Source organism: Aristolochia californica, unplaced genomic scaffold (assembly GCF_029961685.1).
Source record: "Aristolochia californica isolate CCGP_79_NKW_82.1479 unplaced genomic scaffold, dmAriCali1.0.hap1 SCAF_7, whole genome shotgun sequence".
Classification (NCBI taxonomy): domain Eukaryota; kingdom Viridiplantae; phylum Streptophyta; class Magnoliopsida; order Piperales; family Aristolochiaceae; genus Aristolochia; species Aristolochia californica.
The window spans coordinates 464,132-586,027 of NW_027182268.1; the positions used below are offsets into that span (position 1 = coordinate 464,132).

The 121,896-nt window shown below is 37.0% G+C and overlaps 9 protein-coding genes across 17 annotated transcripts; 4 read left to right on the forward strand and 5 right to left on the reverse strand.

Moving 5' to 3' along the window:
• Positions 1 to 1,738: 1,738 nt before the first annotated feature.
• LOC137937068 (NADH dehydrogenase [ubiquinone] flavoprotein 1, mitochondrial) lies at positions 1,739 to 9,288 on the reverse strand. 2 transcript variants are annotated; one of them, XM_068782106.1, is made up of 3 exons: positions 8,867 to 9,024; positions 2,555 to 4,033; positions 1,739 to 2,070 (listed from the first exon to the last, which is right to left on the reverse strand). In XM_068782106.1, exons 1-2 carry the CDS (start codon positions 8,867 to 8,869, stop codon positions 2,573 to 2,575), a joined length of 1,464 nt encoding a protein of 487 aa, XP_068638207.1. In that variant the 5' UTR covers positions 8,870 to 9,024; the 3' UTR covers positions 1,739 to 2,070; positions 2,555 to 2,572. The 2 variants fall into 2 exon arrangements, with proteins under 2 accessions (XP_068638207.1, XP_068638208.1); XM_068782107.1 differs by lacking the exon at positions 8,867 to 9,024 and adding an exon at positions 9,179 to 9,288 and having other exon boundaries at positions 1,740 to 2,070.
• Positions 9,289 to 10,108: 820 nt separating this feature from the next.
• Positions 10,109 to 20,585, reverse strand: LOC137937028 (uncharacterized protein At1g10890-like). Of its 3 annotated transcripts, XM_068782044.1 has the most exons (6): positions 20,507 to 20,566; positions 20,351 to 20,410; positions 20,047 to 20,256; positions 17,883 to 18,131; positions 10,887 to 11,106; positions 10,109 to 10,630 (listed from the first exon to the last, which is right to left on the reverse strand). In XM_068782044.1, the coding sequence occupies exons 3-6, from the start codon at positions 20,166 to 20,168 to the stop codon at positions 10,364 to 10,366; spliced, it is 858 nt and encodes a 285-aa protein (XP_068638145.1). In that variant the 5' UTR covers positions 20,169 to 20,256; positions 20,351 to 20,410; positions 20,507 to 20,566; the 3' UTR covers positions 10,109 to 10,363. The 3 variants fall into 3 exon arrangements, with proteins under 3 accessions (XP_068638145.1, XP_068638146.1, XP_068638147.1); XM_068782045.1 differs by lacking the exon at positions 20,351 to 20,410 and having other exon boundaries at positions 20,507 to 20,585; XM_068782046.1 differs by lacking the exons at positions 20,047 to 20,256; positions 20,351 to 20,410; positions 20,507 to 20,566 and adding an exon at positions 18,265 to 20,019.
• A 9,773-nt stretch (positions 20,586 to 30,358) lies between these two features.
• LOC137937689 (inositol polyphosphate multikinase beta-like) lies at positions 30,359 to 31,424 on the forward strand. Its single transcript, XM_068782810.1, has one exon. It carries the CDS (start codon positions 30,433 to 30,435, stop codon positions 31,264 to 31,266), a length of 834 nt encoding a protein of 277 aa, XP_068638911.1. The 5' UTR covers positions 30,359 to 30,432; the 3' UTR covers positions 31,267 to 31,424.
• Positions 31,425 to 32,948: 1,524 nt separating this feature from the next.
• On the forward strand, positions 32,949 to 60,236 carry LOC137936453 (isoleucine--tRNA ligase, chloroplastic/mitochondrial). 5 transcript variants are annotated; one of them, XM_068781135.1, is made up of 22 exons: positions 32,949 to 33,060; positions 34,550 to 34,748; positions 34,954 to 35,108; positions 35,187 to 35,288; positions 35,834 to 35,903; positions 40,936 to 41,048; positions 41,236 to 41,304; positions 41,579 to 41,686; positions 41,852 to 42,002; positions 48,113 to 48,335; positions 48,896 to 49,182; positions 49,289 to 49,425; positions 49,808 to 49,955; positions 50,275 to 50,406; positions 50,578 to 50,706; positions 50,966 to 51,093; positions 51,176 to 51,340; positions 58,248 to 58,373; positions 58,626 to 58,699; positions 58,944 to 59,184; positions 59,425 to 59,604; positions 59,692 to 60,235. In XM_068781135.1, exons 2-22 carry the CDS (start codon positions 34,559 to 34,561, stop codon positions 59,929 to 59,931), a joined length of 3,168 nt encoding a protein of 1,055 aa, XP_068637236.1. In that variant the 5' UTR covers positions 32,949 to 33,060; positions 34,550 to 34,558; the 3' UTR covers positions 59,932 to 60,235. The 5 variants fall into 5 exon arrangements, with proteins under 5 accessions (XP_068637236.1, XP_068637235.1, XP_068637237.1 ...); XM_068781134.1 differs by having other exon boundaries at positions 32,949 to 33,218; positions 59,692 to 60,234; XM_068781136.1 differs by lacking the exon at positions 58,248 to 58,373 and having other exon boundaries at positions 32,949 to 33,218.
• Positions 60,237 to 69,867: 9,631 nt separating this feature from the next.
• LOC137936531 (uncharacterized) lies at positions 69,868 to 82,453 on the forward strand. Its single transcript, XM_068781254.1, has 9 exons — positions 69,868 to 70,048; positions 77,353 to 77,458; positions 78,308 to 78,585; positions 79,504 to 79,609; positions 79,702 to 80,007; positions 80,169 to 80,257; positions 80,377 to 80,501; positions 81,003 to 81,248; positions 82,047 to 82,453. The coding sequence occupies exons 1-9, from the start codon at positions 69,969 to 69,971 to the stop codon at positions 82,067 to 82,069; spliced, it is 1,359 nt and encodes a 452-aa protein (XP_068637355.1). The 5' UTR covers positions 69,868 to 69,968; the 3' UTR covers positions 82,070 to 82,453.
• Positions 82,454 to 88,395: 5,942 nt separating this feature from the next.
• On the reverse strand, positions 88,396 to 91,501 carry LOC137935995 (lysM domain-containing GPI-anchored protein 1-like). 2 transcript variants are annotated; one of them, XM_068780467.1, is made up of 5 exons: positions 90,741 to 91,501; positions 89,909 to 90,026; positions 89,631 to 89,792; positions 89,481 to 89,512; positions 88,396 to 89,102 (listed from the first exon to the last, which is right to left on the reverse strand). In XM_068780467.1, exons 1-5 carry the CDS (start codon positions 91,399 to 91,401, stop codon positions 88,837 to 88,839), a joined length of 1,239 nt encoding a protein of 412 aa, XP_068636568.1. In that variant the 5' UTR covers positions 91,402 to 91,501; the 3' UTR covers positions 88,396 to 88,836. The 2 variants fall into 2 exon arrangements, with proteins under 2 accessions (XP_068636568.1, XP_068636569.1); XM_068780468.1 differs by lacking the exons at positions 88,396 to 89,102; positions 89,481 to 89,512 and having other exon boundaries at positions 89,627 to 89,792.
• A 1,392-nt stretch (positions 91,502 to 92,893) lies between these two features.
• LOC137935994 (uncharacterized) lies at positions 92,894 to 99,773 on the reverse strand. Its single transcript, XM_068780466.1, has 5 exons — positions 98,596 to 99,773; positions 97,691 to 98,445; positions 97,522 to 97,611; positions 93,991 to 94,767; positions 92,894 to 93,858 (listed from the first exon to the last, which is right to left on the reverse strand). The coding sequence occupies exons 1-5, from the start codon at positions 98,702 to 98,704 to the stop codon at positions 93,721 to 93,723; spliced, it is 1,869 nt and encodes a 622-aa protein (XP_068636567.1). The 5' UTR covers positions 98,705 to 99,773; the 3' UTR covers positions 92,894 to 93,720.
• A 12,849-nt stretch (positions 99,774 to 112,622) lies between these two features.
• On the forward strand, positions 112,623 to 117,955 carry LOC137936920 (uncharacterized). Its single transcript, XM_068781888.1, has 10 exons — positions 112,623 to 112,769; positions 112,860 to 112,961; positions 113,035 to 113,100; positions 113,194 to 113,358; positions 113,442 to 113,555; positions 115,030 to 115,101; positions 116,171 to 116,254; positions 116,353 to 116,453; positions 116,764 to 116,848; positions 117,316 to 117,955. Exons 1-10 carry the CDS (start codon positions 112,692 to 112,694, stop codon positions 117,685 to 117,687), a joined length of 1,239 nt encoding a protein of 412 aa, XP_068637989.1. The 5' UTR covers positions 112,623 to 112,691; the 3' UTR covers positions 117,688 to 117,955.
• Positions 117,956 to 119,876: 1,921 nt separating this feature from the next.
• On the reverse strand, positions 119,877 to 121,615 carry LOC137937581 ((S)-N-methylcoclaurine 3'-hydroxylase isozyme 1-like). The gene is made up of 2 exons (XM_068782676.1): positions 120,662 to 121,615; positions 119,877 to 120,556 (listed from the first exon to the last, which is right to left on the reverse strand). The coding sequence occupies exons 1-2, from the start codon at positions 121,550 to 121,552 to the stop codon at positions 119,951 to 119,953; spliced, it is 1,497 nt and encodes a 498-aa protein (XP_068638777.1). The 5' UTR covers positions 121,553 to 121,615; the 3' UTR covers positions 119,877 to 119,950.
• Positions 121,616 to 121,896: the final 281 nt, after the last annotated feature.

A 121,896-nucleotide genomic window follows, 5' to 3' on the forward strand; every position in this document is an offset into this window, starting at 1 on the left:
GATCACATAGCGCTTAATTGAAGGCGGAGCTATTGTTGCCAACAAAGCTTTGATCTTCGCACGATGTAGAGACGTTAAAAAAAAATAAAAATCCAAAAGTAAATCCAAGGTGGCAAATGCAGGCCTTTCTTCTTCAGGCTCTGTTTCGCTGCCTCCGAGACGAAGGCCACAATCTGTTGAAGCCGTTCGGGTTTTCCGACGAAGATTGAAGGGAGAGATAGTAATACTGCTTTGTAGCTCTTGGTCGATCGTGCAATTTTGAACTCCGATTTGAAGTCCACGTCGATCAGGAGCCGCTCTTCTTCTACAATAACATCAATATACTTGTATTCACCTGCTTAAGCGACAAGCTTTCATCAACGACGAGAAATGGCCCTCAAAAATACAAGAGGATACCAAGGATGAAGCAGAACACGTCCACCAGGCTCTGGATGAGAGGAGAGAGATCTTTCGTCCAAGATAACAGCAACCTTCCGATGACGGAAGCAACCTTGCTATCAATAGGATTGGGCTGCATCAAACGTTCTAGATAAAAAATATAAACTAATTACATCAATGATTTGTATTTACAATTAATAGTGCAACAATAGTTTGGCAGTCTCAATTATAAAAATCAGTAACAAATTCTTCTTCTTCAAAGGTTGAATACATTGTTGCGAATGAAGATAGCAAAAGGATGTTGTAGCTGAAATCTTTCTTGAAGGAACTGGGTGGGACACTGGAAATTTACATATTGTATTGTGACAATGAAAGTGCTATTGAAATATCAAACAATAGCATCTTCCATGCAAGGACTAAGCACATCGACATCAAATATCATCAGAGAGCTTGTAGAGGAGAAGAAAGTGTTATTAGACAAAATCCACAAGTGATAATGCAATGGACATGTTTACCGAGATAGTGATAGTTGAAAAGTTGAACATTTGCTCAACTTCCGTTAGCCTTCTACACTAAGAAGCTGATGAAAATCACACAGCTCATGGTATTACTAAGATAACAACACTTGTAGACAAACATTTCAAGTGGGAAATTTACATATTGAAGAATAGAGTTCAAAGTAGTCTTCAAGTGGGAGATTGTTTAAATGAAAACCACTTATAATAAGTCTCATCCACTAGAGTCCTATTAGGGCTGGGATCCCAATTTGGGTAACTATTCTAATTGGGAACTCTATTATCCTATAATCACTTGAGTGATAGTGAAACTGGTGTGATCTCATAGAGTAGGCACATTGCTAAACCACGTAAAAATCTTTTGTTTATCTTTAAACTTTATGTTATGATCTTGCAGTGTTATTCCATTGTAGGTTGATTGATTGTCTGTGTTCTGGCAGGCGCTTCGATCCCTAGCATTAGACAATTGTTATTATTATAAGCTTAATTACAAACAAATGCCTTTCTACGTAAACTGGCACTTGCAATACGTTGCCCAAGACCAACCACTGACTGATGGAGATCCAATACTAGAAACAGCTCTTTAGCCATGAATAGTTATAGAAAGCTGTAAATAGTTGATAAACCAATACTAATTCTTGCATGCTTACAAATATCCCAGTCGAGTTCACTGTTTTTTTATTTTTTGGCCCTTTGAAATTGTATCATAACATAGTCGTTATACAAATAAAGGAGAGCCATCTTGCCCCTTGAGAATCTTCAACTTAGGGCTATCATTCTCAGATTTTTTCATTAAGAATTCATACTTACACCCTATAAATAAGTATGTTACGGCAAAAATAGCAAGCAAATTGCATATCATCTGTACCAATGAATTTCCACTTCCACAAGGGAGAATATGAACTTGTCTGTCTTGTATTGGAGTTTAAAGTTAACTTATGGGTTTTACAGACATAACTTGTCTGTCTTGTATTGGAGTTTAAAGTTAACTTATGGGTTTTACAGACATCCAAAATGAAGATGCAGGTAAAAATTCAATCAGTTCAACATTCGGTCTAAGAGGAGAATCACTACCTAAAAAATACAAAAAGAGGAGATGAGTGAGTTTTCCTTGCCAAAACATGGAGTTTCTTCAACCCTTTTATTCCACAATATCAACCTTGCAGCATTACATCTCCTGGCATAAAAAAACAGTTTCACAACTAAATATTAGATCATATATAACAAATGCTGGTATAGTATAATCCACAATAAGTTCTTATATCACATAAATAAATAGCTAATGACTCAAAAGAGATACACTGACAGGGGTGGGTCTAGTAAGCATGAATTTACAAATGCCAATTGACTCAAATACTACAATGGATTTCCCTTTGTAGTATAGATCACAAGCAACCCTTGTCTGCTAATATGTCCAAGAGACTGACAATATAGAGTCCAACAAGTGCTACTTACAATTACAAAATCACCGAGGCACTTCATCCAACTTATTGAGTAGCCAATGGTAATGAAAAATGTAGCAATTTAACTCAGTATACTGAAAGTTTTCAAAGACCACAGACATTCATCACAACAGGAGATACGAAACTAATTCTATCATCTGAAAAGCAATGCAACCCACAGCTATAATTTCTTTGAAATGTTTAAACGAAGAAAACCACCTGGGTACAGACATCTTTCTAAGCAGATGCCGCAGTCTCCAGTAGCTCTCTCTCAGCCCTATCCCGGATTCTCCTCTCCAACTCTGGTCTGCAATGCCTAATAAGCCCTTGTACAGGCCAAGCAGCAGCATCACCCAAGGCACAAATTGTATGCCCCTCAATCTGCTTAGTAACCTCCTGAAGCATGTCAATCTCTTCCAGCTTTGCATTACCAACCTTCAATCTCTCCATAATCATCCAAAGCCACCCTGTTCCCTCTCTGCATGGTGTGCACTGACCACAGCTCTCATGCTTGTAGAAGTACGAAAGCCTTGCAATCGCATCTACCACATCAGTGGATTTGTCCATCACTATTACTGCTGCTGTCCCCAGTCCAGATTGAACTGCCTTGAGTGCATCGTAATCCATCAATACATCGTCACATATGTCTTTGGGAATTAGAGGGACAGATGAACCTCCTGGAATAACTGCCAGTAAATTATCCCACCCACCTCTAACTCCACCACAGTGCCGTTCTATCAACTCCTTCAATGGAATACTCATCTCCTCTTCCACTGTGCATGGTTTATTCACATGGCCTGACACACAGAATAATTTAGTGCCTGAATTGTTCTTTCGACCAAAGCTTGCAAACCACTCTGGGCCACGCCTTAAGATGGTTGGAGACACGGCAACAGTCTCTACATTAGTGACAGTCGTAGGGCAGCCATACAATCCTGAATTTGCTGGAAAAGGAGGCTTCAGTCTTGGTTTCCCTTGTTTCCCCTCAAGACTCTCCAGTAGTGCAGTCTCCTCCCCACAAATGTAAGCCCCAGCACCATAATGGATATGCACATCAAAGTCATAACCAGAGCCACATGCATTCTTTCCTAGGAAGCCAGCCTTGTAAGCTTCTTTTCTGGCCTTTTCAAGCGCCAGTCGCTCATTGACATATTCACCCCTTATGTAGATGTAGGCCGCAGTGGCCCTCATACCAACACCAGCAATTAGACACCCTTCCAGCAGTTTGTGTGGATCATGGCGCATAATTTCTCTGTCTTTACATGTTCCAGGTTCACTCTCATCAGCATTTACCACAAGATAGGAAGGGCGACCATCAGATACTTTTGGCATAAATGACCACTTAAGACCAGATGGAAAACCAGCACCACCACGACCACGAAGGCCTGATTTTTTCATCTCATTGACAATCCAATCAGTACCTTTCAAGACTAAATCTTTGGTCCGATACCAGTCACCCCTCTTCATGGCTCCTTTAATGAAGGGGTCATGCAAGCCATACAGGTTAGTAAAAATCCGGTCCTCATCTTTGAGGCCTCCAAAGTGGGTTTTCTCAGGAGGGGGGGGTGGTGTTGGCTGTGGAGTGCCTGCTGTAGTTGCAGCTTGGGTGCTGAATGATCTGTAAACAGGATCTACATTGTGAATGCGGCGACAGACTGCCACAGTTCTTGACAAGTACAGAAGGTTCTTCATGGATGCCTACGACAATTTGATAAAATAGAACCAAATTAATCAACCAACACAGTCATTAAATAAACTGATCTGTTCATCAATGCATGCAAAGCCAATTTACACTATAACAGTATATCATAGATGCAGAAATATAAACACAAGTCAATCCTTAACACATGAAGCCATACTGGTGCATTACTCTTCCGGAAAAAAGACAAGAAATCTTATTGACTGTCATTCAGGCTCTACACCCCACCATGGAATACAACATGCAAGCTAAAAAATTTATGTACTAGCACAAAATTTCCCAAATGTCCAGTAATAATGTATGGACAACCCTTTTTAGCCACGTATTGTACTCTTTACTCTTTTAATAGCTTATGCATCTTCATTCAAAAAAAATAATAATGTATGGACAACAAACTAATCCAACAAACACGAGCCTAGTTTTAACCCTATATCAAATCACAATCAAATAACAACCTTTGCCCTAAGTAACATTCTATTGGCATAAAAAAGAATGAGGAAAGCTAAAGAAGATCCTCCCTGACAGAAAGAGGCAAAGAAAACGAGTCACCAAAACAAGCAACTTGAGTTTTGCAAATGTCTAAAAGGTGCTCTCATTTAATGGTTACATAATAAGACGCTAACATAGAACCAGACCATACACAAATCCATCAGAGTGTAATGTCCGAAACTGGAAACTTGAACTGTTGGCACCAATATGACAGTAACATCACTTTGTTGAAAAGTTTCCATTTGTAAAGGGAAGACCTATTTAATCAATCGTTGCCACAGATGTGAGGATCTCCCATGCACACAATAATAAGTGGAGGCCTCTAAAAGAGGAAGCAGTGAAAATTGTACACATAAATAGGTGCTTTCACCTTGATAATGATCAAAATTAAATGGGATCAAACACACAATCCTTTGGCCATGGACCTCCTCCATCAGGCCTAATGAGAAGGCAGGTAACCTAAATCTGCAAACACACCATTTAATGCTATAACAGGAAAGCATTCAGCAGATAGGACATATACGCAAAATGATGCCATTGGAAATTAAAAGTATTTAATTAAATGGCGAAAAGCATAATAATGTTAAAAAGGTGGTGAAGACAACAAACAAAAGAATCACTTCACAATAGGACTCACTCCCTCAATGAGAAGACAGGCTGCCAATGTGATCTCACACCCCATATAATGTCACTCATAAAAGAAAGACATGCTAAAGCTAGGACCACTATTTAAAATCATGCATTTGCAACAATAAATATTTTGATTTTAGTGGCAGAAAGCATAAGTATGTTAAAAGGATGACAAAAACAACAGACAGGATCTATTACAAACTATCCCTTCCTAGGGTAACAGATAACTGCATGGTGCATTTTATGTTCATCAGTTCGTTTCCTTTTTTTTTTTTTTTTTGAAAGATATAAATTTCCATTAAGAAGATAGGAAAGACAGAAAATTGCATACAAGGTCTAAAGCCCATCAACAACAACAAATACAAAGAAGTTAACCACCAAATATCAAGAGATTGTTCCTCAAGTCCTTTTGCAAGAAAATCAGCTAAACAATAAGATGATTTAAGGGCGTGAGAACATGACACTTGGATTTCTGTACAAATATCTTGAATTTCAGCATACACAGATCATCACCAACTAATAACAACCAAAGAATCTCCTTCAAATTCAAGGGAATCCAAGAACAAGATTTAACGATCTTCAAGGCACATAAAAGGAATCTAAGCTCCACTTCAGTGGAGTCAACAGTAGCACCTAAAAGCCTGAAAAAGATAGACTGGTATCTCTCACGAATCTGAAAAACATCAACATATCTAGATGGCCATTTCAGCTTCAGTCAAAGTTCAACTCTATGACTCCAAAATTTGGAGGGGAGCAAGAAGTAATTTTGACCAGAGGATGAAAATAAAAGGGATCTAATCTCCACTTCAGTGGAGTCAGTAACACCACCTAGACACCCTGAAATATAAAAGTTTATCCCCTCATAAATTCAAAAAACACAACCACATCCAGAGGGCTTCTTAAGCTTTCATTAAAGTTCAACCTTATGACACCAAAATTTGGAGGGAACCTAGAATCAATGTTGGGCTCAGGATGAAAAATGTGAGCTTGCAGCTTGCAGCATGGAACCAATTTCTTTGAATTAAAGCACTAAGTATCTCTTGAAACTCTTTTCTAAGTCCCACCCAGAAAACTAATGAAGTGCCTTCCCAACAATTTCTCCTACAGAAGAGGCTCTATGAGAAAAACACTATGATTCCTTTCTTCCCAAAGACTCATGGAATAATAGCGTGAGTAACTTTCTAAAAAATCTTGCCAAGGTTTGGAAGAGTCCAACTAATGTTTTAATGAAGAAACTCATCAAAAGATGCTGGGAAATAAAATCTATTCCAAATCAGTGAAAAAAGAAACCCCAAACCTTAAAAGAGAATGCACAACAACGAAGAAGACAGCAGTTGTTCCTTTTCAATGCAACAGAACTTGTATAGACCACCATCAAAGTGCATTCCTCTTCTTTCTAACAACTTCACGCTGAGAATCTTTCCTCTAATCCCACACTAGTTAAAGAAGATACATCAATGCGGTTCTAAAAGTCTCCAATCAACATAAAAAGGACAAATTTGCCCATTTAGTCAAATCAGTGAGCTGTAAAATGTACCAAATGTAAAATGACCTTGGTTCCACATCCAATTGAGCTTTTGTATCTCTTATTGGCAGAAGTAGAAATCATCAAGGAGATGACTAGCACCAATAGCCTCATCATCATTAATGTCTACACTTTTGAGGTCCCAATATCTTTTCCCATGGATGCTTCAACTCAAACATAAGGGTCACTTACAGTCTAGACATGTTAAAGTAGAAACTAGCAATGTTAGAATCACCAAACCATCCATCGAACCAGAACTAAACTCTAGAACTGCAGCTAACTTAAAACTGAATTCCATTCTTGAAATCATTAGTAAGTTTGCAAGTCATCATCCAAAGACAAGCACTATATATGGGCTTGTTACAGAGAAACCAATCATTCTAATTGAGGATATACTTTGTCGAAATCATTAGTAAGTTTGCAACTCATCATCCAAAAACAAGCTCTATATATGAGCTTGTTACCCAGAAACCAATCACTCTAATTGAGGATATACTTTGAAATCACAACCTATCTCCATAATGAATTCCTTTCAGCACTGAATCACCACAGCCATTTTGTAAGAAAGGCCTTTTTCATGATCCACATCATCTTAATACCCAAACCTCCATAAGTTTAAGGGAGACAGATTTCCTTATTTTTTATTTTTTTTTAAAAGATGTATTTATATTAGAGACAGATTTCCTTCTTGCAAACTTACTAATGATTTCGACAACAGAAATCATTCTAATTGAGGATATACTTTGAAATCACAACCTATCTCCATAATGAATTCCTTTCAGCACTGAATCACCACAACCATTTGGTAAGAAAGGCTTTTTTCATGACTTCATACCCAAACCTCCATAAGTTTAAGGGAGACAGATTTCCTTCTAGCAAACTTACTAATGATTTTGACAACAGAAATCATTCTAATTGAGGATATACTTTAAAATCACAACCTATCTCCATAATGAATTCCTTTCAGCAATGAATCACCACAACCATTTGGTAAGAAAAGCTTTTTTCATGATCCACGTCATCTTAATACCCAAACCACCATAACTTTAAGGGAGACAGATTTCCTTCTTGCAAACTTACTAATGATTTCAACAACAGAAATCATTCTAATTGAGGATATACTTTGAAATCACAACCTATCTCCATAATGAATTCCTTTCAGCACTGAATCACCACAACCATTTGGTAAGAAAGGCTTTTTTCATGATCCACATCCTCTTAATACCCAAACATCCATAACTTTAAGGGAGACAGATTTCCTTCCAAATGACAAGTATCTAGCTGGTGGAGTTTGAAGATGCCCTCCACAGAAATTTATCATTCAAGGGCTTCAATTTGTTTGCAATACTTGCCTGAAAGAAAGAAAATGGCAAGACTTTGAAGAGTCTATTAAGAAGAGTAAATCAACCAGCCTTAGCAAGTGACTAATCCTTCTTTGATGACAATAATTTTTTCAATCTTCTCCAAGATTGCACAACGAAGATCATTGAACCTTCTCTGAATAGAGGAAGTCCCAAATAGAGGGATGAAAGAGAAGAAATGAGGGACCAAAGAGAGCTGGCCACACCATCATCACCACTAGGAAAATTAAAACCAAAGATAAAAGACTTCTCCCAGTTACTTTCTTGTCCCACAGTAATCTCATAAACAGAAACAAAAGCTTTCAATCATCCCACCTACTCAACTCACAAAAGCACGTTGTGTCCTTTATAAATTCTGGGGTGGACCACCTAGGGGCCTCACCAGCCTAGGTGGTTTCCGACCCTCTCTAATTTGTAAGATTTTAGGTTATATTCAAATAACCACTCTACCCCTCCATTAGACCGTTTATCACAAACGAACTGAATGGAGTAGGAGAATAACAAATTTGAAAGCAAGGGGTGTGACTAATTTAGCAATTGTCAGGAACGTGAGAGTGAATAAGAACTTTTTTTCAAGGGGTTGAGAGTATTTCACCACCACCACCATCCCCCTCAAAAAAAAAATAATAATAATAATAATAAAATATGGACTATAGACAATGGGAGATTGAAGAGAAGCAATTCCATGAGGATGCAAGAAGTAGACATTACCATCTGGATGCCATGAGATAAGCATAAGAGAAAAGCATTAAAAGCAAAAATTCTACATCTTAGCTGCCACAAAACCCATGCATTACAAAGTGTATTGTTGGACAACGAAAAGGCACCATTAACAGAGATTGAAGACCAGAGAGTAATTCCTGATCACTTTTTACATAGATCCTTCTCTCCGTCTCTGTAAACGAGATTAGGGGGAAAGATTGGTGGGGCCTTCCCCTACGGGGGAACGGGGGAAGGCCCCCGCCCCCCTTTTTTCCTCTTCGATGCTATGGATTTTCTCTTTTGTTTCTGTCAGATCCAGGAATCGGAGATGGAAGGAGGAGACCACGCTACCCCCTTCAACCTCCAATGAAAAGTAATAACAATAACCAGAACTAAATCGCATCTAATTTTCAAAAAGAAAAAAATAATAAACATACCAGGAGTACAGCGGAGGAAACCTGAGGAGAAAACAGAAGTCGAATCAGTGGAGAGGGAGGTGACGGACGGGGAGGCCGTGAGGATTGGGCTAATGTTTTATATTTACCAAATTACCCATTGTTAGGCAAGGCAGCCGAATGCTGAGAAGGCCGGGGAAAATGAAAAATATTTACGGAATGCCTATTTTATTTAGAACGGGTAAGAGCTGATTTATTACCAGCTTATTTACTTAATATTAGAACGGGTAAGAGCTGTTTTATTAATTTGACAGTTACGGCAAATGCTCCTCTAACAACGGTTAGCGAATACACCCAAAAAATTAGGTGTAAAAAGCTACAAAGGCTCCCTGACAACGGCTAACTAATACACCCAAAAGACAACGTACAAAAACTACAACCTACCAGAGTAGACAGAACCACTCTAACATCCCCCACTCCCTTTCTATCTCTACTCTAGACAGAGGGAGAAGGTAAAGAGGGATAACCTTTCTCAACTAAACCTGAGTAATTGATGATGATATATATTTAAAATCAATAACTAAAATACCCTTAAGAAGAAAATTACATAACCAATTTAGAACCTCAAGAATTTCTATGATCACATAGGTTAACTAACTCATTTTGTACACCATTTACAATGGGGTGGATGGTGGATCCCACATAAATTATACAGGCCCCCTCAACTATCAACCATTTATACAAGGTATTATATTTATCAAATGAATCTTCATCTTTTTCCTTTCAATTGAATCAACTTCATTTTATAACTACACCAAAGAAAATGAAACTTTCTCCTCTTTAAAAACAGAAAGCTAACCAGACACACTTTGAATTATAAATACTAGTCTTTAATGAAAGAGCTGCTTTGCAAAACCCAAAAGTCGTACCAAAAGCAACCTGACTAATCAAAGGAATAAAAAGTCTTAGTGGCATGGGGCATGGAGAGATGAAATAATAACAAAAAAAAAAAAAAAACCGTATTTTCTCCCTTATCTTGTCCATCATTGTCCATTAAAGGTACAGGCCTTTCTCAAATTAATTCATAGGCAGACAGTAAAAAGAAGATTGCACATTTAAACCATAATACATTTCATACCAGCACGTCCAACCAACAATTCAACCCAACAACAACCCAAATACTGCTTCCCAAGAATGAAAGCAGCAGCAGCCCTTTTTTAACTACTCTCATTTCAGACCCAGTCCAAAGGAAACTTTAGGTCGAGATTTGTTCTTACCCAGCACCCTCATCTGCTTGGCTCGTTCTTCCTCTTCTTCCAATTTCTTCCTTCTCATAGCTTCTTCTTTCTGTCGCTGGAGCCGCTCCAACTCCCGGTATCGTTCTTCCTCTTTCTGTTGCTGCTCTAGAGCCTCTCTCCTTTGTGCTTCTTCTACTCTTCTTCGGTTCTCCTCCAGCATTCTATCAAGCTCTTCTCTCTCCTTACGAGCTTGTTCCTGTGGCCCATATCAAAGTCATGTCAACCACCAATAGAAATATAAAACATCTGCGTAATAGATCTCTATAGCACATGAATCGAGAAGAAAAAAGTTTAAAAGTGGCTGTCCGAGATAAAACTAATATCTTTAACTTCCCAGGGAAATTTCAGGTAATCAAAGACAATATGATCTGCAGCATGAAGAGGAGGATGCAAATTAGATTAGTTGATCCAAAATTTTCAAAACATTATGATCAAATATATCTGAAGATTACCTCTTTCCGCCGAGCTTCAGCAAGAGCAGTTTCTTTTTCCTTTTCAAGTTGAGCAGCCACATCATCGAGTAACTTCTTCCTACCTTCCTCTATTCTTCGCTGGATCTCTAGTTTGACCTCCTCAGAGTTCAAACTCTCCTCGACCTTTTTGTGTATGGCCTCTTCTACTCTCCGTGCAGTTTCCTCTTCCAATAGTTTCAGTTCTGCTTCCCTTTGACGCCTAATATATCATAACTAAAGTTAGACAGATAAATGAACCTCAGCAAGATACTGCAACATCTCGTGTTCAGAAAGGCCTTCAATGCTAGATTACTGAGCACAACGGCATTGACCAATGCAAACAAATCTTTTCTGTTATCCTTTCTTTTCATCCATCAAGAGATTAAATTTACAGGCTTATGCTTTTAAGGCATACCTCTAACAGATTTGAGAGCCAAACAAATGAAGTTTTCAAACTGTTGAACAGTAGAGACAAAAAGCAGGCACCCAATTGGATCATCAAATATAACAAGTTGGAACTATAGCAGTAGAGCTTCCCTTCAGAAAAAGCCTGTGGAGAGGAATGTCAAGTAACCTGTTGCAGGTTTGAAACTAATCACCAAACTCACATTAAATGACAGTCTTGACACAAGATAAAACTACTCAAATCACAGATAATTGGAGTTATCAATTATTTGGGGCAGAAAAACACAATCAGAAGGGGCAAAGTCCACACAGAACAGAAGACTCCACAAAATTCCATCAACTCTTAATGTCAATTAAAGCAGATAAGCAAATGCCTATCAACGTTAACATCACAATCTTTGGTGAAAAATAGTGATATTACTTGAGGACAACAGTAAGGCTCAAATTCCTTGGTGAAGCTAACACTTTGCAGTTGAACAGCCACAAACCGTTTAATTTCCACTCGAAAAAGAAACCCATCATGTACTTATCCTCCTCCGGGAGCCTTCTTAATGGAATCCTGTTTCTCATCGTTATATGAAAACAAATAGAAGCCCATCACACAGCAGATATCCGTCACTTGACAAAACCATCCCATGTACATGATCAATTTTACAGAAGCCAAAGCTTCAAGTTTGAAGTAAACTACAACAGACAAGAGTTTGATTTTACTATAGTAAGTGGCCCAAGTAAAAAAAGTTATTACATTAAATTTTGAGTAATAAATTTTTAGAAAAAACAACCAAAAACAAAGAAAAAAATCATCATCCGACGGCAAAAGGAAAAGATATTTTACTTGACCCGATATTTGACACATGATGATTTTATTATCATTATTGATAAAGTTAAGATCCTTTTGCCAGCCAAGACACCCTTTTTTTCTCAACTCTCTAACAGAGTTACCCCTCTATAAGGGTAACATCGAAAGAAAACCTTCTTTAATTAAAAAAAAAATTAAAATCTTAGTCCATCTAAATCAAGTGCAAACTTTGTCTTATTCAAAAATACTTTTAAAATCAAAGCTCTGCTTGAGAAACTAAGAAATTAGAAAAAAAAAATTGTACTTTACAAAAAGTTGCAAACTGTCCATAAATCCATAACTAAGAAAACAGAAGCCTGTCCAAAAATGCATTCTAAATTGAAAAGATGAATTGGCAAAGAAGAAAAAACAAGTCTAAGGAATTTTCCTGAATTTAAAATTGGAAATTGATAGATACAACAAGTGATAGATACAATCCAATTGTGTGGATGAAAGCTCCTACTAGTTAAGGTCAAGTTTGTCAGTTGATTTTTTGTGGTGATTTAGCAATAACCGCAATGCTTCAGAATCCATTTGGGTCTTAATTAGCTATCTCAGGAGCCACTGCTCCACTATTTTCTTTTTTGAAAATGCCACGGTTCTGATTCTTTTCTTTTAAAAAAAAAAAAAAATACCATGGTTCCATTATTCTGTTATCTATTTACAAGATATGGTCAAATTAGGAAAAACTGCTCCAAAGTGGAGGCATAGATGCTGACATATCAAGTAAACCTTATTCTAATGTGCGAGTTTTTTTTCTGAAAAGATTCCAATTTGCAAGTGATTAAGATTTTGCTTTTTGTTTCTTTTTTGCTTTCTTTGAGATAAAGCCATAATTTTAATAGCTTTATTACCTGGGTTAAATTCCAGTAGGTGTCTAATTGAAGAATCAGTTCAACAGATGTAAGCCTATAAACAGGATAAACAACCCTAGAGCTATCTGGTACAGGTTCTATAAAGTGTGAAGTTTTTCAGATTTCTGAACTCATCTTTGTCAACTGGTTTAAATTCAACTCCAGAAAGTCAGGAGTTGAAGTTCAGACTGCACATATATCTAACTTGTCTGATTACTTTTTTTTTAAATGATTGTCTGATTACTTTAAAAGCAGTCATATGTCAATTCTGAGCTAAAATCACCACAATGGATTAAAAAAATGACCTATACACCAATAAGCCCAGATTGATTTTAAATATCAATATAAAATTAGTAACATTCAGTGCAATCAGCAATACCAGAGCAAACTTCTTAAGCTGATAACATCGTTTTAATTTTATAATACCCTCAATAACAATAAAACGAGATGGGTGAACTAGACATCAAAACTAATCTCCCCAGATGAAATCTGCATTTAAGCAACTTGCTGTCACTTATCAAATTACAGATTCTCTAATGTTAGTTGAGGGAAATTTCCCAACCAAAATATCTTATTCTTTTTTATCATCCACATACTGTGGTCCTACCAAAGAATCACGCCAACTTTTAATTAGGTAGATAATGATGACATCCTAAATTTAAAAAAAAAAATCATAAAAAGACAGATACAAAGACCCCTTAAAGATTGCAGGGAAGAAATGATAACAATAAAACGTGCAAGAATTAAGTAGCCTATTGTTGGGGACAATCGTCTCTAATCATTGCCCAATTCTTTTGGACACCAAAACAAGTGTATGGGATAGGAAATCTTTTCGATTTGAAAACGTTTGGTTGCAAGGTAAGGAATGTTCTAGACTCATGGACTGTTGGTGGAAGGAAGCTGATGTTGTGGGTCCGAAAGGTGGTGCTGTAGCCAATTAAATTGAAAATCTTGAAGAACAAACTTCAGTCATGTCCAAAACCACTCATGTTTCCCTCTACCAAAAGGAGGCCCTTCGTTTGCTTGTTGAGGCTCTTTGACCTTCTCGAAGAAGGTAGACGATTTCCCCCCTAGTTTTCTGAAATAATTGCTGTCTCATCAAAATTGCAGAATTTGATTAACAACGATAGGATTAAGGGGAAGCAATGGGCCAGATACCGTTGGCTGAAAGAGGGGGATACCTATTCCCACTTCTTCCATTACAATGATTCTGCACCTCACTGGTCCAACACGATCACCTCCCTTCAAATTGAAGAGGAGATGACTTTTGATAGATCATTATTAATAATGAAATCTTGAGTTTTTTATTCAGTCCTATTGAAGGGAAAATGTACCAATGAACCTGCTCTCCTTCACCTTCCTCTGAGACACTTAACAGGGGCTCAACGGGTAGGACTAGAATAATATGCACCATGGAAGAAATAGAAGTTGTCATTTCTCAAATGCCTTTGGATAAGGTGCCAGGTCTTACTAGATTTAATGGAATTTTTTTCTGATCTGTCTGGCATTTCATTGCTGATGACGTCAAAAGCATGGCAAATGATTTCTACCTACATGTCAAAAGCATGATAGATGACTTTTACCAAAATGGGATTACCTATCGAAATCTTGATGCATCCTTTATTGCCTTGTTGTCGAAGAAAGAAAATGTGGAGAAGGTGTCAGATTTCAGGCCTATTAGCCTTATCTTGGTTTCTTACAAGATCGAATCCAGGATTTTGGCCAATAGACTCAAGACTGTTCTATCACACATTATCAGCAAGGAACAAAGCTCTTTTATGAAGGGGAGGTTTATTAGATGCAGCAATGGAGGTTCACAAAGTTATTGACTATTTCAAGCGCGGTAGAAGCCTGAGGATCATGTTGAAGCTTAACTTTGAGACGGCATTTGAGAGGGTATGTTGGAGCTACATGGACTCCTCGCTGCTTGACATGGGCTTTGAAGTCAAATGGAGAGGATGGATTCGGAATTGCATTTCTTCAGCAGTGTATTCGGTAATCATCAATAGGAGTGCATGCAGCCATTTCAAGGGCACTAGAGGTGTTCATCGAGGGAATCCCATCTCCCTTCTTTTGTTTAACAATATTGTTGAAGGCCTCACATATATGTTCCACTTAGCTAGAGAAATGGACTGGCTTAAGACTCTCTTTAGTGATGGCAGATTGGATAACCAGATTGTTCAATTCACTGATGACACTATCATCTTTGGCAAAGGCACAACTGAAGAAAGTCTCCATATTAAGGCCTTGCTAAGCATACTTGAGTTGATTTAAGGTCAGAAATTTAATTGTAATAAGACCATTCTATTAGGATTCAATGTCACTCAAGCTGCTCTCGACTCCTTGTCTGAAAGGGTGGGTTGTGGTGCAGGCTCCATCTCAGGCGTCTATCTCGGGTTGCTCTCTACTCTACAAGAATGGGTAAGTCTCTGCAAATGGCATCTTCTGTAGCCTCTTGTTGTGAGTTGTTGACTGCAAGGCATCAGTCCGATGATCATATTGCTGCCATTGTTTGGTCCCTCTCTAGCGCTCCAAAGGTCAATTTCTTCATTTGGAGTGCTCTTCAACGAAAGCCTTTGACTAGAGACAATCTTATTAAGTGTGGATCCATTCTGCCAAGCAACTCATGCTTGTTGTGTGATCAAACTGAAGGGACCATACATCACCTACTTCTACATTGCAAATATTCGGGGCACATTAGGAGTCATCTCTTCACTCTCTCTGACCTTTCTCTTTCCAGTCCTAGACCTTTCAGCGACTTTGTCTCTCTTTGTTCTAGCAGTCATTTCCCTCTCTTGGGTTTAAGTATGCTTAAGTCAACTCTAGCATTTGTTTTATGGGCCATTTGGGGGAGTGGAATTAACGGTGTTTCAGGCAGTACTCCTCTACATGGTTAGTTGTGACTGACAGGATAATGGCTAACATTGTTTCTTGGCTTTTTACACTTGATATTTTTGGAGACTTTGTGGGAGGAAGCACTAGAAACAATCGAATCCAAATTGCAAATCTCACCTAACACAAGCAGCACCCATCGATGGTTGAATGACAGCCACAATCAAATGATGATATCAAGCTTAATTTAAATGATTCTTCACTTGAAAACCACGGTCCCTCGTGGTTTGGGGTGTTTTCAAAAAGTCAAATGGTAGCATGCTCATGTTCAGCCTCTCAGCACTTCAGATTCCACAACCGCTGAGATTCAAGCACTTTGTCATGGACTTTGGATCTTCATAAATCAATTCCATGGGAGATTTCATGTGGAAGGTCACTCCCAAGTCTGTTCTTAGTTGGTGTACTGGCTCAAAGATGCCCCTTGGCACCGTTGGCAAATGTTTTATGAAATTTAAGATTTATCTAGAGACATTATCTGTAATTGGATTCACATTCCTTAGATTAAAAAAAAAAATTGTGTTGTTGATTCTCTAGCTAAAGAAGGGGTTACCTTCTAATCCCTCATTGTAAAGGTCCCTCTCCTTGATTTCGTGTTTTCTTTTGGGCATTAATGAAACGTACCGTTACTCATAAAAAAAAAAAAAGGATATTCTCGGCCAAACTGGTAATCTACTTCCTAGATACTAACTGTAGCCAATTGCTAAAAGAGATTGACTCATTAAAACTATGCTTAAGAACATGACTAGTTTCTAAGAATCTAAATATTACTAAGATACATATTTTACATGAAATGAGATTTATCCAAACACACTATTAAGAAAATCACCACTGAAAAAAAAAAACACATAAACCCAAATGCAAACAAAATAAAATAATCTAGCTGCCTACCCAAAGGGTAAGCACGACAACATAACTTTTACCTAATAGACTACATCATGCATGTCAATACTTTTTAATGCAATGGAATCCAAAAACCTCAAAGACAAAAGGAACCAGATACTGCAAGGTCAGATGAGAAAAGAGGCAATATAAACACACTAGACAACACTATCAAATGAAATATATTTAGGAAAGAAGCCACTGTGACCCTAGCAGCAATAGCGAGAGGACTTCCTTGAAACTTAAGTATACTGCAACTAAAGTATTGCCAGTTTAACATGTAACACTTCAATAGCTCTACCACGAAAGGTAAACAAAACCCACATCCCTTTGAAACAAATTATTAATTCATCTAGTTCTCCTCCAAGACTTTTCCCAGTTGCAAATAGTAGGAGTAAAACAATTACTCCAGTCACAAACATTCACCTAGAATGAATCCCTTTCAAGAAAATTCTGGAACACATCCCGCTAGCATCCCCACTAAGGACAAGCTCCTACAGATCATAGAATCTAAACACATACAGCTAATGAAGTAAAATGGTTTATTTTGGCTTACAGAGCATTCCAAAATAGTATCAAATGATAATGATAGATTATTCATTAATAATAGTACAACAGAAAACAATAGAGATCATTTCTACTACTTAAATCTACCCTAAAATACTTTAAAAATATTTTAATAACTTGAGACACCAAAGAAATCAAAAGTTATTGTATCAATGATTTACCCTCCCTAAAAGAAAGAAAAGACTTTCTTTTAAAAAGAATGTCAATTGTATAAAAAAGCAGAAGACTAAAAAATAAGAATCAGAGGTCCGTGTGACTAAGGGAGAAGGGAAAGGAGCTAACAACAAGGAAATGAATCCCAGACACCTCTTTGGATAAAGCATCTGCTACATAATCACAGAACAGATATATAAAGTTCCTAGACATCCATTCTTTTTTTGAAGAAACCTAGACATCCATTCTTCTAAAGCGTTTCTAAAACTATAATTGAAACATTTTACAATTATGATAAATGATCACAAATACGAAGCAAAACTTATTTTCACCTCCACAAAGACACCGAATAAATAAATTAGCAATATAATTTCCAGGAAAAAAAACAGGGGAATGTGTGGCTTTTACCTTTTCTTTTCTTCTTCTTCCTTTCTCAACTTTTCAGCTTCATTCTTTCGTTCTATTGAACTAAGACTTGGACTGCGAGATTTTTGAATAGGAGATCTTGTGATACTCCTACTTCTCTGTCTCTTATGTCTGCTAGGTGATGGAGAACGGCTTTTTCGCCGTCTAGGGGTTGGAGAACGACTTTTACGTCGTCTTGGTGAGATAGAACGACTTTTACGTCGTCTTGGTGAGATAGAACGACTTTTCCGCCTGTATAATAAAGTAAAATCATGTAAGAAAAACACTAAAAAGTGAAAACAAGGAATATTAAAAAAATGCCTGATCACCTGACCAAGTAGACTGATCATGCTAGTTTTGTTGCAATATAATACGTACAATTTACCTCATATTTTTGTTACAGTAACCTGTCTGTGCTCCATCTTTTATGAATGTCGCAATTGTGCAAGCAAAGAATAATCATCAGCAGCCATCATCAGCTTACTTCACAGTAGATGGGGACAACCTACATTTCTTAATTACTCTAACAAAGAAACTTTTCCACTGCCAATCTTTAAGGCTGCTTGAGTATTTAAAAAGGACTTTTCTATGTTCAGCTTAATTTCCATCCACTAGAATGAGCAATTAATTTCAGCCTTGTTGGCTTGATAGGTATTACTATGAAGATTAAACATGTCCAGAGGAGAAAACTCTGATGACTGCATAAAGGACTTGAAAATCAAGTAAATTGCAAGTGTACAGCTCCCTAGGAGACCCTATATGCAGAAATCATGTTGAACTTTTTTAATGTAAAAAACAAAATAATAATAATAATAATAATAATAAAACGAACTTACTACATGAGGGAACAATGAAAATAAATAAAATCAAGAAAAAGGATATGGAGAATATGCGGCTACTATGAACTAATAAGTGAAAAGTAAAACATTAAACTATGTGACTCCAGGCCTCTTAAACTGATACAATTTTGAGTAATTCTTTCTCTGTTGAGGGCATGCAACAAAGAAACATTGTGCAGACTATGAATTCAATGACAAGTGGTTGCTAGGCAAGAACCGAACTGAAAGAAAAAACAAAGCATCCAACAAATTAATATTCTTCAATTGGATGTCACACAACATTTTCAAAAAAATAAATATAAAAATTTGTATGCTTAACACCTATTTATCAGGTTGTCTTATCGGACAGTTGAAAAGCTACATCCTGTGATGCTTTTATCACCAGTAGAAGAAGTCATTTTGAGTTAAAAGCTATATTTGCTGGTTTCAGAAGAAAAAAAAATAGGAACACAGCACATGAAGCTTACACCCTTTGCATCATTGGGGCCTTCTTTGAAAATTAAGGTTTCCATTTTAGAGCCGGTCTCATCAGAATAATAAGCAAACATAAACCTCAAAAAATGGTAACCTTCTTCCACAACTTTTGATTTCTAGCAGCTTCTTTAGAAAGATATCATTTTCCATAATCAACAATGGACAATCTATTGCTGGGCTTGTGGGCATTGCAGATTCTACCACTGCGGAGGTGAATGTTCTTCATCTTGGGTTGAAGATTTTCAAAGACAGACTTCAAGGGAAGCTATTGATTAAGGGAGACTCTAAAGTGATCATAAGTTGGTGCTCTAATTCAGCCTCTCCCCCGTGGCGGCATTGGCCAATTATTTCATATATTGCAAATATAGTTTCTTCCATTTTTTGTACTTGGAATCATATTCCTAGGTCAGCCAATTCTATGGCTGAATTTGGAACCTCCCAACAATCTCTTATTGTTTAGGACGGTTCCCCCTCCTTGTAATCTTGCTCTTTTGAGCCTTTTCTATTTTGTAAAAAAAAAAAAAACAATGGACAATCTATATTAAAGGCAAGAAAAACAAAGAACTTTCTTTTTCGAATGGCCAACAGAACCTTTTCCTCTTCCAACCAAGAAAAAGACTAGTGACATAACTAGCTCCAAAGGGGGTGGTACGGCTATCTCACCAAAGGTGGAAAAACAAGCAAAGATAGTTTTACGAACTAAAACAATGAGATGCAAAAATGAAAGGCAAAAGGAGACTCTATAGCTGCAAATAAAGAACACGTCCAATTAAGTACAACGCTTGCTTTACACGAATCGCAATAAGAAACTCCATAACTGAGAACATTCAGAGGGAAATCCAAGCGATTATCACCTGCTATGAGAATACGAATAAGGGCTTCGATCCCGTCTGCTTCTCTTGCTGTACCTGCGGCTCACCGGAGACGGCGAATGCCGCCTCCTGTAGGAGGGTGACCGCGAGACTGACCTAGGCATCTCCGTTCAACCAAAACCCCGCACCCGATTCCGACCCACAAAAACCAATAAGTTATCTCCTCCCAACTTCTCTGCTAAGACGAGTCCCCTGTACAGCATACATTACGAACTGAGATTCTGCCTTCACCTTTATTGTAAATCAAGAACGTGAAACAAAACAAACAAAAACCTTAAATACATACCTCCCAAGAACGTGATAAATCAGGGAAACTTCTCGTCCGTTTAATTACGAACTGAGTCCCCTAAATTAATAACGGAATGTTTCGAAATTAAGTTTTTACAGGAAAACATGGACCTACCCAACCCTAGAGTCATAAAATACGGGGGAAAAGAAGTACCTTGCGAACCTCGTCTGAGAGATGGACGAGAAACGGAGGGAAAGGACAGAGAAGTTCGGTGGTGGCGGAAGAGAACCAGAAGAAAGGGTTTAGATGAGGAGAGGCAGGAGACTCAAGGACCCCACTTTTTAAGAACATCTCAACCTTCCATCGCGTAAAGTGTCACGATAAACAAACCTTTCCCAACGAATTTAAAATTTCACCAAGGAAGGTATTACTAATTTGAATTAAAATATATATAACATTGTTTCCTTCGTTTCAAAACATTAAATATTACTAATATAAATGACAAATAAATTTAATTTAATAATATTTATATAATAGTAATTCTGATAAAAAAAAAATGTAATTTGTTGAAACATCAAATTAAAAGGGAAAGAAAAGATACTAATGAAAACACAATGTTTTCAGAATAATTATTCCAAACGAAAAAAACAGAAAAAGGAGTTGGAACAAGAACTTTGGACTTATTTCCCACCGTTTTCTACAGAAAAATTCTCGAAACTTCTCCTCCTACAAAACGATAACCCAATTCACTGCTGTCATCCCAAAGTGACAAGACATTGATATTTATCTCCTGATATCTCTGTCCTTTGCCACAAATTCCATAACTCTTTCTGGTCCAGGGACCTTCTCCCTCGCACCTCCACAACAGTGATGGATTGATCTGCAGTAAACGTGTCTCCTCTGGTCTATCCGTCCTCCTCCACATTTAAATTAATCAACCACTATAAGATGTCTTCCAGCTTTTACTGGAGAAGGAGATGAAGGTGAAGAAGGGCTTTTTGGCCGTGAGGGTAGGGTCTGAGGAGGAAGACGACGGAGAGTTTCAAAGGTTTATCATTCCAATATCTTACCTCTACCACCCAGAATTCCAGAAGCTTTTGGAGATGGTTCAGGAGGTTGACGGGTTTCGCGTGGCTGGACCGCTGAGGTTGCCTTGCTCGGTTGATGATTTTCTCCATCTCAAATGGCTGATTGAGAGAGAAGCCATGGCTCACCAACAGTATCACAGTGTCCATAGTCTTTTCTGTTTTCTTCTTTTTTGTGTGATAATCATTTCTTTGAGTTCCTTGATAGTGTGGATTTTCCGATCCATGTCTTCTTTGGAGACCATTGAAGAATTTTAACGGTAACATTGTTGAATTTATGAAAAAAATAAAACTTTTATTGAAGAAAGTAGACAATTAAACTAGTTTTGTCTCAATTATATTTAAATTCTAACACATATAAGTTCTAACATAATTAAATAACTCAACATAAAATTAACATAATTAACACCTTTAAATTGAGACTTATGTAAACCTTCCTTCCTCGTAGGAAGACAACTCACGCCAAGAGTCCTCCCCTAAGTTAGTGAGTATTGATTATTTATGCCTAATTTGTTAAGTGAGTTGTATAAATTTTTGTCACAGATTGCTCTTAGTCTAAGATAAAATATGTTATATATCCGTTTTTCTTGTGCGCTCTATAGGTGTTGTTAGCGAAAGTCAATTTTATGCCAGAGGCCCATGAGATTATTCTAGAACATTTTAAGATAGTCACCGGTGTCAGACGTCACCAAAGATCATACACCTACTAGGTGTCAATATCATCAACATACATGATGTTAATACCATCAACATACATAGTAGTAATATAAGGATCCCGACTGAAGCTTTGCTTTGCTCAAAGCTTTAGTAATTTTCGTGGGCACCTCGACCACGAGCAAAGGATATTGAAGGAGATCGTCTTCCAAATACTCCAGTTTCTTTGCCTGAGATATACATCTCGACTACCTAGGATAGGTTCGAGTCTGGTCCGAATCGGGTCCAGGTCGAGTCTTGGTCTGAGTCTTGAGGTCGGTCTAATCTGGTCAAGGTCCGATTTCGGTTCGATCTGATCCGAGCCGCTGGGTCGATTGGACTTTGAATTTGGTTCGTCTAATCAGGTCTGGTCCAGTTCGGTTATGTCCGGTCCGGATCGCTCGTTCCAATTAAATCCGCCTAAATTAGGAAATGGATTTAATTGGAAGGTTGTAGTCGTCATTGATGACAGCCTCTGAACAACACCGAACGAGAGTGCTTTTGTGTGAGGGCTCCCCTAAATTGCACGGGACGAGAAGGCTTTTTTGTCTCTGGAACACCTTTCCGCACTTGGAGGTTCGGCCAAAGTCGGCAGTCGCCTTGACCATTGATTTGTTTTCTGCCACCTTTGGAGAGGATGACTCCCCACAACGGGAGTTTTCGATTCGAAAGAAGGATCCAAACCTTGATGGAGATTTTCTGTCAAGTCGTCGTCGGTTGCCGCAACGTAAGTCTCCTCACCGAGGCCGGACCGTTTGAGGATCTTTCTATGAAACTCGAGCACCGCCTCATCAAACCACTCTTCTCTAAGGTCGCCAGAGGTTGACTTAGGGAGGACGTTGCGAGGTGCTCACTCTAGAGTCTTACATTGCCCCACCAGCTTCTCACCGACTGACAGCCCAAGCCGCTCCGCGGGTGTTGCCGACTGCAACAGGTTTTGCCTCTACAGTAGTCACTGCAAGAAGCCTCTCTCCTCTGAACCCATCTTTTGTAGAGGATTCGTCGACACCGCGGTCGAACGTTGAGGTGCCAAGCTTTTCCTTTCATCCAGGTATAATTTCATCTAGGAGAGAAGCTCCTCCGCGACAACCAAGGACTGGTGACAGGAAGCCATCGGTCGCTGATCCTTGAGGCACGTCAGCCCCCATACGGGTTCCAATGACTTGGCATCTCCTCCTGGTGATCTCTTCCACCTTTTTGGTAAACACTTCTTCATGAAGAAAGAGAAAGTCCCTTTTGGTGACTGGCTTCTCGAACCTATTGGTGTCGATCAGCTCCGATCGCTCGCCAAGCTTGATAACATCCTCTCCCGTCCCGACAATCGCATCGCCTATGCACTCAGAAAATCGCATGCACTTGGAAAATCCCTCAAGTCCTTTATCTTTGCCATCAACAAATCTGATGGCAAACCTCCAACGAAGCCTCTATCGTCTGACATTGTGCAGTCATACTTGAAGATGATCCCTTTGGGCCTCAGTATCATGTACGCCATATAAATATCTGACCATGCTGAGTGGAAGTCTTGCCCCCGCATCCACCTTGATCAAATCGCCATAGATGTTCTAAACCCTAGATTCTGAAATCCGGTCCGTAGCAGCAAGCACGATACAGGAAGAGAAGAAATAAAATTTTCTAAAAAAGAGAAAAAAAAAGATAGATATGAGTCATCAGAAAAGGATCACATTATCTCTGTGGGTTGACTGAGTCAACTCACGGAACCTGCTCGGATACCATGTTGAATTTATGGAAAAGATAAAACCTTCATTGACTTCTATATTTTAATCTGAGTACATAAACCCCTATTTATAATAGAGTAAAGTAGTATAGTCCAATTATAATTAAACTACCCTTATCCCAATTATACCCAAACTCTAACACTTAAATATAAGTCCTAGCATAATTAAAGAACTCAATTTAAATAGATGACTAACATAACTAAAATACCTTTAAACTTAAACTCCTGTAAAACTCACTTCCTCCTCTAGAAGACAGCTCACGCCAACATTGATTTTTTTCCCCTCTTAAGTTCATCGTTGAGTGATTATTCTTTAATTTGATTGATCTTTTAAGTTTGAGTTGATAGAAACCGAGCAGCTGAATATGGACCTTTACTACTTGTGCGAAACCTTACTGGTGACTGTTGTAAGGAGCAATTGGTTCTTTTGTTGAACTCAAATGATGGATGAGGTGTCCATACCTAACCGAAATCTTATATGATAGGCCAAGTCGATATTAATTAATTGGTGACTTCTTGATTGAAATTATCAGTTGAGTATAAAAGGATTTAAGGACGACTATGCTCAAAAGTGTCTCAAGGATGAGGAATACAGCTTGGTTGATTTACAACTTGCTTTTTAAGATTGGTGGCTTAATTTCACTCTTACGAACTATAAGCAAAAAACGAGATAACATTGGTAAAAGGTTATTACGTAAGCAAACGAATTTCTATCATATATCATGAAATTCATAATCAAAATGTAAACGGAAGCATGAACGTTTACCTCCAACCATGGCAATCAAATTCTAAAAATTGCAGAAGAGAGAAACTCCTTGATGGAGAAGTCACGGATTATCTTTGTCGTTTGACCATATCTGTATTTCATAAACCCCTTTTTTCCATAAAAAAATGGAGCGGTTACAATTGCTCATTATCCCTACATGTAAGGAAATAATGAGTCAAAATAAAAAATAGGGAGTTACTAACATATTATTCAATATTTATCAGTAGAAAAGTGAAATAGGATTTGACAAGTTAAATAGTATCTAATCCTCTGAGCCTCTCCCACCTTTGTAGTTGTTGAATGTGAAACAAAAATTCAACCCACACTCCATCTTGAACAAAGAAAATACTTTTCTTCATAAATTGACTAGTTACATAGTTAATGATTTCAAGCTCAATTTTGTATGGAAGCTTAAATGTATAATAATGAAAGAGGAGATGTGAATTTCTTGTTTATTCTTTAATCAATTGGGGAGTGAAATTGCTCTTTTATGTCAATGTAAGAACCCTAGTGATTTGGATTACTCTACAAAAACCACCAAAGTGGGGAGTAACAGGATTTTTATCGTGTCCATTAGCATAAAGGACCTTTCAAGCTATGAAATGGCCACTACAAGAATTTTGACCTCCCCATTTAGAATCCCTTCACATTAAATTTTGAGTCAAATTCAATCACCACGGAATTGGAACCACAGTGGAAATATAAAACAACGATAGAGTCCTATAGAGATTGTGGACAAGTTCATTATTTATAAAAATTTTGTGGGACTTGATATGGGATTTATCGATATCACGGTGGGAAACAAAATGGAACCGGTTTTGGTAGGACCCCTTTGGGAGAATCTAATGTTGAAGAAAAAAACACAATTGCAAGATAAGGACGGTAGTGACCGGGTGAGGATAAGGGATTCCTTGTTTAATTTGAAGAAGGGTTTGTGGTGGGGTGGAGAGTGGACTTTGTCTTGCACCATTCACCAATTGGAAGCAACCTTAGATATAAAGATAATACAATTTTCCTCCTCTCATCACTTTGATAAAGTGAAGGGACACAAAACATGACTTCCGCTACTACAATTTAATCTCCTTTGGACCTCTTCCAAATCAACTTTACCCTTTGGCCTCTCTTTGTGCACTTTATGTTATTTAACTTTGCTTTCTAGTGCAAAAGACATCTCTTTGTTCATGATTACTAATCTTTATCTTGATTACAAATAAAAATTAATGATTACTGTCCGATTGTGTCTCATTTGATGAGTTAGCATCGCGTAAATCTTAGTGATTGTTGTGTCACTATGGTCGAACATATAGTTTTTTTTTTGAAAAATGTAAAAAAATTACTTTTTATTTCTCATAATTTTTTTTTACATAAACGAATTTGTTTGTTTTTTTTTTGTTGAGAATTTTACATAACTTTCAAACCAATGGCTTGATTAGTTCAAAAAACGCTTGCTTCAATTGGATTCAATGGTATAACTAGCAAAGTTTTTAAGTTTGAGTAGATATATTCTTTTAGAAATTACTGTGAAATGTCAAAATGTCAAGAACAAGCTCAAACAACCAATCCATTTTATCTCAAGCGAGAAGAAGCTAAGGGAAGCCATAATCTTTGGTTCTTCAATTCTTTCCCCAACCAAAATGGGAAAAAGAGGCCTTTTATTGCAGGAAAGAAGGGTCCAAGAGAAGACCCAGTAAAATTCCAGAACGCCTATTGCCTCTGCCATCTTTATAAAGCTCCGTGACTTGGGTTTTCTCATCCAATCCACCCAAGCCAATTCTTAGAAGAGCCCTGCAAATTTCTGCGTCGTCCCGTCTGGGAAGAGTGCATTCTGAAAAGAAGATGAAGGCAAAGAAGGGATGGCTTGCTGTCAGAGTAGGGTCCGAAGATGAAGACGAGGAGTACCAGAGGTTCATGATTCCGATTTCCTACCTCCATCACCCCCAATTCATGAATCTCCTTGAGAAGGCGCGGGAGGTTTACGGATTTCATTCGCAGGGTCCCCTGAGATTGCCGTGTTCGGTCGATGAATTTCTGCATATCAAGTCGCTCATAGAGGGGGAAGAGATGAATCGCCATCGCAGCCATCTTCTTCTTCATCATCATCACCACCTCCACTACCAGCAGCACCTCACTGAGACTCTGCCTTTTCTCTCGTGTTAGAGAAAGTTGCTGTGTTTTTTTTTTTTTGCTTTTTTGTGCAAATTCACACCCTTCCTCCTCTGTACAAGAGCTGAAAGAAAGAAAAAGGTTAGAAATGAAATTAGTCTGTCTGTAGAACTTCATCTGAAAATTTTGTTGCATCTTTCATGTGGGTTATGCTAATTTTAGCTAGTTATGAAATCATTGATCCTTTTCATAGAAAAAAGAAAGAGATGAAATTCACCGCTCTGGTTATCATCACCATCTCCTGTATCATTATTATCTTTCTCAAACCTAATTGCTCAAGGAAGCTTCATCCAAAGGTGTTCTTTCCAACCTTTCCGTCGTCCACTTGTGTCTTCAGATTGTACATCTTCCAATTTTTCTTTTATGGGCTGATGGGATTTGAAGATTTGGTAGACAAAGCATAAGAATCCGAAAATTTCTCATATTTCTCATCTATGTATGTAGATGTTCTACCCACCTTGGTGTTTAGGTAAAACAATTTCTTGTGGCTTCAACAGAGAAGTAGAGCAAGTCCCTGTGGCTTTTCAGTTGATGGAACATAGCTTCGGCTTGTTTCCAGTATACCCTCTTTCTCAAGAAAGCCAGCAAAATGAAATAGCCTGAGCTTCTCCCAAGTGAAAATGGAGTACCAGTACAAATGGTGAAGCTCCAGTTTTCACAAGTTTGCATTAATTGATATCGATAGAAACCTGGATTGGCTATATTGGCTATTATCGAATCCAACCATAGAAGAAGATACAATTAAAAATTGAAAGGACTATGTTTGTTAGCCTTAAGTGGTGATTAAACATTGATTTAAGATCTGGGATTCTGTCACGTCATATTGGCTAGCTTGTGACATATTGACAAGTCCATGGAATCAAACCCGCCCGAGATAACTCCAAGCACAACATTTCACTACCAAAAGTTAGCTTTTGCAAAAGAAAGATCTCTGAATCTTTAACGTGGGGGGGCGAAGAGACTGAGACCTCTTTGAAACCTGTCCTCCATCAGACCTGAAAAACAAACGAAACATCACAAAAAGAAATTAAAAAAGTTGTAACCGGATTCCGTTTTCAGTACTGCTAGAGGTACCACATTCTTTTACTACCTGCCACCCTCACTATTCTCTCCTATAAAAGCTCACTTCACCACTCTGGTGCAATCATAGTGGCCTTCCAAACTATGCAGGAGGAGAAGAAGATGAAGGTGAAGAAGGGTTACCTGGCCGTGAGGGTCGGGCTGGACGACGATGATGCCGGCTTTCAACGGTTTACCATCCCTATATCTTACCTCTATCATCCTCAATTCGGTAAGCTTCTTGAGAAGGCACAGGAGGTTTTTGGGTTCCACACAACAGGGCCGCTTAAGTTGCCAAGCTCGGTTGATGATTTTCTGCAGCTCAAGTGGCTGATTGAGAGGGAAGGAGGAGATGGCAGCCATCACCACCACCACCATCTCCACTCTCTGTCACATAGCTTCTCCTTCAATTCTTGTTGACAAATTGAGCAATGACGTACCCAGTTCACTCCCAAGGATACTGCCTCTTAGGTGATTTGACCCGTCTAGAAGAAAAACAGTAAGAGAGATTAAAATTTAGATGTTCTGAAACTCTAGCAGAAAACGAAAAGAGAAGAGTCCCGCAAGCAAGTAGCAGTTACTGGAATCTGGGACGAATGTCTGGAAATCATGAGTGCCTGTTCTTTCGGCTGGTGGGGTTGGTGAAACGGAGTGATTCCTTTCAAGGGTAAGGCTACAGATAATCTCTCATTTTGGTTCTCCATCCCTTTCAGATTCAACTATTGGATGGGCGGTGCCTCCTCTCACTCCACTCGTTTCATTGCTGCTACTTTTTCCAGTTTAATGTTTGGTTTTATTGATTTTCTCTTGCTCTGCCTTCTGGTAGCCTTTTGCTTACATCAACTTTTGAATGAAAACGAAAAATCAACAGGAGAGGAGCTTGCTGATTAAGTTCACCTGCTACTTAAAAGTGGGAGATTCTGAAACAAATGACTGTTTTTTTTTTTTTTTTTGAGTAAAAAATCCTTCCAAAGGGAAGATGCAATTTGAAAGGATGTGTTAACATAAAACAAAGATGCCAAACTTCACTGCACAAACATATCACTAAAATATCACCATGAAATAACACTTACCATTAAGAATCTCTATAACAAAATATCACATCCATAATGTCCTTTCTTTCTCAAGCACGTTTCCTGGATTTTTTCACTATTATATTTTCTTTCTTTAAGTGGTGTTATTCAGAACTGAACCACCAAAGTATATTTATCGGCCAAAAACTCAACTGACAATGAATTTACTGATATGGATAAAAGTTGAATTCTGCGGATTCCTTTAGATTGTGTTTGGAAGAGAAAAAAAAAAAAAAAAAAAAAAGGCTGTTTTTCCTCTTGTTTGGATGTTCATGAAAAATAACAGAGAAAATGGAAGAGAAAAATAGTTTCTCATATTTGAATACACGTGAAAAAAAATTAGTAATATTTTAATTTTTTTTTTCAAGTTTCTATTTCATTTCTTTTCTCCCCAAATTACATCATCTTGTGAGAGAAAATTTATTAATTAAGAGAGTTTCTTTTCTCTCGATGGCTCTCTGCTTCCAAAAAACAGAAAATACATTTCCCACTCTGTTTTTTTCTTTCTAGTAGGTTCCAAACAGACCCTTATTGTTATTCATATTTTATAGTAAAAGCTAGAATTTGAATTGCATTAACGATAGTTCACCAAAATAAATCATAGCATCTGATATCTTCTGTAAATGAAATATATTTTTGCTAAAAATATTTTTAAATTTAATTTTTATTAAAAATTTTAAATTTTAAGTACTTTAATTCTTAGCTTAATTAAGTAAAATTTTGATATATTAATTTATATAATATTATTTGTTTAATTTAGTAAATAATTATGTACGTAGTTACTTAAATAATAAAGTAGTTGATTTATGGTCATTAATGAGGAAATTAATTAATTAAATTATTTATTTACTATATAATTTACCCTCTAATTAATTAGTTAATTGATTTATTCATCGATTAACTAACTGAATAAGCAATTAATAACAAATTAACAATTAATAAACCAATTAACCAATTATTTACCATTTAAATAATTAACAAAAATAAGCAATTAGTTAATTATATAAATATTTAAATAATGAAATAGTAATTAAATTATGAACCAATTAACCAACTAAATTGACCATTTATTTATTTAATTAAATCAACAAACCATCAATTATCTAAATAAAAAATTATTTAACTAATTAAATTTTAAATAAATTATTTAGTAATTAAGTAACCAATTAATAAATGAGTGAACCAATTAATTAAGCATATGTCCAATTTAATGAACCAACTAATCAATTAATTAATTAATTATATAATTTAATTAACCAATTACATAACTAATGAATCCATAGTTAATGGCTTGAATATCATTACCACTTATTATGCCCATCAAACATCAATATAGTATTATCGGGGTGTAAAATGGTATATTTTATATTGTTCTATTTATATATGGTATATTTGATATATAATATTATAAGTACAAATAGTTTATGCTCTACTGCCCCTTTATAAATCTACGTCTTTGCCCGCATTCCAAAGCCATGACATGGTTACGCGGTGCCTCCGCCACGTCTCAAACGCCGTTCTCCAATTCGAGCACTCCCCGTCCCCCATCTCCCCCGCCGCCACCGATGCTGAAAGCCCCGGACCATCAGGTCGCCGGCCACCAAGCTATCGGCGGTTCTCTGGGTCCCCTCGTCGACGGGTCCGGCCGATTCTACAAGCCGCTCCAGTCGGATGACCGCGGCTCGCAGGAGCTCGCCTTCTATACGTCGTTTTCATCTCACCCCCGCGTTCCGTCCCACATCCGCCACTTCTTTCCTCTCCTCTTCGGGACCCAGCTCCTCGACGCATCCGACGGCTCTGGTCTGCATCCCCACCTCGTGTTGCAGGACCTTATTTCGCATCTCTGCCGCCCCTCCGTCATCGATCTTAAGATCGGGTCTCGGACCTGGTACCCCTCGGCTGCGGAAGAGTATATCAGTAAATGCTTGAGTAAGGACCGCGACACCACGAGTCTGCAATTGGGTTTTCGTGTCTCCGGCTTGCAGGTCTGTGAGGGGGATTCTGGGTTTTGGAAACCGGATAAGAATGTTGTGAAGGGTTTGATGGTGGAGGATGTGAGGGCGACACTGAGGAAGTTCGTCTCGTCTAACCCGAGTTCGGGTCTGGACTCGGAACCGGATTGCGGTTTAGCCTCTGTTGTTTATGGTGGTTCTCAGGGGATTTTGGCTCAATTGCTTGAGCTCAAAGCTTGGTTTGAGGATCAGACTATTTTCCATTTCTACTCGTCGTCGGTTTTGCTGGTGTATGAACAAGGAGAGGCGGAGGCAGGCCGGGGAGGGGCTCAGGTGAAGCTTGTGGATTTCGCGCATGTTGTGGAAGGGAAGGGTGTGATTGATCATAACTTTTTGGGGGGTATCTGTTCTTTGATTAAATTCGTGTCTGACATCCTCACTGCTTGAACGGAGCGGAGAGGCAACACCCAAACTGCTTAATTAATGGAATCAAATAGAAGTTTTTTGGCAAAATGTCATGGTGACTGCTCCATTCACAGTCCGGGGGGTGTAAAGCCTGCACATTTGGCATTTGTTAAAGACATGGAATGATTTTATAAACCTATGAGAGCCTCCTCTTTTATTTTCTTTTCCGCGATCAATTTGATTAACTCCCGTCCTGTTCTCCAATTGTTATTTAGATTACGTCTATCAGTTATTCCTTGCAGAAGACGAGAACGCACTTTACCTTTATTGAGTTGAGCAAAAGAATATTGCTACTTTCAGTGGTGGAATTGGATGCTAATTGCGAATTTTAGATATGGGAATAAAAGAATATTGCTACCTCAGAAGGCTTTCAGGTTAAATTTTATGGGCTGTTTAGCATCTCTCATATGGGAACCCCAGACATGGGGTGGGTCTGGGGGGACTTGGTTCATTGTAGACGAGTTGCTCAAATCCCACCCAACCAGTCAGTTCCCCCAGACATGGGGGAACTCTAGTTGTTGATGGTCTAGTAGTGAGCCTTATTATGACCCATTAGAAAGTAAACCCTCTTTAAGAAACCTTTATAATATTGTTTTATTGAGGCCTATAATTTGATTAGAGAGGAGGAAGTGTCTTAAGCCATAAAGCCAATTGCTTGTGTTGTGCTAGGAATAATGCACTAGACCAATTGTTATACCTGAGCTTGTCACTGATAATTACTATTAGGGGTGTAAAATACGGACGAATAGAATAGGTTATTCTGTATACCATTCAAATACGGACGAAATAGAATAGGTTATTCTGTATACCATTCTGGTTATCATTTTGGTATTTTGTACTCATTTTGTTCAATTATTTTTAAGGTATTTTGTTTATGTTTATTTACTTGGTTAACAATCGGGTAAACGTAATGGAAAATAAACAAAAACTAGTAAAAATTAATAAAAATGTATAATTTTTTAAAAAATTATAAAAAATATAACAAGTATGAAGACAGTAAAAAGTCATATAAAATTATACATAACTATGAATGCGTAAAACGATGTGATTACATATATGGCTAAGATCTTTTTTTCTATTAAAACAATAGACAAAAAATCGACTAATCGAATAAAATTGACACCCTAATTATTGTTGCAGTTAGATCCTATCAAAAACTAACTTTGGAGAGTAGTCAATGAGTTTGTTAATTTTGGTGCTAATTTTTTCTTTTTACTTGATTTACGTGTCTTCACGTTTTTTAATAATTTTAATGTATAATATTGATTTCACAGTAAAAGAGCAAACATAAGTAACAAATTACAATGGATTTATAGTATTTCACAATCTTATCTTGGGTCGTTAATCCACTTTGTGTTTGCAAATTAAAGTTAATTCATTAAGTTCGGGTTACCAAATGACATCTAAATCAAATTATCTTAATAGCCAATTTAAATATTGCTCATGTAAGGATTCATTGGTTTTCCTACACATGGCTTGAATAATGCTTGCAAGGGTAACCTTTTGGGGTCCAGTTTTTTTGGGTTTTTTCGGGTTCAGTTTTTGGGGTCCAGGTTCTGGGTCGGATTCAGGTTTTTGGAAACCTAACCCAATCCAACCCTTGCATAAGCGGGATAAACACGAGATTCGTTTATGGTCTATCTTGCCTTGAGTCGCCTGACCAGTCGGGTCCTGCTCTAAACCTCAAATCCACGACACTCACATCCGCGATACACGACGTTGCTCGTTCCACTGGGGAAGCAGCTCAAGGCCGTCGCTCGCTGTCTTATCCATGCGGTAGACGGCCATAAATCTCTTCTCATTAGCTTTGCCTTCCATTCTTCTGTAAATGAGTCAAGGCAGTACTACTCTTTCGAAGCCCAATCAAAACTCCTCTTAGCTTTGCTGTCTCGACGAAGGTGCATGTGACAATGCAAACATCTTCTCCTTACAGGGTACTGTTTTTGTTCATCATTTTAGTTGGTTCAGTATTGCTACTGATAGTTGGGTGCGCCCGGATTTTTCTGAAGAGTCACTGACTTCAGAGGGATCATAGAAGGGGAAAATTGAATGTGGATAAACAAAAAGAGTTTTTTTTTTTCTCTAGGGTGAATTTAGGGGGTTTGGTTACCGGTAATTAAGGATAAAGACAAAAGTATCTTTGTTCTCACCAATAGAGCGTCCGTCCAAGTTTATACTGTACTCATCAAGGCCATAGTTATTCTTGTCATAAACATCTCCTTAAGCCGGTTTCTAAATTTAATCACTGTTTGAGCTCCTCTAACATCTATGAGCATGACCAGTTGAGCTCAGGTTTTGTTAAGAAAAGTCTAAATCAAGTTCAAAGTTGTTTCGAGTTGTACATATATCAAATTGCATCTTGCTTCTTGCATATAGTTTATAATAGAGCTTCACACTATCACGATCTTGACACTATCACGATTCGTGGGAAGAGTCCAATGATTCAGGTGTTGCAACTTCTGAAAAATTCCGGTGGGCAGGAGCTTTTTTAGCCTAACTGGATGTGCGTCATAAATGCAATCTACTTGCTAAAGTAGCTAATTGAGAATTCTATCAGTTTCCAATGTTGGTTAGATGTAGCCTAACATACCAGCCTGCATTTGATTTTTAAGCACAACTTGTTGTAATCTGTAAAGCAGTCGATACACACTTTTAGAGTTTAGTTACATTCGTCTTTTCTCTGAACTATCCACATCATTTTTCTCATTTGCTCTCTGTTCAGACCACAGAAGATAGGATTTTTCAAGAGCAACCAATTGGAGGCTACTCTCTCAAAAATCTAATTTCGTAAATTGTTTGAACCCAATGAGAAAAATAGTATGACCTCTTACTGTCATCTCTTCCTTTCACAGAAAATGAAAGAATCCTACCAATTGCAAAGTGATAGGATGTTTCTGTTTTTACTAGTAGGTTTAGTAGTTTCTATAGTTCTTTTGTGGTATTCTCAAGCTTTTAGGATTGAAACTTGATAGGTTAGGTTATTCAGATATCACATGTGTGCACAGTAGAGACTCTTTCAATTTTATCTTTGGATTTTTTTAATTTATATTTTCCCAAAATCCTGATTTTTCTGAGTGAATCAATGGTGCTTGTGCTTGTACTGTATACTTCAGCTTGACAGTTTGTAGAATGCTGTTTTTTGTACTTTTTTTTTTTTTTTTTCTACAAATATCTCTTGTAGATCTAGACACTTGGTGCAAACATCAATATATTTTACCTCATACAACACTGGGTCTTCACGAAGGCTTGTTTTCCTTTGTTTTAGGCATTCTCGATGAGAACCTGCTCCTCTGTTGCTAGAACTGCTGGACCTGGCCCACTTTTACTGAGAAGAAGCTCATGTAATAGAGGCTTCCTGTATTCCGCTATCGAAGCTTATTCTACTAATCCAAGTCAAAACTGTAACTCTGCTTCAAAGCGTAGAGCTCGTGGACCTCTCATGGCAGCACAGAAAGCTTCAGAAGGTACTTCTTTAGCAAATTGCCTACATTATTCTTAGGTGATGACAGTGTGGTTTCTACATTGTATTCTGAATAGATGACTCACAGATATCATAAAAAACTGAACAATTCTTATTTCTCTTTCAGTTTCCATTTTAATACTCATTTATATAAAAAGAAAAAAAGAAAAAAACTATTTGTGATGGACTGGACATTTTGTTGTTGTTAGGTTCAAAGAACGAAGATGGTAGGTATAAGGACACGGTTAATCTTCCTAAGACAAACTTTAGCATGAGAGCAAATTCTGTGGTGAGGGAACCACAAATTCAGAAGTTGTGGGATGACAATCAGGTTTTCAAGAGGGTAGTTGACAGAAACAGTGAGGTAGTTGTTTCCCATTCTTTCATTACTTTCCTTTTTATGCTAGTATGTAATCAAACTGATTTTGCACTGCTTTTACAGGGAAAGTTTATCCTACATGATGGCCCACCCTATGCTAATGGCAATCTACACATAGGCCATGCATTGAATAAGATTCTGAAGGATATAATTAATCGTTACAAGGTTCCTTTTTTCCTTATTTTCTTTTTAATTTGGTATGGTTATTATTCAGAGAAAGAAAAGAAAATGCAAGGAGTGAGAAAGAAGGAAAAAGAAAGAAACAAAGGAAGACAGTAGAGAAGTTACCAAGGCTGTACCATGTGCCCTGCCTGCTGCAGAACCCTTCAAATAAATGATGAGCAAGAGAGATTTGGACACTGTCACTCATCAGGCTAGTGATGCAGCTCTTGGTTTATAACTGATAAAGCCCACCTAAAACTTCATTTATAAATGACTCACCTGCATAAATGACTATTTGCAAGTGATTCTGAGACAGGTTTTCTGATTTCTTAAGGACTCTAGGAAATGGCCCAGTCCCTATACAAACTGTTTAATCAAAAGACAAGCTCAGTCCCTGTGGGGGAAGAGAATAGGCCATCATCCAGCTGATCTCCGTGGCTGTGTCCTTCAACTATGAGGGTCTAATCGAGGGGCTTTGATGAGCTAGATGCTCCTTGAGTTTATATTATTATTTTCTTGGTTAGGATGTAACATATTTGTTTTTGCAGCTTCTTCAAAACTATAAAGTCCACTATGTACCTGGGTGGGATTGTCATGGCCTACCAATTGAGTTAAAAGGCAAGTATCACAGGTATTTCAGTAATATCACATTGTAGTCTATCTTTTCTTTTCTGTGATTTTTTTCCTTTTTGTTTTTGTTTACACTTGTATGATATTCTTTCGTCACAATGCTCGGTAGGAGAAGAAGCCTATAAGATGTTCCAAGTGGCAGAAATGTAACACAGGTTGAGATATATGAGTTTTGGCACATTTGCTGCTCATATGTACATTAAGAAGTTTAATTTATATAATTTTGAGGAGATAATTTGCTTTTGGGGTGCTCTATGCAAGTGAGTTTTTAAATATGATATTGGGCCCAAGACATACAGGTGTTCAGGGTATCTCATGTGTGAAATCTGTTAGAGTACATTATTGAAGTAACTATGCTATTAAAATCTTGCTTGTTTCATGTAATATTTGTTTAGTTAAACACAATTTTTTTTCCTACTCAAACTAGGCAAGTTGCTATAATTTTTTGCTAGTGAAGCTAATAAATAAAGAGTCATAGATTGAGACTCGAAAAACTCTACCAGTTCTTTCTCTCTTAGCTTATCTGTCTTTCATTCTGATTTCAGATCCTAACTTGGTATCCGAGCTTTAGATCTGTTCTAAGTTTGTGTTTCTTTCTTTTTATTTGGAGATGAAGAAGAAAAAGTAGACAAGAAAGTGGAAGAAGCATACCTGTCTTGTCTTTTCTTTTATGTCCTTCCTTTCTTTCTAAAGTTTGAACTCTATTATCATCTCTACTTATTTACTTTATTTCTACAAGTGATTTCTGAGGGAGCTAGGCAGCACGTGAGTCCACGTGGCAAGTGTTCGAAGGAACAATGCAGGTGAGTGGTGTAGTGGCCACAACGACAATGGAGAGGCGATTTGTTTCGTTAGACAGGACTTGGGCCAGGAGGGTGAGAGATATGAAATCCGGATTTTGAACCAGAGGAGGGGGGGGAGGGGGAGGCTGGCTAGAGGTTGGAGAAGGAGGGTGCGACAATGGTAGCTGAGGGAAGTGGAGGGTATTTGGTGGGCTCGGTCGTATGGTGTTCGGAGGTGGGTGAAGAGGCAATGTTTGAAATGTTGTAGGCGAGAGTTGGGGGATGATCATGCGGAGGGCATTCCAGCTGAAATCAGAGTTTGTGAGTTGTGGTATGACAAAAACTACCATGGTTGAATTACGTTTGCATTGAGTGATTTTTCACTCTAGCTTACTGTGATGTGAATTTTCTAGCCCAAAGTGTACGAGCGTTGCTGTGTCTGGTGTTGCCCGATAATACCTTGTCGAGCAAGCGGATGAAGGAGTCTGCGATAGAGGTCGGTATGGTGATGAAGGATATTTTAATCCCGTCTTGGAGAGGATGCGAATGGCATCGCCGTATCGTTCACGCTTCTTCTAGACAGTGGTGAGCGTCTTCCCATAGCAAAATGCGAAGGCGGTGTTTCTGTTTGTCGAGGCCAGGCGGATTCTTCATCGCGGAGTTCTACTGACTACTGTTTGCCATCTGTAGTCATCATCTCCCAAAGGCCTTGGGTTCTTCGGTGCGCCATGTTGCTACTGTTCTTGCAGGGGAGTCCTTCCGTCATCGGAGTCTTCGTCGAGGCTGGCCTGAGGAGGGGGTGGGGGGGTTGGAGAGGAAGCAATCTTGGGTGGACGAGTGCCTTGCTTGAGGGGGGACATGGGAGTCTCCACTTGGGAATCTGGAGGCCTCCATTTTTGCTACTTCTAGCCATATTATTTGATCCATAACTCTTTTGTTATTTTACTGTTGTCATTATCGGAAACTATTCCTCAAATCCTTCTTCTTCTTCTTTTTTTTTTTTTTGAAAATAGATCTTTCTTTTTTTTGCTATTTTATTTAGTCTATGTTCTTTGTTTAATTCAATTTCCGACCCCCACCCCCTCTCTCATTATGTTCATTTGAACATTTCAGTTCCACACTAAACTTTATAATTAAAAAAGAACTCTTCTAAGCCCTGGTCTCTTTCATTGTTTTTGATAAATATGTGGGATTGAGAGGAAATAAGAAGATAAGATAGGAGACTAAAGAAAGTAGAGAGAATGAAAGGTGCGACCCTGGAGGAAGCTGCGTTGATAAGTGTCGAAACTCGAGCCTGATCTCTCTTTAATATGCCACTGAAGTGATTTTGAGTAAAAGGACAAAAATGCCCTACAAGAAGATCCATAACTCTCTCTATACACATCAAAATCCACTGCAATTTGAAACACAAATATATGTTAAGTAACCTAACTTATTGGAACCATATGACACCTATATGAGAAGTTCAAATGACCAAAATACCCCTATATTTGTATTTTAACACTCCCTCTCAAGCTGGAGAGTAAATGTAAAAAGGTCCTAGCTTGTTACAAAATCCCAAGTGTTCCCGCCTTACAATGACTTTGCATATGGAGTGACCACTTTTCCTTGCATGATAGCATCTCTAATAAAATGACAATCTACCTCTATTTGTTTTTCGTCCTTTCATGAAATACTTGGTTTCCAGGAAATCCAAATTGACTCAAATTTTGAGTAGTCTTATCTTGGAACAGGGGAAATTCGAACTTGACCCACATAAACTCATTGATTGTTTGAGCCATTGCCCTATATTCTGCCTCATCGCTAGATCTAGCCACTACAACTTGTTTTTTACTTTTCCAACTCACAAGTTACCTCCAATAAAACAACAATAACCAATAGTAAACCTCCTATCCATTTTGCACCCAACATAATCTGCATTAGAGTATTGCAATACGTCAATCTTCTCATGAAGGAGCACCTTTCAAATATTTTAAGATTCTTTGAGCCGCTTCTAGATGTACCAGTCTTGGGTTGTCCATAAATTGACTCATCGGTCTGGGTATAGCCCTTGGCTTCCAATTTAGCCTTATACCACTCAATAGTCCCACCAGCCTTATATTTAACTATATAGACCAAACGACACCCCAAGACAACTTCCATATAAGGTGAGTTAGAGTGACTCCACGTGCCTCTAGATATCAAATTATCCATCTCCTCATCCATAGCTCGTTTCCCCTTAGGCGAAGCCATAACATCTTGCACTGAATAATTATTCTTCAATTCAATTAAGAAACATTACAACATAGCATTTATATCACAATCAACATGATGACACATGCATAGGCATGATGATGCAGACCTAGTAATGGCTGCACATAAAATTGGGAAGCAAAAAGCTTCAACAAGGACCCCCTAGGAGTAGTAGGGCATAGTAACTGCTCAATCAGTAGCAATAGCCATCAACTAGATGGTATAGCAGGAAAAGGAGAGGAAAAAATTGAGATTGCCTACCAGTAGAGAAGTCGAGCGGCTCTTTTCCTTTAGGGTTGAGAAATCTATGGAAAGAACCCAAACTTTGAAGAAGAAACTCCCAACAATGGATGTTACTGCTTTGATACCATGATAAATATGTAGGATTGAGAGGAAACAAGAAGATAAGAGAGGAGAATGAAAAAAACAGCCCTGGAAGAAGCTGTTTGATCAGTATCGAAACTCGAGCCTGATCTCTCTTTAATATGCCACTTAAGTGATTTGGAGTAAAAGTACAAAGATGCCCTTAAGTACAAGAAGACCCCTAACTCTCTCTATACACATTAGAATCCATTGCAATTTGAAACACAAATATATGTTAAGTAGGCTAACTTGCTGAAACCATATGACACCTATATGAGAAGGTCAAATGACCGAACTACCCCTGTATCTTTATTTTAACAGTTTTAAATTCGAAAAAAATATATTTGCATCTTTTTACTCAGAAAAAGTGAAACTAGTTCAAATGCTTAATAGAATTGATTATGTGACTACTAGGAAAAGTTCCGCTTTATTTATTCTTTTTGTTCAAACCAGTACACATCAAATGAAACCGAACTTCTTCCATTAGAGACTTGCGATGAGAGTCAATTGTTTCTTTAACCTGGTGCTAGGATGTGGCGTAACTATGGGAAAATGCTGAAAATGTGAAAATAGTGTTAAGTTGTGGAGCCTAATTAATGCCTTCTGCTGAGTCGGTACGTGGATCGACCTTCGCAGTAAGGTCGCCGTGGGGGTTCCCGCCCCCGAAAGGTCCACGATATATTGACTGTTGTTTCATTAAGGGCAGTTTGGGGATTTCACTCTTGTATTGCAGTTACACTAGCTTTCTCTTTATATTTGGGGCGCCGCTATTAGGGTTTATCCATCGGAAAAGGATCTTGAGTTGTGGCCCGAGAGAGGTTAGAGAAAAACACCTGTAAGTGTGTGCGATTTCTCTTGTAAGCTATTTCATCTTCATAGTAAATTACTGCAGCAGCGGAAGACAAGACATAGTCTCACCTTGAGGCGAACCTGTATAAATCTTGTGTTGCCTTTCTTCGTGCTTGCTTTTCCTTCTTCTGCATTTATTATTATTGCTCTCATTAGTTTGGAATTAGGGCGTCTAATTCCTAACAAATAGGAGTTTCACAAAGTTTGCTTCGTATAGTCTTGCATCTTTCTGAAGTACCATGTCATATCCCTGAGATTTTTTTAATGTGGAAAGTGAAAATTTGAAGAATAGAAGAAGAAGAAAAAGAGAATCGAGAGAGGAGGAAAAAAAAAAAACCGATGGCCGTTTGGTCTAGTGGTATTCGTCTTACATTAGGTGCGTCATGTCGCAAGTTTGAATCGCGCCACACCCCTCTCCAAAAAAAAAAACGAGAAGGAAAAAAAAGTGTGTCAGCCAGCACTTGTTGGGGGCTCAAATTCGGTCCCCTCTAAATCCTTAAGTGATTATAATAGCAAGATAAATGCCCTCATGACTTAAACCTCATCTCACTAATTACATATAAGAATAATCTGTAATTTGAAACCATGTATGACATAATGTCTTTGAGTTTTGATTGAAATCCATATTTGGTATACGTAAATTTGTTTACATGAATGGCTTTTGAGCAAAACTGATTAGCTTTTATTAACTGGGGAAATATATGATACAAAAGGGTAGGGAAACGATGTTCGTATGTATAATACATATTTCTCATGAAGTTTGCCTCATCTGAGAGTCACTTTAATTTTTTCAGTTCTTCAATCTATGGATCAAGATGCCAGAAAGGAGCTTACACCATTGAAGTTGAGACAGAAAGCTGCCAAGTTTGCCAAGGACACTGTTAAGGCTCAGATGAAGTCTTTCAAGGTCATATGTGAGTTTTTTTTTTTTATATATGCTTTATTCTGAGATCCCACCATTTAGAGAGAATGTGTTACCCATTTCCTAAGTTTTCTTCCCTTGCGTTTAGATAAAGCTGCAAATGTCATTTTTCCTTCCCGTGGTTGTACCATTTTAGTTAATTAATATATGAATGTTGCTGAAACACTTGCAGCGCTATGGGGTGTGGGGTGACTGGATTAATCCATATTTAACTCTTACTCCAGAATATGAAGCTGCTCAGGTAGCCATCCTTCATACTTTACTCTTTTTGACTTTTTAGAAAGTGGAGAGCAGAATTCTGTCTTTCTTATTTTGTATGTGAAGTGATACTCTTGGTTGTTCAAAATTTAATGTATAATTTGAAGCTTTTGGGATGATTTGAAGGGCGTAGAATCTCTTTAAGGTCAATGTAGAAAAACTTCTTGTTGGAGAGATGATTTTCTCTACATCTGTTGGATGATATTTGAAGTTCTTATAATGCGAGTAACCTATCTGTTGTTCTGTTTGAACTGTAGATTGGAGTGTTTGGTCAAATGGCCATGCAAGGTTATATTTATAGAGGTCGGAAGCCTGTGCACTGGAGCCCCTCCTCACGCACTGCTCTAGCAGAAGCTGAACTGGAGGTAAGAATGAGACTGAATGTATTCGTTGTATCTTCTTGAACCTCATTTTTTTTGTCTTTCTTTCTCTTTAGTTGAAATGACAACCTCACTTTGTTTTCAACCACTGTTTGCTCACCTTAGACGCTCGAGGAAAAATCCTTGTTTACTTACATATGTTTCTGGCAGTACCCAGATGGGCACACTTCAAAGAGCATATATGCTATATTCAAACTGGTTAATATGCCCGCAACTTCAAAAGGTTTATTAGAGGACTTTCTTCCTGATTTGTTCCTATCCGTATGGACTACAACTCCTTGGACTATCCCTGCAAATGCTGGTATGCCTTATTTATTTATTTTTTTGGTGAAAATGTCGTTATACCTTTGTAGAAGTGTAACATTAAGAATATAGAGAGAGAAGAGATAAAGAAGAGAGACAAAGACTGAGACACTTTTGGCACTGGTTGAGAGGTCTAAAATTGAAACCTCTTCTATTTCATAGTCACTTAGGGGGGTTAGTTATTTTGAATTTGCGGAATTCTAATTCATTTTTTCAGTAATTTGGGAATTCTAGTTTAGTTTTCCAAGATTTGAAATAAAATTCCGAAGAGGGAAACAAAATAAGAAAAATGAAATTTAAGCCAAATTGATTTTTAATAAAAGAAAACAAGTTATTATTTTAATAATAAATATAATATTAAAAAATTGAATTGAACTGATTTTAATTATTTTAATAATTAAGTTAAATGATTTATTTTTCAATTTAAGTTGAAAATAGTCTATTTAAATTAACACAGTCATTTAATTTAATACAATCTAATATATATATAATTTTTAGACTAAAATTTACATACTCAATATAACTATTTCACACAATATACTATTATGTTATTGGAATTTATTTTAATTTATCTTATTTTAGACTTATTCAATTAATATAAATTAGTAATTTTATTATTTAACCTAATGAATTTAAATTACACAATTATTTCAGGTAAATGATTAAATATGATATATTATTAAACTTAAAAAATTGAAATAATAATTTCGTAGAAATAATAAATTTATTAATAATAAAAATATTTAGTAGTGTGATAAAATATTAGTAGAATAGCTATAGTATTATTATTTTTTTGATTAATCAATATTTATATCAACTATTTATTTATTTAATAGATTCAATTAACTATACTAATACTATATTTTTATTATTTAAAAATGTATATAAGAATTCTAGTTGTCTCACTAACTCTGAAATTCTATATTTTAGAAATATTGATTCTAGAATGGCATTTACAGGCAAGAAATTTTTAGTAAAAGAATTCCAGTAAAACAAATCTGAACATGCTAAAATCCCCCTTAAGTAATGATATGACAGAAGTAAATAAATGCTCTTCTACACCCATAGCTCACTAATTACAAGTCACAACGAACTAAAAGTTGAATCATATAACTCATAAAGATGAATATACTCCTCTAGAGGGACAATTTGATAAGGGTAAAAGAGACTAAAATATGCTTTATATATAATTTAATATCCCCCCTCAAGATGGAGTGTATATATCAAGGAATCCTAGCTTGTTAAAAAAGTTCCCAAGCTCTCGCTTTCCCAAGGCCTTACTAAACACATCACCTAGCTTATCAATAGTTTTAATACAAGGAGTTACTTCATAAACTATTTTATCTTCAAAGAAAAATATAGGGAGTTATCACTGTACCATTTATCACAACATCACGAATAAAGTGACATCAACCTCTGTATACTTGGTTTTTTCATGAAACATAGAGTTACTACCAATGAGGATGGCAGGTTGGTTGTCACAATGCATCATCATAACACCTTTAGTGGAGAAGCCTAACTCTTGCAGAACTGTTCTCACCCATAGAAGTTCTAACATGAGCTGTTGCTCGATACTTTGTTTCTGCACTAGATTGAGCCGCAACATTCTCTTCTAGTTTATCGAATTTCGTTCAACAAATACACAATAACCAGTGTTGGATTTTTTGTCCAACTTTGGAGCCTGCATAATGAGCATCTGAATATCCCAATCTACAAATGACCATGATAAACCCAGTCGCCTGTTGGACGCTTTGCAGCCAACCAGAATTCAAGCTAACAAATCAGATAAATTAATTTAGTGGCCAGATAAAAGTGGCTCTTTCTCAGTCTCCTCCGCTTATTTTGCTATTCGAGGAGGGATCACTCGTGGTACCAAGCATGCAGTGGAATTCACATGGCGTCTTAGCGCCCCCCCAAAAATAAAATTCTTCATGTGGAGTGCATGCCGCAACAAGATTCTCTCTGCTGACAACCTCAGAATTCGTGACCAACTCGGAGTTGACCCTATTTGCCCTTTCTGCCATGCCAATGAAGAAACTGTTAGCCACCTGTTTCTTTTGTGCCCTTTCTCTTGGGGGATTTGGACGTCGATTCTTAGCAAAATTGGGCTCCATCTCTGCTTCCTTGAGGACTTGGCTGCCACCTACCGAATGCTTGTCGGGACTCCTATCCCCGGTCTTGGAAAATTGATGATCTCTGCTTTATCCGCTTTCATCCCCTAGGGTCTCTGGCTGGAGCACATTCAAAAAAGATTCAATGCCAACTTCATCACCTTCTTAATGGGCTTCGTGTTTTTCGCGATCATTGCTTCAGACTGATCCTGATTGAGGGAGACTCTAAGGTGGAGATCGGTTGGTGCGAGAATGCCTCTTCACCTCCGTGGCGCCATTGGGATGCCTTTTTTGAGATTTTGGATATTGTTAATCTTTTTGATTGTTTTTGGTCTCTCATTCCCAGATCAGCGAATTTTGTGGCTGATGCTTTAGCCAAAGCAAGGAGCCTCCTTGCAATATCTTGTTGTCAGGAGTTAGCTCATTTTTGCTCTCTTAATAAAATCACATTTCATAAAAAAAAAATAACGCAATATTCTATGTACAGCCTCTAGATGGATCTCTCTTAGGTTCTCCATGAATTTGTTGACCATACACATAGTAAACAAGATGTTAGGCTGAGCGACTATGGCATAAATAATTTTTTCCACTAACCTCCTATACATGGTGTTATCCTTGAGCTTTGCACTATCATCTTCATGAAGATTATGATTCACGCTTCCATGGGTGTCTCAACATGCTTTTCTCAACAAACCATACTTCTGCATTTGGAATTGAGGATCAAGGCTTTTTGAGGGAGTGATGAAGGAGCGAGAGAGAAGTGAGGAGAATGGTGAGGGAGGAGAGTCTGGCTTTAGCAGCAATGAAACATCTCTAGTTTGCCTCCTTATTCGTGTTAACTTTCCAGCACCACTTGGCCAAGAGGGCCCAGTTCATAGATTTCATTTGCTTGATTCCCAGACCTCCTTGCTTTTTATGTTTGCAAACCTTGCTCCATTTAATGAGGTGGTGCTTAAAATCACATTCTGATCCCCGCCAAAAGAAGGTTCTCATAACCTTTTCAGTTATCTGAGCTATGCTGACAAGGCATGTAAGAAGGACAAGAAATAAGAAGTACCTCTGATGCAGGAGTTGATGAGAATGTGTCTTCCTGCTTTTGACAGTAATCTTCCTTTCCAAGTTGATAAATGGGAAGCAATCCTTTCAATGACAGGGTTGCAAGCAGTTTTGTTTGGTCTTGTAGCGGACATAGGTAGTCCAAATTAGGAAGCAAGAATTGAATCAGCAGTGGCCGCGGCCGTGGAATCAATTTCCAGCTGGCTAAGGTTAATCTCATAGATAGTTGACTTTCCCTTGTTGACCTTTTGGCTAGAAGTGAGCTTGAAGATTGCAAGGATTGCCTTAAGGTTGAGAGTCTGCTTTAGGGATGAATACGATTCTATCATCGATGAACTACAGAATAGGGATGTCCAGCAATTAGTTGTTCGAGGTGTTTCAGCCGGTTGATCTCTCAAGTGAGATGGAGGAGGCTAGAAAGACTCTCCCTAATCAGATTAAAAAGGAGACAGGGTCTCCCTACTGAAGGTTCCTAATCCCTTAAAGTAACCTCAGGTACTACCATTTATGAGGATGGAGCAAGTTGCCGAAGATATGGAGCTCCTAATCCGTCTTCTTTAGTGCTGGCCGAACCTGATACTCATAGTTTCATCAAGATGCTGCAAATTGACTATCAAAGGCCTTTTCGATGTCAAGCTTGACAATAAGCTTCATCAAGTGCTTTTCTTAGAGGAACCAATAAATTCATGAATTGTCATGGCTGAGTCAAGGATACTGCTACCTTGAGTAAACATGGCCTCCTAGGAGGATGAGGTGTTGAAGAGCCGAGTTAAGTCTTGTGTCAAGGATTCTCGATATGATCTTAGAGGGCCTAGAGATTAAGTTGATTGGTCTGAAATCTTTCATAGTTTCTGCATTGACTTCTTTGACACCAAGGCAATAAAGGAAGCTCCCATGTTTCGGTAGGAAATGTGGAAATCGCATCATGTTAGTAGTGGTCTTTTAAGAATTTCGATCCCATTAAGAAGAATCCTCCCTTGAAACTATTTGGGCCCAGAACTTTGTCAAGAGGCATGGAAAGGACAATAGCTTCAACTTTCTCCACCATGAAGGGTCTTTCTAAGATTTGACAACATCCTTAGGGAGCTTCTTAAGGGGGAGCAAGTGCAAGAGTGGCCTGCTTAAGTTTTCTTCGGTGTAAAGATCTGCCAAGAATCTCAAATGATTATTAGTAATGGCCAATCTCGAAGTTCAATTCCCCATTGATGAGGAGTGATTCGATCCAATTGTTTTGTCATTGAGCTGAGGTGATGGCTTGAGAAAAAGGGGTATTGCCATCGCCTTCTACGATCCACTTATATCTTGCACGTTGCTTCCAAAAGACTTCAATCATGGTGGGTAATGTTTTGGCGTTCAGAAGAAGTGGAAGTTCTCGCAGCAAATTCGTTAGCACTAAGGGTCTACCTTCCTTAATTGCATCAAGATCATGGATCAGAATTCGGAAGGTGTTCTTTTGGTCGGTGAGGGCATTGCACAAGGCTTTGGATTAGACTTCATTTTGAATTTGAGCTGCTTCAGCTTTAAGGAGAGAATGCCTCCTCTAGGTCCTCGCACGTCAATCTGCTTCCACCAATCCTTGACATCCTTGCTGAATGAATCGGATTCAGGCCAAAAGTTATCAAATCTAAAAGATCTCCTCCTCTAATTGCCACTATTTGTATCCAAAAAGATTGAAGTGATCTGAGACAATTTTGCCCAATATTTTGCCTATGGTATCTGGGAAGAGTTCCGATCATTCATTAGTGTTCTAAGAAAACCGAGAATGAGGGATCGTTGGCTATTGGTCTATGTAAAATTCTTGCCATATGTTGAGACTTCCTCTAGCTCATGTGCACTGATGAAGTCATAGAAGGCACACATGAGGACGAAAGCCGTCTAGTTGGGGGTAGTTTTTCATTGTAGAAATGAATGGTGTTGTAGTCCTTGACAATTAGACATAGAAGGGGCCATCAGGGATGAGTTTGGATAGCTATTCCAAAAATTGAGACCTTAATCGATATTTCCTTGGTCCATAGATTCAATCCAAGCACCACAAGGCTGCCTTTTCTTTATCAAAGTAATTTGAGGCCAATAGAGGATTCTCCAAGGACAAAGTCAAAGACATCAGAGCAAGCTTCAGAATAATCATCAAGCATCAATAATGGTGGCATCAGCATCTAGAGAGATTATGCAGGCAAAAGCACAGGTTTGGAAGACCTATGCAGGTGTAGGATGGGAAAAACCACTATACAATCCTGAAATTCATAAAATTGATCAATTGACAACACAAGCCATCAACCTTAGGGTTAGTAGAAAAATTTGAAAATCCCTTTTCCTGAAGAAGTCAGAGAATTAGAAAGTGGAGAAGAACTGGTTGAAAACTCTATGCAACGTGATCTTATTGCTTTGATACCATGTAGAAGTGTAAAATAAAGAAGAAAGAGAGAGAAAAGAGAGAGAAAAGAGAGAGAGGAGAAGGTATGAGAGAGGGAAAGAGTGCGGTAGTTGTGGCACTCGTTGAGAGGTCTAAAATCGACCTCTCTTCTATTAATAGTTACTTTAAGTAATAATCGGACAAGAGTACATAATGCCCCTCTACTCTAAACTCTCCATAACTCCTTAATTACAATTAAGAACAAACTAAAAATTGAACCATATATCTCCTATGCAAGGACGAGCATACTCCTACTCTAGAGGGACGACCTGATAAGGAGAAAGGACCCAAATCCACGTATAATTCAACTGCCTTTCATAATATTAATACTGAAAGTATGTTATAAATACACAAATATAGAAGCATGAACAAGTAGTCTTTTCTTTATCTATTAAATAAGTTCTTCAGGTTTTTACTCTCTTTTTTCTTTTCTAAAAAGTTCTTCAGTTGTTTTCTGTCTGATTTATAGAGTTCGTAGAAATTGTAAATATTTCATTGGAATGCTAATATTTCTTGATCAATGTTCAGCTGTTGCTGTGAATGGTCAGCTTTTATATGCTGTGGCTCAAGTTGGTGGATTTTTAGAAGATGGTTCTTCTGGAAGCAAAAAGCTGGGGGCTGTTCTTAAAAGTGGACAAAGCAAACCTTTTCTCATTGTGGCATCAGAACTTGTACCAACACTGGAATCTAAGTGGGGAGTAAAGCTCTCTGTCAAGAAGACTTTCATGGGTTCATCCCTGGAAAATTACAGGTTACTCATGGAAACAGAAAAAGTGTATCTTGTAATCTCCTGTAATATTTTTGCTTGTATATGCTCTAATGCAGCTAATATGATAATTAGAGTTGCTGCTTTCTTAAAAATTACTACAAATCATAAAGAGTCCTGTTTACTTGCTGACATTGATCGTCATGGATGACCCATGGTCCATATCTATCTGATGATCCTTTCTAATGATCAATTAGAGCTCATGATGAGAAACAATTTATTTAAGTTTGTTTCATAACCATTTTTCAAATGTCTGGTTATCTGTGTCTTTCATGAACATAAGAACAAAAAAATTAAAAATGATCCAGCAGGTAAAAGGCTAAAATGTCATGGACTTTACATAATATGAAAATTTAGGACCATGAGTTGTCTTTGTTGGGACCATTCTATGGCTTGGTCCAATAGCCTACACCTGTGCCATGTGTATGAGTCAATCCTTTAGCTGCTCAGTATGGTTCCATATGCTCTCTGATGGATTATATGTTGAAGCCCTGTGCTATCTCACCAGTGGTTACCCCTGACTTCTTTACTTTGACATTTTTTAGGTATGTCCATCCAATCAATAACAGGGAATGCCCTGTTGTTGTTGGGGGTGATTACATCACAACTGAGTCTGGAACTGGGCTCGTCCATACCGCCCCTGGTCATGGTCAGGAGGACTATTTAACTGGTAAAAAATATGGACTGCCTATTCTTTCTCCTGTGGATGATGATGGAAAGTTCACTGAAGAAGCTGGAGACTTCTGTGGCCTAGATGTGCTTGGAGATGGTAATGCTGCAGTGGTGAACTATTTAGATGAGCATTTCTTGCTTCTAATGGAGGAGGCTTACAGTAAGTTGATGGTTTTTCCTTGTAGAATTAGTCAACAAACCCCAGTCTAACTATTTCATTAGTTTAAAAAGAAATTCTGATGATTGAGCTTTTTTTCTCTCAAAAGGACACAAGTACCCATATGATTGGAGAACAAAAAAGCCTACAATATTTAGGGCAACTGAGCAATGGTTCGCTTCAGTGGAAGGGTTCCGGCAGACTGCTATGAGTGCAATTGGTCAAGTGCAATGGTTTCCAGTGCAGGTTCTCTGCTTCGAACACACTTTTGCGTATATATTTTGCAGTTTGTTATTTTCTTCAAGCTGACAGGTTTTTTGTTATGTCTCTGGTACTGCAACTTCTTCCTGATTCTGATGGATTATGATAGATGGTATAACTTGACAATTATGTACTGATTGCAATATAGCTTTTACTGTCTCCTTTCTGACTTGAATTTCTATCTGATGCAAGTATGCATGGTCTTCAATTTATACTCAATTCTGTTACTCAATTTTCTTTTGTAGTAATAAATGGTTTGCTCTGTTTCCTTTTTTACTTTTTAATATGATGTCCTTATGCTGCAGCAGAGCAAATATATTGGTCCAAATTGGTTTTAACTTACTATTTTTTCAAAGTGATTGTGCAGGCTGAAAACCGCATAGCTACTATGACATCAAGCCGATCTGATTGGTGTATATCACGACAAAGGACGTGGGGTGTTCCCATTCCTGTTTTTTATCACATAAATTCTAAGGAACCTTTAATGAATGTGGAGACGATTGAGCATATTAAGTGTAAGAAACTTTGCATGTAGCAGTTCTCTTTACTTATGATCATGTTAAATGGCATATATATTGGGTAGTTTTGTCCTTTAATTCTACCCCTTCCCTACAATTAAAGGAGAAAAATACCCAGTATAGGTGATGTCGGACAGATCAGTTATTCATAATTAGAATGTTTGAAGGGCAAAATTGAAATCTCATTCTGCCATTTGCTTGTTGATAATCAATGAGAACCTCTTCTATGTTTTGGTTAGAAAACTTTAGTGAAGATCTCTCATCTAGCTCAGGTGTTTGACAATTCATTTATTGTCTTTTTTGTTTCCTTTCAAAGCTATTATATCGAGAAAGGGCAGTGATGCATGGTGGTATATGGCAATTGAAGATCTACTTCCACCCACATATAGTCATAGTGCTTCAGAATATGAAAAAGGAACTGATACCATGGATGTGTGGTTTGACTCTGGTAATAAAAAAAGACGTGTATTTTCAAGTTTTATCTCTTCTCATGTCCATGCCAAGAAACATGTGGACATTATGTAGAACTCTAATCTTTCTTGTATTGTCAGCTGAGTGACTTTCTTAGATTGTTAGCTGAGAGTCTAATTGGTCCAATTTCTATTGGTTTCTGTCCTAGGCTCTTCTTGGGCTGCTGTGTTGGAACAAAGAGATGGTCTTGGTTTTCCAGCAGATATATATCTTGAAGGAACAGATCAACATCGTGGGTGGTTCCAAAGTTCTTTACTTACCTGTATTGCCACAAAAGGTATCATCACAAAAGTTCTACCTTTTTCTCTTATCCACAATTGTGTAAGAGTTGAAGACTAAAATTGATTTGATTAACCTAATCTTGCTGTAGTTTGCTCTTGTTGGTTTAAAAAAATTGTGATTGTGGATGTTTTTATGATACAATGTATTGGTTAAGGTGGCGCCAAACATGGTCACCATGGTTACCATGAAGGTGCATTTCTGGGTGTTTGTTCAATTTATCAGAGACATTTTACAGATCATTTCATCTTTTACAGGAAAAGCTCCATATAAACAAGTAATTACACATGGATTTGTGCTAGATGAGAAGGGTTTGAAGATGAGTAAATCCATGGGAAACGTGGTGGATCCAAATATTGTCATTGATGGAGGAAAAAATTCTAAGGTCGGTAAATCAATTGGAAAATTTGTTAGAAAAGCTTTATATGCCACAAGATTTTTACAGTAGGCTTCTATTCTCTTGTTAGGAAGAACCTGGTTATGGTGCAGATGTGTTACGGCTTTGGGTTTCTAGTGTTGATTATACAGGCGATGTTCTGATTGGGCCCCAAGTACTCCGTCAAATGTCTGATATTTATAGAAAGCTGCGTGGGACTCTACGTTACACTTTGGGTAATCTGCATGACTGGAAAGTATGTTCAGTTTGTCTGCTTGGTCATTTATTTTGCATTGCAAAAAATATCTTCTAGCTGCAATTTTCCATTCTTGATTTCCTTTTCGTTAGATGGCATTTTCTTTAGGTGTAGGTTTTGTCATAATCTGGTACTCCTAGCTTGTCTCATGAGACCATCGTATCTCCTCACTATTCAGAAGGTCTCTAAAATCATGAAATGAATAAGAATGAATTAAAATAAGAGACTCCAATAGTCTCTTGAGAAAAAAAGTTTCTAGAGATATTCATTATAACTCAATAAATATTCACTATACTCATTTTGGCCCACAAAGTTGTGTACCCTTTAAGTAAGAAAAAATTGTATCACCATTCTAAAAATATTGACCATGAGTTTGTTTTACAATCTGCCTGAAGTAACCCTAAATCCTTCTCTTGAGAAAAATTCATATGGTTTTACATTTCATATTACTGCTGCATCCATAATTTCGGTTCCAAAATATTTTCTATCATATCCATTTTCCGGGTTTTTAATCCACTTCCTGTAACCTTATAACTTAATCTTGTTCTTCGGAAAGGCAGACAGATTTATAGCATGGGCAAAGTAAGATGTACATATATATGTATGTATGTATGTATATATATATATATATAAATTGATAAATTAATAGATAGATAGATAGATAGATAGATGGATAGATGGATAGATGGATAGATAGATGAATAGAGAGATTTTATTAGGTTTTTATTCAAAAACTTAACTAGGTATATTGTTTTGTTTCATTTTTACCTGAGTTTTTCTGTAGATGTATCAGTTAGAAACTCCTCTATTGTAAAAAATTTTGCACTACTCATTTTATAACTTTATTTTTTTTAAAAGTCAATAAATAATATTTTCAGCTTAAAAAAGAAATGAGATTACAAGGGAGCCCTTTTTAGGGGAATTTGAATTTTGGAAATTCTAAAAGTAGTGGGAATCTATCTATTTTTATTGGACCAGACCACTTGACCCTGCTGGTTTTCAGATCAAACTGGTCAATGTGTCTCTGTCAGCCAGTTTTGACAAGAAAACATGTTACTGTATGTAAGATTTAGAGTGAGCCGAGTGTGAAACCAAACTGGTTTTACTGGCAGCTTCAGACTGCTTCTTATCAACTCTTGTCTGAACAGCCCTTCCTTTTGCTAAGCTATTTCAATTGACAACTAAGTCTCAATATTGCCTTCATCCGGAAGTCAGTGTATTTTATTAATTTCATGTGTGGATAGTCCTGTAATATTGTAGTCGAAGTGGCTCAAATTAGTAGTTTACAGTTGGTGTGGTTTAACTTGTAATTTTGAATGCTTTAAAGTCTTTTTACTCTTTGATGTATAAGTCTTCTTATGAGGGGCATTTTTTTCAAGTTGTAAAATCACTTTAGTGAGATAAACAAAGAGGATGGGGGTCAACTTTCCCACATCGAGTAGGCTCCAGCTCGTAGACCTATTTGTTGCTCTCTTCTTCTATTTTCTCTTCAATCTCTCTTCCATTTATGTACTTCACATGGTATCAGTGCTGTTTGGTCCATAAATTGTAGCTTAAGGCAGAGTTTTTTCCCTCCTTAAAATCTGCTATCTCCCTCCAGGATTGGATTTCTCAATTGCTTCTACTGATTGAACTTAAAGGGCAGTTCTTTATCCTTCTTTGTGCCTTAATCTAAGGGTTAATGGCTTGTGCTGTTGTCTAAAAGTAGTTATTATGAGTCTTTGTCATCCTATAAGGATTGAATGAAGTCCTGAAGAGTAATTTGAAGTTCTTGTGCCTAAGTCACCTAGTCTGCGATATAGTTTTGTTTGTTCAGACATAATTGGGCTTATATTCGGTGTTGTTCCTTAATCAAGTGTTGCAATTACTATAACTATAAGATTTCCGGGATTGCTGAATGGAATTCAAATTTTTTTCTAACCGGCTTACTAGCCCACTTTGCATCGAAGGCGACTCAAAGGTCATCATTAACTGGTGCGCAAACTCTATCAGACCTCCATGGTGTCACTGGGACATGTACTCAGAAGTTTGTAATTTAATTTCCCTTTTGAATTGTACTTGGAAGCACATTCCTCATTCTGCCAATCATTTGGCAGACATTCAGGCAAGGCGGGCATTTCACTCCAACACCTTGTTGTGGAGGAAGACCCTCTCTCCTAGGTTTGATTTGTACTTCTCTCTTCTTTTTAATAGTCTATACACACCTTTTAAAAAAAAATCTAGCTTTTTAACAAACCCTAGGTGTATTTTGTGGTGTGGGACCCACAAGTGTCTGCACATACTATTTTTGGATTTGAAGGGTGTTTCTGCAAGGTGTTTTGTGCAGTTTATTGGCTGATTGTTATTATTGGTACAATGACTATTAGTTAAGCATCATTATGGTAGATACTGGAAATATCATCACTCCCATTAAGATTGCCCAGCCTGCAGAGAATAAAGACTATATTTAGATTACTTTAGTTAAGCTAAATAGGTCAAATTATCTGCATTATTTACGAGCTGTTAAGAAGTTTTTGATTGCAAAGAGGAAAGTAAAGTGGAGGATCCTCCTGATCATATATTATTAGTAAGCCAACTCATTAAATTGTTAAATTGTTTTGTTACTGTTTTTTGCTTCTCATTGTGTGTTTCAAGATTTCCAAATGAGGAGGATGATTGGTTCCAAACATGAGAGAGAAGGTCTCTACCACTTGGATGTCGTTCGAGACAATCAACATACTACACTTAGGGCTAATACTGAGACATCTTATTTGTGGCATCTATGGCTGGGACACCATCTCCTTTGACTTTGCATCACTTCCCTCTTACCTCAAATTTATCTTTTCAATGTTGATCATGCCAATTTGGGAAGCACCACAAGAATTATTTTCTATTCTGTAATAGCCATAGTCAAATTCCATTTGAATACCAAGATTTTTTCGGCACTATCCATATGGTTTTGGGGACTCGACTGCCTAGAATTGGCAAGCTGCTTTTCTCTGCTTGCCTCACACATATCCCGTGGTGTGTTTGGCTTGAGTGGAATAATTGGCGGTTCAACCTCAAATTCAGTAACCTGGAAAGCACTGTCTCTTGCACTGTGGGTATGATCTCTAGTTGGCTGCACATCAGGAAAGAGTTTGCCCCCCAGACGGGTATCTCCCTTTGCTGTAATTAGAGGCTGCTGGCTCATATGATGGGTCCACAAAGGGTGCCTACCATGGCAATATGGGTGCCTCCTCCTAGTGATTGCATCAAGCTGAATTTTGACGGGAGTGCTTTGGGGTACCCAGGGCTGGTGGGTGCGGGGGGAGTTTTTAGAAATCATAGAGGAGAGATCATTCTATTCTATGTGGGGCTAGCTGGTATTGCAAACTCCAACACTGTTGAAGTGACTAACCTTCTCTATGGAGTAAAAATTTTCAAGGACCATTTGTGAGAAAAACTGCTCGTTGAAGGGGACTCTAGAGTTGTTATCAGTTGGTGTCTACCACGGCCTCCCCCCTTGGCGTCATTGGTCCATCATTTTTTCTATCTCTAACATTATATCTACCATTTCTTGTACTTGGGAGCATATTCCTAGATCAATCAATTCCTCAACTGATAGATTAGCTAAACTTGGAACCTCCTTGCAATCTCTCATTGTATGGGACGGTTCCCCCATCTTGTAATTTTTCTTTTTGCGGCTTATGAATATAACTTAGCACTATTCAAAAAAAAATCCATTAGAATTTCGTACATTCAGATGTTTGGGGTTCTTGTAGGACTTCCAACTTGTTTGGTTTTCTGTATCTTTTAACATTTATAGACGATTGTAGTAGATTCATGTGGTTGCATCTCCTTAGGGAGAAGTCTGAAGTTCTGGATGTATTTGTCAAAATTTTCAGTGAGTAAAAATTCATTTTTGTGCTTCAATTCGTATTTTTGTTTCAATAATTGTCATGAGTTCACGAACCTTAAGTTTTCTCTCTATGCTTCTCATGGGATTAATCATTTGTTGTCATGTGTATATACCTCACAACAAAATGGGTTACAAAACACAAAATTCGACCTTTGCTGGAAGTAGTACGCACCCTTTTGTTCTAAATGAATGTCTCAAAATTGTGCTTGGGTGATGCCATTCTTACATCATGTTAAATTAACAGAGCACTGACTTCTGTTTTGGGAGGAAAAATTCCTTTGCAAGTGCTTAAGCCAATATGTTCCTTGTTTGATTTCCCACCCCTGGTGTTTGGTTCATTATGTCTTGTTCATCCTGTTGGTCCACAAAGTGATAAGTTGTCTCCTCGTGTTGTACAATGTATTTTCCTTGGTTATCCTTGTATTTAGAAAGATTATAAATGCTATGATCTTGCTAACAAAAGAACTTATGTTTCAATAAATGTGAATTTTTTTCAAATTACTTTTTAAGTGCCTCATTTGAGTCTCTATCTCATTCTATAGTAGCAGTTGAGTCCTCTATACTTCTTAAAGTTATGGATTGTCTCACTGTACCTTCCACTTTGGATTGTCTCACTGTACCTTCCACAAAGTGATAAGTTGTCTCCTCGAGTTGTACAATGTATTTTCCTTGGTTATCCTTGTATTCAGAAAGACTATAAATGCTATGATCTTGCTAACAAAAGAACTTATGTTTCAATAAATGTGAATTTTTTTCAAATTACTTTTTAAGTGCCTCATTTGAGTCTCTATCTCATTCTATACTAGCAGTTGAGTCCTCTATACTTCTTAAAGTTATGGATTGTCTCACTGTACCTTCCACTTTGATTCCAAAAAAACCTTTGCAGGTATACCAATGTAGAAAGGAACACACCAACATAGAAAGGTACAAAAGTAGCAATCAGTAGTGACATACAACATCAAGTTCCAAATATGGCCCTTTCTGACATGTTTGAACCATTTTCCTCTATGCCCCTCATCACCAAAAGAAAAGCTACACACTATCCTATAGCCAAGTATGTTTCTTTGCACAGTTTTTCTCCATCATTTAAGTTATTTTCCACTTTGTTATCTAGTGTTTCTATCCCTACTAAGGTGCATAATGCCTTGAGTTTGCATCAGTAGAAGAAAGCTATGGATGATGAGATAGATGCCTTACAAATTCCACAAACTTTGACCTTAGTTGAGCCTCCTATTGATGCTAGTTTTGGTTGTTGTTGGATGTATACCATTAAATATAACGCTGATGGGACAATTGAAAGATATAAGGCGCGATTAGTCGCAAAGGGTTACACCCAAACATATGGAGTGGATGTTTTTTATACTTTTTTCCGGTGGCTTGCATGGAGTACAATTGGAATCTTTGTTGAAGTATATATGGGTTGACCTTTATTTTAGCTTGACATTAAAATTGCCTTTCTATATAGCGATCTACAAGAGGATGTTTATATGGAGCAACCTCCTGGGTATGTTACTTAGGGAGAGAATGGAAAGGTTATAAACTACATAAATCCATTTATGGTTTGAAATAGAATCTAAGGGCCTAGTTGATAAATTTAGTAAAGTTTTCACTGCCTTTGGATTTGTGAGGAGCAACTATGATCATTCATTTGTTTTACATCGATCATCTGGGAGTGTGGTTCTCTTGGTGTATGTAGATGACATTGTGTTGTCTGAACCAAGGATCTTAGATCTCTGAATATTTTTTGGGGATTAAGGTGGCCAAGAGTAAACAAGGTGTAATATTATTATAGAGGAAATATATTACTGATATGTTACATGATTATAGGTTTTTAGGAGCTAAACTAGTGGATACTCTTATGGAGGTTGCTCGGAATTTGTAGGATAAGAGCACCCTTTATTGAAAGACAAGACTATGTATAGAAGATTGGTTGGCCAATTGATATATGCCACTATGACAAGGCCTAATATTGCCTTTCCAGTTAGTGTATTCATGTTAAAGAAGCCCAAAGGATTTTACAGTATTTGAAGGGAGCTATGGGAAAGAGGTTATTTTATACACCTCATGATCACCTCAAGGTAGAAGGATATTCAGATGTAGATTATGCTAGATCTAAATTGGATAGAAAATCTACCATAACTTTCTATGTATTCATCAGAGGCAACCTCATTAGTTGGAAGAATAAAAACAAAACATAATGGCACGTTCTAATGCAGAGGCAAAGTATCGAGCAATGACTCATCCCATAAGTGATCTCATGTGGATTTAGTCAGTGTTGAAGGAGTTGAAATTTACTTTTGAAGACCCAAGTGTGCTAATCAAACAACTATTTTTATTTTCAGTAGTCTTGTTCTCCATGAGATAATACAGCATATAGAAGTTGATCTTTACTTTGTGAAAGATGTAATGATTAGTGGCAAGGTAGTTACTCTGTATATGAGGGCCACTGAGTAGATTAGTGATATATTCACAAAGTCTCTTTAGAATCGAGATTTCAATAATTTTTGTACCAAGCCGAGATTATTTGACATATATCCTCAGCTTGAGTGAAGTCAGAGATATTTTAGTAATTTCATGTGTCGGTAGTTCTGTAAGATTGTAGTCAAAGTGGCCCAGTTTAGTAGTTTAAAGTTTGTGTGGTTTAACTTTAAATTCTGGATGCTTTAAAGCCTTTTTACTCTTTAATGTCTAAGTCCTCTTATTGGGGGCATTTTTGTCAAGATATAAAATCACTTAACTGAGATCAACAAAAGAGGATGGGGGTCGACTTTTCCCTCATCGAGTAGGCTGCACTCACAGACCTATTTGCTCCTCTTTTCTTCTTGTCTCTTCTCTTTTCTCTTTTCTCTTTTCTCTTTTCTCTTTTCTCTTTTCTCTTCAATTTCTCTTCCATCTATCTATTTTACAACTTTTATCTTCAGTTGAAAGGTTCGAGTGATGCAGTTATGAGTATCTGCTTGTTGATTTATTCTCAATTTTTGCTAGAATCTGCTTTTGCTTTTACTTTTTCATTTTCTCATTTTGTAGCATGAAAATGCTGTTCCATATGATGACCTTCCAATGATCGATCAGCATGCACTATTCCAACTTGGAAATATAATAAACAGTGTTAAAGAAAGTTACGAGCAATATCAATTCTACAAAATATTCCAGGTAATTCAATTTCTTCAGCATCTCTCGTGTATTATGATACTTGAAATCTTTAAACTAATAAAAAAAAGAAAAGCAAAAAGTGATCTTTAAGGAAATTTTGTTTCTATGCTCTAATTCTTGTGGGCTGAGTTCAGGCCACTCACTCAGTTCTTTCTATGCCTGTGGACTTTCATCTACTCTACATTCTTCATCAGGTCTTTCATGAGTGCAATGGTGGTTTCTCCCCTAATTTTCTTGTTTTCTTCTTTCCAGATAATACAGCGTTTTGCCATTGTATATCTGTCAAATTTCTACTTTGACGTTGCTAAAGATAGACTTTATTGTGGGTACGTCTTCTTTCTCAATTACCAAGATAAACACAAACGCTTTATATTGTTTTGCGATTTTCTATTTATCTTTTGTAGTTTATACTTTTATTCTTTTCCAGTGCGTCAATAGCACAGAAGTTGCCTTCTTGTTTCCAAATTTTCAAATTTGTTTTATCAAGTGTAAATTTTCTATTTTCATTTAAAAAAAAGGTATAAATTTTCTATTTATGAATGATATCACTCATGTTGGTTGGTAACTCAGTGGGGTAGATACAAGGAGAAGCTGTCAAACTGTTCTTGCCCATGTCCTCTCAATTTCAAGAATTATTTCTCCAATATTGCCGCATTTGGCAGAGGATGCATGGCAACATCTACCCTTTGAGCATTTGCTTGAAGATGGTTCTGTTGCCAAGTTTGTGTTTGAGTCAAGTTGGCCAAATGTTGATGAAAGTTGGCTGACCCTGCCTGTTGCAAGTGTGGATTTATGGGGAAAGATCCTCGAGGTAATGCCTATATTTCCATTTAAAAGGAATAGTTTTCATATCCATTGCAGAATTTCACTCAGGTTAGCAAAACTAGGTAGTAGCCTTGCATCTTAGGCATTTAATTTCTTATCTAGTATTCTAAACACACTTACAGAAGGACATGTTTATGCTTAAAACTATTAGATTAAATCTCTTAAACCTTGAGTTGGTGTTTACAAGAATTGTATAACCTCATTTCTGAGTCAATGTCATGTACAGTTGAGAACGGAAGTGAATAAGGTTCTAGAAACTGCACGCATCGCTAAGCTGATTGGATCCAGTTTAGAAGCAAAGGTTTATCTTCACTCAGAAGATACTGCTTTTTCTGGGGCTTTACAAGTACTGTCGGCCTCCAAGCATGACCCAGACAAGTTGCATCGCATATTTATTACATCTCAGGTGTGTCTCTTTGTTCTACATGTATTCTGTCTTTGGATCATTCGGGTGTAGATCACTAAAGATACTGATGATCAATGGCCTCCACAGGTGGAAATTCTCTCATCTCTTGGAAATGAATTAGCTGCAAGTGTTCCATACTCGGGTGAATATACAACTGATTTGGAAAGCAGAATTTGGATTGGCGTATCTCGTGCAGATGGTTCAAAATGTGAGAGATGTTATAATTACTCTCCTCTAGTTGGTTCATTTGCAGAGAACCCAACAATTTGTGGCCGATGCTATGATGTTGTCGGTTCCCCAGTAGCTAAAATGGCAATCATCAATTAAGATTATGGAGGAAGAAGAAAGGAACAAGAGGGAATTCATTATTTTGCAGTGGCAAGTCTACTGCATAGACCAGAATTAACTTTGTAGCTTGGTCAAGAATCAAGTGAAGCTCTGATAATAGCTTTTAATAAGCAATCATTGAAGTGGGAGGGAGAATATTCTTGCAGATTGTCAGAATTAGTATTAGCTGGAAGCTTTTTTGCCTTCTTTCATGTTCTTGAAATACTTTCAGTGATAACTGATGTATACAAAAATTGATTAATTTAATAATTGCCATTCCTTCCCTACTGTCTGTATTTGATATTGTCATATTATTACTTGAGGTGTTTGATTCTCATTTTCTGTTATGCCTTTAGGCTCATAAAAGACAAACAAAGAACGCAAAGAAAAACCCTGAAAATGGTACTAGCAATTCCATTTGTGCAAGTAATCAACATATCATGCACATAAAAAATTCAATGCAAGTATAAACACGCACACATCATAGGAACAAAAAGATTTTTTTTCTTGATGTTCCCTTAGTGGTAATCATTGCCGCCCAGGAACTCTTGCTTGGGAAATTTTTTATTATTACGCTCTATTAGCGGGAAAAATTACAAAGAAATTTTGACTATCTTTAGTCATGTTTAGCTCAAAACACGATTTTCATATAACCCAATTTCCCCAAGAGATTGTTATTAGATTCTAATTCTAGCTAGGCTTTTTTATCTAGATTATTATGTTCTAAATGAATCTTTCATAATATCATAAAAGAAAGGAAAAATTTACATCCTTACTTGAAGAGATGCTTCTCCTTGAGAAATTTCAAGTTTCCTCCTCCTTTGTAGTACATTGGAGAATGATCAAGGAGTTTGTACTATTACGCATGCAAGAATGATTAAAAAAGATGAAGGTTTTTCAAAAGTAGGATCACTCTATTTATCTCTACAACACTTTTGAAAGAGAATTTGCAAGATAACACTTTGTGGCTTGAATATTTGCCAATAAATGTTCATGTCTCTCTTTACTCATGGTTTGGTGGGGGTATTTATAACTCTCGAACTCAAACTAGCTGTTATTTGCCCGTAGCAAAAATCAGACCATTGATTGATCGATCACTGGTAAGTGACTGATCGATAAATTAATCATAACAACTACTTTTCTATCATACAATGACTTATTGATCAATGGACTGATCGATCAGAATGTTACTATTGCTCCAAAAAAATTAAGTTGATCAATCATTGCTAGTGGTTGATCGATCAATCGAGATTCCCTCTTGCTGTGCAATGCAAGTGTGATCCATCACTGTGTTTTCATTTGATTGATCTTACTTGAAGTCCCTTACTGGAAAGGTTCTGACTGATCGATCAATCTGGAGGGATGATCGATCATTTCATGTTAATTCAGCTTGCCTAGGCAGCCATGATTGATCAATCTCTGTGGGATGATCGATCATATGTTATAACATAAAATAACCATGTCTTAGATGATAGATCAATCGACTATGGTTGATCAATCATGCTTTATATTTCTGGCCTACACAATTCTTGATGATCGATTATAGTCAGTAACTGATCAATCATTCCAATGGCAGATAAAATTATATGTCTTAATAAAGTGGGAGAATCTCTCTCTAAGTGCTTTAACATGTTTCTAAGTGATGTGTGTGGTGATTCTAAGCATTTCTAGATGCAGTTTAATATCATACAGTTCCAATCTTCACATGTACTTAAGGAATAGGAGTTAAAATACTCTCTTACATAAATTGATTGAGTTTAACTATTTGTCTACTAAAGATTGAACCCGAGTATTCACATTGACTTCTTCCTCATGAGTGTTTATTCAAGAGATGTTCTTCATTTTGTGTTTGAGGTCTTCATTTTGGCTTTCAAGTTTTAGACCTTGAGATGTTCTTGAATGTGAAGTATCTGAAATACTAGGTTTGTAAGTTATTAGCTCAATTAAGTTTTGTTATAATCAAAAGCAATGTGTGAGTATGTGTGAGTAACCTATGGTCAACAATCTTCCCCTTTTTTTATGATGACAAAACCTAAGTTGGAAAAAAAAAGATACACTTCCCTAAGGGTTGGAGTTAAGTAAATATGCAATTATATCATATGCTCCCCCTTAATTTGTGCATAGTTTTTTTTGAACCTTTTAAGCGAAATTTTATGAGTGCTAGGTCATTTTGATCTAAGTTCCCTATATTTTCTTCTTCCCCTTTTTTATACTAAAAAAGATAATAAAATTGAATACATAGTATTAAACAAAATGGCCTAGTCATAAAAGATGTTCTATTGATTACAAAATGTATACAAGTATAAAATGAAAACATACAAGTATAATCATGTGCACATGAGTCAAAAGCATGGGTGGATCCTTTGGTCAACTAGGTTGAAGGCAGGAGTCGGTTGAGGATGATGTCAAACTGTTGGTCGATCCTCCGCAGTCGTGTCGTCACGTCATCGAAGCAGTAGATAATTGCTACCTGAGTAGCTTGAATATCATCAATGACATCTTCAATAGTAGAGAGTTGATCTGTAGATGATGATGCGCCCTCTTCCATTCTTCTGCTCTTCATGAATTCATATTGTTTCACGGGAGGCTCTAGACTCATTTCATCTCCGACAGTGGCTTGTCGGGGGCTATCTCTTTTGGTATCTTCTCTCTGTGGATTCATTGTCTATGCCACCTTGTGAACCCAAACTTTCCAACCTTTACTTCACCAATGGACTTCTTCTTTGTCATGTCTACAGACACCTCATCCGAAAATTCTACTCCTAATACGCAAAAGATAGTGGTGATCTCCCTAGCAAATGGGAAGTCGTCAGCTCAAGTACTAGTAGCTATGTCCAACATATGCCTTCCCATAATGTGGCCATAATCCAGTGGAATTCTCTTGATAATGGCCCAAAGCCAGAAGATGTCGGCTGTAATGAGGCAAACGAATGTGCCTTTTCCTCAAATTGAGGAAATGGGTCATAATCTTAGATTTGAGGGGTAGCTCGGATGAGGATTCGTAGTCCAACTCTCTTTGATGAATTTGGTAAGTCCCATAGACGTTGTCTAAAACCAAATATTGAGCTTACTAGTCTTGATAGATATGCAAGTATTCTTGACATAGCTCGTGAGGTAGAGGTTGCACGAAGAAACTTCTTCTACCTCCAAATTCGTGTAGGAGACCCTCACCAAGATTGGGTAAATGTCTTCTTCACATTTCAATATGCTTTTGCAAGCAGTAAAGATATTCTCAAAATCAGCAATCTCTTATGTGCAAAAGGAGAGATAAGCTTGCTAGGCTCAACTATACTCTTTGAGGTAAAGTGTTGGAGATACCTATCTTGTTGAGTTCGTGTGAGGAAGTGCTTCTTCTAATTTAGCATTTTCTCACAAGTATCTTTTGTCAGAGTGGTTCCGTCCACTCTTGTAGGCGGTAACTTTCCACACCTAACAGATCGGTCTGTTGGGCTGTATTGGTTAGCCGATGTCATGGTATCAGAGCTGGGCATGCCACGTCCCACGTTCGAATCCCATGAGAGGCGGTCAAGAATGAGCGGAGTGGGTGTCAGAGTGGTTTCGTCCACTCTTGTTGGTGGTAGCTTTTCGCACCTAACAGATCGATCTTTTGGGTGTATTGGCTAGTCGTTGTCATGGTATCAGAGTTGGGCATCAGAGCTGGGCACGCCACATCCCATGTTTGAATCCCGTGAGAGGCGGTCAAGAATGGGCGGGGTGGGTGTCAGAGTGGTTCCATCCACTCTTGTAGGCGAAAACTTTCCACACCTAATAGATCGGTCTTTTGGGTGTATTGGCTAGCTGCTGTCATGGTATCAGAGCTGGGCACGCCACATCCCGCATTCGAATCCCGTTTGATATTTTTCTCCTTTCTCTATATCTTCTTCTTTGCACTGATCTTTGTTTGTACCATGTTGCTTGGTTCGATTTTGGCAGAGAAAGTAATGAAATGAGGGTTTTAACCCCGGATTTGAAGAGAAATCTCTCCAAAACGAAATGGGAATGGAGATTTGGGACCACTGGAGCTCTGGAGAATAGTTGGATTAGGTTTTGGAATGATTTGTGATGAAGAGATGGGTTAAAAATTTGAATGTGGTTCTTCATCTTCGATGTTCGTGCCATGAATGATCGATCAATCGCTAAAGTTGATCAGTCAACCAATATGCATTGATCAATCAATGACTTTAGTAGAGTAACTGAAATGTGATATTTTGATATCCATTTCACTCTATTGACATTGTAACCGTGAGATGTGTTCGTTAAGCTCAAGGTTTTCAACAGAAGTGAATCAACGTGGGTTGCTCATGCCTAGCTCTCCTCGAAGCTTAGAGAAATGGTCAAGTCCTAATAGCTTTATAAAAATATACGTTAATTAATTTTCAGTGGAGACAAACTCAATTCTAATAACCTTGGTTTGGACTAGCTCTCTGATAAAATGATGTCTAATTTCTATGTGTTTTAACCGAGAGTGGTGAACTGGGTTCTTGCTTAGGCATATAGCGCTCATGTTGTCGCAATGAACTGAAATTTCTTTTTGCTCTAAGTCAAAATCGTCTAGTTGATGTTTCATCCAAAGAAGTTGAGTACAACAACTTCCACATCCTATGTATTCAATTTTGACAGTGAATAGTGCAATTGAGTGGTGTTTCTTGGAAAACTAAGAGACAAGCATATTTCCAACTAATTGGCAACTACCACTTGTACTCTTTCTTTCAATTTTGCAACAGGAAAAATCATAATCTTAAGTAGCCGACTAGATCAATGGCTGAAGAGTTTGAGTACCAAAGATCTAAATTGGTTGTCCCAAATAGATATTGAAAAATTATTTTTACTGCCACTAAGTTAGATTCTCTAGGATCGGTTTAATATCTAGCACACAGGCATACCAAGAACATTATATCCGATCCACTGGTTGAAAGGTAAAATAGGGATCCAATCATGTTTTTATACACTTTTTTATCTATGGCCCTACCGGAGTTGTTCGAGTCAAGTTTTAAGGACGAACTCATGGGTGTGCTAATTGACTTAAGATTTTCGATATTAAATCTCTGAAGCAATCCTTTAGTGTATTTGGATTGATTTATGAATGTGCCATTTTCGGTTTATATTACTTAAAATCCAAGGAAGAATGTGAGTTCACCCATTAATTTCAAACTCATTCTTCATTACACTATCAAATTATTCACAATGAGAGGGATTTGTAGAACCAAATATGATATCATCCACATAAATTTGAACGATAATCAAGTCTTGATCACGGTTCTTTGTAAATAGAGTTTTATTTACACTTCCTCTTATAACCATTCTTTTTCAAGAATTTGCTTAATCTTTTATACCACACTTTTGGAGCTTGCTTTAACGCATATAATGCTTTATGCAATTTGTATACATGGTCAAACTAACTCTCATCTTCAAATCCTTCAGGTTGTTCAACATAAACTTATTCTTGTATGTACCCATTCAAAAATGCGCTCTTTATCCATTTGCTACAACTTGAATTTCATGTGAGAAACATAGGCTAGTAAGATTCGAATTGCCTCTAGTCTTTCCTTGGGTGCATAGGTTTCTTCAAAATCTATACCTTCTTTTTGGTTATACCCTTTGGCAACTAGTCTAACTTTGTTTCTCACAACTTGATTTTCTTCATTCACTTTGTTCCTAAAGACCCATTTTGTTCATTTTCGGCTATAGATACTAAAGTCCAAACTTTTTTTCTTTCAAATTTATTCAATTTTTCTTTCATAGCCATAATCCAAAAGTCATATTTTTCAGCTCCGTAAGAGCATTTGGGTTCTATTTGAGAAATGAAAGTACAGTTTGCTATACTTTCATGAGTTGCTCTTCTAGTTGCAATTTTACCTTGAGGGTCTCCAATGATTTGTATTAGAGGATGATCAGCCATGAAATTATAGTTATTTGGCTCCATATGTGGCTCTTTTTGGTTATTTGGGCAATTGGGTTCTCTTCAAGATTTTGGTCTTGAGGTTGAGATCCGGAGGATGATTTGAAGGGGTTTCCTTCTTCATCATTATAATTTGGAGTTAGAGTTGGATTTGGTGAATCAGATTCGTCAAACTCAACATGAACCGACTCCTCTATTCTCATAGATGTCTTGTTGTAAACTTTATAAGCTTTGCTATGAGTAGAATAACCCAAGAAAATTCCTATATCAACTCTAGAGTCAAATTTCTTTAATTTTTCATTTGGTTCTTTTAATATGAATACTTTGCATCCAAAGGTTCTGAAATATGTAATATTTGGAGGGTAGCTTGTATACAACTCATACAGAGTTTTGTTGAGAAGTGGCCTTATGCTTACTCGATTAATGATATAACATGCGGTGTTCACAACTTTGGCCCAAAACCTATGTGGTATGTTGTATGCATGAAACATAGATCTAGCCATTTCAATTAAGGTATTGTTTATTTTCTCAATAACACCATTTTGTTGCGGAGTTCGAGGGGCTAAGAATTTATGGTCTATACCATGCTTTGTACAATATTTCTAATAAAGTGAATTTTCAAATTTTCCTCCATGGTCACTCCTAATTTTGATAATGTTATAGCCTTGTTCCTTTTAAAAAAATTTCATGTAATTTTGCAAATACTGGAAAAGCATCATCCTTGTGAGCTAGGAAGTCACCCATGTCAACCTAGAATAGTTGTCTGCCACCACTAGGGAAGCACTTCCCATTTAAGCTTCAGGTTCGGGTAGGTCCAACTAAATCCATGTGGATTAGTTGAAGAGGCGGAGATGTTGAAACTACATTTTTAACTTTGAAAGAAGTTTTAAGTTGTTTTCCAAGTTGGCAAACATCACAAGGTTTCTCTCTCACAAAATTTTGATCTGGTGGTCCTCTCACTTTTTCACTAATTTCTTCAGGGAATCAATTCCAATATGTCCTAGTCTCTTATGCCATAACCAATAGTCATCAATTTTTGCACCCAAATAGATGCTATTGGTTGAGGGTATATTGACCAAGTTAGCAACATAGAGATTCCTGATTCTATGTCCCTCTAGCACTAGTTCATCATTTTCATTTTTTACTAAACATTTGTCTTTTTTAAATGAAACCTTATTTCCTTTATCACAAAATTGACTAATGCTAAGTTATTCATGTATCAACCCTTCAACGTAATAAACATCGGATATGAAAGAGGTTGAGGTGCCAATTTCACCAATTCTTTTTAGGGTACCCTTGCTATTGTCTCCAAAAATTATATGACCTCCATCTTTGGGATTGAGTTCAGCAAACTTCTCTTTGTCACTAGTCATTTGCCTTGATCTATTGCTATCCAAAATCCAAACATTGTTCGATGCCTGGGCTCGAAGATATACCTACACCATGAGAGATTTAACCCTTAGAAACCCATTTAAGGGTTATTTACTTTGGGATAACATTTGGGGTGTTAGGTAATTTGAGCTTCCAAGATTGTTTTCCCAAGTTATTTTGGGTTACCACAACCTTTTTGGTTGATTTAGGTACCCAAGTTTGTTTGATGACGTTTTCATTCTTAACTTGCAAATATAAACATAGTGGCCCAACTCATTGCAATAGTGGCATCTAATGTGAGGAATGGGAAAGAACTTGTTATTTTCCTTTGTTTTGTTCTTCCCAACTTTCCTCTTGGGTGTGGATTTGAGAGACAAAAGTTTGACTTGTTGTTCTAAATCCAAACCTTTCTTCTCAAAAGCAAGTCTATCACATGATAGCTTTTCTATCATTCCACTTTGTCTTCAGACATTAATTATGTGGCTTTCATTTGCCTCCTTCTAGACAATTAGCTCTTCCTTAAGTTTTGCAATCTCGTGTAATCGAGCATTAAACTTTTCTTTGTACTTAATTCGACTATGAATGGATTTTTCCAATAGTAATTCAAGTGAATGCTCATAGTATAAGTCATTTACCTCTTCGGAAGTTGTAGACTCGTTATCATTTTCTTCAAAAGCCATGAGTTCTATGTCACTTTCTTCTTCTTTCAAGTGATTAGATTCTTCCTCCATTGCATCCCAAGTAGAGATTAAAATTTTCTTCTTGTTGTTCTTGGGATATTTGCTTGAAGATGGGGTTCTTTCTTCTAACTTAAGATATTTGTTCCTTCTATATCCTGATCCTTTCTTGAAGTTTTTTTTCTTCCGATAGACTCTTTGAAGATATTTAGTGATAAAGCTCACTTCATCTGCGTTCTCTTCACTAGAACTAATTTCAACACATGTTTTGGCCTTTCCTCTATATCTTTAGGTTCCATCTAATATGTGAGAAGAATCCCAAGTAGCTCTTTTGAGCTAATGTTTCTAAAGTTAGCATTGTGATGAATGGATGTCTTCCTCATGTCCCATGACTAGGGAAGTGCCTTGAGAAGCTTATCATTCTACCTATTTAAGGAAATTTCTCCTCCTAATATATTTAACTCATTTATAATATGAGTGAACCTTGATTTCATGTCAACAATTGATTCACCCGGTTTTATTTTAAATTCATCATATTGGGTTATCAAAAGATTGATTCTAGAGTCTTTTACTCTAGTGGTTCCTTCATGTGTAACCTCAAGTTTTTCTCAAATTTCCTTGTGGTCTTACTTGCGGAGACCCTATTGAACCTGTTTGGTCCTAAGGCACATAAGAGGAGATTTATAGCCTCAAAGTTTGTTTTGAGTTGCTCCTTATCTTCCCTAGTTAGTTTACTAAATTCCTTTGCAATCGAGATACCATTTTTAAGCTTTTTGTACTCAAATGGTTCATTCTTGCGTTACATGCCAAAAGTCCCAATCCATGGATTGAAGGAAGAACTCCACTCTTACCTTCCAACATCCGTAAGTTGTTCCATTAAATAGAGGTGGACAATTGTCAGATTGTCCTTCAGGAAGGAATAATTTGTTTTGAGATGCCATTTATCATTTTTCAAAATCAAGAAGATCTTAAGTTCAATTAAGTTTTTAGCCTACTCTAATACCAATTGTTGGTCCAGATGGCTTCTCAAGAGCAAAGGGATTGAGATATTCAAATTAAAACCAATTTGTGAAAGAAATCAAAATATCATTCATATAGGCATTCAATGTAAGTATAGACATGCACACACCAAAGGGACAAAAAGATTTTTTGTTCTCAATGTCCCCCCAATGGTGGTCACCACCCAAGAACCCATGTTTGGCAAAATTTCCACTATTACACTCTAATAGCTAGAAAAATAACAAAGAGATTTTCAGCCACGTGTAGCTCAATACACGATTTTCAGAGAACCCAATCTCCCCAAGAGATTGTTGCTAAATTCTAGTTCTAGCTATTAAAATCTATGATTTACATTGTTAGTAAATTTATTTTTATCCTATCTATTCATGATTATTTTTTGAGTTTTTTTTTATCTTGTCATTTTTTTAAGACAAAGTGATGATAATGGCATTGTTGTAAATTAAATGGTATACTTATAAATAGTGATTGTTTTTAACAGGTACCTTGTTACGATTTCACTCCAGTCACTAGCCCTGCCTTCGACATCCCCCTCCATCAACATAGAGGCACTTGGAGAGGAATTTGAAAAATTATTCTTTATGGAATAAGATTAATCAAAGTACTTTGAAGGTTTTTAGAGTAATTAGGTCATATACACAATGGCTGCCCATAAACCATGTAAGTTAAGTGTATCTAATTCTTAATTTTGAATCATTAACATTGCATTAAAGGTGATTCCTAATTTATTTTTATTCTGCATTGTCTTTATCCCATTAACCGGTTCCTAATTCGGTGGGTTCCATACCCGATTTCCCTCGCTAGAGAGTAGAGATGCGGCTGTATCTCTTGCGCATGCTTGGCCCGCGAGCCATCTGTGAAAGGGATCCGTCTCGTAATCCGCTCACGTTTTCTGAAGCTTCGACCGAGACTCGTGGCGATTCTTTCAGACCTGGTGCACATCTTGCGGTTTCGAGTCTGGGAGTTCGTAAAGCTCACTTCCGAGCGGAAGTTCTGAATTTCGTAAATTGGAAAAGACATTTTTAACTGGTAGTGCTGAGTTCCCAAGTGTGAAATTCTCTAAGGAGGGAGAGATGACAGAGGCGCAGGACATGGAAGAGCTGATATCGCGCGGCTTGCGCGAACGCGTTAACTATTTCAAAGAACAGGCAGAGTGAGAACCATTTCTTTTCGTTTGTTCTTCGTTTCAAATTATTTCCTTTTGTTCCCATTCTTTTTTTATTCCGTGCAACTGCTTTTGTCCACTCTTAGGGTTTTGAGACTAGTGACTGGTCATTCTTAGCTTTATGCTATTTAGAAGTTGTATTTCTCAGATAGCTCGTGATTTTTGTTATCTTCGAGACTTTGTGTGCTTCAGTAGTAAGTATCCGTCCTTTTTTTTTTTTTTTGTTGTGAATGAGTTGGTGGAGCGCTCGTTATTCGTTGCTTGTCTATGATTTTATATTTATTTATTTTCATAATATATAGATGACCTTCTGAACTTGAGAATTTATGTGGAGAATTCTGGCTTTTCTTGCGGTATGTGAATGATGAAATCAAATAGTTCCACTTATGGAGAAAATTTTCAGACCTGTACCATTAGTGATGCATCTTGGTAGATTATAGGGTTTCATAGTTTTATAAGGTTGTAGTGAAGAAGAGAGCGGAAAGAGAAGATAGTAAGAAGAGGAAGGGAGAACAAGGTTAGGGTAAGAGAAGGCTTGGGTAGCGAGAAGATGAGAGATTAGGGCAATTCAGGAGAGTCAACTCCCCCTTAGGTCCTGGGGACAATTCCAACCCAATTTGCGACTACAGAATGTTAGTATGCCTGTGAAATTTGTAAAGTAGCCCTTGTCTTGGATTTTCTTAAGAATTCTTTCTAATGCCAACCGTGAGACTGTTGGGGATGATGCATGACTTGACTATTCAAATTGACTGCAAAGGAAATATCAGGTCTCGTAATAGTAAGATAGATGAGTTTACAAAGCAAGTGCTGAAATCTGCCCACATCAACCTCTTGACCAGATTCAACACACAATCTACTGTTAGGATCCATGGGTGTTTTTACTGGTTTGCATCCAAGTATGCTGGTCTCTCTCAAGAGATCTAAAACATATTTCTTTCGAGATAAAATATTTTGCGGTTGGATTGAAGAACATCTATCCCAAGAATGTATTTCAGTATGCCCGAGTCTTTTGTGTGGAATACTTTACTCAGATCTTCTTTCACTTGTTGAATGCCCACAATGTTACTACCTATAATGATGATACCATCTACATAAACATCTATAAGAATCATGCCTTGGTTAGTTTCTTTAGTAAAAACCCGAAAGATCACCCTCACACCTTTTGAACCCAAATTGAAAGATTTCCTTGCTGAAATTTTCAAACCAAGCACATAGTGATTACTTCAGCCATAAATAGTTTTTTTTAAGTTTTTATACTTGCTCCCCCTCAAACACAAAATCAGGTGGCTATGTCATGTAAATTACTTCACTTAAGTCACCATTAAGAAAGACATTCTTAACATCTAATTGAGAAGTAAATCATTTAAAATTTGCTGCAAAGGAGATCAGAACACGTACTGAATTCAGTTTAGCCACTGGAGAGAGTTTTTTTCATAATAAATGTTGTAAGACTGAGTGTATCCCTTAGCAAGTGACCGTGCTTTATATCGAGCAATACTACCATTTGGATTATGTTTCAAAGTAAAGACCCATCGACAACCCATAGGTTTCTTTAGTGGTGGTACAAAAGTCAATCCCCAAGTATGATTGTCATACCTGGTAGCTAGTTCTTCATCCATGACAGCTCTCCACCTTGGATCATTTGAAGCTTCTTCATATGTTTGGGGAATGGAAATTGAAGACACAATTGTCAAAAAAGAACAACAACTCAAGGATAGTTTCTTAGTGGAAAGAAAATGAGCAATAGGATGAGATGTAAAGGGCAGTTTTTTAACACAAGATCGAGATTCTTTATGAACAACAAGAGGTCTGGTATCATAAGGAGGATCAAATATAACTAGTGAAGATGGTGGAGAACTTGTCTCAGGATCATCACTTGACTCCACAAGTAAGTGGGAGAGAGATCTTCTTAATCGAATCTGAAATTGGTGCGTCTGGTGGATATGAAATATGTTGATCTAATGGAACCAATGGTTTAGGCATCCCTACAGAAGAAGAAGAAGAAGAAGAAGAAGAAGAAGAAAAGCTAGGAGATGACTTATTAGAATAAAAGGGCTGATCCAAAAAAATTGTCATCTACAAAAATAAAAGTCTTATGAAGAATAGTTGAGTAGCACACATAATATTTTTGATTTTTTGAATATCCAAGAAAAATATACTTGACTGCTTGTTTGCTAAATTTATTTTGCATTGAGGATAAATTATGAACAAAAGCAAACACACCCAAACCCATGAGGTGATAAGGGAACTGGATAAACATCCTTGAACAACTATAAGAAGGGCGTTTTATCTTGAAGCATACTGGAGGGCATTTTATTAATAAAGAAACATGCAATAGATACAATATATGACCAATAAAATTGTGGCACATTCATAAATAACATTATTATCCGAGCAACCTTCAAAAGATGTATGTTTTCCTTTGTGGTGTATATACCCAAGATCTCTAATGAATAATGCCCTTTCTTTTATACAAATATTTTAATTGAGAGGAAAGATACTCCTTCCTTTGTAATGATTGAAAAACGTGCACCATTCTATTGAATTAACTCTCAATCATAGTGCAAAAAAAAGCAAAGATAGAAAATATTTTAGACCTATCTTTCATTAAATAAAGCCAAGTTATACGATTGTAATCATCCACAAAGGTAATAAAATACTTAGATATATTAATGTTTGGTACATAAACTGACCCCCAAACATTGAATGCACTAGAGAAAAAAGAATTGAAGAAACTTTATCAAGCTGGGGTAAAAAAACAGATTTATGGTGTTTTCCCAATTCACAAAACTCACAAGATAAACTAGTAAGAGAATTTAATGATGGAACTAGTGTTTTTAAAACAGGCAAAGAAGGATGTCCTAGCCTATGATGCTACTGAACTGCTTGTTGATTGGATGACACTATTGCTGAAATAATTTTGAGTGTCCAAGTAGTAAAGACCTCTTCTCTCAATACCTTCACCAATCACTTGTTTCATCTGGATGTCCTAAAAAATACAATGAAAAGGGAGAAAAAGGTAACAAAACAATTAAATTTCTTGGTTAATTGGTCAACAAACATGAGACTCAATGGAAATTAAGGAACAAATAAAACATTAGAAAGAGATAAACAAGAGATATAGTATAAGTATCAAATCCTTGTACATTTGTTTGGGACCCATCAACAATAGAAAGAAACCGATCTATAGGACAAGAAGATAAAAAGAGCAGTTCCCAATTCTACTTGTAAGATGTTCTGAAACCATGACTTCAATGATCCAAGATGAAGGGGTGGAACATGAGATGAAAGAAAACGTACCAATAGTAGTAGCCATGGCAGTGGGAGCACTTTGTGTAGAGGTCATCATACTCATGAGTTTCTGCAAGATATCATAATCTTCTTCTATAAGAACCACTTTGCCTTTTGAAGTGGTAGAGGGTCCCTCCTTTTGCTCTAGAGTTGATAGTAGTGATCTGATTGTCTTTGGAAAATTCTGGTTTGTCGTATAGTTTCTAACATCTCTCTACTACATGCTTTGATAGGCCATAAGTGCATGATCTAAAGGCTGAATCTCCACCACTCTGGCCTCTACCATTGTTACTTATGCCTTTGCCAAAACTACCACTCCCCTTTCTTTCGGATAATATAGCAGAGCTCTCAGATTGGTCAAGTTGTGGGTCTACTGCTTTAGTAGGAATTCAAAACATGGTTGAACAAACATCATCAAAGGAAGGTGTAGCTATGGAGCAGGGAAATTGTGACTTTGAAACACTAAGATAAGTGTTAATGAATAGTCCCATATGAATTAGTGAGTACAAAAATCTTTAGTTTATTAGTTGGGAAATAGGCTTTCTGACTTGCTAGTCATTTTAGGATGGGCCTTGGACCCAACTTGACATGTTATCAGTGCAGGTGTTGATACATGGGCCTCCACCCTAACTGTCCAAGTGTAGGAATCACAAAAAGGGCTTACACGTGAGTTGGGAGTGTTAAACAATAATCCCTCATGGATTAGTGAGTACAATGATTTGCAAATTTGGCAGCAGATGTGCTTGCCAAAGAGGGAGCTTTCCTGCAATCTCTTGTTGTAAGGGATTTGCTCCCTCCACCTTTGTAATTTTATCTTGTTAATTAAAATACATCTTCATAAAAAATAAAAAAATGATCTTAGGTTTATTAGTTGGGAAAGAGACTTTCAAACTTGGTTAGTCATTTTAGGGTGGGCTTTGTACCCAACTTCATAATAAGGCTTCAGATTTGCAAGACAGATGGTTGAAATAGGGCTGAGCAAGTTTCCATTCTTGTAGAAGTCCTCTGAACTGGCTAAAGTACTCATTGAGATTGTCACCTTAGTCATGTACATCTCTTGAAAAAATCATAAAGCTTTTGGATGCTATCAAATGTAAAATACAACTTAGCACATGTTTTCCAAATATTTTAGTTGTATTAAGGTGAACCTCATTGTTAGCAACAACTTTTTCAATGCTATTAATCAACCGGCTTATAACAAGTATATCCTCCTTAACCTATTTTTCAGCTTAATCTTCTTTATTGAGAGATGGAGGGGACTTAGTCAGATGTTCAGTAAGATCTCTAGGAATTAAAAAAACCTTTTGATGGACTGAGACCATGAACCAGTTAGTAGAGATACTATAGTAGTGATTTTTTAAAAATCATGCTTGTAGAGTTCAGGCACTGAACTCAATGCCTTTTGGAAATTCTGCCATGATTGATTAGAAAAAAACAACTTGAACAATTGAACTTCAAAGGATGGAAATAACTCACTTAGATGCAATGAACATCAATTGTGTGAATTTCAAAGAAACAAGTGTGTGAACTACACATATGGGAGTTATTATTCTATGTGTGGCAAAGTCCTGAACAACCATGAATTAGACCCGAAAATTCCCATGAAAAACATACTAGAAGATTGGCAAATTCAACACAACGTTTAAAGAGAACTCAAGCATAGAATGTGTTCAAACCCTTGCTTAGGGTTTCATAAAATCCAGATTTTATCCAAAATAAAAAGAGGATTTAGAGGACCTCATGAATTGTAATCATCCACCAAACAAATCCAAAAATTCAAACTTTAATCAAGGCCATGCATAAAACGCACAAAAAACTAGAATTCAAACTCATATTTTCTGAAAAAAGAGAGAAATATCAAGTATGAATGAAGGACTTGAACCTGAGACTAAAAAATTATTTTAAGGGGCATATATGAAACTTTCTGAACTAATCTAGCTAAGATGGCAAATGAGAAAAAAAAATAGCCTTTTGACAAGCCTCCAAGCTGCCCTTCTTTGATGTAAAATTTCCTTATTCCTTGATCTAAGTGATTACATAAACTTTTTGAGAGCAGCTTGTTTGAAACCCTAGAATTCCTGCTTTGATACCATGTTAGTTTCTAGGGTTTCATAGTTTTTTAAGGTTGTAGTGAAAAAGATAGTTGAAAGAGAAGAGAGTAAGCGAGGGAAGAGAGTACAAGGTCAGTGTAAGAGAAGGCTCGAGTAGAGAGAAGATGAGAGATTAGGGCAATTCATGAGAGTGGACTCCCACTTAGGTCATGGGGACGAATTCCTCTTTTTCTCTTATTGACAATGAGCTTGAAATATTACCAAATGTGTAAAATACCCTTATACATCCATAAAAAAATATAAAACTAAGAGAAGACAAAATTTACAAGCTATGCCATTGCACTAATATGTTCTATCTTCTTGAACACATCTTTAGTACTTGGTGAAGAAACTTTTCTAAAAAGACAGTTTCCAAGAAAAAATAGTCGCAAAGGAATTTTGAGAGAGTAGTCAGCTTCTCAATTTCATAAGTTACTATTGAGGTTTTCAACATTTGTCTCCTTAATATTAGCATTAAAACAAATGAATTTTCATAAGCCAATAATTTAGTGGTTCAGATTCAGAAAAAAGGACAGAGCAATGATTCTTAATGGTTTAATGGTTGTGGAAAATGTGGCTTATCATCCCAAAATAAAGGAATATTTGGTACTCTTTTACCTCAAATATTACTCTTTTAAAAGTCTTAATTCATTTTTCTCCCGAGGAATTCTAAAATTGTTGTGAAACTCAAGAATTTGACTTGTTTTCAAGTGAATTTTCAAATTCATTTTTCTAGTGGCAATAATGGTGGACAGATTTTGGATGTGAGTGCTGTGCGGATTGAGAGCTAAGCTGTATTTAATAGAGACTCTTTCAACTACATGTGATTTGGTGATCTATAGGAAAGGAGACATTTGAAGAAGATTCTAATAATAGTGTAGATGTTGGATGGTTGTAGTGGATTCTTTTAGAGAGTTATTTGATATTTATCTGTGGAAAGAGGTGGAAGGCAACTTTATGCCGCAAGTATTAGACCAAAATTTTTTATGAAGAGGAGTGTCAGGCATTGGAGAAGCAACATATTCACAAGTGACAAATATTATAATATTGAGAATATTCACAAGGATCACTAAATAATGGAAGAACATTATGTTGCCCACTTAAAAAGTTGCACAAATAAATGAGAAAATAGACAGAGAACACTCTAAGATGCAAAACTTGTCAACAGAAGTGTTTTTTGTTGACTATCAGTGGATTTGACAGGGAATAGTATGGGGTGTTGAAAGAGAAGAAAATCTGCTTTGTAATGGAGATATCAAATGATAAATTAGAGTGGCAGATACTTTTATTTTTTTATTCAAACTTCTGCATAGTTAGGACAAGGGTGTTATGATGTTGATAATGGCTGGATATCTAGAGCCCAAAACATGGAAGTTACTGAAAATGCTGGAGAAGTTTTATAAAAAGAAACTTAGGGATGTGTCTAATGTGTTGCAGGTGGGTCAATTGGGTCTTAGCTTCTGTTTTGTCTGTAGGAAAGATGGAAAAGTGTGAATTAGAGATGTAGTTTAGTTAATATCTCGTTTGTCCTTCAAAGGTTGATTCACCTTTTATATCTGTATTCATGCATGTTTGAAGTGGACTGGATTATTGGATCCAGCAATGTCCCCATCGAGTAGATTCGCATGCCATGTTGAAGGATACCTTAGCATAATCTTGTGGTAAAGGGATGTGCACCCACATTTCATACAAGCATCAATATATGTGAAGAAAAAGTTTTAAAGAAAAAAGGAAAATAAGAAGCAACATGTTGAGCATCCTGTGCTGTTTGTCAGGGTCTCCAGAAATGAAAATTATTTTTGAACTTTTGACTTTGGGTATAAGCCAGCATGTTTTGATTCTTATACCTTTTAATTGCAATAGTAAAATTAAAACTTCATTTTTGTTGTTTCTTGTTTCTCTATGTTTCAGTTCATTGACTTTGGAAGGGGTTCGACGGGTTTTGGAGAAGGATCTTGGGTTGAAGAAATTTGCATTGGATATCCATAAGAGATTTGTCAAGAAGTGCTTGGAGGAGGTACTTTTACCATCCTCTGATGTTTTTTAAAATATATTGGTTGCATTAACTACTTTTCAGGTCATTTCTACTAATGAGCTGTTGTCTTTCTGAATGCAGTATTTAACTAGTAGACAATTAAGTTGCTTGTGTTCAAAGAAAAGGAAGAAAAACCTTGGACAAGTGCCGTTTTAAATTTTATAAAGTGGCTACTTTCAACTAAAAAAATGTCTTATTTTGGTTTTAATATGATGAACTTCTATGTGGAATAATTTTTCACATCCCACATCATTGTGGAAGAAGATTCATCCATGGATATTACTTGGCTTACATCATTCGGCAAAGCCTCCTTTGTGGCTTCTTCATTTTTATGATGAAATTCATTCTATTCTCAGGGAATTTTCATTTATTGGGGATCATGTTTTAGAAAGTGCTAATAGTATAGCTGATTCATTAGCACGGCCTGGGGTTTCTTTACAGCACTTAATTGTCAATGATTCTTTCATCAAAAAAATTGTGAATGATTCTTTCCCCTTGGATATAGGTTGAGCAATTTGCTCTTTTTTGTTTCTCTTTTGTATACTCCTTTTATTGACCTTTTGACTTTACTCCGGAAAAATAAATGCTTCAAACAATCAGTTTTTCCTTCACCAAAGTGTTTGTCTAGTTCCTATCAAGAAAAAGGTGTCTCACCTGTACCTGAAAGAACAAAAGGAAATTTGCGCTTCTTGTCCATGACTTGGAAACTTCTCTTTGAATAATTAATGCAGACATACTGCAAATTGCTCTTGCAATCTAGGTTTTGAGTGATCTGACTCTTTATATTCTATTGATCGTTGTCTTATTCTTTTGTCAATTACATAAAACTAGCGCTTTGCTAGTCTTGGTGATGAAAACTCCGCCAAGAACACAGGGGAGAATGGGGTACAAGCTGTTAGTGAACAGGAACAAGCTGAGGGAAGTGCTGAGGTTCAGAATGAAGAAAAGGAAAATAATTCTATAGATGACGAGAAGGGATCTCAAGCTTTGCATACGGAGACTAAAACTGAACAAGAAACAGAGGAAACAAATACTGGAGGCGTTATTAGTGAGGACACAGTAAAGAAGGCTGTGAATGACCGAGCTGCGTATTTCCGAAAGCATGCTGCGTATGTTACTTCATTTCCTTTTCATCTAAATGGGTCCTCTGTCAGTTACTCGTGGCATGATGGTAGTATTGTACAGGCTTGACTTAGGCCTGCTTCTTGTAGCATAGATTATCCAAAATACCTTTGAGGTTCAAGTAATCATATAATTATACCTATTGAATAATATATATATATATATATTTATTTATTTATATGTATGTGTGTGTGTGTGTGTGTGATATATAGAAAGGTTGTTCCACGAAGAGGGCTAGGTATTTACTTCAACACATGCAGCAGGCTTACTTCTTATCCTTTCTCTTTATGAGTTTGTAATTTACCCCTGAGACATTTGAAGTCCTCTATATCTCTAACTTTATGTCCATTTAGAATTTGTCATGTTATAATGTCTGTAATGAGTGAGGATAGTGATAATACTTATATGAGTAGAAGGTTGTCAAGTCCAATACTGACAGTGCTTAAACTAAGTTGATCGTGACAATGATACAATAAAAAGAAGTTAATGTGTTCTTACTGATCTATTAGTCAAGATGGGCAGGTATCTCATCTTCAAGAAAAAGAATGGACCAGCTTGGTAACAGTTTGGTTCATCTACACATCTCATTGTCTAGTGTACTTTCACAATTATTTTTCCATTTCTTCAGACTCGTTTGGTGTGAGGAGCCATCTTTCATATGTTACCTGAAAAGGGATCAGATAGTTGTCAGTTGCTCTTATTAGAGTGCTTAGATGTTATATTTGCTGCCTCTACAGAAATTTGATGATTTGTATTGTCTTGTACCACTCAAAATAATGCCTCATGTATACCCCTGCTATGTATTATTTACTACTAGAGCACATCATTATGGACCCCTCAAGGAAACTTTGTACACTATCTCACTGTTTTTTTTTTTTTTTTTATATTCTTTCTGAAATTTGCAGGACAATTACAATGGTCGGTGTTCGTCGGTTGTTGGAAGATGATCTTAAGCTTGAGAAGCATGCTCTTGATGCCCATAAAGCACTTATTAAGATGACAGTAAATGAGGCTAGTGCATATTATCCAGTGTTCTTTTATTTACTCAATTGGAAATAGCAGTTTTTAAAACTCTAGTTGCAATCTGTTTTGCTTTTTTCAAGGTTATTGACAGTACTGAAGCTGAGGACAAGGAAGTTGATAAAGGAGAAGGAAGTTCAGATTCTGAAGTCCCTGATATAAGTTCCATTGATGAGGCAAAAATTGAAGATCAGAGAAAGCCTAAAAGACCGAGGGCTGCTACAAAAGAAAAGGCTACAAATTCCGAAGGACAGAAAAAGCTTAAAAGGTTGAAAGGAGAAAAAGATGTATCTAACATCCAAAAGAATCAGCTGGTGACTTCAGAGATGCAGAAAAGTGATGATTCTGAGAAAGATAGCTCTCAAACGTCTGATGAAGATCATGTCAAGGTCTTTACATGTTTAACACTTTTGTTGACATAGATTGATGATTTTTTTACTATTAAACTGTTTTATTAGAAATAGATTTTTTGTTTCAATGCTTTAATTTTTAGTACAATCCAAACATGCGTGGATATAATGCAAAATTTTCATTGTTTATTACCTACTAGGTCTCTCAGAAGAAAAAGGAAGCATCAAATCAAGTGTACGGGAAACGTGTGGAGCACCTAAAATCAGTGATTAAAGCATGTGGGATGAAGTAAGTCATTTGTTTTTCCTTCCACCTCCACTCCACGTGCAGATTCTTGAAAAGTTAGTGCTCAATGGTTCTTAGTTTGTGTATGTTTAGGAGACCCACTGTTGTTCTGTCTTTTTCAGTGTTCCTCCGTCTGTTTACAAGAGAGCAAAGCAGGCTTCTGAAAACAAACGTGAAGGCATTCTTGCAAAGGAGTTGGAGGAGATTTTGAAAAAGGAAGGCTTGTCTACTAATCCTTCTGAAAAAGGTGATATTTTTTGTTTTCTCTCTCATTTTTTATAGGAAAGGGAGAATGCATCTTAACTCAGGACCCTGGTGCCTAGAGAGCTTTTATGTTCCTGGCCTGTATAGATTCTTCCTGTTGTTAATAATTTTTTTGCCCTGATTTCTAATCGACTCCCCACCCCAATAAGAATTTAAAAAAAGAAAAAAAAAAAGTGGCTTATTATGATCCCTTCTTAATATTATCTGCTTACGGACCAGGAGGGTAAGCCTATCCCCATGACCATATGACACTAGCATATTTTGGCAAATGTTCTATTAGCTTGGATTGGCTTGAACTTTTTGAGATGTTGTGTATGTTTAAAATTCTATAATGTTTATAGTGCTACTATTTTCTTAATAAAGTCTTGAATTTTCTTTTATTGACCTCATGAGTCTTTTAGCTAGAATCATTTTATGCTTCATACAATCAGTTGATATATGTGCAATATGGAATTAGTAAGTTTCTTTTCTCCCCTACTTTCAGAAATCAAGGTTGTGAAGAAGAAAAAGGAAAGGGCAAAAGAACTTGAAGGCATTGACATGAGCAACATTGTTTCAAGTTCAAGACGAAGGTCTTCAAACTTTTTCGCTATGCCACCACCACCGAAGGCCAAGATTCCTGATGAGAGTGTCAAGGAAGAAGAGGGTGATGAAGAAGAAGATAACGAAGAAGAAGAGTCTGAAGAAGAACATAGTGATAGCGGAGAATCAAGTGAGGAGTTTAATGAAGGTAAGATAGTCGGAACTTGAGAACTTTCTATTTACCTTTTTTTTTTTTTTGACAAAACATATTTGGTGAATGTAGGACTAGTTTTTTTTAAATGAATTAAATTTCCAGTATTGTACTGCTTAGTATAAGATGGTGATTGCAGTTAACCTTATAATTATTTGTTGGATAGTACCTAGATAGTTTACTCATAATCAGTAATATTTTGCTGTCCCAAAATAGCCCGTAACATTCAAGAATTTTGCAACACTACTAGGCATTAGAAAATAACAGGAATTTTTCCAGCTTTGTTTCCCCATCCTTCTCTTATTCAAACTTGGTCAGAAATAAAATTTCCAGGCCCCAGCTATCGGAAAAAAGAAAAAAGAAAAAGACCATTCTCTTAAGTTTTTAATCAACTGGAATTTTTTATTTTTAAGCACTGGTTCCTGTGCAATAGACACCTTAACTCCCATGAGATTGGAAAAGATATCATGTTCCCTTTCTCAAAAAAGAAAAAAAAGAAAAAAAAAAGGGGCTTTCTGAAAATTTAAAAAGATGTCATGTTACTTCGTGTTTCTCATGTTTGTTGCATGTGGCTGCCTGATGTCTACATTATGCCCCGTAGAATCCTTTTGTTGGCTAGAAAATTTTCTTGTCTATGAAGAAAGTGTTTTTGAGTTAAACATGATGCCTACGTTGCTGTGCAATTTTCGTTATGTAATTTAAACTTTTATGGATTAGTCCAAACTTTCCTATAGATGAGATTTACACCGACAAGAAAGAGAATGCGATGCTTACTTCATGTTTGTGATAAACCAGATGCTGATGATGTGAGCGACTGAGACTATTTAACTCCGGAACCAAAGCTAAGAGCTGCTTCTCTGTGGCCTGACCTGGTGACCTTAAAGAACAAGTGTATCGTAGTGGCTAGGTGAGTGATGAACACAGAGCAGGTAGATGTAATAATGTAGTATCTTATATTTGGTCTTGTGCCAGCCCTTGATGGGTATATGGGTGTGGTAGGCACTCTTCTTGCCATATGTTAGGGGTATAATTGTAGTTGGTTAGGTAATTGTAACTTTTGTCCTGCGAGACCCATTCTCTCAAGGAAATTTGTATTATTCATGTGAGGTGAGTCCCAAGTTCTTAACATTTTTGCTTCCTATAAAAAGAAAAAAATACATTTTTCTTGAAATTGGCTGAGAAACATTAGCCTCAAAGCCAGCTCGATTTCTGAATAAAGTCGGGGGATGTACAAAGTTTCAAAACAAGGCCGCTACCCTCTTTCTGGTGCTGGAAGGGTAGTTGTTATTTGCCTTCTTCTTTTTAATTAGCATGAATCCTGCACAGGAAGAGAAAAAAAAAAACAGTACTGAGAGATTGTTTTCAGATATTAGGTTCTTTCTAAAGTTTGGATTGGATGTTGATGTTTGCCTGTTGGGGGTGAATTAAGAATATAAAATAAACTTTAAGTACTTGAAGTATAGAGTCAATGTAAAAGATTTAAGAGAAAAACACATCCACAAGGATATCAAGGTTTTTTTGTTTACAATGTTCCCCTAATAGTAATTATTGCCCAAGAACCCTTATTCGGGAAAATTTTACTAATATGTTCTATTACCTAAAGTTTACATACAAAGAGATCTCCACTCTTTTTAAGCCAAATGTAATAACTGGTTACATAAGACAAATCTCTTCCAAGAGATCTTACAACTAGTTTCTAAAGAAAAGAGAAACTTATACTTTCTTATAGGAGAGAGTCTTCTCTTAGAGAGATCCAAAATTTCAATTCTTTGAGCTAAGAGATTTGAGAGAAAATGATAGATTGGGACATATTCAACCTTTTTTTCTCTAAAAGGGTCGATTGAGAATTTTAAGTGTGAAAACCTTTTAGAAATACTTCAGTATACTAATAAATGCTTATTTTTTAATTTTCTAACAAGTTTGGAGGCCTACTTATAGGATTCTACCAAAATACTCATTTTTTATCGTTTACAAAAAAACTATAAAAAGTGTTGACTGATCAACAAAAAAGTATGATCGATCAACCATGTATAACAGCTAAATATTTTAATTTCCTAAGCTTATTGATCGATCAAGACTTCAATCAACGAATCTTTAACCCTCTACAAAATTCATTGATCGATCATATTTTTTTGAACTTGCTAGGTAGTATTCTATATGATCAATTATACTATAGTTACAGGTCAATTATGCTTTATAAATTCTTCCTCGTAGCATTTTGTATGATCTATGATGCTTATGCAGGATGATTGGTTTTGCATTATAGACTATGCCAGATTGCGTTAGGGATGATTGATCATGCCTATTGCCAGTGTACCAATTTGAATTATAAGCATGATATAGGGTATACTAAGGGATTTAACGTTTTCAAATCATTTGTAGCTTTGTTCCTCACAATTTTGTTTGCCTCATCCGTTTTATTTCTAAAGACCCATTTTGTACCAATTACTTGTATTTTTGTGTCAAGGTACTTGAGTCCAAACTTGATTTCTTCCAAATTGATTAAGCTCTTCTTGCATTGTCATTATCCAAAAATTGTCGTTTTCAACTTCAACAAAGCTTTTGGTTCTAATTGAGAAATGAAGGCACTATTTGTCATGTATTCATGAGTTGTTCTTCTTATTCTAATTTTAACTGTCCAGTCACCAATTATTTGTTCTAAGGGATGATCAACCATGAACCAGAAGTTCAGTGGCTCCTTAAGAGGTTCCTCTTGGCTATTCATGTCTTATGGGTTCTCATCAAGATTTTGATCTTGAAGTTGGGAACCCTTTGATGATTCAAGAGGGGGTTTCTCCTCTTCATCATTAGATATTGGAGTTGGCTCATAAAATTCAATATGTACCTACTCCTCAAGTCTCATATATGTTTTATTGGAAATTAAAAGTTTTGGTATGAGAAGAATAACCTACAAAGATTCCTACTTAGGCCTTAAGTCGAATTTCCCTAACCTTTCCTTTGGTTCTTTGAGTACGAAAACCATGCATCCAAAGGTTCTAAAATAAAGTTATTGGGAAGGCGCCTAATGCTTACTCGATCTATAATGTAGCAAGTTGTATTTAGAGCCTTTTGTGAGGCATATTAGTGCATAACATAATGTTCTTGGGGCTAGAAACATGGATATTTTCGTCGCAAGGCTATGGGTTGTAAATTTGATATCTTTGATCTATGAATTGTAAATTTAGTATCGATTGATACATAATCTATAAATTTTCCAAAAATCAATTGATAAGGGACCACTAAACCATATGTTCAACAATGAGAAAAATAGAAGGAATAGAAAAATAGATCAAATCAATATTTATGATTATGATAGTTCATAATATAAGATTATAATAATGCATAATATTATAATGGTAATTTGTGAGGCTCTCTCGTGGCGCTGAGCTGGCGAACCAGACTCATTTAACAAAGCTCTCCGTCGAACTAGACAAACGGTGGGTTGAGGGTTGGTGTGAAGTCTCAAGGCGGTGGTGGTGGAAAACGGAAGGCGATGGGTACTCAGAAAGGGGGACGAATAATCTTGAAGTTTTCGGAATGGGGGAACCGGTAAATCGCTCTCAATCGCGGGGAGGATGTGACTTCTCAGACTTTGATTTGCCGATCCCACCCATTCCGATGATTTCTAGTTGTTTTCCCCCTTTCCTCTCGGTGCCTCTACAAAGCATCTCTTTTGATCCATCTTTTTCTCTTACATCTCTTTGTCGACGTTTTGTGCAATCGGACTCCTGATGGTAGATCCTGTTGTTCCGTGCCTCTTGCCGCTAGCTCCTCCTGCGCAGCTGCTGGAGTTCTTCTCTGTGTTCTGCCTTCACGCTGGATGCAGTTTTTTTTTTTTTTTTTGTCTTATTGAAACGACTGTATGTTTACACAATGATTTTTTTTATTTGTATTCGGTGTTGGATGTAAGTACATGGTAGCGATTGTCAACCCTAACTTCTATCTATTTTCGCAAAGGAAAGGCGATCCATAAGTTCACTGCGGGCTTGTTGTCTTCAGTCATCTGATTCCTCTTTCTTTGTTCTACCCTTGCAGATGCCAGATGGGAAGAGGGTTTTTGTCGAACTATTCACCAGGTCACCAAGAAGTCTAATCCATTCGCCAGCAGCCGGCCAGAAGGCGGTAAAACCTCTCCCATTGAAATGCCCGTATTCCACGAATTCGATTGTAGCCATCTTGTTATAAATAAATGATGGTTTCTCTTCCCGCGGAAGTAGTGTGGCTGATTCTTTCTCAATTTCGTTTTCCATATTGTCTGATTTATTGGCTCTGCTCGGTGGATGTGTTTGAAGATGTAACAGGAGGTTTGCTTAGGAGCCATTGGTCCCAAGTTGTTCGTCTTTCTCATCCAAAGCGGCAAGTTCATCAGGAATGGTCTCCCCCGGAAGTTGACTGCATCAAGCTTAACTTTGTCTTCTCCGACTGACTTTGGTGGTGTCTTCATGAATTCTAGTGGCATTGTTCTTGCTTCTTATGCTGGATCCCTTGGTATTTCTGATTGATTCCACAACCACCAATATTCAAACTCTTCGCCATGGCCTAAAGATTTTCAAAGATGGATTTGATGGAGAGCTATATGTTGAACGGGAGTCCATGTGTGGTAGAAGTTGGTGCTTAGGAAAAAAAGACCCACCTTGGCTACATTGGCAGAACTATGTCTGTGGTTGGAGTGATGTTCATAGGTCAGCAAATAATTTCTCTGTTAAGGCCTCCTTTATAATGTTGTTATTTGTGCTTGTGGCTTCATGAAATTGCTCCTTTCCTCTAGAAAAATAAAATTGAACTATATCTACCATGTGAAGCAAAATCTTTCCAGGAGGCAAAATGACCACATATAATTCAATACTCTTCTTGGGGGCTGGAGTGTATATTACAAAAGTCTCAATCTGTTACACAAATTTAGTAAACTTTTTACCTCTCCCACACTATGGTAAGCACAACACTAAACTAATCAAACTCTGTTTTTGCACTAAAATGAGTTACAACATTTTGTTTTTATCTCTTTCAGGTGAGCATAATAATATCTCAGTTTGTAAATAATCATGAGGATCATATATAAGCTGTTTTCTTGATGCTCCCAGCAATTCTTTGTACTTGTCTCTAAATGATCTTCTTAGGGTTTCCTCTGAATTGGCTAACCAAACTCGCAATAAATAAAATGTATTATCAAGGAGTTTTATTGCATAAATCAGTTTCCCTTTCCTTGAGCATTGGCCTATTATCTTCATGAAGATTGTGATTAACTCCTATGGGTGTTTCAACAAGCTTTTGTGTCCATTATGATACTCCTCTATAGCATCTCTTCCTTTGTCAATACAACCTTGCTTTACTTCTTGCCATCTCAATACCAAGTGCTCGAATAATCCTGAGTTTTGTTTGAAAATGTCTTCTAATGTGTTCCTTCACTTCTTCAATATTCTTTGCATCACTTTTTTACAACACTATGTCTTCCATGTACTCTATCCATACCACTACTCAAGATAGCTTCCTCATAAACAAAGAATGAGTAATCAAAGTTAAAACCTAATAAAAAACATGAATAAGCAATTTTGAGGAGCCTGGTCAACCCTAACCTTTTATTAAACAACATAAGTGATTTACAAAGAAAATATCCATCTTATTCATTGCGAAAAACTTAAGTGATTTACAAAGAAAATATAAAATGGCTATCTCGATCATTCGATCAATGACTATCTCAGTCGTACGATCATGATTGGATGGTTGAGATAGTTGTTTTACATGTTTCGTACTAAATAATTTTTTGTATTAAATCAATCATGTGTATATATATATATATATATATATATATATCAAACTCAACCCGAACTCCAAAAAGAGTTTGTGCACACAAATTTCAAAGTTCCGAAGTGCTCCTAAGTGTTTTCTCAAATGCTAGTGTCATAAAGTGCTCAAGGACTTCCATAGAGATTCTCACTGAAACCTAAGTATTTATGGATGAGATTTAATATCTAATTTGAGACTAATTTAATATCTACTTGGTTTATGATTTAGGAAATGTGCTCTTACATTGCCATATCATTACAAACTCTGAATTTCACTTCAATTGTCAATTTTTGAAATATTTTCCACATAGCCAGCATTAGTAATTTTAATTTTGTTATTACACTTATTTTAAACTCTATATTAGTATAGTTGCTCAAATTGTTGGTAGATTCACTAAGGATTGGGTGTAATCATTTTTTATATGTTTGATTTCCTTATTTGCCTAATAGGAGACTTATTTGTGCTTTGAATAAAAAAACAAGTCACCCTTGCAAATAAATCAATATAGACTCTTAAAAGCTGTTAAAAGTTGTTGATTGTAAGTCTCCGGTTCTTGTGCTCTTTGCTCTAGATGTCATTTGGTTGATCATAGTCGAATTTTTAATTTCTCTCTGGGAGTGGATTAGCAATCTGAAAAATTGATTGTGAGTAACTATAAAAATTCTTGGTGTAGTGGATAATGTTTGACTATCTTTGCTTGCAATCAATTTAATGGTCATAAAACTTGATAAACCTATTTACCCAACTCCTCTTGCTAATGTTTCTTACTCTCATATATGTGGTGGAGGAGTAATTTGTGCTAACCTATATCTCTTTCATCTATTCACTGCGTTCCCAAAATTCATATATTTTTCTAATATACTATAATTTTTTCTTTTTCTCTCCCAATGTCATCACAACAAAGGTCAAGAGGAAATCAGAGTTCATTGAGTTGGCAACTCATCTCGCAAGCAAACGGGTAAAATGAGATATTTCAAATTAAAGTTCAGTGTGCCAAATTAAAATTAAAGCAAATTTTAACACAAAAATGTTATATTATCAATGTTCCCCTATTGTTATTCACCACTCAATAACTCTTGCTTGGAAAATTCAACCAATTAGCTCTATTAGTCAGAATTTACATAAAACAGATTTCGACTCTCTTAAACGGCTGTGTTTTGATGGTAGAAAAATCCAAGCAACAATCAGAAGAAAGTTGGATTTAAAGAGTATATAATCAGACTAGGAGCATTACTAAGAGAATATGAGAAAATTGCTCAAACTTACTCCAATACCAGGTAGAGATTGAGCAGACTATAAAGAAGAATCAAACACAAGAAATCATACAATGATTACACCTAAGGATAAAATCATTCTAAAATACATTTAAACTATAGCATATTATCACTTTAAGAAAATCCACATTTAATGTCCATGAGTTGGATATTAGACCAACCACATACAACCTGATCGATGCCCAAAGATTTTCAAGAATCACTGCTAGCTCTTGCTAACCGACAGCCAGTCCTCAACAGTAGAGAGGTTTAAAGTTGAACAACTTCCGGCTGGAATAAACAGGTTCTGGAAAAGGATCCCACTCAATCCACAGTGAATTCTCATTGATAATCAAACAATAGATTACATTAAGAACAATTGCCAAACTTGATATTACAGGGTAACAAGGAATGAGCAGAAATGATGATTCCGATTACAAAAATGCCCCACTTTCCAAATTAATTTAGGGAAAAGCAAATTGGCACAATGAGATGCACATACGGCCATCAATGAAAACACACCTCAGTTACCTGTGCTCCCCCATCCACTACAATACTAGCACAATCACCAGACAAGAAAACAGCACATCAGACAATACAGGTAACGATTTTGTCAACGGAAGTGCATTAGAAGCACTGCCCAAGGGGCCGTTTGCAGGAGCTAATCCAGTAAAAATTGAAGATCCCGGAGTTGAAGTTTTGGGTATTGGTGTCCCTATACCACCTGATTGGAATGGGGATGGAGCAGGAGCAAGAGGCGATACATCACTGAGGGCTGTTGGAGGGGCTATGAGAGGAGGGAACTGGTGGTCACCTGCATTAGTCATTTGAAGAAAAGAACATATCACTCAGCACATAACAGCAGGAACACTGCAGCCCTTTCCCCAGTGAGATTTTAACCCAAGACACAAAAAAACCTACTAATTATTGGAAAAAGCAACAGATAACTATAAGGTAGCATATTTGGCAACTTGAGCCCGAAATCCAACAAGTTACCACATAAAAGAGGAGTTTTGGTAATAGTTTTCTTTGTTACCATATAATTCATAACCACCAAAATGATCAAAGTGGCAGTTCTATATGCTGGGTACATGCTCCTTGTGGAATAATACTACGTGAACTTATCAACAACTTAAAAAGTAGTAAAAAAAAATTCGTAATGAAGCCATCAATCTTGTTCTAAAATTTTTACCTGGGCATCGAGGTTGAAGAGATGTAGACAACCTGTCAAATTCAAAAACAAAGAATGAAAAAGCATTGGTGCTTGCACATATTACACATACAAAACATACCATGTAGAAGACATCGCAAAATGGAAAACATGCAAGTTAGAGACTCTCACATGGTGACAATCGTGCCATTTACATAACCACCGTAGCTACATGAAGTAACATTGCAGCCTGCACTGCTTGGTTGTGACGTAACATTCCCAAGCATGAGGTTACTGTTTTTACATTGCATGCTTGAACAGGATACTGCTAACATAGCAGGGGTACAGTATAAACTGCAACAATGAGATCAGAGTAAGAAACATAACATACTATACCACAAAGGAAAGAACCTAAAGAGAGATCGGGAAATGTTATCTAAAAGCAACTGAATGCCTGAATTGTGAATTACTTGAGATTCCCAGGCCCACAACTGCACTGAACGCAATGACTAGCTGTAATGGCATAACTGCCATTGGGCACAATCAATCCAAAGTCTGAAGAATATCTGGGAAATGATGCGGCACAGGCTGCAAAATATAACAAATTTTTCATGAATGTGATTTTACTTTGGTTAAGGAATTCACAATACGAATAAAAGAACAAGTTAAAGAGTAAAAAGTCTAACTAATGAAGCAGAATCAGATACAAACACGAATCTGTACTATAAAAGATGAAATGGAGATCAATGGTTACTGCATATCTACATGACCGAAAGCTTAAAGTTCGGATATAATAGAATAAGGAGACAAGCAAATCACCAAGTACATCTTGCGTGCAAGATTGTGACTGACGCCAAAGGAAAATCTGTAGAGATTTTCACTGTGTATTTGTTAGGGAAGCATCATGAGTGAGCAGAAATCCATCCAAAGTGATGTCAAAGAACCAAAAGACAACATAAACATAGATCCGATGTACAAATAGTTGAGTTACTCTACTAATGATATTTGTTTATTGCAATAGTTCATGCCTTTTTCTCTCTTTAGTCAAAAGAAAGCGACTTCAACAATTAAAAAAAAAACCGGCTTAACTGCACACATTTCTTGAAGAAGAAGTGAATCCGATTTCCAACAAATTGACCAAAAGCAATCAGAACAACTGAACAGAGCATCTCACAAATGAAGAATTAAATTCAAGCAAACGCTGCATGGAAGTATAAATCACCACCAGTATGTACGGTATGAGAGAAAGAACAAAAGAAACAGCAAAAACCCGCCAAAAGGAATACAAAGAAAATAAATTACCTGGCAGTGGAATAGAGATTATATCCCCAGGTTTCACAGTCATACTGCCCATGGCATTCACCGTCATTATATCTGTCACCGTAGTATAATACCTCGCAGCGATCCCCGCCACGATGTCCCCCGGCCTCACAACATACGACAAGTAAAGCGCGGGCAACAAATTATCCGTGGAGTTGAAACAAGTACAGGGGAGCGGCACCGCAAGCATGAGCCCCACGTCGAGCACCGTCGGGTCTGTAATCCCATTCGCATCCCTGATCTGCTCGGCGGAAACGAGGCCAGAAAAAATACCATCAGCAATGGAACCAAGCGTATCCGAGGGGCGCGTCTTGTAGCGAGTGAAAGACTTGCGGATCCCGTCCTTGCAAGAGCAGGTGATGGGAACCTTAAGAAAGAGCTTGGAAGGGAGGATGTGGTTTTCCAGGTCGGTGTAAGAAATATCAATGGCATTAGCGGTGAGAAGCGCGACGGGATCGACCTGGAAGAGGTTGGCCACTTCAGCGACCTTGAGGTCCGTGTAGAGAGAGTAACCGACCATGGCGTTGCAGGAATCGGAGACGGAGCAAGGTTCAATGGTGGATTTGCAGAAAGAAGTAGAGAAGAAGGAGAAGAAGAAGAAGAAGAAGGAGAAGAAAGAAACGGAGGGTTTTGGGTTAGCCATCTGTGCTGAGGTTTAGGGTTTTGGCCGGAAAAGGCAGAGTGCGCTAATGGGGGACGGAATGTAGGGAAGCCATGTGTAGAGGGAAAGTGACAAGAGTGAGAAAAACCAGAGCACATTAGGACAACAAGAGTCAGATTTCTTGACATTTTTATCGGACGGGGAGCCCGCTTCGATGTCAATTGACTAATATAACCCAGTCAAAATATAGAAATGACATTCCTCGTGAAAAGTATAAAAGGCAAGGCATGTCACGACGTTAGGGATAAATTAGTAAAGTTGTATTCAAACGCTTTTCTTAGGACCGCGGAAAGCCGAAGGCAAGTTGTGGATCGGTCGCTTGCCGACCCGGATCAGACTCTGTCGATCCCATTCGGACATGCTTAGACTGACTGGGTGACTTGGAAAGCGTGACTCGTCTTTGTGGGTCTACACGAATCCAGGGTCCTCAACCGAACCGGGATCCGCAAAAGCCATGACTGCTTTCCAGCTCAAATGATTGTCAAGAGGCGTTTCGATTGCTCCATCATTTAATCTCAGATTCTAGTTCATCTTCATTGGGCAATCTCAGTGGGCTCATTGGCTGTTCAGAAAGAGAAGATACCCAAGGAATCCACCGTTCGGCCTGCAGCTTCCATAGATGAAGGTTTTATCATCATAAAAAAATGGGAGATTATTGACCATATGTTGACTCTCATATTGTTTTTTATGATAACAAAATTTAATTGATCTAACAACTTGAAAATCTGAGTATTTCAGATATTTCACCTTCAAGAGTAAATGCATCTCATGGTCTAAAGTTTCAAGCCAAAATCAAAACCTCAAACACAATTGAAAAATGTCACTTGAAGAAACACCCACAAGGAAGAAGATAATGAAAAGACTAGAGTTCAAGTGTAATAGTAAAATGACTAAACTCAGTCACTTATGTAAAAAAGCATTTTAAACTCCATTTCCTTTAAGTATATATGTGAAATCAGAGTTTTAGGTCCTAATTTGCACTTAGACATTGTTTAGTATCATCATGTCTACAATATTGAACTGGCATTGAAATGATCGATCAATCACTCGTAATGATCGATCATCTAGAATTGTAAAGGTCAGAAATATCAAGCATGATCGATAAACCATAGTTGATAGATCCATCATTCGGAACATGGCCATTTCATACTATTACACATTATCGATCATCCTACTTGGATTGATCAATCATCTCTGTCCAATAAGCATATTTCTCATGAAATGATCAATCATCCCACTTGATCAATCAGTTATAACCTTACCAATAAGAGACTTAAAACATGATCAATCACAAGAAAATACATTGATCTATCATACTTGTATTGTATAGCTAGAAAGAATCTTGATTGATAAATCATCCACTAATAATGATCGATCAACTTAACATTTATGCAGCAACGGTAATATATTGATCAATGAATCCATCAATGATTGAGTCAATATCTGACCAAAAAGTAGTTGTTATTATCTCAAGTATCCTACCATTGTGATTAGCAACTTTTAAACATCGCTAATGCTGTGAATTTGTAATGTCCTTCTAAAGTTTGAGACAAAAATACAAGAGTAGTGAAGAGAGCTAAACTTCATTACATCAATGAGAGACGTAACCCTATATTTACCTTTTAGCAAATTACCCTTTTGAATTCCTTTGAGAAGCAGATGGAACCGAAACGCAATAAAATCCGATCGTAAGTAATTGACAGCGTAAAAGCCTCGGATTTAACAGTGCCATAATTTTGTTGTGTAGCTGTTAACAAAACCTACGACTAAACCCAAAATTCATTTGTTAGATAAAACTAAGAGAAGCAAATCTCTAACAAATGAATTTCACAGATTGAGAGAACAAAACTGAACGAAGGATTTCCTTTTAAAAGACTGAAACATAATCTTCTTTCGAATTGAGCATGAAAAAGATAAACAAAACAAAACAAAACAAAACAAAACAAAAAAAGCGAAAAACTCTGATTTTTCAACCTGTGCAATTTCCCATTCTCGTAGAAAAAAAAAATACCCTATCCTGCGCATGGAGAAAACCTTTGATTGAAAAAGCTGCCAGAGCTCGGTAGGGCAGAGCCACTTCACAAGAGGCTGAAGCATATCAGTTACTTATTGCCTTTCACTTCAAAAAGCAGAGGGAAAAAAGAACCCCACCACCCTCTCTGTTTTTCATTTCTCCACAGCAGCGGATATTGGTAATCCACCACTCTCATTGTCTTCAATCTCAATATCGTCAAAACAACAAAACCTTCAGCCATTTCTCCCGCTTCAAACTTCTCAAACCATGACAGTAGTAGGTATTACTCAAAACTCAGCTTCCGAATCTGATGAGCTCAGGACAAACGAAGTACCACCTAAGCGGTCCCCGTGTGATTCATGAAGTACATTGTTCAATTGTTGCAACCCTCTGCAGAGTTTAGCTGATGGCCTTAACTTCATGTACTGCAGAAAGTAGGAAAATAAAGACAGATTAGTATTGTATCATAGGTCAGCTTTTGATTTTGGTGGTCATTGGCTTCATAGATGGTAAACCAGAAAATGAAATAAAGGGGAGACACTCTCATAGAAGTTTACCTCTTCATAAAAGGCTTTAATCTCTTCCTCAGTCAGAGCTTCTTCCTCCCCTCCGTTTTCCTCCCATCCAAGTGATTTTAGGAACGCAGTCTCCTCTTCATCAGGACAAACAACATCTGAACCCAAGTTCTTCTCTATATCACCTGCAGGAAATGCCTCAGATTCCTCACAAGTATCACCATTGCCAGCCACATGATCACCGTTCTCAGAAGGCACCCAATCAACCTCAGAACCAGAAGTAACTACTGCAGGATCCTTTCCTTCAGGAACAGATGAACTATCCGGCATCTGGAACTCAGATTTCTCTGAGAGACTCGGTGACCCAAGTGAACTTGAATCTGAGGAAGCAGATGAATGCTTATAGTTTGCTGAAGAAACTTTCTTCCGCAACGAATTGAAAAAATCATTACGATTCTGAGCCTGAGATAGGGGTCTTCTATCTGAGACAGAGCTTTGTTTCTTGGCTTGTGCACCATTTGGACTCTTCAAAGGAGGAGCAAAAGTTCCAGGTGGAACAACACCAAGCGAGAGTCTAGAAGCATTAGCTGAGCTTGGGGCTTCTTTTGCCACTGCAGCAGGAGAGACACCATTTTTCTCTCTACCTTTGAGAACAAGAAGCTTACTACTGCTCGACTGGGAGAGCTTGAGAGCATCAGATCTCGTGGTCCCACGGTGAGTGTGGTTAACAAGCAGTGATACCTGCTGACCAACTTTTGCTACTGTACTCAATTCACCAGCTCTGGACACTTTTGGCTTTGGTTTCTCTGAAGAGCTCGCCTGACAAGAAATACAATATAGTGTCATCCACAAGTCCAAAAGTTTCCACTTGTTTATTTCTAAAAGAGCATTGATTATGTTATAAATGCCCAAACTTCAATACAAAAGAGAATAGAATAAAATAACCAAAAACATTCCAAAATAGTAACATTGATGAACCAAAAACCAACTTCAAAGGATTAGCAAGAATAAAGGCCTAAATGCTAGGAAGTGTAAAATATTATTAACAAATAAACCATATCAATAATGAATGCATTGTTTCTCTTGAAAACTTTAAAAGGTACATATACTAGAAGTGACACCCAAAGGAACATTTTTTATTCTCTAAGATGAATACATTTACTTTTTTGGTATTCTTTTCACTAAAAAGGCAAAAGCATGTGACTTTGCTAAATACAACTCACTGAGGACAAGTCATATAAGAGAGAAACAATAAAAGAAACTAGATAGACATACTTTATCGGGAGAGAAAATCAAAAAGAAAAAATTGAAAATGCACATTTGACAATTTTAATTTCTACAGGCCCAGACCCAAAAAACAAAAGCATTACCAATATCAAAAACTGGATCCAGAGAAAGACCCCACATCAAACATTTAGCACCAACTCCCATTTGCAATTTAAGCATTTTTCAGATTTCACATCCATCTTGAAGACAAAAAAATCATGTAAATAACTTCCACAACATCCAACAACAAAATTATGTATATTTGAAGGAAACAGGTTCTGCTTTGACTATATGTATGAATCATTTTTCTTTTCAGCTACAGTTTTAATTGCAAAAGTTCTTCTTGTACTGGTAATCAGTCATTTAACAAATAGCATCTAATTTCCCATTTAGAGGATTTGTTGTATAAGTGCCATAGATTTATTATCTAAAGAAAATTTTGAGAAAAACTGAATGACCACAAAAGGCATAGATTACAAATGAGCTGTAACCCATGAGACATGAACCTGAAAGAAACTCTCCATAAATAACCCGTTGACTTGAACATCTTAACAATATAGCAGAATCACTGCTAGAGCATTTTAGGATCCATTTATCAAGGAAGATAAGATTAGGTTCTATAAGAGCAGGTTACATAAACTCGTAAGTTGTTCCTAATGGGAAAAATCACTCCTTTAGCCACAGTGTCCCATTTAAATTGATTTAAACCAATAAGAAAACAAATTCAAAGAGTGTTTTTTTTAAATTATTCCAAATTCACAAGTGTGTGAATACTCAGCATAGATGAGATTGAGGTGTCAGACAGCTGTCATAGTTTTTCCCAATTGGTAATGGAATGTTTATTTACAGAAATCACCACACGGGTTCGTCACATTATCATCGAACTTATCTTTCTCACTAAGAGATAAAACAAAAACTAGATCCTAAATGAATAAAATCTTCAAAACCTAAAGTAATAGCTAACTATGTATCACATAAAAATATTTCATCTTCCATTCATTTTTGGGATATTAAAGAAATTACTTGACCTTGTCATACAAATGGACTGGAACATTCTTTTTCCTTTTTTTTCCCGAAATGGTGGTGTTGAATATTTTTAACTGGACAAAAAGTTTTTGCAGTTACAGTATTTATCACATAATGCAATGAGGCTTCTGAGTTCACTCTAGCAATTTAAGTATAATTGTTTTGATATTCAAAACTTGGATTGACCACTTTGTGCATGACCATATTTTGACTGTACATCTTCACAATTTAAGCAAGACTCAAACAGTAACACTAAGAATACAGAGTTTATTCCATTACATCTCTAAATTTTGAGTCCATCATTAAACTCAAAAATCAGAGTGACCTATCCAACCCAGTTAAAGCTCTAATGACAAATGGCAGGTGATACACAAGCAGCCTGGACATTCTATCCACAGACAAAATCAAATAGACCATTTATTTCAGCACAATAATTCTACATTCTTGATTGTGGATAGAATAAAAGCACAAGATTACAAACCAAAGCTATGGAAAACAACCAAAGGGTAATCCAACCAAGCATAGATGGCCCAACTTTATTCTATAAACCAACCTTCTGTTTGAACCAGTAAAACTATTTTGCTCAGAAAAGAATAAATCAGACAAAGGGGCATATGATAGTGAAATAAATCAAAATGCAGGAAGCGCTGGAATTAACCTACACATCAAGCTCTAAAATTTGTTCTCCAGATAAATCAAAATTATAATTGCAGCAATAAAAAACTTCATCTAAGTGGACCTTATATTTCCCATTTTGCTTGGCTTCAGGGCATGCAGCGGTAAGAAATTTCAGCATCTGAGTGGACCTTCATATTCATCATTTTGTTTGGCTTTATAGCATCAATATTCTAAAATAAAAAAAGATTTCCAACAATAGAAAGGATGAAGAACAAGGGAAACAAAAGGTATTCTTTTTTGAAACAGACATGGAGCATCAGATTCACTCAAATCTTGGTGCCATATTTAAATCAAAATATCAAATAATTCAATTTGATAATAAAAACCCATCAATAGACCAAGTAGGACAAAGGGAAACAATTTTCTAGGGGCACCTCAAGTTTCTCGAATAAATTTCAGAAAAATAATTCAACCACTTTCACAAGCCCAAAATGGGTTACCAATTGATTTTTTTAATTTATAACCACTCTCTAGAAGCAAATCATCCCTTTAGCAACAGTAGCCACTGGTGTTGTTAAATGAATAAAGAATAAATACAGATCTTTCAATACACATCAGAATAAGAAAAGCAATAAAAAGTTAAACTAAATAGGAGTTCCCTACCGAAGTCTTAGGCATTGAATGTGTCACTGGTATCAATTGTCTAGACTGTTTGATAGCCAACTCCTCTAGCCTTTGAGTCTCAACAGATAACTGCATAACCAAGACCAAAATTGTCAGACATAAAGCTACAACTCAAGAAATAAAAGTAACAAAAGCAAATATCAACTACCTGTGGTGCAGTCCGAGCCCGTGAAGGCGCCTGAGCCAATGTTTCAGCCATATTAAGACCTGTGCTAGTGCTTGGAGGTACATTGGTTGAACTTGCTGGAACAGCCTGTGGGACTGGTGACAGAATCGAACTCCCTCCAATTATAACAGGCACTTCTGCCAAAGCTGAGGTCCATCCATCTCCACCAATAACTGTTGAACTACTCATTGGAAGGCTTTGAGAAGCTGCTGTCAACCCAGGAGAAGAGACCCTCCCAACCTCTGGAACTGCTGGCTTTTCCTCAGCTCCAAGGGATGGAAAATCCCTTTCAAAATTAGACTTATGGATAGGAGTCAAAATGCTGCTGCTACTCATTCCAACGAGAGGCCCATTGTTTGTGTCATTCCCAGATTTTCTAGGCCAAACTTCACCCTGTTTTCCTGATACCATAGATCGTGAACGTCTCAAATTATCCTTTTCCATCCTATTTGTAAGAAGTGTCAAAGAATCAGAGAATTCACGATGGTCCCCCGACAGTAAAAACTCTTTCTCAAGGTCCTTCTCCCAGTCCCTATCACGATGGGTTCTACCAAAACTACTATAAGACCGTGTGTACGATGTGGAGTCCTTGTCACGTATTGAACCATTGCTACTAGAACTCCTACGGAAGTGAGACGAGGAGATTCTATCCGAGAAACCAGAAGAACGAGAAGTGTCATGATCACTGGAACAAACAGACAACCTGTTCCTTGTGGAAAGTTGGGTGTGAAGATCATCTATATCAGGAAAATAAATTTTAAAATCAGTAGAAAAAACATTAGCAACAAATTCAAAAAATTAATTGAATTTACTTCAAAAAGAAACGCATAGAAGGTAAGGTAATAAGATTCAAGTAACAGAGTGATCCATAGAGTTGATAAGAAGACCTGGTTGCAAGGAAGATGCGAAATGGTGGAGAGAACTCCCACCGCCTGTAATGCCTCCATTTGACCCCTTCAGCCATTCTGGCACTAATGCAGGCTCACTTCTTTCCATCACGATTACAGACCATTATAAAAGAAATCCGCTTGCTGATTTGATTTAAATACCCCTCTTACCTAATGGAATATTGTCAAATAACCTACTACTTGCTGTACAAATTAATCCCTAAACTCCTCCCGAAAGAATCATCACTTATCTTAGTAGTTCCAAAACCGTACTCCTCATGCCCGGCTATGCACTTGTTCTTTCAGAGATGAAACACCACCAAAGCCAGAAACATATTAGGCGGCCCTATACAAAAGTCCAAAATTTCCAACCGCCTCAAAAACCAAAAAATATGATTCTCCGCTGTACAGTATAAAATCCCACGGAACTAAATCAATAGATTGTTTTCAATTAAAGGGCAACCCGTGTCCACCCTCAAATCTTTGCAATAGAATGAATTCCAGATAGGGAAGATAATAGGCAATGGAGATTAAGTAATCAAACGGGAACTAACCCAAACAACAAGAGGTTGAAATTTCTTCTCCAGCCTTCCATCGTCGAAAATGAAAGGGTCTGGAACACACGACGAACTCACCTAGAAGACCTTCACCCTACAACACACTTCATCCACGCGTGCTACCAGAAAAAAAAAAACCCTAACCTTCTGATACTGACCAGTGCAATAAGAAATCCATCCGGACTGAATTGGAGACCATGCCAAAAGAAAAACAGAGAACCTCAAACCCTAAAAACTTAAATTTAGAATGGACAAACCGAACAACCCTAGAACCCCCAAAAGAAACAACAAGGTAAGGAGGCAAAAAATACCCCCAAGAGTAAAAGCGCTCTTGAAAATCAACTACAAAGTTTTAGGGCTGAAAGAGCTCAATAGATTAAGCGATAAAACTAAAGGGAAACCAAGTGGGGCACCCCACCGAAGGATCCACCCCAGAAACCCTAAAAGTTGGATTCACAGACAATCAGTTCCCCAATGCCGATAAGTTAGATAAACCAAACCCAGGAGATGAAAGCCAGAAGCGAGAAAGAGAGACCGAATTGCTGTAAGTCGGAAAACAAGGAAAGGGGCTTCCGCACTAAGGAGGTAAAACGGTTGTGCCGTGCAGGCACAGGGCAAATAAGGGGGGGGGGGGGGGGGGGGGGGGGGTTTATCCGCGCGTAGAGACAGAAACAAGAGCGAGAAACAGAATGCGAGAAGAGAGAGAGAGAGAGAGAGTCCTTGTTTGCTGAGTAGTAGTTGTTGAAAGAAAAACGTATGAAGAGAGGAAAAACACGAAACTGCTAAAGCCTTGCCTCAGTGTTTGATTTTCTCTCTCCAATTCGCCCTCGCCCTTCAAAAATCCCTATACACAACGGACTTGCCTTTTCCGCCTTTCTCCTTCCCCACACCCTCGTGTCCTCCTCTATAATCGGTCTTTCCTGGCCCCCACCAATCGTGAATTCATAGATAATATAAAATTTTGTATTATGACCTAAATTACTTTTAATAGCTAATTTTTAGTAAAATAAGATGTTAATTGTAATTGTTAATTAAAAAATGTACAAACTAAAAATGCTAAATTAACTATTCAACTTGACACGTTGTACATATCTAAGCTGCTATATATTAAAAAAATAGTTAGCTAATTTACTTTGCTCATTTTTTATCATCTTCGTCTTCTTTCAAATCCTTTTCAAACTCTACTTCATCCCCATTAACTTCTACCAATTTTTTTCCTGCAATCCCTTCGTTCGCATTCCTTCAATCTTTTCGACATGCAATGTCAATTTTCACTTAAAGTCTTATATCGGTATAGAAGTATTCAATCTAAAATTGCACTTCATTGTTTTCATATACCAAAAATACTCTCAATAATGCTTCTTAGTGATGAATGTTGATGTTAAAAACAATTTTGAAATATGATGGAGGATGATCTTTATCATATTCATTTATATATATCTAATTATAGTTATAATACCAAAAAAGAGCAATTTACCCAATGTCTACCTAGGCAATACATTCACGTGATATGAATTGGATTAATAAAAGGAAAACTAATTTTAAACAAATAATATAATGCGAATTACCTTGTTAAGCCTGTTAGGTGCATCTAATGCATGCCTCAAGATACAAGCAAGTATTGTTGATCCTTTCCACTCGCCCACTAAAAAAGTGGACACCATGTCAATATTACAAATCACTATTATATTTTTTCATAGAAATTGTTTTCAATTCTAAAATAGTTATTTATCTTTACCGATAATAATATGAGCATTAATGTAACTTCATAAATAGCTCCAATTAATTCTAAGATTTGCATATAGGACGTAAATATAACTAACTTTTAGTTGATATTGTAGTCCTTTACTTTGAAGTACTGATAATATTTATTGTTACCTACTATCTTTAGATGAACATTTATAACTAAAGAAGCTCGTATACAATCATTTTGCAATTTCAATATCCCATTCAATGCTTTTGTGAAATATGAACTAGTACTCTAAATTGAGCACCTGAATTGTTCTAGTAAGACCACATACCTTTGATACTAACCTATAGTGACCATAAACATAGAAACTTGTCATTCAACCTTGATGCTTGTACTGTCCAAAAGAAGTCTACTACTTCTTAACAAATTACAATGGTTGATGAAAGCTTATACTATATCCTATAGCCAAGTCTAAGCAATGCTCACCATGCTTTTAAATTAATTTATAAGTCTTCTCCACCTAGTCCAATTTCTCTAGGTGTAGATTTATTTTCAATATAAATTGATTTGTGACTACAAATATTGTTGTTATTATTAAAGTAGTAATATGCTCAAATTGCTAATAATCATGGTAATAGTAACACTTGTATATATCATAAAATGTTATACCATATTTTTAAAAATACCAATTACAAAATATATGCAAAATAACTAAAGACCCATAATTATATGAATGCAAAATACACAAAAATTGAAAATTCATTCATATCCATATGAAAATTCATATGTATAACTACAACACTCATTCTTATCATCAATATAAGGAATAATTTTTTTTAGATATAATGGCAACAATGACTCCGATATTGACAAACCAAGATGTCCATCTTTCTCCAATTACAACTTCCTAATCCTACTTTATTCATGTATAAACGTTAAAAACTCTTTAATTTTTTCAATACTATACTAAATGAATGACACTTTATTTTTATTTTTATCCAATAAAAGAGGGTTGTGGTGGTAAAGATTTGTATATGTTGAATTTCAGGAGAAGAAAAATAAGTCACTGAGTGTTTAATTTGAAAGTCATGTGAGATGGTGACCAAGAGTTTACTCTCATACATATTTTGATGATAAAAAATCTTAATAGAGCTAAAAATTTTAAAATTAACATTTCAGAGGTTTTTTCTTTAAAAGACACAAAAATCAAGGTCTTTGCAAAAGAACCTACATATACATCTCACAACCTCAAACTCCATTGGTGTGTCAAGTCATCTTGAAGAAGCATCCACAAGTGAAGAAGTGAAGTTTAGAATCCAAGTTGTCTAAAAAATCTCAAGAACTCTAATTATATAAGAAAGCAGCCCCAAATCTTCAAAATTGATGAACAAATGAACTTTTGGACTAATAGGCATATTGCATTCAAAACATGGTTTACCGATATATATCCAAGTTTTAAACATGTTGGAATAAATTTTTATCATGCTTTAAAGCCTAGATTAGGAACCTGGCTATGGCATATTCGGTTGAAAGACATCTTGAAGTGGCATCAAAGTAATTACCTTCCTCATGTCAAGGAGGCGGCAAAGGAGGTAGTCTTCAAATAAGGATGACACAAGGGTTTAATTATCTAAGATGATGTAGATATATTTATGTCTTTTCTTTTTCAAAGTTTGTGCCCTAAGGGCATCGTAGTCATTGTAAAATTCCTTCCACAACTATAACTAGAGCCTCAAGGTATGGGGCAGATCATTAAGTATCCCCACCTCTCTCTCAAATTTGTCCTTAGAATTGTCTCCTCTCCCAAGTTCTCTCTTATTTCTCTCTCCTCCTTTCTTGTCCTCCTTTTATTCCTCTCTTCTTTCAATACCTTGGTCAAGGTCCTCGTCATAGGATCCTAAATTCAACATGGTATAAGATCAATGGATTTAGGATCCCTACTTCAAAAGGAAAAATTTAAATGCTCCATTGATCAAGCTTCACATAGAGTTCTTCTTGTTGATGAAGTAATTTTTTCTTGAAGCTGTGCCAAGTTAAGTTTTTTTTCTTATAAGATTATTGTTAATAGATCTTTATCTCTAAAATATGGTTTATGGATGGGTTTCTAGTCTAATCTGAATGAGAAACTAGTGATATATTCTTGGCTTTGAAACTGGCTCACCCATAGTGATTATGCTCAGATTTTATTCCCCATGCAAGACCGATTGTGTTATTGCTCTCTTGTATATTATGCTGATGTTTGTGACTGAAATTTGCATCCGAATCAAGGTTCACTGTATCTTTTATTGGCATCCAAGTTTACTATGATTTAATCTTGTTATTCTACCATTTTTTTTGAGTTATTATATCGGTTAGTTGTTGCTCCTCTTATTTCCTCACAAAGAACTCAAAAAAAAAATTATTTGAGAGGGTGCTAAGGAGAATTTTTTTTATTAAGATTTCTGGTTTTTACAACTTTTTTTCTCTCTAGAAACTTACCTAAAATATTTGAGAAAAAAAGAGAGAGAAAAGGGCAAAGAAGGGATAATTCTATCATCCAAAGTTAGTGCATAATTAGAGAATGAAAGTTCCTTTCTTGAAGCCAGTTGAGTGTTGCTTTTTTAAGAAAAGAAAGTGTCATGTTTTGGTTGATTTGGAGTTTTCCTTTATTAAAATATTTAGTGGAATTTATTTCCTAATCAATTTGAGGAAAGACGAAGAAGTGATTGTGATATTTTATCACTTGCTAGGTGGAGCATTTGACACAGAAGGCAAGTTTACCTCTTTGAAAGATTTGATTTAATTTGATATTTGGATTTTGATTGGATTCACGTGTAATTCCATATCTGATTTGATTTGAGATAATCTCCTAATTGAGGAAGACTGTAATCCTCTCTAATTGGCATGAGCAGCTTGTGATTAGTATTCCATTCTTGTTTAAGTGCTTGTTTAAAACAAGATAGTATCTTACCTATTATATCTCGGTTAAAGATCCTCTCCAATCCGATTTTGAGTTCATGTGTGATAAAAGTATGTGATCGGCCTTCTATGAGACAACACGTGGGACTTCTCTTTGATAAAAGATTTATGATGCATACTATTTGAGTTCAAGTCGCTCCTCTCTTCTCAAAGTGATTTATATATTTGCCTCAGTTTTCTTCTCAAGTTACATGCTGGACTACAATATTGCAAATAAGAAGTTGTTTACTTGTTGATTATAATGGCTGAAGATTATATGGGCTCTTGAAATTAGTACCATAACCTAGAGAGGTTTATCAAAATCTCTGAGCTGGTCACAATCAGTTAGGAGGTTTCTCATTACTCGAAACCTCTTAGGTCACTTAACCAAACCAACTCTACTTATTAATGAAGAAGAGAGTTGTTATGTGAAATGGCTCAAGAATGACACCTTAGTCATTAGTTAGATTATTAATAGCATGAAGGAACATGTGGCCAACAATGTTGTTCACCTTGAAACTATAAAACAAATTTGGGACACTTGTGTTAAGTGGTATTGTAGTACGGAAAACTTACAAAAGTTGTATGATGTGTTCCAAGCCATGTTCAATACAAAGCAAGGGGACAATATTCATGAATACTTGGCTCAATTTAGAGGATTGATTCAAGAGTGGAAGATTGCTCAGCCCTACTCTACTAACATCTTAGTTCAAGAAAAGCAGCGAGAAGTCTCAGTAACTGCTATTTGTCTATCAAACATCAAGCCATATCTTGAAGTGGCTAATACTAAAATTCTCAGTTCCTTCGTACTTCCATCATTCGATGACATGTGCAAGATTACTTCGGATACCGAATCCTTCCTCCACCTCTCATATTGAAGTATTATTTGCTATGTAGTCAGTAAATAGGGTACATCTTCTACCACCTAAGGGCACGGTAGAAATTATAAAGGAGTCCGAGCAAGAGGTGGTAGAACCGACTCTGGTTTTTCAAGGTCAAATAATCATGTCTGACACTCATTGTAGTGGACTAAACCTTCTGGTGGATACCTATTGGAAGCTTCATGGCAAACTAGATTGGGTCACTGCCAATCAAGCCTCAGTTAAAAATTAGAAAAATATAGACAAATATGAGTCACAAAGAGGCAAGAAGACTATCATCAATGATAATTATGAATTCTTATAGAGGATGAAAACTTTGATGGTAGCCTCTCCATCTTCTCCTGCATCTTCAACTACTACTGCTGCCATGATTGCTTTAGGTATGATTTGCCTCTAACCATCTTACAGGTAATAAGAGTCTACTACATTCCATGTCTCCATGTTTACCAGACAAATTTGTTACCATAGTCGATGGAACTCAAACCAAAGTTCTTAGGAAAGGATCCTCCTCTGTTACACCATCACTTCTGCTTATTGATGACTTATTTGTCCCTCAATTTCCCTTAAATTTGTTATCAGATAGCCCGTTAACAAAACAATTTAATTGCTCCATCACCTTCTCACTTCTTCTTGTGCTTTCTAGGATCTAACAATGAAACAAGTGATTAGTGGAGGTCGTGAAAGGGGGGGGGATGAGGTGTTTATAATTTAAACTTGCCTCCAATCACTACGATTTCCATTTCTCACCTAGAGGCAAGATTATGGCACAACCAGAATTAGGAGATTATCTCAAATCAAATCATATCTGGAATTAAACTTTAATCAAATCATATCTGGAATTAAAATTTAATCAAATCATAATCCAGATCTGAAATTAAATCCAAACTTTCAAAGAAGGAAACTTGTCTTGTTTATCAAAAGTGTCGCCTAGCAAGTGAAAAATAGCTCAATCTCTTCTTCTTCTTTCCTTAAACTAATTAGGAAACAAATATCACTGAACCTTCTAATATAGGAAAGATCCAAATCAACCAAAACATTGACACTTTCTTTTCTTAAAACAAACAATTTTCGGATGGCTTCCCTTTCTTTTTCAAATTATGTGCCAGCTTTGGTTGATAGAATCATGCCTTCTTTGGCCACTTTTTTTTTTTATCTTTTTCCCTCAAATATTTTAGGTAAGTTTTCAAAGAGGTTAAGACAACCAGTGAAAGACCAAAAAATGTTGCAAAGACTAGAAACCTTATAAAAAAATCCTTCTCGATGCCTTCTCAAATAATCTTTTTTCGAGCTCTTTGGGAAGAATCAAGAGGAACAACAACTAACCGACATAATAACTTAAAAAACGGTCGAACAGCAAACTTAATATTGATTTTTCAGGATTCCATGGATTTAGCTCATGGAGAAAAGGAGAAATGACATATTGGGAGAAAAGAAGAGGAACAAAGAGGTTATGGACTTGTATCCTGACCCTCTCCCTAAGGCTCAATTTATAGATAATAAGATTATAATATTATAATAATACCCCTAAAACTTAAACTAATTATATTAATTGTATCTTTATGAGATGACTCTTTATTTACCATCATGCCACCCTTGCGTAGGCCTTCTCCTTAGTCTGTGGGCATTCTTGGGGTCATATTCCAACACTCCCCCTCACGCTAGGGGGTGGGGGGGGAGGGGGAACATCATGAACGCTTAGCTTGCTATAAATGGTCTATAGGATCTTCCTGTATAAAATGACAGTCCATCATATCTACCAACACTCCCCCTCAAGCTATTGCTCTCTTTGTTCTTTTTCAAGATACCCAATTGGCATAATATAAGAGAGAGTAAAATCACTCTTAGCCATAAAACATCGCTCTATACTCTAGTCAAATGGTCATAGTCAAAAATACTTTTCGCTCAATTTCATAGGCAGAAAAGTAGTCCTACTATAGGGCACAGAGTCTACCCACTTTCTCAAGGTAGCTAAAAAAACACCTCTTGGGTGAATAATAGACTTGACTCTTGTTGGATGTTGGGCAAACTCCTATCCTTTGAAGGTAGTGGGTCTATAGGCATTGCTCAGAAGTGTAGTAATAAACTCCTCCTTCACGGTGTTCCAACACAAAGCACCGACTCTTAAATGGTAGGAATAAAAATGCTAAATAAGGGGGTACAGGTAATCACTAGAAGATAATATTTTGGGGTCACAATGTGTTTTCTTCTTCATCAGAATAACCAATGCTGACAATAGTCAACAACCGAGAAGTCCTTCTTCAATAATAATATCTCATTTAGAGAGACACAATAACAACAGTTGAAATGGACCTAAGCCCAAATGACACATACCAAATAATTAAAGTCCGTAATAAGGACACATGAAATAATCCTCAGAGAGTCCAACCTTGAATAAGGATCTGAGTAATAAGCTGACAAAAAATCAAGATAATAATCCAGTCGGAGACAAGGGACTCACTCGAGCCAAGTCAGGTATCAGACCAATATAACTGAGTCACGAAAGAAATAGGTATAGATTTCAGCACTCGGACCCATATAACAGAGGCAATAAGCAAGTGGGCCGAGTCAGATTGATCAGACTGAGTTGACCCCGACCAAGTTGACCTAGACTAAGTTGACTTGACCTGAGTTGGTTCGAGTTGACTTGATCCTTGTTGGTGCGACTCGATAGCAGTGAGATGGGTGAGCTTGGTTTGTTGGGTTGACCCAGCAAGGTCTGGTCCGAGTTAGGCAGAATTGGCACTTGATTAAAACCAAGCTTCCTAACTAGGAGAAATTTTAATTCAACAAGATTCGTCATCTTCCCTGCTTCCGAACAGATCTTGACAACAACGAGAGGGATCGTCGTGGCCACCACCGATGAACCAGGGATCCCAGAGAAGTAGCTCTACAAAGAATTAGAAGTCTCCTAAAAACAACAGTAAGATCTTCCAAGAAACAACAACAATGAACGCGGGAGATTTTGACAGCCAGGAGGATCGTAGCGGTCGTCGATGATGAACCAAAAAATCTAGAGAAGCATCTCTACATAGAATCAGAAGTTTCCTAAAAATAGCAGTAAGATCTTCTGAAGAAGCAGCAATAATGAATGTAGAAGATTTTATAGCTAAGAGATACCCGGATTGACAACAACATATCTTTCGTAACTGATCACTAGTTCACTGTATTCTTGGCAAAGCAGAGTTATTATGGCAAATACCAAAGATTGAAGTCTGCTAGCATGAGCCATGAATCCGATCCTAGCTATAAATAGAAAACGATCTCAACAATCACACGTAAAATCCGTTGTAATCTCACATTCGATTCTAGCTGGTTTGCAACATATCCAGAAGTTGTTACGATGAATTAACAATGATAAGCAGTAGAGTCAACAACTTTCAGTCCAAAAAAAAAAATTCTTTGAAATATGTTGTTAACCGGCAGAGAGACAATGACGACAAGATGACTCGACGGATTGGTAGTCTCCGGATTTGGCTACACGATCATAGACCAAGGAGATTCCTCGTGTTATAGTGTGCTGGAATCAATTAGCCAACCAAGCTCCATTTAACCATGACTGATGGATGGAGGAACATGAACATGACAATAAGTGTTTCCTTTTTTGTTGATCGGACTAGGGAAGGAGACGAAGAAGAAGCACAAAGTGAGTCTATCTATTCAACTAGTGTGCTATTTGATTTCCTCCACTTGGCCTCGTTTCTCTCTCTTGCGCTTCGTCGCCAAATCTTGCCTCACCCTTTCTTAGTTGCGTTTAACTCCTTTGTCACTCACTTGGGTTTTTCAGACACCTCAAATCTCCTCGTCTGTTGATCATACATCACAGGTGGAGTGTACATAGGTTAATGGAAAATAATTTACTTTGGTAGCAGTCTATGCATGTCCAAGGCATGAGGCAAATGGACCATATACGATATGATGGACATTAAAGATGTTGTAAAGACGAGCATTCTCTCAAGAAGGTCGCGTTGAGAATCCAATATCAAAATATGGGCAATTGGAAAAAGTAAAAAAAAACAATATTGGTAGGCCAACTTTGAAGGATCAGTCGAGACAACAAGATAGAAATTCTAAAAAAAAAAATACTACGAGTCCTGAAAATTAATGTTATGATACCATGTTGATTTTTAGGACTCCATGGATTTGACTCATGGAGAAAAGGAGAGACGACATATTGGTAGAAAATAAGAGGAAGCAAGAGGTTATGGACTTGTATCCTAACCCTCCTCTGAGGCTCAATTTATAGATGAATAAGATTATAATATTATAATAATACCCCCCAAACTTAAACTAATTACATCAATACCATCTTTATGAGAAGACTCTTTATGTAATATCATGCCACCACTATTATTATAATATTATAATAATACCCCCCAAACTTAAACTAATTACATCAATACCATCTTTATGAGAAGACTCTTTATTTAATATCATGCCACCACTATTTGGGCCTTCTCCTTGGTCTGCGGGCTTGAGTCCATCTTCTACCTCTCTTGGATGTATAGACTTTCCTTGGTCTTACGGGCTTGAACCCATCTTCTAACACACTTGGCGTGTGGGCCTTCCTTGGTTGTGTGGGCTTGGGCCTATCTTCTAACACACAACTCATATTGAACTTGAATGCCAATAACAATTATAGTGAACCTTGATTCATACAAAAATTCTAATCACAAACATCAACAGAATATGTAAGAGAGCAATAACACAATCGATCTTAAATGGGGAATAAAAACTGGGCATAATCACCATGGGCGACCCACTTTCAAAACCAATAATATAATCACTAGCTTCTTATTCAGATTAGAAGAGAAAGCCATCCATAAAGAACTATCAACAATAATCTCATAAGAAACAAAAACTTATCTTGGTGCAGCTTCAAGAGAAAACTGCTTCATCAACAAAAAGAACTCTATGTGAAGCTTGATCAATGGAGCCTTTCAAATTTTCATCTTGATGTGGGGATCCAAGATCCCATGATAAGGTCCTTGGCCAAGGTAGTGAAAGAAGAGAGGGAAAAAAGAGGAGAAGAAAGGAGAATAAAGAAAGAATAAAGAACTTAGCTAGAGAGATGGAGCTCGAGAGATTGGGAGAGGAGACAATTATAAGGACAAATTCAAGAGAGAAGAGGGTAGGCTTAATGATCTAACCCATGCCTTGAGCCTCTAGTTATAGTGTGGGTGGAAGTTTACCAAGATTACAACGCCCTTAGGGCTACAAGTTTTGAAGAGAAAAAGACGTAAATAGACATACATTTTCTTAAATAGTTACACCATTGTGCCATCCTTACGAGAATACCTTTAGGTTACCTCCTTTGCCATGGCATTGACGTGGGAAAGGTAATTACTTTGATTCCACTTTGATATGTCTTCCAACAATGACTGTTTATGTTGACAGTATTAATATTATTGGGAGTGATAGTGAGGGTATTCAACAAAAAAAAAAAAAAATACTTGAATAAAGAATTTCAAACCAAACATTTAGGACTCCTCAAATATTTCCTGGGTATAGAAGTTTTGCAATCTAGTGATGGCATTATCTGGTCTCAGAGGAAGTATGTTATCAATTCATTAAAATAAATTGGAATGCTTGGATGTAAGCAAATTGATACACTAATGGAACCAAACAATAAATTGTGTGTTGAATCTGGGGATACAATTAATGATGGACGGTTCCAATGTTTAGAAAATTAATTTATCTCCCAGTCACAAGACCCAATATATTTTATTCTATGATGTCGTCAATCAATTTATGCAACAACCCCGACGGTCTCATTAGATAGCTCTACAACAAGTACTCCGGTATCTAAAGAAAACTAGGTCAAGGCATATTATATAAATGTTATGGAGATAGTAATATAGAAGGTTTGCATATGTAGATTGGGTTGGCTATCCCGATGACAAAAAATTAACTTGCAATTATTGTACAACTACGGGAGGTAATTTAGTCATTTGAAGAAGCAAAAAATAGAATAATGTGGCTAGGTCAAGTGCCAAAACAGAATACAGGGTCATGCTTCATGCAATTAAAGAATTGTTATGGCTATAATCCTTAATGACAGCTCAGGTTTAAGACAACTAACCCTATGCAAGTCCATTGTGACAACCAATCAATTATTCACATTGCAACCAATCCAGTTTTTCATGAAAGAATCAAACACATTAAAATTGATTGTCATTTTGTTTGAGAAAAATTGCAAGCAAGTGTCATATCCATGCAACATATTCCTTCCAAGAACCAACGAACAAATATTTTCACAAAATCTATTCCTACAAACTCCCTCTCTACTCCATGTACCAAACTGGGGATATTTGATATTTTTACACCATCTTGAGGGGGAGTGTTGAAGTATTATGAGTGGCATCTATTGTAATTAATTGTGTGAGTGGCATAAATTATAATTATGATAAATTTTATGTTCCTTTTTTCCCTCATGTACTAGGGTTTCTGCCCTAAAATTGTAAGTATCAAACTAAAGGGGAGGACACTAAAATTCATGCTTTAATTACTCATTTTCTCTGCCTCCTTTCTTGCCTCAGGTGCCTAACCTTCTCTCATAAACTCTCTTCTCTCCTTATCTCATTTCTCCTTCTTCTTCCCCTAAAGTCTAATTGTTCTAAGCATAAAACCCTAGAATCTAACATCCTATGAAGGAGACATCTTCATCCAAACCACAATTTAAGGATAATCCATATCATGCTCATGTCGTCCTAGAAGGTGGATCGACATTGGAGTACCTCTTCTATGGACCTCATGTTAAAGTCCTAGGCAAGAGTACTTCCCAGGAGGTCACCCATCTTAGAATTACTCTCGCCCAGGCTCGCTTAACTATGAAGTTCTGAGTCAGATACCTAGCCAATACAACCCGAAAAGACTAGCCGTTTAAGGTGCGAAAAGCTAAGTATCTAACTCAGAACACAAACTCTAACAAGAGTGGACGGAACCACTCTGACACCCACCCCGCCCATTCTGGAGCCGCTTCTCACTGGATACGAACGCGGACCGTGGCGTGCCTAGCTCTGATACCATGTTAAAGTCCTAGGCAAGAGTACTTCCCAGGAGGGAACCCATCCTAGAATTACTCTCGCCCAGGCTCGCTTAACTTCGAAGTTCTGAGTCAGATACCTAGCCAATACAACCCGAAAAGACTAGCCGTTTAAGGTGCAAAAAACCAAGTATCTAACTCAGAACACAAACTCTAACAAGAGTGGACGGAACCACTCGACACCTCATGCTCTTCCACAACATAATAGCAAGTCGTCATTAGACTCCACGTTCGATCTCCATCGCACCTTTCTATTTTTTTTAAAGTTGACATTTACAGAAGAATTATATTTTATAGTTATGTGCATAGTTTTATTATGTTTCTTTTCCTCCTCTTCTACTCTAAACTCTTTGAGGCAAGGAAGCTTAGAATCTAGCACCAAGTAAGTGTTCTCTATAATGACATTGTATAAAGACAAAAATAAATATGGTTAAATATGATTTATTTCTTCTCTCATGGATTCATGGTTGATAATCACTTTAAAATTTATATTTCTATTAATGTTAATAAACTGGAGATAATAGTATTAATATATAATGAGGTAATGACATTATGGTAAAAATAATAAGATAATAATATTTTTATAAAATGTCACATCTCTATGAAATTTTTAGACATGAGCTTAGATACCATAATTTAGATACCATAATTTTAAATTATGTTATATTTTGAAGTAAAATTTTTTAAAATTATTTTTAAAATTAAAATATAGATATTATTAATGTTTTTAAATTTTATTCTATTATCTGACATTAATGATATTACACATATTTATTAAATTGAATTACAAAATTTATCTAAAAATACAATTTAATCGGAGAATGGAGAATGGCGCAAAGGATGGAAATTGCAAAATAAGAATTTAACCATTATTACAGACGGATGCCATCTCGAGTGGTACGTACGAGTCACAGCTCTCATATTTTTTCTGTAAGCAACTGGAGAGTTGGAGACGACAGACCGACGAAGGGCTTCTCATTTGCCCATTCATGGGGTCAGCCGCTGTGGAGAAGACTGCCGAGGAACTTCGCAAAGAAATCGAAGAGCTTCAGAGACAGCAATGGGAGGTTAGTCGGCCTTCTTTTTATGTATTTGTTTGATTAGTTTTTTTCTCGTTCGCTTCTCCTTTCAATGTGAAAATCTCCTTTGTTTAACAGATAACCGAGCGACTGCGAGACCCGAGGGGCATACGTCGTGGGGTTTTGGCCGCCAACGGCATTCGTGGCAACGGGCCACGGCAACGTGGCGTTGTCCGACCCGTTAGTTTTCTCCTTTTTTTTTTCCTTAATCTTTTCCTACTTCTATTCCTATGTTAATTCTTCAACATATCAGGCTGATGGGATCGACCTGGAAGACCAACCTACACCGAAAAGGCGCCTGTCTTCTGCCGTTGTTAAGGTAATTGATTGTTTTGGCTACTTTTTTTTTTGTTTCTGTTTTCCTTTTTCTGCAAACTTAATTTAGCAGATCAATGTAAAACCTTTAACGAAGGTTGGAGACGGAGAAGTAGACGAGGGTGCAGAAGACAAAGAAGTAAAAGATGGGGATTTAGCTGCTGAGGGTGGCTCTACTGCAGAAACCGAGAACGAGAGAATTTTTTTCCACTCACGAGGTGGTTTTAGCAGAAACGCGAACCAAAGGGTGGTTAAAACTTCGGTGAGACAAACTCCAATGGTAATTCCAACAAGTTTAAGCTATGGGAACTTAATTTTGTTGACATTTTTATTTTCTTTTTCTAGGATGTAGAGTTTCTAGCACCGGAACATGTATCTCGGGTGCTTCCAAAGAACGAGGATCCAAGCTTGGTTAAGAGGAACAGAAGGATGTTGGGCCAGTTGTTGGGAACACTGGAGGTGCTTGTGATTTTAATCTTATTTTTCAGGCAGAAGTATTTATGAAATATTACGTAATTGCTGGATCTTCTATTTGATGCAAATCGTAAGGTAAAGCATTAAACATCATGCTTTACAAAGAAAACAGCGCAGACACATCATGAGTTTGCTTTGGTTGAGCCTCTAGCTGGTCTGTGAATGGTGTTAAACTAACGCTATAAAATAGTCAAGGCTAATTTTAAAAAGAAAAAACTAGTAAGGGCTCACAATGGTAGTGGTCTTACCTTTGCCTCGTATTGGATATTTAAGGGACTGCCATCTATTTGCAAATGCCAGATAAAGTCATTATGTAAAGCTTATGCTTCTTTATATTATGTAGGTTCTAATGATGATTGGTTTAACATTAAATGCCAGCTTCCTGAGGCAGTTCAGGAAGCTATCTTTTGGAACACTGGTGAATGAATTGGTGTGCCTTAGGTTTGTTTGCAAAGGTTCAGTTAACAGCATTATGAAAGTTTTATGTAAACACCTATTTCTTGAAGGTAGAAGAGGGGTTTTAGTTGTGAGAATTCAGATTCGTGAGCTCTAATACTTGTGAAGGCCTGATAATGGTGTTTTGAAAAGTTTAAGCTTCTTGTTTTATATTAATGCAAGGCTATCCTACTGGTAAGGTTGAGGATGATGAAAATTTCATATTAAATGCCTGTTTCCTAGGTGGTCAGGGGTAGTTAATCTTGGAACTCCAGTTAATGAAGCCCCATGTTTTGTGCATATGGCATAGCTATTTTTGAGTGGTACATTATGTGAATGCTTTTAGGGTTTGACAACTCCTCCCGCCTATCCTTTTGAATAATGCTTACCTTTACATTGTAGGGATTGCACTTGTAGGCCATTTAGGTACATGCTTGACTGTTTAGCGTTACGAACTTGAGGCATTGTGCAAATGACCTCATCAACTTAAGCATTAGGGGTAGTCTTCACTTAGCAAGTACCTACCCTTTTAACAGGTTGTTCTTGAAGAAAGCTTTCTTCGAATTCCATTGAATTTTTGCTGATTGGTGAATTAACACATATAAGGGTTCTAACAGACGAACATTGTCTGCACTTCTATGTTAGTAGGTTACTTATTACTTGGCTCTTCAGTTCACATGGTAATCTTACTTATGAAAGTGGATTAACTGCCTACTGATGTTTATATGTTGTAGGAGCAACAGATAGTATTCTGCCACACGTGTAGTTTGGTAATGTCTGTGGTAAATTGATATTCTTGTATAGTTGATGGTATGGAGATGGTGATCAAATAGCCAATACCATGTTTACAATTAATGGTCTAGCTATTTCTTAGGAGATATATTTTTTATTTATCCTTCATTTATTTGGTTGTAGTTATCCAATTTGAAGGTATAACGTCATACTTAAATTTATTGTCTAATCTACACTGTGTTCTGTCACTTTTAATGAACTTCATTTTGGGCAATCTACCTTTTTGCATCAGAAATTTCAGCAAGAAGACAGGAATTTGTCCACTTCAGAGGCATATATGCGTAGGTCAGATTCTCTTAAAAGGGTGAGTCTACTTACTATGTTTTAATTTATTCTTTATTGTGGTGATTGTTTCTTATTGGTTTCTAGTTGTTTTACGAGAGCCAGATAGTAGGTGTAAAAAGTGGATTTGGCTTTCCAAATTTTCTATTTTTGATCTAACATTATGGCTTTTGTTGTTCTTGGTTCTTTTTGTCCCATTTGATTTGTTTCTTCTGACTTACAATATTCATCTTTTTGTTGTTTTTTTAACACGTTTTCCTTTCTTTTACCTTGTGCACGTTTTCTTCTCATCATTCTCATCTTTCCCCTCTCTTCCACCTGTCTCCACCCCCACCCCAACCGAATCCCCAAAAGACTTGTAATATGAGTTCAGTCACATTATTCAATCTTCTTTTGAGACACTAAAGGATCTGGAATGATTTGTATTTGAACAGTTGGAGTTGTATATTGGTTTAATTAACAAAAAATACATTGGTCTAACAATATTAGATTTACTAAAGCAAAATTAGTGGCATAGAAATGGTAGTGCTCCATAATTATTGCAAGCTCCATAAGAGAGATGGATAAAGTTATGTAGATTCATTTAAAAAAAAGTTATTTAGATTGATGAAATTATTGAACCAAGCTAGGATTCCCTGTGGGATGTTATTTTTTGTATTTGTTTGCGAGTCTTTTAAAATGTCGAGTTGAGTGGCTCTTTCGTGAGTATGGAGTTGATTCTCTCCGGCAGTTGAGTGAATGCTACTCATTTACTGAGCCTGGCTGTGCTGTTCTATCAGTATTTCTCTTTTTGAGGCCTTCAAACATTCCTAGTTATTCATCCATCCTCAGAAATCGACCCTATCTTGGATGTGATGCCTGTCCAATATGACTTATAACAGTTTAAGCTAGATGATTGACAGTTCAAGGACCATTTCAATTGGCCTTAAATGGTTTATTCATCTTGTAAGATGCTCATCTCTGGTGAGTGCTTTAAATATTGTACTGTGATGCTTGAAATTCTCTGCCCTTTTTTATCAAAGAAGAAAATGTATTTATGTAGCTCAGTTTTCTCTATTATGTGGTAATTGGATGATTGCATCAATATTTAGGCTGAGGAACGGGCACGTGAAGAAAGTGAAAGGTTACAGCAGAAGGAGCGTGAACAACTTGCAGAAAAACGAAGACGAGATCTGGTGGGTTTGATGTGTGATATCTGTTGGTTGAGCTACAAGAAGTGTTGTTTCTTTCTAATCTGCCTTATCTAATTCATTTATTCTTTTGATGAGTGTAGACACTTCGTGCAAGAGTTGCCGCCAAAGCGGGGGAAAAGAAGTTGGAGCTGCTTTTTCTTCAGTGGACAGAGCATCATAAAAAGCTTTGCAATTTTCTAAGGTAGATAAGCTTCACTTCAAGCTCCAAGTGCTTGTCTTTCAAATTTAAACTCATGGTTTGTTTTGTTTGGAAAATGATAGGCTGTCTTTTCTTATGGTTTATTTATTTTATATTGCAGGTTATTTTTACTTTTGGTCCAAAAGTGTCCATATTGACGATTTTTAGTGACAAGATAAGTTTCTGTTCATGTACATAAGATTGGGCTTTTGAGAAGATCGAGACTGTGTTGCTAGCAGTATCTACAAGTAGGTTGATATAACTAATGTTTTAAATTCTGACTTCTGTTATGACTATTTGTTTTGTTACTCAGGACTAAGGCACAACCGTCAATCTTTTACCAGCCAGTCAAGCCTTTGGAAGAAGATGTGACTGTGGTTGAACAGCAAAAAGAACAGGTATGTTGTTGTTGTCATTGTTTTTTTTTTTTTTTTCTTTCAAAATATTCCCTTAGTTTTGACTAGATGGTTTTATGGTTTCTTGGTAAAGCATTTCAATAAAGAAACAGCTCGGACTTGTTCTCTACTTTTACACCATAAGTGTTAATGGTGTGCGGAACAGGGTGACACCACCCCGATGGCATGAAATTTTTTGAGACCTGTGCTCTTGTATCCACCAGATCCAGAGCATCTGAAGCAGGACTGGTTCTTGAATGTAAATATGCAAAGATTTGGAAATCGTAGAACATGTCTTGTTTGTGGAATATGCAAAAAAATGGCCTTTGAAGATAAGAAAGAAAATGCTAGTGATTGAATTCAATTTCTTGCACGTGTTTCTGGAGTCTTAGATTAAAACAGTGTTTTCCATTTGATGGGTTTGTTTCTGTAAAAGCATTTAGTTGATCTTCTTTAGTGTCTTACTGCAGGCTCTCCAAGAGTGGAAGTCTACTAGGAGAGAAGAGCTCTCAGAGTACCAAAAGCAGATTGGGGAACAATATATTGCGAATGTCGAAGCAGAGTTGGAGAGATGGCAAAATGCAAGGAATGCAAGGAAGTCGAATAATATGATTCTACAGGAGACGATGGATAAAGAACTGGAGACTCACAGGCTTGAGCATGGACCCAAGACTCGGAAAATTCCAGGAGGAACTGAGGATGATGAGGATGTCGAAGACATTGCAGGTGACGATGATATGATGGATGATCTGCTTGGTGTTGATGATACTAATAGGAGGATAGATGATCCGAAGCCTGAAACTGGCAACTCTAACCCTGGCCCTGAGGAGGATTTGCAGTAGTGTAGGGGTCTGTATTTTAGTTTCAGGAAGTCGGGCACCTTTCTGAGTCGATCCTTAGTATTAGCAAATGCAAGGGATGTTAGCCAATTGGGTTCTCTATTTCTATCTTTCAATACATTTATGTTCTTTTTGGTTTTGTTATGGAGTGGATTATGAGGAGACTTTCTCTCCTGTTGCCAAGTTAAATTCGGTTCCGTATCTTATTTTTCACATGCCGCTAACTCTTTATGGCCCGTTTATCAACTTTATGTAAAAAATGCTTTCTTAAAAGGTGATATACGTGAGGAAGTTTATATGATTCAACCACCTGGTTATGTGGTTGAGGTGGAGTCCATATGTCGCTTAAAAAAATCCTTTAATGGTGCTTAAACAGTCTCTTCGAGTTTGGTTTGATAAATTTTATCAAGTACTATTACGGTTTGGATTTTGTCGGTGTTCTGTAGATCAATCAGTATTTATTAAAGATACCTCGAAAGGAAAAGTATTATTGCCTATGTATTTTTATGATATTGTCTTAATTAGCAATGGTGCAAATAACATACAAGAAATAAAAAACATGATACGTCATGAATTTAAACCAAAGATCTTGGACTTCTTAATTATTTTTTAGGCATCGAAGTTCTTTAGTCCAAATATGGGATAATATTATCTCAGAGGAAGCATGTTTTGAACATTCTTGAAAAAATAAGAATGATGGGGTGTCGCTCAGGTGACACACCTATGGATGCTAATATTAAAGTATGTGCCAGTTCTGATGAAGATATTGATATTGGCAAATATCAAAGATTTGTGGGCAAACTTATCTACCCCACAGTAACAAGACCAGACATATCATATGCCGTAAGCGTGATGAGTCAGTCTATGCATAAACCACAACTTACCTATTGGTAAAGCCTTGGAGAGGATATTATGATATTTAAAAGGAGTTCCAAGAAGAATAATACTTTATAAGAAAAATGGCTAATTCAACATAGAAGGTTTCTCATATGCAGATTGGGCTGGATCAGATGATAAAAAAATGACATGAAGTCCACTTTTGGATATTGCACTCTTGTCGGAGGGAACTTGGTTACATGGAGAAAAAAGAAGCAAAATGTGGTTACGAGATCTAGTGCAGAAGCAAAATACATGGCTATGACTTACACAATCGGTGAATTATAGACCAAGTCCCACTTTATACGGGAGAAATTTCAAGTGGGTATAATCTCCCTCAAACATGTTTCCTCACAAGAGCAAGTAGCAAATATTATTACAAAATCAGTATATCTAGGATCCTATATTTTATATGTGACAAATTGGGTATTTATGATGTTTTTTCTCCTCCAACTTGAGGGGGAGTATTAAAAGATGGGTTCAAGCCCACATGTCCAAGAGGCGGCATCTTGGTAAATAAGAAGACTTCTCATGATGATGACATGAAGATATAATTACATGTCTATTTATGTCTCTTTTCTTGTAAAGATTATAACCTTAAGGGCATTGTAATAATTGTAACATAAACTCAAAAAGCTACAAATAGAGACCCTTGGCTAAAAGGTAGAACATTAAGTTTTCTTCGTTCTTTTCAAACTCTTCCAATCTCTCCTCTCCCTTATTTTGGAACCCGACTTCTAAACTCTCTCTCATTTCTCTCTTCTTCTTTTCTTTTTCTCCTTCTTTTCCTCTCCCCTTTGGCTTAAGATCAATATGAAGGAATCCTAAATTCGACAACTTTGATCATCAATAAATTGGTAATCAGGTTCTAAATTGGTGATCCAGTTCCGTCAATTTGACCATCAATCAATGTTGATGATCTAGACTATTTATTGGGGTCTTAATTTTGGCGATTGAATTTTCAATTCTAAAGCATTATAAACTAATATCTTAGAATTAAAGATTAAGTCTATTTGTCTATTACAAGTAAGTTGAAAACTTAAAAAAGTATAAAAAAAAATTTTAATCCACAATATGATCTGGTTCAATTCACACCCGTTGATCATATATAGATTTCGAAGTTACCTGAACCAAATTTCACAAATATTTTATATGAATAGATTGAAAAAAATATGTTTTAATTTTATACTTTCATAATTTTTTATACTTTAAAAGAGCTTGTCTTGGGCTTTCAAAGCTGCGCTTTGTGTAAATCTAGTGTCTAACAATCGCACCAGTTAACTTCGTGGAGACGATAACATTGTTCACTGTTTATGAAATCCGAAGAAGGAAAGTTATTATTAGAACAGCTAGTCTCGATTACATAGGAACAAAAGACGATGTGTAATAATTATCTTCTTACAGTTGGGATAAGAAAGAGAGGCTCTTTCTTCTGCAGTGTGACACCAAATTTCTCGTCCATGTCTAGCACGATAGGATTCATTTCAGATGGAAGGGACCATTCAAAGTTATGAATCAGGCAAGCCAGGATGAAGTGAACCAGCCTTGTCGCCATTGGAAGTCCTGGGCATATTCTCCTTCCAGCACCAAATGGTATGAATTCGAAATGATTTCCCTTGTAATCCAGTTCCGAGATCAGAAACCGCTCTGGTGTGAATGCCAGGGGGTTTGTCCAGGTCGTGGGTTCTCTTCCAATCGCCCAGACATTAACTTGCACTGGGGTATCTTTTGGAATTCCGTAGCCCATGATCTTGCAGTTCTCAGATGCTCGATGGGGTAGCAGAAGTGGGACAGGTGGGTGTAATCTCAAGGTCTCCTTTACACATGCCTGTGAATAGGGAAGGACAGGAAGATCGGATTCTCTGATTACCTTTTCTTTGATCTTGGACTCCAGCTCTTTGCGGACATTATTCATCACTTCAGGATTTTTAATCAGCTCAGCCATGGCCCATTCTACTGTTGTAGTACTAGTGTCTGTACCAGCAGTAAACAGTTCCTGCCAATGGAGGATGCAGGTGGACATTACTCGGTTACTTTTCTCTTATACGATCAAACCGAGGGACAGTATTGGGAAATAAAGTAGATCAGGGAGAGGTCATACCAGAATTAAGCTGTTGATCTGATCATCACTGAAGTCATTGTCCAGCAAAACATCCAAGAAATCTTGTCGCCGTGAAGCATTCCCATCTCTGCCTTGTCTTCTTTCCTTCAATAAAACCTCCCAGACAGCAAACATGCTCCGAGTGCACTTCCAGGCTTTCTTCTTTAGTCCTTGCAGATCCAAACCAGCAAGAATCGGATAGAAATCACTAATGTTTGGGGTACTCCCCAACTCCATCATCCTCCAAATAAGACCCTTCAAACCTCCAGCTGCTCTTTCATCCTCCAAATCAATGAAATCCTTGGATAAAAGCAGGTTACCCAAAATGTTAAACACTGTGGCAAACACTGCTTCTGCCACATTCACCACCTCACCTTCTTTGGCAGCCAGATATTCCACCATTTCCATTACTTTCTTCTCTCGAATCGGCGATTGCCCATCTATGGCTTTGGGCGAGAACAAACCTGTTCTGCAAATGGTCCTGAGGACCTTCCATCGATCACCACATTCAGACTGCCAAACAAGTGATCTGTGTTCCAGTTCAGGTCCTGGGACAGGGGATACTTTGGGAACGTGTCTGGCAGAGAGGATGCGGTCATGGGACTTGAGGATCTCACTTGCCGTATATGGTGATGATCCAACGACGAGAAGCTGAGTGCCTAGACGAAGTGAGATGAGTGGTCCGTGGGTCTGGGTAAGCTCGGTTAGCTTGATGTGGGGCTTCTTTACCATATGGAGAAGGTTTCCGATTAGCGGCCATGGTTGTGGTCCTGGTGGAAGAGGGGGCCTTGAAGAAACAATTTGTGTAAGGTGCTTGAGAATTAGAAAGATCAGGGGAATCAGAAGAAGGAGAAGAAAGGGGGAAAGGTTGAGATTGCTCTCTCCGGCCATTAACGCTGGAGACAAGATTGTCAGCGGAAAATGAAACTCTGCAGATTCAGAAGAAACATTGGGAATAGAGTCATAATTCTCAGGGTGCTCGACAGCGACGGTCCACATAGTCCACTTATAACAAGTAGAGAAAGAAGAAATAAAAAATAAGAAGAATAGAGTACAACAAGTAGAGAAAAAAAATAGAAAATAAAGAGAAATATAATTTTCTTATTTTGGGTTAAAAAAATAGTAATATTTCTATATTTTAAAAATTAAATTTAAAATTAATAATAAGATTTTAAGTACGACGTGTAAACAAAAATTCATACAAAATCGTAATTTCAATGAAAAATAAACATTCA

Coding starts and splice junctions, on each gene's coding strand:
- LOC137937028 (XM_068782045.1), bottom strand. CDS start 20,168: ATGCCTAGGTCAGTCTCGCGGTCACCCTCCTACAGGAGGCGGCATTCG. Junction 11,107..17,882: donor GAAGAAGAAGAAAAGAAAAG/GTAAAAGCCACA, acceptor ATGATATATTAG/GCGTCAAAGGGAAGCAGAAC. Junction 10,631..10,886: donor CTGAAGCTCGGCGGAAAGAG/GTAATCTTCAGA, acceptor TATGGGCCACAG/GAACAAGCTCGTAAGGAGAG.
- LOC137937689 (XM_068782810.1), top strand. CDS start 30,433: ATGCTGAAAGCCCCGGACCATCAGGTCGCCGGCCACCAAGCTATCGGC.
- LOC137936453 (XM_068781134.1), top strand. CDS start 33,195: ATGCAAACATCTTCTCCTTACAGG. Junction 41,049..41,235: donor CTCAGATGAAGTCTTTCAAG/GTCATATGTGAG, acceptor AAACACTTGCAG/CGCTATGGGGTGTGGGGTGA. Junction 49,956..50,274: donor GACGATTGAGCATATTAAGT/GTAAGAAACTTT, acceptor TTCCTTTCAAAG/CTATTATATCGAGAAAGGGC.
- LOC137936531 (XM_068781254.1), top strand. CDS start 69,969: ATGACAGAGGCGCAGGACATGGAAGAGCTGATATCGCGCGGCTTGCGC. Junction 80,008..80,168: donor CTGATGAAGATCATGTCAAG/GTCTTTACATGT, acceptor ATTACCTACTAG/GTCTCTCAGAAGAAAAAGGA. Junction 80,258..80,376: donor ATTAAAGCATGTGGGATGAA/GTAAGTCATTTG, acceptor TGTCTTTTTCAG/TGTTCCTCCGTCTGTTTACA.
- LOC137935995 (XM_068780467.1), bottom strand. CDS start 91,401: ATGGCTAACCCAAAACCCTCCGTTTCTTTCTTCTCCTTCTTCTTCTTC. Junction 89,793..89,908: donor TGTGGGCCTGGGAATCTCAA/GTAATTCACAAT, acceptor TCATTGTTGCAG/TTTATACTGTACCCCTGCTA. Junction 89,513..89,630: donor AATGGCACGATTGTCACCAT/GTGAGAGTCTCT, acceptor TGAATTTGACAG/GTTGTCTACATCTCTTCAAC.
- LOC137935994 (XM_068780466.1), bottom strand. CDS start 98,704: ATGGAAAGAAGTGAGCCTGCATTAGTGCCAGAATGGCTGAAGGGGTCA. Junction 98,446..98,595: donor CGCATCTTCCTTGCAACCAG/GTCTTCTTATCA, acceptor TTCCTGATATAG/ATGATCTTCACACCCAACTT. Junction 93,859..93,990: donor TTAAAGCCTTTTATGAAGAG/GTAAACTTCTAT, acceptor TACTTTCTGCAG/TACATGAAGTTAAGGCCATC.
- LOC137936920 (XM_068781888.1), top strand. CDS start 112,692: ATGGGGTCAGCCGCTGTGGAGAAGACTGCCGAGGAACTTCGCAAAGAA. Junction 116,255..116,352: donor AAAAACGAAGACGAGATCTG/GTGGGTTTGATG, acceptor TGATGAGTGTAG/ACACTTCGTGCAAGAGTTGC. Junction 116,849..117,315: donor TTGAACAGCAAAAAGAACAG/GTATGTTGTTGT, acceptor GTCTTACTGCAG/GCTCTCCAAGAGTGGAAGTC.
- LOC137937581 (XM_068782676.1), bottom strand. CDS start 121,552: ATGGCCGGAGAGAGCAATCTCAACCTTTCCCCCTTTCTTCTCCTTCTT. Junction 120,557..120,661: donor AGATCAACAGCTTAATTCTG/GTATGACCTCTC, acceptor CTCCATTGGCAG/GAACTGTTTACTGCTGGTAC.